At 38.5% G+C, this 117,513-nt stretch overlaps 1 protein-coding gene across 1 annotated transcript; it reads left to right on the forward strand.

The window, feature by feature from the left end:
• Positions 1-54,609: 54,609 nt before the first annotated feature.
• Positions 54,610-109,452, forward strand: CD44 (CD44 molecule (IN blood group); the record flags this gene model as incomplete). The annotated part of the gene is made up of 9 exons (XM_079536880.1): positions 54,610-54,676; positions 76,457-76,622; positions 78,881-79,017; positions 79,456-79,527; positions 80,198-80,437; positions 82,059-82,148; positions 105,954-106,076; positions 107,294-107,372; positions 109,239-109,452. The coding sequence occupies 9 exons, from the start codon at positions 54,610-54,612 to the stop codon at positions 109,450-109,452; spliced, it is 1,188 nt and encodes a 395-aa protein (XP_079393006.1).
• Between the last annotated feature and the right edge of the window lie 8,061 nt (positions 109,453-117,513).

Genomic DNA, 117,513 nt, shown 5'->3' on the forward strand with positions numbered 1-117,513 from the left:
CAGCTGCTCCCTGAATCATTCTGCACAAACAGGCACCACAGTACTAACGTACTCCTCACAGGTGTGCTTGGTGTAATTCAGGAGTGTTACAGTTTTCTGTCACTTAAGTCAAGGAACAACTTGTTTTGGAGGCAGAACTGAAATACAGAAAAGCCAGCAGAGGGCAGACACAGCAGTATGTTTTTCTGACCGTCTCTCTTAAGGTCTCTGTGAATATAATCACTGAACTATTTTAGTATGTAGGCATTATGCTTGAATTTAAGCAATGGCTTGATGGCTCAGTGTTTGGTTTTGAAGTATTTTGAAAAGCACCTGACATGAATAAAGAGGGAATAGTAAATAGTATCTTGTCTTGGTCTGATGGAAATAAGATCAGACAGAATCCGTGCCCACTGTATGGTGTTATCTCCAGAACTGATGGTAAGCATAAGTTTATAACTTCCAGGCTCTTTGATTTTTTTTGTTTTGTAATCCTGCTGAAGTAAATCAGGAGGATGATAACAGTCGCCTGCTGGTGATTCGTAGAAATGTGCTAACTGTTCTGGGTAAATGTTCTGGGAAGCACAAACTTCAGAGAAGGCCTGTGTGTTGGTTAAGCTGTGATACAAAACATTTACTGGAGGTTTGAATGGCAGCTTCAGGTGATTACTTTACAGAATCTGCTTAAGTCCTATCATGAAGTTCAAACAAACAGTGATGGCTTTCCAGTTTACGCTCTTTCTGTTTTTACGTCAGATTTGCTTTGACTTGAAAGTATAATGGGGGATGATTATTCAAATACAATAACTATATTGTTCTTCACTCTCTCCATAATAATTGTCCTGGCAAGCTAACCATTTATGTCACTGTTAGAAATTATTAGCTGGAAAATGACAAACTTTTCTGTTTGTTCATTACCGGTACTAAAGGAAGATGATTCATGCTATGTCAATAAGTACTGTTGTTCATCTCCTTAATGATTAGAGATCAAGATTCTCTTACATACTTTAAAAAGTTCCTCCCCTGTGGCCTCGAGGTAGGTAGGAAGAAAGGGAGCTATGATCATTTTTACTTTAACTATTGTGTGAAAAGTATACTGAATTGTTAATGCAGCACATATGGCCTATAGTTTCATGATTTTTGCATTGTCTGTGTAACATTTATTACAAGTGTGCTTTTCACTTCACTTTGGAGAGGTACAATTGAACCTCTCAGCCTAGTTCTAAACCAATTCCCATTTCAACTGCTTATCTTAAGAAAATGTTCTGCTTCATTCTGCAGCTTTGGTACACTTAGACTTTCTTCCTTGCCCAATAAATTATAAGCTTAAATACCTGTGAAGACTGTGTGGATACTCACTGGATACTAGTTGCTGTGTCACGTCCCAGCAGCCATTGGCAGCATACTTTGAAATTCTCTGTGTCAACACACAGTATCACTGTTTCCTGTTCTTTATGGAAAATATATAGCCAGGATCTCCTGGCTAATCAAGAAACTTGCATCCTCTGCTGAAACTCTTTTTAGTCTTCTGAAATATAATGCCTATTGCTCAAATTCTAAATTTCAGCCACATGATGATTGTAGTGCTTTGCCAATTTTGGAGGCAGTTCACAAAATAATTGATCTCACAGGACTTTATTTGTTGTAACAAATTGCATTTTCCTGTTGATGAATACAGAAATTACAGCACAGCTTTTTCAGGCAGATTAGGAGTCCTTCCTCTGTCCATTCCTATTTTGAGACTTATCTTGTTTTCGTAGTCTTCAAAGCAGGTGATGTCTTACTTAAGCTTATGAGAAGTGCTAATGATTCTGAGGGACTCCCAACCTGGTGCAGAAGCCATGTTTTGGAATGTGCCAAATTATCCTAAGCAGTGCTCAAAGACACCTCCTTGGCTGCTTTCCCTGTGTATTTTTATGCTGATATGCTTCAACTGCTCTTACAGCTGCAGAGGAATCCATCAGAGGGCCTAGGTGCTCTTATTGAAATAAGCAGTACTCATAAAGGAAAAGAAATGTGATTATCTCCTTTTTGTAAGATTTTTGTTAATAGCCACAAGGGAGCTGATTTCACTGACTGTAAGCTAATGGACAGGCTTGTAGTGTTACCACCACTGAACTACTGCTATGTTAATAGTTCTCTTATAACAGGAGAGAGCTTTTCCCAACTGCCTGTTACTGTGACAGCTGCATTTATCAGTACCTGGTGACACACTTGGTTGTGTTTAAGGGAAGAATGATGCATTTAAAGGTCAATACTGTTTACCTGGAAGTCATTAATTTCAGTTTTAACAGACTCTGCTTTGATTTACAAAACTAGATCGAAACTCTCAGGAGTGTCTTAAGTTGTACTTACATGACTGAAATCTCAAGTGAGTTCTAGAGCCTAGAGAGAGAGAGAGGTGATTTTGCCAAAGAATGCTCTTTGGCCGTTGCAGGAAGACATTGGCAGATAATTGCTATTGCATAGGGTAGAACAGATGAATGAAGATCAGTCTTCTTTCTCAGTTGATTTTAGTCAGTTTTCTCTATGTAGCATAGTACCTCTATTTTGTTGATTATCAAGGAATACTTGGATTTTTTTTAAAGCTGTAAAGCATAAGCAGATGGTCTCTGCCCATGTAATTATCTTTAGTAAATTTTTAGGGAAATACTTCTTCAAAATTTTTATTTCATAACACATTTATGAATTTGACTTTTACTCTTGCTTCCTTTTAAAGCGTTTAAAGTGTGTATGCATTATGTGTACTGAGATGGATTAGCAGAGAGGACCAGCCACAATACTGTTTAGCAAGTGTTTGAAAAACTTTTGGACTCGGGCTGTGGGATGAACTTGGGGACAGGCTCATGAATTCTACTGCCAAGTCTTCAACATTTCTACTGTATACATTTTGAGATACTGCATGTATTACACTATAAGTGTGTGAATGTATGTGTATTGGTACATTGGGCAGGCCTATGGGAAACCTGCCCTGATTATGTTTAAGAAAATAATTGCAACGTTGCATACATTGCTCAAACAAAAATAATGAGCAAGTTGATAGTGAGAATCAGGTACTCTTGGTGGAGAGATAGCCTAAAGAATCTATGAAGCAATATGCATGGAAGAAGGTGACTTTCCTTTGTACGTATCTCCTCACAGTGTTTCGGGCTGATATAAACTTGGCAGGGAGGGAGCAGGAGAGCCTTTTATCTTTGTGTGAACTTAGTGTCTAGTGCTCTTGGAGGTGGATTAAATACTTGATTTTGTTAGAATTATATACCAAAAGACAACTAACTGAGCCGGAATTGTAACTGTTACAGAGGACTGTATTAAGTTTGTTGATAAGTCTATGAATCCAGAAAGGATAGGCTAGAGTTTTTAGGAGACTGGGACTGATTTGGGCATAGCTTTAGTTATTGTTTTCTCTGCGCTTTTCAAAACCTGCATCCTACTTAGTTTTTAGGCTGTTTAATACAGCGATTGTCTGCTTGTGGATGTATTCTATATATGATTATAAACTTACTTATAATTTCATAATTGAGTAGACAGATATTAGTACTTCATGTAATACCAACTTTAAAAAATTCCTGAATTGCTAGAATAATGGATAATACTTAATCTAGTGATGTAAATTTTGCCTGTCTAATGACAGAAAGGAAGAGTTATTAGGGCAGGAAAACTAACTTAACTTGGAACTTAGTATCTAGAGTTCTTGTGAAACTTGCATACCTAGACAATATATTTTTTAATTTGTTGTTGTTCATTTTTCAGGTTAACTAAACATGGGAAATTTTAACTCTTCCTTGTTAAGTGACAAGCAGAAAAAGTCTTAATGAGAGGAAATTACCCTACCAACCACAAGTTCTAATTATAAACTCTGGCATATGTTTTTCTGACTGGAGGTTCTTAAGGTTTTTTCTGAAGTTTTTGTGATACTGAAAGGAAATGTTTGCATGTGTTCAGCTGTTGTTCTTTTTGTTAGCTCAAATACCTGGCTGAGTTTTGTATGTGAACAGCAGATTAAGCAATTATAGATTGTAATTGTAAATAGTGTTTCTTTAAGGTATGCAACTGCTAGATGTTTTCTAGGGTAGATTCCCCATCTCTCCCACAATAAGAAATGTGAAGAAGACTTCTTTTCTAGGCTTTCAACAAGGTGAGAACATCTAATTTTCTGTAACCAAAGACATTTTTAAGTAGGTGAACATTTTCACAGATCTGTGGAGTTATATCTGTGGTTAAAAATGCATTTTCTAGAATTGCTATGGAGATTTTAAAGATGTTAATTTGCATTAAATTAAAATAGAACTTTATTTTTATTTACTTAAGGTTTCCAAATATTCTTTCTTCAAGAATTATTTTCCTGCTTATATATGAATGGAATCCAATGTCATAAAATGAAAATGCTGTTAGAACTGTCCACAGAAGTGCCACGAGACTGAAAAGATTAGGATAGTTGTTCCAATGTCATCTTTAAAAAAGCTGCAATCTGCTTCCAGTGATGCTGAAATGTTAATGAGGGAAGGACATGCTGCTTTGTGTTCATGTGTTTCTCTTCTCCTGGCATTGTCTCATCTTTTTCAAGCTGTAGTTCTATGAGAAGGCAAAAAAAAAAAACAACTCATACAACAGAAGTTGGAAGTACCTGGTTGAGCTACTGGGGGATATTATGAAGACTCCAGAGATTAGAGGTGAGAAATGTTACAAGAATGTTAGATTTCCATTTTCCTTGTGATTTCAACAGTTTAAGATCATTTGCCCCACTGACATAAATATGAAGCCAGGAACTTTTTCTGACTGCGGTAGGATCCCTTTGCTCTTGTTTGTTAGAGAGAAGTCTCAACATTTGAAACAGTTTGTGACTTATGCTTACACCAATATCAGCCAACCAATAAAACCCCATAAAACACCACAGCTCTATTGCCTCATTCTCATAAGCCTTGGTTGCCAGCCTTTCTCAGCTTTTAGCTCATCTTTCCTCTTTTCCATCTTCCCATTGGCTTTGAATTATCCCTGCTAGTGATGCTTCTTCATGACCTGTCTTCTGGGCCATTGTCAAGACAGGGTGATAGATTCACATTTATATTTGTGAATACTGCCTAACTCAGAACTAATTCCTTGAATGTATTATTTTGAGCTAACTAGTGTAAGTCTTTGAGGAAAGAGGAAATATTATAATTAAGATACACTTCTACATGCTCATTTGGAAGTTGCAACTACTCATTGTAATCCATCAGGATTTGCCACTCTTTCAAAGAATTCCTTTGTCCACCTATAAACTGTTCTTCATTTCTTCAACATTTGATGAGGCAGGCCCCATTAATTTAGGTCACACTCTATGTTTTAGAGTTCAGAGTAGGGTTCCCATTGCCACTTCACTGTTAGAAGCTGTTTATGGAGGGATATATAAAATACAGCATTGCTGAAGCTAGTGTTTTATAATTTGCTTTAAAGGTTTTACTTATTTTTCTCCCTCAAGTTACATGTTGTACTACAATGGCTTTTAAGAAGTGGTTAAAAAAAAAAATGAAGCAAGGGAAAACAATAGGGGACAATAGCTGCCCTTTTGGAGAAGAGGCTAGAGGGTAGGTGGGGTAGCCAAAGTGACTAAAATAACAGAGGCTTGCATGCAAATGACTGACTCTCATCAGTGAGTAAGCATGGAGAGAAACTGCTCTTCATTTTTGGCTTGCTGTTTCTTGTTTCCCTAGAGAAACAGCATGAATGATTACTTTTAATGAGTGTTTGTTTTTGTTTTTTGAAAGGACCTTTTGTGCTCTCACTGCAGTTTATGCTATAAAGAGAATCATTTTTTCCGTAAGCTTGGAGACTTGTCTCTAACAGCACCACCAGCTGTGCATGTCCCAGAGATAAAGGTACATATGGTATACACAGCCCTTAGAACTGCCACGTTCCTGGCACAGACTTGCTTCATGCACAGGTCAGGAGTCAGCTTGCAAAGCACTCTCTTGTAAAGAGAAGCAAAGGATATAGTTGCTTCTTCTGTGCATGTGTATTTCTATCTTTTAAATCAAAGAACCTTCAACCTAGACAAAAAAAAATTATTCTTCCCATTGTAAGGATATGAATTTACAGAGCATACGTGACTTTCCAAAGCAACCTAAGAATAATTTGGTAGGAATCTCCTAAATTGTTTGCATGTACAAAATGAAACAAGAATGTTCAGAAGAGGAACGTTTCCTTAATGGATAGTAGGCTAACACTAAAGCAGGAAAAATGTGGGGGAGAAAGTGAGATGTTGGTACATGTTGGTGCTGATTACAACACAATAGGTTTGTCATCTTAAAACAAGAGCATGACATCATCAAACCAATGCCTTTGATCTCAAACACTGAGGAGAATTAACTGCTATAAAAAGCTATATGGTAGATTTTTCCCAGCACTGTTCCAGCCGATTATTTGGAATAAGAATTAATAGTTAGTTAATATGATTGTAATTCATACAAGCAGTCAAGTAATTAAGTCTGTAATTAGGTGTGTCTTTGAGACCAGATGAGCATTTTCTAAGGAAGAAAGATTGGCTTGAGAGGGAATATATATTCCAGCAGGTGAGACCACAGTCCATGCTGAAGAGGGGCATGCTGTTTCCCAGCAGAGGAACGTATGCCAGAGATTAGAGATGCATATTGAAAATGGAGCTGCAGGCCAAGCAGGCAGCATGGTAGGAAACAGAGCAAGTCTGGTGAGTGGAGGGAGGAGGGATTTGTCTGGTGACTTGCAGACAGTGAGTTCTAGGACTGTCTGCCTGTGTCAGTAACTGTCCACTTATCTCCAGAACAGAGAGCTTACTTCCTGTGCCTCTTCTACATCCTGGCTTTTCATCCACATTAAGGTTATAATGTGTATGACCCCCTTCACTCCAACCTTTACAGGCATTTAGCACAATACATTTTTGAGATTTCTTATGTCAACTATAACAGTATCTGTGACCAGCAGGATAGAGAGGGGGTTGTTCAGTGGCTTGTCTCTCCTAATTCTAGTATCCAACGATGATCATTTGTGCCTGGGATGCCAGCGAGGTGCTGCTTCAGTTTGTTTTGATGGAAAACAATGACGCATTGGCTACAATTACTTAATAAAAAATAAAACCATTTACGTTCCAAAGGAAATAGCTCTGATTCTGCACCCCTTCTCTCTCCCATTAATTGGTATTACTGTGTGAGTGTTGTAGCCCTCTGTTGTCACATTAAAGATCATTATGGGAGGTTACTTTGTGGCTAAAGGAAAAGCAATTTATTAAGTACATATGCCCAATCTAGACTGAATTTTGCAGCTTTTTGCTTTTTTTTTTCTTCTTTTTTTTGGAGGCTGATATGCGTCAGCTCTTTTGGTGCCTTGTGTATAATGCATTAGGCATAAGTGTTGTACTAGAGAATAGGTAACCTCCTCCAGGAATCAGTGGATGATTTTGTGAGATGCTTTGTCTTCTGAACACTGCTGTGAACATGTGGTATTCATTGCAGGCATTGTGGGACTGCTTCTGCAGGGAAATGAATAGGAAAATGTTTCCGAGGCATTTTAATTAAAGTCCCAGAAGGAACAAGTCACAGCTTTATGCCTCAGAGATATTCAAGAGCCACAAACAGTTACCTTTGCCTGTATCTTTTGGGTGAAAGGCTTTAGAAATGTGTGAACAATAGAGGCCTATGAAATCTTTGTACATGTGTGACATGGTGAAGGATAAAGATGCTTCTTTAGTTTTATGTGTTTTAAAGGAGTTCATCTTTTTCCCTCTGCTCCCCTCTGAGCAGTCAGCAGTGTTGGACATCAGCCCACTGCAAGTGAAGGGCAAATCTGCAAAGGCAGATGTAATTATTTCTGATATACTCTGATATATATATATATATATATTGTGCATGGACTAAAGAGCAAGCCTTTTCCCAAGTGAGCATTTCCTACACTCCTTTTAACAATTTGTAATTAACAAAGTCATGGGTTAGCTTTGTAGATCCCTTGCCGTTTCAACAGCAACTGAACTTTGATGAGTTTCTGCTTACATGATCACATGTTGATGCCCATTTTATCAGCCCATCTAACCTTTAACAGAAGAGCAGAAAGGATACCTACCCGGTGGTCTTGATCAAAAGTTGCTTAATACTGTGCAGCTTGCTGTGCACTTAGGCACTGTTTCAAGATGAATACACTTCAGCAAATCAGTGCTTTTGCATTCTCCGGTGACTTTATTCAGTTCTGATGTTTCAGAGTAAAATCTGTTATTCAGATGTCAATCCTCTCTATGGCAGATTGTTTTATAAAGTTTGTCTTTTTGATTAGAGAAAAAAATCTGGATCTTAAATAGAAGACAATCTTCCAGGATTATTATTAGCAGGGTGGGTACTTGAGGAAAAAAAGATCTTACCCGTAATAGCTAAGTGCATGATATTGTACGTCATCCCTAAAGTAATATGATTAAACTCCAGTGAGGTATCAGTTGTTCTTTTTGGAGTTTGGAAACAGTTGTAACTTTCCAGGCAACATTTCCACTGTGTATTGTTTAGCATGAATCTGCCAGAATTTTAAGCAGGCTTACCCTCACATTCTAATATTAAAATATTCTGTAGCACCTACTTCACCAAGAAATGCACTAAGGGTGTGGAAATGTTTCAGCTTGTCTGCTCTAGGGACAGAAGGCCAAATGATGTAGGAGGAAGAGAATTGCTGATACCAAAGACTAACGAAAAAAATATATATATCCAGATATCAACTTACTGTGTGACTTTGTAACAGCCATAGTGATGCAGAAAATGATGGTTGAAAAATAATAACTATTTGCTGCTAAGTCAGATGCATCCATTGCTCATATGTGCTGAAGTACCGGTACTGGAAGAAGGCAACAAGGATCAAAGCTTGGAGTAAAACTGTCCTTGAATTTGGAAGAAACTTACTTCTTATTTTGATCTGACTTTTCAACAAGCTTTTTTTTTTCTTTTTTCTTCCCTTTCCACTACTTATGAGGATAAATTATTCACCATTCTCAAACTTTAAGATTGGGTGGATTTCCATCATTGACATTTAGATCCACCACCCAATCACAACAGTAAATATTATCCTCAAAGCAGCACTGTCATTACTATGGCAATAAATAACCTAAAGGAAAGGCAGCGAAGTATTAGACAGAGTTAGCATACTCTTTATTCTTGAGGAAAAAATCAAGTGGATTTAACAAGTAACAGCCTTATCTCTGGTTATAGTGTTACTGTACCTCACTGAATCATTAATTGCATGGATTATTATTGTGTTGTGTGCTGTTGTTTTTTAAGGAAAGTGTATACCTTATCTCTGCAGTGTGGCATCTCTGTGATATGCCAGCATATTTGGCAACATGCAAGCAGTTTCTGACTCCTGAGAGCATGAGTCCAATGCAAATTGTAAACACCAGTCCCATCTCTATAATTCTCATAGACTACAGATAAAACAGAAGTGCAGTTTGCTGTGCCTGCTGGGTAAATGCAGGGCAGTGAACCACAGCATGTTTGCTGTCTGCTCCAACTGGGAAGAGGTAAGAATGACAAATTATGTGCTTTGTATCCTGATCCTGCTATCCAATCTCTTACTCAGTCTCTAAACAAGCAGTAAATGTGATTTCTCAACAAATTAACAACTGTTTGATCTAATGAAAAAGATCTTAAATGAAAGCATTCATTGTAAAGGTTAAAATTATGCTTGATGTAGGTTAGTGACTTCAGAAAATTCAGTTAACTCTCTTTCACAAAATATCTTGCAACTGAATTTCCAAGACTGTATTCTTCTTGAATCCCTTGACATTTGGAATGGCATGCTTTGACTGTCCAGTTCCTGATTTTCCTGTGGAACACAAATGATACAGCAGTCTGTCTGAAATCACTTGAAGTCATTCTTGAAGAAAAAACCTGGTGTTGTAATCAGATCTTTTTTTTTCTAACCAGAAGAAAAGGAAGTACCCAGAATGAAATTACTACCAACATAGGCTTTAGAGTCTCAGATTCTGAGTGTTCTAGAAGTCATAAAGGAACAGAAAAAAATTTAAAGTGAATCAGAAATCATAATGTTATATGTATTTTAAAGGTTATACAAATCAGATTTAAGCTGCCTCAAATGTTAGTGTTAACTTAGCTGGAAAGGCATATGTGGTTAATGTCAATATAATACAGAAATTATAAATGAACACTTGGAAAATGCATTGTTTCAAAAAAAAAAAAAAGTATTGGATTTTTTCCAAACACTATTTAGTGCTAACTGAATCTCCAGTGTGTGCCTTCTCTATGTGCAGAGAATGATTTTAGCATCCTTGTTGTGAAACAGCCACAGGAATGTGCAATGTTCTCCCTCCTTCCTTTTGTCTTGTCTTAAGGTTCTGCAGCCATGTTGTGTGTCCCATGTTTATACCATCTTCCACAGCTATGAACATATTCAGCTTCTTGAACTTGACATCTCCCCACTATCAGTGCTGTGCACTGGGCTAATGTATGCATGCCATTCTGCATCACTGAAGACTGTATATGAATAAAGACTGAGCTGACATTGCTGGAGGAGATAATGAGCATCAGAGCTCTCTGAGGGTACTAATAGGCTTTCAGAGCCCCTAACCAGCCTCACTTGGGGTACATATACACAATATGTCCCTGCATATATCCCTGCCCATGGGCCTGGGTCTCACATAAATTCAGGGATGAGGAGGCTTCACTACTGACCTGGATTACAATGCCCCTGTTTCTAGCTTTGTCTCAGCTCCTGCTTCTTTTGTTTCGCGTGGAAAGTTAGTAGACCAGCAATTAGCTGGAAATCAGGACTTGATTACTTTGTCATGGTACAACTAGTGAAATGCTGAAGGGTAAAATTGTCCTAATAAATCAGGTTCTTATCACTGACTAATGGGATCTCAACGCCTAAAAATGTATCCTGCAAGAGCTTAAGTATTATTGTGTCAGTAGAATATAAATTCCTAAGTACCTAAGTCACTGCAAGAGAACCCACTTGTACTCCTCCTCATTTGGGTAGTAGTGATTTTTTTTCATGTGAATTCATATGGAGCACCAGCACTAAGGAATGATCTAGAAGCTTTAGTTCCTATGTTTCTCTTGCCTGATGGTCTGTACCAAAGTGATTAAATTTGCCTGGCATGGTTTGCCCTTGAATGAACCAAGCTTTGTATAGGAAATAGGTAGATTTTTTTGAAAGCTCTCTCTGCTTTCTTCCTTTTAAAGTCCAGTTTTGGAGTATTTAAAGACATTAAAATAAACACAACTGGATCTGCTTACCCACTTTTTCACATAACAAATGAGTTTTTATTTTAACCTTAATTGAATGCTGTATATTTTTATATGAGAACCAGTTATATTGTACCTCAGCATTATAGCTCTGCTATAAAACCCACAGGCTAGTAAAATCAGATGCTGTTACTTTCTGTCTTGCAAATTTTTTATCAGGTTCAACAACCTCATTGGATGAATATTAACCACAGGAATGGCCTAAGCAAGAAACATGTTGAATTGCCAAGTGTATTATGTCTAGTTTAAAAAAAAAAAAAAAAAAAAAAAAAAAAAAAAAAAAAAAAAAACAAGCACCATCAAAATCTGTTGTAAGGGGTCACAGTAGATCATTTTTTTTCCTTGGACAGCTATTCCTTCTTCAAGAACAATCATAGTCAGATGTTTGACTTGGAGGAGATTTAAAATTAGTGTTTGGGTACAAAAGACACAAGCATGAGATGTGTATGATGCAACAGGATCTTCCTCAAGTTGTACTGCTAACAGCTGAGTATCAGGTTTTAATGTCACACTTGCAAGCTGTTTTAGAGATTTAGTAATGAATACAGCAGTGTGCAATCAGTAACTCTCACTCTCGGTAGCCTACTGGATGATGAATAGCCTAGAAATCTTTAGTGATTAAGGAAAAAGAACCCCTTCAGTGTAAAATGAAAATATATGTTTTGACATTATTAGGGCAGCCTCTGGAAACCTAACTTTGCAAAGACCCGTGGCCTTGTCTTAGTCTTCTGATCTCTCTTTTTTTTAATTTCCTCTTTGTCTTAGTGTAACTCATTTCTCTCTTTCCTCCAGCTTTATCCTTGGCACTCACACTCCCAACTAGTTTTCACATAATTCTGTTTTGCTTGCCACTCAATTTTTTTTTTTTTTTTTTTTCTGTTCTCATTTCTAAGTCTCTATTTCCACTCTTATTTTAGGTCTCAGCTATATTATTAGCCCAGTGCTGCCTATTCAGATTTGTATGAAAGACAAAAGGATTTGAATGGAAGTGAGTGGTCTTTCACTCATGGCAACAGTAAGTATAGTTACTTGGCACTTAGGCCATTTTAATAATGGTACTTTTTTCCATGGAGTATTAGGGCTTTCATTCTGGAGTGCTAATTCTAAATCTTCTCTAAGTCAAACATCGGGCCAAGATTGCAACTACTCTGTCCTGCCTGGGAAGAGAGGCAAAGTTCCCTCCCTCTGCACAATGCAATCACTAGCATGAGTAGCTTAAGGCTGTGTGATATACTACAGTGGCTGGCTTTTAAGACTGCTCTGGAAAGTTGGCCAAGATTGTCACACTGGAGCAGTAGAATAAGCAGTGAATTGGGAAGGGGCTGTGCAGTGACCTGTGCTCTGGGAAGTGCTCTAGGCAGATTGTCTCCCACCTCTCCAGAAAGGACTATAGAATCTATAGAATCATAGAATGGCTTGAGTTAGAAGGGACCTTCAAAGGCCACCTGGTCCAACTCCCCTGCACTGAACAGGGACACCTACATTAGATCAGGTGCTCACGTGCTGCCTAATGTTGAATTTAAATTTTTGTTCTTATGCATTCAATAATATGAAGTAAAATATCCAAAAAACAATCTCTGTCATCACCGGTCTTACTAGCTAGCAAGGTCAGAGGAGTTTTGCTAAAACAGTGCTTTCTAGAATGTTCTACGTAGAAAGTGTGTAAGGACTTCTGTCTTATATGGCATACAAAAGCAGTCTTACAAAAAGAAGGGAAGTCTTTTCAACTATTTTGCTTTTTTTTTTTTTTTTTTTTTTTTTTTTAAGCAGCAGCTGATCCATCACAAGTCTGGCTCGTTTGTCACCCCTAGATACAGTTTCTAGCTACATTATTTCTTTTAATAATGCTGTCTGGGCTTTGTGGTTAACTTTTAAAAGGAAGCAGTCTGTTATCTACGTGGTCACTGAATCACTGATGTTCAAGACATTGGGAAGTAGATTCTATCTCATCACTTGTGCTTGATGACTCAGTGGCAGCTGCCAATAGAAAAAGTACTGTTTCCCCATCAGGACATCCCCTTAGTGGAATGCTTGAAAGTGTGAGATGCTTCACAAGGAACCATCAGAGTCTGAACTGACCTTCCTGCAGATCATTTAGTCTGTTCATCCTGGGGACTATGTTGCTTGAGTGGAGAGGCATAAAGAATGTTATTTACTGCAATATATAAGTAATTATAATGTAGAGCTTATCCAAAATTTAGCATAATATTGATTTAAATAATAGAAACAAGGCCATTGTGTCTAGGATGCTTACTTCTGCCATGAGAATTTTCTTGGGAAGAAAGTGAAATATCATTGACTGAACTATCAAACTGCTCAGTTTCTATCATGGTGTTCATCATTTTCTCAGTTTTAAGAAAATCACTTTTGCAAAGTTATTAATGCTGAGAGAAGATTTATTTATTTATTTAGCTATATCCTGGCTAAAGAACAGATGAAAGTTGCTCACATCATTCTTGTCTTCCTTTCTAAGGATACTTTTTTTTCCCCAGAAATGTGTTAGTAGTGATTTAATATTTAGTACTGTGAAAAAATATTAGAAAAAATATTTTTAGTAGTATAAGCACTGTACAGTTCTTACTGTTTTTATAGCCAGGTTCAATTGTCAGATGGATATTTTCTCGATAAGTATGTCTGAGTTTTTATTTTTATTTTTATTTCTTCAACCTTGATGTTAGACACAGTTATCCTACATCATTTTCAGGTCCTTTCCTATCTGGTTAAACATGATGTGGGTCTGTTGTTATTACTATAAATTCTATCCAGTATCTTCTTTTATGACGCTTATTGGTTCTGTTTCCAGAACTGCAAAGCTGTTGCTCCTTTCAGGTTCAAAGAGCTCTGTTCCTAATTCTGGTCCACAAGAAAAAGTTGGCAGCCTTACGTAGTGGTGTACAGCTCATTCACGGTCTAAGGAAAAGCCTGATGCAAAGTCTGCCTCTGTTCTGTGATGTCTCTGCAGGCTGATCAGAAACTGTGGATGGTCCTCATCTGCATGGGGCTAAACCAATATGTTGTCCGGGTTCTCCCGTGGCTCTCAGTCTTTGAGCATAAAACTAATTTATGTAATCTTTGCAGTGTTTTCAGAATGCAAAAGTGTTCAGGCACAGAGAATTTAAGTTCAGTGGGGCAGGAGCTCTTGTCTCTTATTTACAGTCAAACAGTTTAACCTGGAAGATAACGATTCACCTCTACATCCTGTTTTCAGTAGTGTTGTATGATTGATGAGTTTACAGTAAAACAGGAATAAGACACATGAGAAATATATTCAAAGTCATACACAGAGGTGGGGAGAGGGTGGGAATTTTCCAGTGATTACACCCTGGCCCATGAGACTTAATTATCCAAAACAGTCTGATAAGTAATGTAATTTGTTTGCATAGCTAACTCCCCTGATTAGTTCTGGGGAGGTACGTGGCTTTCTTTCCACTTTAGGGAGTTTCTCTAATAATTTTCTTCCAAAGGTGAATAACGTCATATTTCCCTAAATGCAGCTGGTCTGAGAATCAAATTCTGTATTCAAGAAGTGAACTTTCAATCTCAAATGGCTTGATAGATGCTTCTGCCACAGGAGTTTCTTTCTCCTTTCCAGTGCATGTCTTCTGTGTGTTGCTTAGCTTGCTCTTCAGCTTAGGTCATAGTGTCCTTAAAGTACAGCTTTTTCAAAGTAAACCCATTCAGACGTAACTCATTCCATACTTTATCTGGGTAAATCTCTAGTTTGTAGGAGAGGACAGAAATATCACAACCCTTAATTTAAAGCAAGCAAACTAATTTCAGCATTGTGTCCATTTTGTCTGGAAATTATTTGGATTGCAATTTAATTTTTTCATTGTTCTTTTTTATCGTTCCATCAAACTGTAGTGTTCATGGATAGTGGTGTAGGCTGTCAGCTGTTCTGTATACAAGACTTTATCACCAATTGACAACTGCCAAGTCTATGTGTTGCTTAATGTGATCTCTCTTTGGAAAGACAATTTTAAGGACTTTCTTGTTTTGTTCTCCCAGACATATGTTTCGAAGATCTTAATGGAAGAATTCTGTTTTTGAAAGTAAATGATTCAGTCTTGAATGACAGGAAACTTGGGTAGGAGGGGAAACTGAGTGATAGCATTTTGTTTTGCCAAAATCAAAGAATGAACATGAGTGGTTCCTCCTTATGTATGTATCACATCTCCTTGCAGAAAGTGACTACTTTGAAATGCTGACTATTGCAACAACACCCTATTTTAAAGATTTTGAGAGTCTGATTTCTAACAAGACAATCCCATTCACTTTTCTTTCAGAAGGAAGAAACGGAGAGACTTTGGTGCATGCTTTTGATGGACCATCTCCCATATATCTGGTACCAGTACCAGTATTTATGCTTATAATTAATTCCCTGGATTTCTGAGTCATTTAGACTGTCAGTTACTAAAAATCCTGAATGTTAATGATGGAATTCTCCAATGAAAAAGGGAACCTGTGGATAGTAAGCATCTTGCAGTGCATGGAGAGTTGGACTAGAAGCCAAACTGGTCATTCAAGGCAGACTGATGGAGGCCAGTAGAACAGCAATTCTGAAATCTGACCTTTATCTTTGCGTTAGAATTCTACTTTAGTCATGACTTGAGGGATAATAAAACTGGAGGGTTTTTTTTCTTTTTTTGTATTCTTATCTGTGGTGGAGTATTTACCATGCATTTTTATGAAAGGAAGTCTTAAGCCTAGTCTTGCTTAAGAAGTAGAAGATGTAAGTTCACTAAAGTTCTGTATTCTGCCTTGGATTCACATGTCTGTGAAAACAACAACAACAACAACGACAACACACAGGTAACCCAGAGGGTAAAAATCACCTAATTATCTTTACCTATACTTATAGAAGTGAGCCACAATGAAGCAGGCATTACAACATTCAAAGTCAAATACAGCCCACCAGGAGGTTGGTTGTCCTGCAGGAGTAGTTCTCAAGAGCATGTCTACACTTAATCAATTATTACTTGCCAAAAACAAAGTTCTATTTACTGTTATTGTTAGGTAAACAGTAATCAATATTTCCCATCAATGATGAGAAATCTGACCATACTTTTTAGCTCTTCTGATCTCAGTGAATTTTGCATTTGGACTTTCTGTGTATGTCCAGGAGCAGAAATCAAAGTCATTTTAATGCCAAAACCACTACTACACAGGGCATCAAAATATTGAGATAAGATTGTTGAAGATCACTGCTTTGGGCTGGAACCCCTGGAATCCTCTCTGGTTTGCACTTGAGGTATGTCTGAATCTCTTTCTGAATCTAATTCATTGTATGTATCCATTTGTTGTTTTTGTTGCTTCATAGGATATCAGTAAACTGTCTGAGACTTGAAGAAAAGAAGGACCAACTGTTTGTTAGTGGAAGTGATATGCCCTGCAAATAAAAGGTAATAGATATCTCTTCCTTTCAGGCATAGTGCCTGGTGGGAGGTGAAAGTGCTGCCTTCTGGATGATTAATGCCACTCTATGAAGGCATTCCCTTTTTCAGTGTGGCATTAGATAAATGATACTGTGGCTCTTCTGTCTGTTATCTGTGTGAAATAGTCGTGGCCTGAGATATGATATGTGCTAGCAAAGGAATTTATCATATGCTGTGTGATGGTTCACAACAGGTGAATCCAAAGGAAGTCTTGAATTGCATAGAGCTGGGCTGAGACAGTAACAGCTTGTATGTGTGAGTTACTAGAGTGTGATTTATTCCCTGGTCACAGTTTTCCATGATTATACCTCAAAGCCACAATACGTGGAAACGTTGTCCTGCTATAGCAACATGACTCATTTGTTCTTTTAAAGACATCTCAATTACATCAGAGGGATCATTTTTGGAAATCTGATCATTTTCACTGAGTCAGTTAACTGCCTTTTGCACATGTGCCTGATAATTTTCTGAGTAAGCTTAAAGAATGCGAGGCTGATGACTGTTGGTGGGGTCTGCCTGTCAAGAGGTGGAGAATACCCCCAGATGAATACGTGGCCTGTGTGTCATACAGTATTATTCATATGCATGCTATCTGAGCAGGGCTGCAATATGGCATACTAGTAATTAATTTTTTTTCTCACAGTATGGTAAGTTGAAGAATGTGCTCTAAGGAAAAGATAATTCCTCTTTCTCAGAGTGCTTTCCCAGTTGCTTAGTTTGCAATAACAACCATGGAATCAATACAGATAACTTCATAAAGTCTAAACAATTATCTGGGGATATATAGACTGTATGAAAAAGCAACCAATTTTTTTTTAATTACAAACAGTAAATCATAGGCTGTAAGATTTTAGAGGAATTTAAATGTAGAAGTAAAAATTGTCTTTCAAAAAATGACATGATATCATGTTGTCTATTTCAAAAGTATTTTTGTTTAGTCTTAAATGGTCCAAGATATTTTCAGTGAATTTCTGAATGCTTAAAGAGAGTATTTGTTTTTTTGTTTTTTTTTTGTGACCAGAAGAGATCAGGAGCACCTCTTTGTTCTATTTATGTATAGTTTTATTGGAAACATTTAAAATAGAAAAATATTTTTGTGTTAGAGAGTGTATTCATGTGTGCTACTGAAGAGAAGACTTTGGATTTCTTCTCTATGAAATGTTGGGTCTGAGGAGGTCACTTGATACAAACTGGAAGGAAAAAAAAAGCCCTCAGAGTAAGTTGAACAAAGTCCTGCCCACATGCTGTCCTGTGATTTGACTGTCAATGAATGATATATCCCCTGTCACTTGAAAACATGAAAAACAGGACCAAACAGAAGTAGGTTTGCCAAAATTAAAGCTCTTAGTAAAGCATCTGTTCACTGTTTCACAGTGTTTCACAGAATGTTTAGAACATTCTGTTTTACTTTTTATTTATTATATATATACAAAATACATTTTATCTGTTTTGCCAAAAAAACAAACAACAAAAAAAGCCCTCCATTTACTATAGTCACTGTGTGCTTTAGGGGAACTTGTAAGAGTCTCTTGGTGTGTTCAAGAGACAGTTCTTGTTCTAGCTGTCTGCTTTTGGTAAATCTCAGACTAAGGAATTGTGAAATGGCTCTTGAAATTGAAGCTAGTGAGAGTTACTGATAGGGAACTAACAGGAAGGATTTCCCAGATTTCTCAGGCTTGGGGCTTTCTGATTTAGAAACACTGAATTATTTCACTTAAGTTGCCAAAAGTATCTCCACTGTTTCTGGAATACCAAGTTACACAATATCAGTGCTGTTACTGCGTGCAGCCTGCTCTGCTGCAGCCTGGCTAACATTCTTGGGGCATGAGTGGATGGCTACCAAGCAGAAGGCATGCTCAGCATCACAGCGGGCAGAGGCAGCTGATTTAACAGCATCTCAGTTATTAAATCTACTCTTACAGGGTCACCAAAACCAACCTGTAGGAAATAACAAGTCTCAGCTCGCTACGTGCAAAGGCAGCTCTTGCCTACTGCACCCAACAGGAACATTTGGGGCTTTGGATTAATTATAAAGCACTGTTATTAAACTTCTAATGAAATGATTCAGGAGAGATTGACATAGGAACTGTTGGGTTTAAAAGCTCTTATTCTATTTCAGAACACAGTCAACATCTTTATTAACACAGTCCTGTGTTTGCTCTCAGGCAAAATGAGATGAACTGAGCACCTGTGCAAACCAGAGCAGTGATTGCAACAGCGCGCAGTTATACGATGTGTACCTGGCACTGTACTGCATGGATGTCAGGCTTAAAATACCAACACCAAGGTCCTAATTAAAACATGCATGTTGTTTGGCAACCAGTAGCTTTCGAAATCAAGGATTCACAGGATCAGGCTTTTTTTCTCAGATCTCGTCTCCTCTGCATTCCAGGTGTACGTCCAAGGCATGTGTGCTATTTGATTTCTGAATGTATTCACTTTTTTTAAAGTACGTATTATGCCTAGTATCTCCAGAGGAGTTCATATTCAAATCATGATCAGAAATTCTGTTTTTCTAGGAACTGATTGATTCCTTTTGGATGAGATTTGGACATTGATTGAAAGTGCAGAAGAAGAGTAACATCACTTTGGGTTTACTTCTGAGGAATGCACTAAATAGATACTCCACGCTTTAACCCCAATGACTCCAACCAAAAGTTGATGTACAGATCTACGAAGAACTGTCTGGAAAAGAATAGCACAGGGGAACACAGGTACCAAAACATCTGTGCATGTATCTGTTTGAGGCTGGTTGTGTATTTCCATAAAGCAAAACTTACTTTAAAATATTCTGCAGCAGGAAGAAACCATTGAGGATCTTTATCACTTAAGGACATCATCACTTCTTTTTCCTATATCCTTTCTCTGTTTTTACCCTCAATATTTGTTTTGCAATCATTTTTTTCTTCTCTTCCTCTTCTCTTGGAAAATTATTACAGAAATAACCAGAAACAAGCAATAATTGTATTAACACATTACAAAATAAGGCACTCTTAAAACCAGAAATACAACAAAGAACCTGTTCATGGCTAATTTCCTGGGTAGGAGAGAGAGCTCAGGGTGTGACTGGAAAGGGAGATTTATGCCATAGAAACATACTCATCCCCACCCACAAATAAGGGTCCGTTACCTAATGAGCAGAGAGGTTCTGCAGGGACCTCATGTCATTCTCTGCACTCGGTTCTTAGAGAATTCGTCTTGGTCTTTTTGGCCCTCCTGGCCAGGCAGCTGGCTTTAGTTAGGATGAAACCAACTGCATGAGAGAGCTGATGACTACCTTGCTGTAACTATGCTTATGAATGTTCCTTTGCATCTAAGAGCATAACCCACAGGTCTGGTCAGATTCCAAGTAACAGCGTTCTTCTACCTTACATTCTCACATGTATTCATCTGGAATAAACAATTGTCAAAACAATATGCTTTCAATTGGTTGCTGTATTGCAGTGACAGACATTAATCCTTAAATGTAGTCTGTACTTAGTCAATTGATGGTGATGGACTGCTAAATAAATAGCAATCTTTGTCCCTTGCAAATAGTTTTTAGATATTGCCATGATGGACAAAAAACAAAACAAAACAAACAAACAAAAAAAAACTGCTGGACAGAGGAATTGGTCTATTTTGCATTTTGCCTGGGAGGTTTAAAGTTGAGATGGGAACTTCAGTAGATCTGATATGAAAGCCAAACATCATAAGGTAATGTTTCATGCCAGTCAAAAGGAAACAGCAAAATCATGAGAAATATTATCAGATGTTTTATAACAAAATTAAACTTTCTGTTCCTTAAGAAGCAAAATTTATGGTGCTTGGAACACAGTGATCAGAAAATGAAAAATAAAATATAGCTACAGTGGAAACTGAATAGTAACTTATTCAATTGATATTCACTTTTCTATGCTAATTAAGTTTCATGTGAACAATGCTAGATTGGCAGCTTGAAATATGAAGGCCTTTAATTAAGAAAAATAAAATCGCACTCACTTGGAGAGTATGTTAGAAATGGCTTTAGATGAACTTCCTTGGGTTGTTTGAGCAGGATAGATAAATGGTTTGTTTCCTGGTATTTGGGAGACCTTTGATGGCCAGGTTTTCCTTTATCCTCTCTTAGTGTATCACATTTTGCTAACTCAAGATATTACACAGGATGGTTCTCTACTCCACTATTATAGCTCCTTGATTATTTGAAAACTTCTTTATATGCCCTTCATGATTTTACTTGAATGCATGTATATGTCTGAATCATGTCATGTCTGAATTAACTTCATTAGTGTAACTATTTTGTGGGGGTTATTAGCAGCATGTCACGTGACTGCTTTGCCTTCATATGTAGCGGCTGTCAGCCAAGGGGCAAAACATGTAAAACACCTACAGAAGCTAAGATATTCACATCTCGGTGTAATTTCCCATTCTCAGTTCAAGAGATGCTGGCTGCAATCAAATGTGCATTGCAGTGACTAATGGCTGAATCTGCACTCAGATGCAGTTGTGTTATTATCTGCAGAGCCTGCCCTAGCTCATCTCTCTCTCTTAGCTCATGTGATCTGCTGTTTCAGTCTCCTTGTCATTCCCTGAGATTAAGCTTCCCATTAATTGTATCAAGGCATTCCCCATTTGAGATGAGAAACTGGAACTGAAAAATGTCCTTAGAGGGACAGTAGTGGGAATTTTCTGAGTGATTTCCAGGGATTTCAGAAAACCATTTAAAGGATTTCCTGATAAGAATGTCATTGCAGTAATACAGGAGGAATGTTTTTACTGAGTTTACATTTTAAAAAGCCCAGAAATTGTCTAAAGAAAAAAAAAAGTTGTTGCTAAGATATTAAAGTTGCATTTTCATGTCAATGTTATCTTCTACTGCATCCAAAAGTAGTGCCCCAGAGTGAACTTAGTCTTTAGAGGCGAAAATCACAGCAGAATTTGTTCTGCTTCCTTGGAGACAGCTGGGCACAGGCAGAACTTGTTGGTGTCTACTCTTTGAGAGGAGGCTGTACTATACGTGAGAGAGGGACAACAAAAGGTTTGTTGCTGATGAAACACTAAAATGCTCCAAAGAATGAAAGTGTCCATTCACTGTGAGGTTGCCAGCACTGGGACTGTGGAAAATGCAGCCAGTATCGCTGCTATAGGTTGTTCTGCTCAAATGTGAACTTAGTAAATAACCTGGAAGCTGTAAGGGAGAATGATTTTTGTTTTCTCACCTTAGGTCATCTGTGAGTATTCCCAACTCTTAACCCACAGTGCTCTCTTCCTCTACCTGTTCCTAATTTGTTGGCTTCCTCCCAAAGCTGTTTTTTTAAGCTTAGCAATAGATATTCCTGAACATCTCAGTAAGTATAATAAGAAATAATTAGATCAAGCCATTTAAAATTAATTGGGAAAGAAAATATAATTATATAGGCGTGCAGTTTGATTACAGTGGTCACAGTGCTTTCTTCACACTTTCTTCACGATCACATGCTCCTTCTTTTCTTCATCTTCCCAAAACCCCAGACTCACGCAGTGCTTGACATTGACAGTGCTCACTTAATGAGAGTCTTTTGGTATTTTGTTTATGCCACGTTAGTCTACGTGTGGCACTCAGGGTCTCTCTCTGATGAGCAGAAATCCCTCATGCTTCTCTGTGATTTGTGCCAGAATGTTTCAAAAGTGATAATTTGTCTTTACAATGCTCCCCAAGATGAGCCACAGTACCTCCAGGAGAGATAGGTAGGGCTTATGAGGAAAAGAAACAACTTTGTGAGCTTGAGACAGTACAGTTCTATTCATTAACATCATGTGCAGTTCTGACAAAAATGGGACATGCAGGAAATCATGTTGTAGAATATGTAGGAGTAAAGAGAACTTCATGCACTCAAAGAGCAGCTCTCTCTGCAGTTGCAGCTGTGAACCAATGAGATTTTTGTAACTGGAGCTGAAGGTTCGGTTTAGAAATCCAGAAGCTAACGTACAGCCTTTAATTACTATTATTCTTTTAATTGCTTTAAGTTCTCCAGATCCAGATAGAAAATATGCGGCAGAGACAGGATTCATTTTCACTTAGCCCATGGGTGTCCAACCTTTTGTCTTGCCTGGGCCACACTGAGAGAGGAGAAATAGTTTTGGACTGCATGTATATAGATCACTCTGAAAGTAATGCTTCCTATTTATTTCCATGGAAATTACAGATACAGTAAGCACTGTAACACTGCTTAATAGAGCAAATTCTCAGCTGCATAACACTTATTTTTCAACATAGTCACCATTACATCTGCATTTTTATCAGTGATGCACGAGAGCCTCCATGCCATGCTTGTGACAACCTGCACCAGTGGAGGTGACCCACTGCACCATCCACCACCCGCTGTGTCAGTGGGTACATTTTTTTCTGCGTGGAGGAACTCAATAGCACACTTTTGCTTCTTATGCACTTCCATGTCAGATGGCTTTCTGTCAGGCTGCCCCCCCTGCTGCCATTGGTCGTACAGCAACAGAATGACACAGAACATTGGCAGGAAGGTTCAACGTCTACCACCATACCAGCACTATCCACCTCTGGCATTGTGGGCAATATCATAAGATAGGAAATGTTACTTTTGGAGCTGCCCTCATAACATATGTAATATAGTTAATGTATATAAGCAACAAAAAAATAATTTTAAAATATTTTTTATTAAAACACTGAAAAGGAGAGCAATAAAACTAATGTGATATGTGACCTTGTTTTTGTGAAACTAATTCATCAATCCGTGGTTTGATGCTGAATAATGCATGGTGAAGGAGGAAATTATACGGCTGTGAAATTGTGAGGGCGGCTCCTTATGCATACAACAGAACAGAGTTATGATTATACATCTGTGCATCCTGATATTTCCTAATTTTGGAACCTGCAACCTGAAAAACAAGAGGTGTTCTATGCAACCCTGCTGGGTTTTCAAAACCAAAATTAAAGCCTCCAAAAATGCTGCCTCTTAGAAAAATATCTTTGTTATTGTCACAGTTTTTGTCTCAGTTAGCAATGAAAGTTATCTGTGGTGCACTGATGCTGATGTCCAGACCATCACTAAGGGAAAAGGGAAAGAAAGACAGATGATTGAGGTTTTAGCACCGTGCAGCCACATTTACAGAATGCATTTACTGTGTGTTCAGTGTGGAAGTCCTCCTGGCAGGAGGAAAAATATGTCTTGAAAAGAGTTGTGTGAGTGTAGACATGGCTGCCGTTTATATTTCTTACAACACAAAGCCGAACCTTTCTATTGCTTCTGTTACACACAGTTTTTTCCCTTTTGCTTTCTGGGCTGTTCCCATACTGAATCAACCTAGGTGGTCTTCTCTTCCAGCCAGGTCTTTTCATAGGATCCTTTTTGCAGTCCACTGATATATGGATCAGCTCTTCTCCTTTCCTCGACTCTGATAGTTTCTTTATTTCTCTGAGTTAGTGTGGCTACATCATATTTGGCAGTTTGAAGGAAAGTTGTGCTTATCTCCATGTTTGGGCATGCCCTGTGGAGGTGGAATATTTGATAATAGCTGCAAAGAGCCACTGGGTGTAGGTGAGACACAGTTATTACCCTTACAGTTTAAGGGGTGGAATATGGCATGGTCCTGATGCAGCAACCACTCCCATGTAGAAATGTAAAAACATATGTGGGTGTAAGGAGAGCTGAAAGAAAAGTGTCAGAAATATGGAGTTTTGAGTAAAACAAATCCTATTTTTGTGTTTTGAAGCGATCATACTATTCTGATTGAATTTTCCCACAAACTGTATTTACATTAAAAAATACCCAGAAAAAAATAAGTTCAAAATCTAGCAGACCTTTAAAATAAGTGTTGTTACATGGCTTTAATAGGTGGAACAATGATAGAGGCTACCAAATCACCAATAAATAGAAATATAAAGAAATAGCTGTACAAGACTAACATGGAATCCAAGCAGCTATCTAGATATAGACCTATGTGCTGGATTTGTTCATTCTCTTTCCAGTCTCAGAGCTTTTAAACTTATTTATTTCAGGATTTTCTTTCCTCTGGAGAAGGGATTTCCTACACAACCAGTGTCTCCTTCCTTTCTTCCCCTCTCCCTGCATATAATAAAATATTTTTCTTAATCTACAGTACTGACACATAATTAAGCCGTCTGGCATTCTTTCAAGATAGAGATACAGGGAGGATATTTGAGCTATTAGCTAAGCCTCGTATATAATTTTTTCTTTTTTAATTATGGTTTGGCACTTTCAGTGCTTTTTATTCTTTTATTCTTCTTAAAATACAACCTAAAAAATTCTTCATGAAAAAATGAGTTAGATTGAATGGAGGAAGAAAAATGAAATATTATTATAGAGCTCTGGAACACTCAGGCAGAGGAACTAAGCCAGATTTCACTCCGGTAGGTTTGGTTTCAAAATGGCTGGCAAAGGCAAAAAAAAAAAAAAAAATTTGGAACTTCTCCATATTGCTCAGGATTTCTATGATCATCCCAAACCTCCTCTGAATTGCCTGAAGTAATTTCAAGGGGGAGCTGTACGCTCTCAAAGAGGAGTTGAATAGAGAGTAGTACTGTTGCTCTGGTACCTATTGTTCAGTTATTTGTACGTACACGTACTTCCCAAAGGGAAATCACTGCGTAGTTTTTATTTTACCTTTTCTTCCCTTTCATTTCTCTCCTCCTCTTCTCATACATTCCTCAAAATATTCCTTTAAAATTTTATTTCTCTCTCTTCCACAACTGTTCCTCTCTACAACTCATTTTTATTACTCACATTGAACCATAAGCTAGGATGATAAGTTTCTATGCCATTTATTATTTGCTAGTGAGAAGACTATCTCTTTGTTTAAAAGAAAAAAAATAAAGAAAAAAAGGCACAACAAGTCTCTACCCTGTGAAGTTCCCATGGAGAGCTCTTGAAGGGTTTAAATTCTCTTCCATCACATTCACAGGAGGCACATTCCAAATCCGCTTTCATGTTCATGAGGGAGAAATTGGACTTACGTATAGGAAAAGAATTAAGAATGCTACGTTTATATTTACACAGCTGATGACTACCTGCTTCATGGTAATTGTTAGGATCTACCTTTCCAGGTCTGGGTGTACAGTAATAAAACTGTAATAAAAGGAAATTCATTACATCAAAGGCTATGTGAGAAAAGGACAAAGACCCTTTCTAAAATTCTCCTTTCTCCAACATCCTTGCAAAGAAAAATTAATTGCAAGGAAACTTAGAATGTTTCCTCTGTAAATCGACACTGCCAATGGAGTTTAATGCAGCCTCACAGACCCTCTTTTCCTAATCCCAATGGCCTTTGTCAAGTGCTGCTGAAGTCAGTTTTCTTGCAGTGTTGGTGATATGCTTTTCATTAAGCTACTTAGCATTTGAACCTTCATGAAAATAATTATTAGACTTTCATTTAAGACTCTTAGGGCCCAAATTTATTTCTTCTACATGCATGTCTTTGCAATCATATTACATCTGAGTTTTGAAGGGCAAATTTAGAACCCTTGGATAGTTACACAGTAACAAGCTGTTCAAGATTCACTATACTTTCACAGTTCCTGCTGATACCAGATTTCTTCTGCTACATTTTTCCAGCCATGTAGAAGTGTTGGGGACAAAAAAAAAAATACGAAAAACTGTACAAAACTATAATAATATTAGATGTTCTTTTCATTCAAACAAAATATTGTATTGTTTTCACAGCATTCTTTTGTGGTTAACAATGTTTGTGTTCCTGCTTATGGTAATGCAAGTTTGTGATGTGCTGCACAGAGACTTCAGGAAAAGATGTTTCCTTATCCCAGAAATCTGTACCAGGCATGTATGAGGCATGATAAGTGGGCAGAAACAATCAAGTAGTGGTGGTTCAGTTAGCTGTCAGCATGAAGAGTTGTATGGTTCTATAACTTCATTCAGTAATCATTATGTAAATCAGCTATGGCAGCATAAAGGACTCTCTTTGGTATAGTTGTTTGATAAGGAAAGATTATTATTCTACATGAGTCACATAAAGAGCTATTGATCAATTGCAAAACTTCTAGAGCGAGGCATGGCATAAAATTGATTGCTGTATTGAAAATTTGACTTAGGAGGAAATTGTAAAAATGGTAACTCAGAGAGTCGTGTTAATAATCTACAAATGCTGAAGTGAATGCCAAAGGGGGAGAGGAGTTTAATGTGGTGCAAAGGAGGTGCAACAACCACAAGAGAGATGAAAAAAATGGGGGAAGTACATCCATGATACTACAAAATGTTTTAAAGTAGGCGTAAAAAATGAGAACAGGCAAATGTCTGAAAATATATAGTATGTGAATGAGACCAAGAATTGAAACTGAATAATCTACATCCTGAGCTATGTAGCCTTTCCTCTTCCCTATTAGTTTATTTCCCATTTAGAAACCTCACTATTTGTGAAGCAGTTGTCTCACATTTCTGACTGTTATATTACCGACTGTGTAAAAAGGTAAAGGCTAATGGGTGACCTACTTTAAGCATATTCTATCTAATCAACTGGAGAAATCTCTGCAATCATAATGAGACAGAAGAATTTTAAAATAAGGAGCAAGGGAAGAAGGAGGCGAAAGACCTGTATGTTTTCCAGGCATAGTTTTTTGCTCACCAAAAGGATGAAAAGTAAGATAAGTAAGAATACAAGAAAACCACAAAGTAGTCTCATCACTGTATAGCAGGATGGCAAGAAGAGTCATGAATGTGGATTAGAATAAGGAACAGTATAGGTACAGAAGGAACTGTACCTCATCTGAGAGACTGGGTGCGGTCAGTGAGAAATCAAATATTTATATGGTAATACTGCAGCCTGGCAACGCAACGGAGGAACTTGTGATGGTAGAGGAAATGAAACTAGACGGCATGGGAACAACAGAAACATGATGAATTAACACTCAGGACTGGATTGGAAGTACTGAGAGAGGTATGCTGTATGCAAAAAATGTTATTTATGCCCTTACCTGGTGGTGTTAAAGCAGATGAATAGTACAACGTGGTAAGGCTATGATGAGACATAAACAAAACAGTGGAAAAGAGGATGCATGGCAAAGGAGAAAAGGAAATCTAGTTAAGAACAGTCAAATTATAGTAGGACAATACTGAGCCATATTGGTGTTTTCAGACTTCCAGCCTTTCTAATATTTTGGGGAAGTGTATGACTTTTAGATTTTTGCTTTCTTGATAAATGTTATGTCACTTGCAATGATGAGTCTTAGACATTCTGAGAGTTTATAGTTAACACTGTATTTCATGGATTGTTCCCCAAATGAGGAAGTGATTACGTTGTTTATTTTCATTTGTGTAATTAAACTTTCTACAAAGATGATACAGGAGAGCTGGCCACAGAAAACAATCACACGTTGACTGATGGGGGCTTGATAAAGAAAAGCATATCTCTAAGTCCTTCAGTTTCAACACGGGGAAAAAAAACCCCACAGCTTTCTTGTATAAAGTAAAATTACTTGAGCAAGAAAGCTGAGAAGCTCGAGTGTAGGCAAGTCCCAAAGTTTAATTAGAATGTTGTGAAACTATAAAGAATTCCTGTTTCATGCAAGGCGATACTTATTCCAGGGCTTTTATACCTAAATGGGTAATACTGCCTCCAGAATTATATTACAGTAGTGTAGTGGGAATGGCCTGCTTACCAGGGGGAAAAAATTTTCAGACTTACCTAGGTCCTTCAGCCATATAAACTGGAAAGGAACAAGGAAAGATGTCCAGTGCAGTGAGAACATACATGATCTAGAGTGAGTTTGTTTGTTATAATTCAAAATTTAAACCAGTATAAGTCTCTTTCCCATGTTTTTAAGACTTTCGTTATTTGAGTTTAAATGCATCACATACAATGCTACATTAGAAATAGTGAATTAAGAAGGAAATGAGTGCAATTATAAAATAAAAATAGAATTGGTCAAAGAGAGAGGTAAAGCAGCAGCTTGGCAATGATGGGTTGGACTGACCATGGCAAGGTGATGTTACATTGTGATCACATAATAGAACTAGATCATAGAACAATAAAATATCCTGAATTGGAAAAGATCCACGAGGGTCATTGAGACCAACTTCTGGCTTCAGTTCTCTTAATCTACAGTGCAGGAAAAAATGTGAAGTTACTGAGCTAAATTACAAGAAAAATATGCCTGTCACTAAAGCTGTACTTAATTTTATAGTACTCTAATATTAAAGTGCTTCCTGCAGCTGTAGATGTTGTTTTCCTCCTATAGGAAGTCACCATGCAATACCTAAGGCTAATTGCACAGATGGCCAACTTTTTAATGCCAAAATAGATGCTCTGATTGCCTGGAGTCTGCAGAAACTGTACACTAAACACGTCCCTCCACAGACTGTACTATCTATCACCTCTTTGATGTCCTTATCTTGCTTAGTGTAGGCATGTGCATTATCATTTGGAAATGGTTCCACAGTCTTACAGTCTGAGCTAGTGGCCTATCTGGGCTGGCTAAGTCTGCCTGGAATTTTGATGTGCCAATCGTGTATAGTAAGATGTATTGTTTTTTAAAAAATTACAATATTTACTCTGTTGCTCTGAGAAAGTATCTTCCCTTCATTACCATCTTCCAGTCCACTCAGGAAAAGCTTTCAGAAGATTCCAGATTACAAGTTATATCATCAGAGAGGGGACATGCATTATCAGCCATGGTTGAGTTTTGCAGCGGATGATGCTGAATATGAGACAGTATGTGAGTGACATAAAAGATGAAAGTGGTAGAATGGCATTTCACTATCTAATCCCTTCAGTGCAGGAAAATATGCCCAATGTATGCAAAAGGAGATCATCTAAGATTTTTGTGAGGAGGTTTGAAAAAAGCAGGAGAGATAGCTAGAAAGGAATATAGAACACTGTACTCAGAGTCATCTGCTCTGATACTTTGCTGAAAGTACGCTGGTACAGAGTAAGATTGTTTCAAATCAGTGCTGATGTCTTCAATTCGATGTTTAAACTACATGTTAGCAAGAAAAGAGAGGAAGCAGCTCCACTGCCACAAGGCCTTGTACTTCTGCAAAACTGACAACAGAACACATTTTGCAAAGCATTTTGCAGTTTTTCTTTATGGTCATTAATTAAAGCTTACCACTTGAGACATGCACAGAAAAAGAAAAAAAAAGCTTGCCACAAAACTTTTTTCTCAGTGAAAATGAGAAATCTGAGATTCCTTAGTTTTCCATGTAATGAATTTCATATAGAAGGAATGGGGTTACATTTACCTGAATGAAAAGAGAAAAGCTGTGTTGAAGATTCTGTCTTCTTTTCATGTAGCTAATGAACATTTTCTGGAAAGTGCTGAAGAGTGTTCAGAAAACACAAATATTTTAGAGGTCTTGTATGATAAATCTCAGGTATCACATTTCTTCATGTGGGAAACATTCTTATAGGAAGTATGCACATAATCTTGAACACTGTAGTTCTTGTCTGGAAGGAACATTTCCATGTCCACATGAAAGTCTACTAAGTACTTTTTTGCATGATGCTTTCCTTTGATAGATATAAATACGCCTGTGAAGGTATTTCTGGGGGACCAGTGATATACACTTGAAAGGAACAAGTAACAGTTCAGACAGTGACAAAAGTTAGTGTTTCCGTGTTTTGGCTCCTTGGCCATCCTAGTTAGTTAGTAACCTAGCAGTAAGTCAGGCTGGTGATTCCACAGAGGTGTGGCAGCAGCAAGGAATGGAAAATGAAATACTTGCAGATGTGTGCATCTGACCCTCTCAGACCTTTCTAGTTGAACATTTGAAGCAGTTAAGAATTTTTTTCTATCAGTTAATTTTATATTACTCTTCAGTAAAAAATTTCTGTTCCTCTTCTGGGGAAACCCTGCTCAATTCAGTTGCTTTTATTAGTTAAACAAGTTAGTTTCATTGAGAGCAGGCAGTTGAACCATACTGAGTGAAAGGAGAACAAAAATATAAATCAAGCGTTCTTGTGAACATGAGTTGCTACAATGGGAATTTCAATGGTTTTATATTTATAAATAGTGCATAAATTCTTTTCATGAATCTGCATAGCAGGAGGATTTGATCATACTTACAGCTGCTGCAGTCAGACAAGACAATGTTTGTTGGTTTTGTTTTAAAAGTGTTTGGTTTAGTTCTCTGTAGTCTGAGTAAAAGTTTTAAAAAGTGACCCTTAGTCACTTTCTTAGGCCTACAAGAAGATTTGATGGAACTTTTTATTAGACTTATTGATAGAATTTACATTTATTTCCGTTCTGGCATATTTACATCACACAAACCTGTTCCAAAATCCGGGTTTAAACTTGTTTTGGTTAAATGCTGTTTATCACTGATTGTCTGTAAACATTTGGACTGCTCCATGCACAGAGCCTGTTATTCTAATGATTTGACTAGAACAACCTAGCACAACCCACTCTTGGGCTCATCTCTGAGTTGATATCCTACAAGCCTTTGCACATTCAGTCCTTTATAGAAAGTTGTACATTCCGTGCTTACCCCATGCTTACCATGTTACAGAATTAGTTATCACAATTTAGTCCTTAAAGTAGTCCTAAACTCCAGTTTGGGATTGAGATGCAATACAAAGTTCTGTGCTCTGTCAGTGTAAGCAGCCAGAGAGACTGTAAAGTCCATCTTACGCTAACGCAATGCCTTGAGAGCCCAGTTCACAGAACTTTTGAGGCTGGAATGGACCTCTTAATGTCATCCAGTCTAGTTCTTCTGCTCAATTATGGTAACCCAGAATGGTGTGCAGCAGGATTTTGAAGATCTTTGGATCTTTCTGGCCTACTTTTGATTCTGAGACATTTTAACATTTGTAAAGGTTCCTCAAGTAACCATTCGTATTTCTTCACAAAAAAAAAAAAAAAAAAAAAAAAAAAAAAAAAAAAAAAAAAAAAAAGGTCAATTTTCTACCCACTTATCTGTACTTTCTTAATGGAATGGTGTGTGTTTCTGCATGGATAGATATAGCAAAAAGGGATAATCACAGGATGTGATGTCTTAATAGTTGGGAATGGAACTGGTGAGGTATAGCAAGGCATATCATCACTCCTACTGCCTACTGAATAGAATTCTTTATTGCCATAAACATATTTGTCCTACTTTGAAGGGCATCCCAGAAGTGAGGGAACAAACACGTGCAATGTGAAAGGTAAAGACAAGAATCTGTGGAAGAAACTGACAGTGTAGACGTGCCCAGTGTGCAGTAGAAGAGACAATAAAACCTGTAAGTTAGTGCTAGCTTCCACTAGTAGCCAGGCCAAGATCAGCCTGGAATATCTCAAGATTCAGCAATAAATTAGGGCCAGAAGTGAATGTTTTTCAGTTTCCAGACTTCATAGTTGCTAAATGGAAGCTTTAAGACAACTTCAAGTCTTAATATATAGCTAGTTTACACTACTGTTAATTTTAAAGTGTTTTGTATGGAGACTTTGTATATTGGCATGCCTAGGCTGTTGCTTTTTGGTAGCTCTAGTAGTTTTTATAGAATCTTCTTGGAATACTGTTAGATACTACTGAATAATATTTTGAATATTATTAACTGGATTGTAAAGCATATCCGAATTTTGTACATTTTCTCACTAGTCATACAGACTCAGTAAACGCTGATTACACGTTAACAGTTCTCAACTTGGCTCAGTGGTTTCTGTGTAGAGTTTTGTAAAAAATGTAATAATTGTGGAATTTTTTTTAATATGACTGGAGCAAAGAAGTTCTGATCTATTGTCCAAAATTTACAGCGTGTTCCTCTCCGGGACGATAATTCTTCACGTTCTATAGCTCAGTATATTTTTAGACAAGCAGTTCATAGTTGAGAAAGTGCAAAAAACAATAGAATCTGGCTAATATTGGGCAATTTAAACATAAAGACAAAGCAAATTGTGGTTACAGGAGGTAGCATACATTGTACCACAGAAATGAAAGTTCAGCAAAAAGTTTATTTTTCCTTTGTCAGCTCCTTAGTCATCTAATCCCATTTAGTCAGACCTGACAGAGTCAGTGACACTTTTCACTGGTTATTTCTATCTAGGAATCACTTCAGCAGTAGTTTTCTGTTGAAGAAATATAACATGTTTTCCCCGAACAAACAGTAAAATATGATTAGAAGATACAGTGCTTTCAAGGTAGCATGTGGGAGGAAGGAGGTATAGTGAAAGGCAGGTGTAGTACAAGTAGTATGGTCCCAGACCACTGAAGGTCAAAAACTTGTGCTGCTTTCTTCTTTTGCACCTAATATAACAAACAGCTCTCTCATACATAAATACAATAAAATAAGAAAAATTTCTGAGTTTTAGATCTTCCTTTGATAGGACTAGAGGGAACAGCCTCAAGCTTCACCAGGGGAGGTTCAGGTTGGATTTTAGGAAATGTTTCTTCTCTGAAAGAGCGATCAGGCACTGGAATGCGTTGCATAGGGAGGTGGTTGGGCCACCATCCCTGGAGTGCTAAAGAAATGTTTAGGTGTGGTACTAAGGGGCATGATTTAGTGTGGGAAATATTGGTGGTAGGTGGACAGTTGGACAGGATGATCTTGGAGGTCTTTTCCAACCTTGGTGGCTCTATGATTCTTTAGATTATTGTCTGCCGTTATTTAATACTTTGCTCTTTCCCCTCCCTCTGCTCCCCCCATCCCACCCCCTCCAATGGGAAGGGACTTGTTTGTTCTCAGATTGGAAAGATTGCAGTTATATATTTCTGACCACTACATATCTCCTGCATCTCTACACGGAAATCACAGAGAAAGTCATTGCCTCTCGGGTGTGTCAATATTGTTCTGTCTGTTGTAAATATTTATAAGCTTCTGTTAAGCATTTGAATCAAACAAAAGTGTAAGTTCTAGGTGTGGTGGCAAAAGAGGGTTGACTGGAACTAAGTGCCAGATTTTCAAGATTATTGATCTTTTCATCTGTGAGATCTAAAATGCCTTTGGTCACTGCAGCAAGGCAGACTCTTCACAGGAAACCTCATGGATTTTTCTTTGTAGCTTTGGATTCCTATACAGTGGAAGCAAACTTTTCTTGCATAATTTAACTTACTTCTGCTTGGTTGTTTCCGTCCAGCTTTTCAAACCACAGAAATCTTCAGTTGAACAAATGGGAAGTCCAAAATCTGAGAGCTCTTTGTACAAGATAAGAGAGTTCTTTGTGAGGTCATATTAAACATGACCACACAGTGCAAAACGAACCATCTGAATTATGTCCTCAAATGCATAACATATTAAGTTTGACATTTCTTGCAAGAAATTTTCAGTGAATGAAACAATTAGAGAACAAATAAGAAAAGAGGAAGGAAAGGGAGGGGATCTGAAACATAAAAGTCACTCAGAGAGGAAAAGTTTTAGTTAAATAATCTCTTGCAGTTGAATAGATGAATTATATGAACTAGGTAGTCTTGCTCGAATAGCTGGAAGGAAGAAATTGATCCATATTACTTTCCCACAGACATTAGATAAAGGCAATTTAATTGAGAACTTGCTGAAGGCCTGGAAGTGTAAAAGAGCCAAAAAGTGTTTTGAAATTGTTTTCAGTCTATTTCTATCTATTGTGATATTTCAGTAAGATGCCAGTGTTGATTTCCCTATTCCTTTGCCACCCATTGGCTTTTAGAGTGAAGAATCTGCCACATCTTCCATAGATATGTGCTGGGTTTGCTGAGGGAGATCACAGTCTGACCACCTGATCTCATATTAGAAGCTGGTTATAACTTTTGGCAATAGCAGGAACAGAATAAAAACATACGAAGTTGAGAACCTGTGGGAATCACTTCAGCAAATATTAGGAGCATGAAGAGAATGTGAAGAGATTGCACTCTTAAATGCAACATGTGCATGTTACTTGTATATTATGGGTATTCCAAATGAAATTGTACATGCTCTGTCCGTTTTGCACTGGGAAATTAAACAAAATTTGACTAATAGAGAGATAGGGAAAACTAACAGGAAAGTAGGAAGAATTAGCTAATGGAAATGTTTCTAGAGGAGTCTCTGTTTTCTTGCTCTACTTACTTTTAAATGTCTTCATTTACTCACAATAAGAAAGTAAAAAAATGTTTATGTAAAACATGGTGCAGTGATTAAAACGACCAGACAGTTCAGTTATACACAGCAGTCTAGTGCACATCATTGGTCTGTGCCTTGTGTTTTAGTACAGCTGCATGTAATATTTTACAACTGTAAGCAAAGAACAGTCTTCTAGGCAGGAAACTGAATCCCACAAAGGACAAACGGCAATGTGCATTTCTTTTTTTATCATTGGTAACTAATTGGCAGGAAGATTCTGGTATGCATGTAGCTATATCTGTGCCTTAGATCAAACCTTTGTCTAAATTGTTTTCTCTGATTTTCTTTTTTTTTTTAGGGTTTGGAATTTTTTTTTTTTTCCATAGGAATTGCTAAACCAAAAATTTACACAGTAACATTTATGTTCTGTTTCTTCTTTCCAAACGTAGTATTTTTTTCCTGTTTCGACCATTATATTTCAAGTCCATTCAGTTATTTCATTTTACTCAATGTCTTGTTCAGTTAAGCATTATCTTTGCTTCCAAGGCAAAATGAGTACTTTGTCAGGTGTGAGGCTAACTTCTCCTTAGTAGGAATGAGTTTTTAATATTGTTTGCATGGGTGATTTGTTTATTTTGCTTTCTCCTGGTGGCTTTCATAGAAGCAGTGCTAAAATCTTGGTTGATCTTTATAAACTGTCTACTAACAATTATTGCAGATACTTGATGTGCTATTTCACAGTCTAGAAGGAATTAAATCTACCTTTTTACCATGTACTATTTTTTCTTGTAATTACAAAAGAAAAGGCAAACTGACTCGGACTGTCGGGAGGGGGGAGCGTTTATCTGAACTACAAAATAGGAAAAATGCTGTTATTTTCCAAGACATACACAAGCCTAAATTCAAGAGTCCTGGCAAACTGCTTGGATTCCCCATTTGAACGTCATTTTGTCTGCTAGAAGGCATTGCCAAGTTTACGCTCACCAGCTGCTCTATAGCTGCAGTAGTGAAATACAATCTTGATGAGTACATCAGACAATGAATTGGACTTTCTGAACCTCCTTGCAAAGAATCTACATCTCTTCATTTTTGCAAAATCCAGGTGTTTTATTCCAGGTGCTTGCGCAATAAATATACAGCATGACAGAAAAGACCAAGATGTTACTGTTACATGAAGAATAGTAAAAAAAAAAAAAAGCATAGGTATTACTAAGTCAGGTGTACAAGATGTGGTTTGGGAACTGATGGGAGTACAGCCAGGACAGTGCAGATTGAAGCAAGTGACTAAAATCTTACCTGAGCTTCCCCACAGCTTCAGATCTGCTGAGCACTGCTGATGTGGCCAAAGGACTGTTGTACCCTAGGGCTTGTGCATGTGCATCCTAGCAAGGATGTGTTTGCAGTTTGAGGGCTCATACAGATGGACCTCTCAGAGAGAATTGGTTTGTTCTTATTTTCTCCTTCTCTGTGCTCTTCTTTAGGTCAAATGGTATTCAATAAACTTTGCTCTTCACTGCCTCTGACTTTTCTCTTTAGTCTCTCAAGCTGATTAAACACCAGTCTTGACATGACTTTTGTTTCTTCATGTAACCTGCTCAGAGTAACTAATAATGTTGATTTCTGCTTATTTTTCATCCTGTGGCCCTGGAAGCAAGGCAGTGATGCTGGGTTCATTAATTAAACTGCTTTTGCAGAAAGGCTCTGCAATATACAATAATCTCTTCTAACTGCTTATTTTCAAAGGCTTTTCTTCCTCAGGCCCATCCTGAAGGCTGTAATGCCTGGCTTTTTCCATCCTTGCTGATAATATGGTGATACCATCAGTGTGAATTTTAGGTAAGTACATACTGAGTATCACATATTTATGCATTTCATACATGAAACATATTATCACATAATTAATGGTGCATACTTAATGGTGCCTGTGACTAAAAATACAGGATTGCTGTCCACTTTGTATGTATTTTGTATTTATGTGAGTTTCATGGACAATTTTGTTGGTAGTGGATGGTTGGACTAGATTGTCTTAGATACCTTAATGGTTCTGTGATTCAGTGGCTCTATAAAACTGAAGAGTCTGCAACTATACAGTAGATACCAATTTTTAAGTACTGGGTATCAGAAGGTATACTGGGAGGAAGAACATTCTTGCCTTTTTGCAGTTGCCTCTGCTTATTTGCTTTTGCATTTTGCTTAGCACAATGAAAATAGCCCAGATTCATTTTGTATTTACTGAATTTTAGCCAATTTAATTCTCAGCCAGCTCTACAATGTTTGATTTGTAAACATCAGGGGAGATTTAATTGCTTTTGCAAAGAAATTTTCTTCTTGTTATGTAGAAAGACAATTAGAGTAACTGCTGTTAGTAGTATTGGATTTATGAAAAATGATTGCTTTAACATTTAATTCAGTGGCAATTAAAGCTGAACAAATTTTGTGAGATAACATAATATTTTTTTCCCAGATCAGCAGATATAATTAATGATGGACTGAAAATCAGCATCTACATATCAAGACCCAGGAGCAATACATTATGCATCCAGTTTGCACCAAGCAATGTTGAAATAATGCCTAAGGTACTATAAAGTAGTCTGAAGGAGAAATACAAAGCCTTGAAATGAAGCACATAGAGATTATTGTCATTGATACTGTTTGATAAGTTCAAATTAATACAGCCTAACACTCCTTAGAGTTCTACTGCCAAAATTACTGAAGAAAGTGTTATGCATTAGCTCTTGTTTTATTGCTGTTAATACGTTCTTATAACCACTTCGATTCACTTTATTGAAAGCGAGGAGAATGTAATAGCTGCTATGACTAAACTTGTAACTTTAATACTTTTCTGGGAAATGAACATGTAAACATCATTGACAGGGATTATTTAGTCAAATACAGCAATGCTAAATGTACATAATAGAAAAGCAGAAATATGGCTGTGTAGGCTGTGAAAGCTACTTTGAAGCAGTAGCTTTGCTGCTTTCGCTCTTCTGGGTAACTTCAGTGTTTAACGATTAAAACCACATGAAGCTTTGGCTCTGGAATTCAAGAAATAGGATGATTTTATATATTAAAAAGGAGTTGTTCTGTATGGTAACCACTTTATTTCTGAGATCACCAAAGCATGACAGAACTGAAGCACGCATTGGATTTACCTGTGAAACTTGATTAAATTGGGTTTAAGCTTAAATTTTTCTCAACCTATTTGCTATTCTTGAAGTGAACATTTGAAAGGCCATCAGGGGCATCAGTAGGCAAATACTGAAGTTTTGAATCATTACTGACTCTGTTGTTTTTTAGAAAAAATAGTAGCAAACTCCAAAGATTTCTTACGGTGAAAGTACCAGCTTAACACCTCAGGTATTTATTTTTTAAAAACAGTGGTTGTGATATTGGTCATCGAAATAATTCAGGTCTTTACTGAATGTAGACAGGACAGAATGTACAGTAAATGTGCATGGAGATTGTCGAAGTAGTCCTTCATTAGTGCTTATTTATATAACGTTGTTTATAAACTCCTGATCTTTGCAGACCTGTACAAATAATACCATACCATAATTACCATGGAGTTAATCATGCAAAAGCCATGCAAAATTCCTATGGACACTACAGTGCATCCTCAAATCCTCTTAGTAATGTAGTGTATGTTTTTTGGCTCAGTTTTGAAGTGTACACATCTGCATATGTCCAAAACAATGTGTATCATAAACGTACTAAATAATCTATTGGTGTTGGAAAAGAAGAATATTTCAATATTCTGTATATCCACCGCTGTATTGATTCTCCTCTTTTTAAAAGTGCCGTCACAATGAGAACTGTAAAAGAGTTTTGTGACACTGACCAATTTATTTCTAATTGTAGCAAGATATCGGTGACTTCCTAAGGCCAAAGTAATAAGAATGAATTGCTGGCTAAATATTTTAATTCCATCTCTTCCAATGACTAAGCCTGTTTCAGTGGGATTACTTGGTTTGTGTTTGGTTTGTATTCAGGCTGACTCTCTGAAGGAGAAACCATTAGGCTCAACACAAACATCAGCACTGGTTAAAACTGCTTCACTTTATGCTTAATCTAATAATTTCTTCCATTAAGATCTGAATATGCATAAATGAGAATGTAGATGTGAGTGCATTTCCTTATAAACGCACAGTCAGTACAATTTCTAGGTCAGAATTGCAAAGCTATCTAAAATAGAGCGTTCTGACTTGTAAGTTGGGAGGGATAATGAACACTTTGCTTAAAGTGCTGTGAAAAGTAGATAATTTATGCTTAGTTTTTGTGTCCTAAGCCTAGAGAATTGAGAAAGAGATCAAATAATATTAAAGAATGTTATAGGCAGTGGAAGAAGAATTTCTATAGTTCTAGTTATGATCTCATTGGTGGTGGAAAATCTGACAGTAACTGTTTCTTTGGGAGCACACATCTTACAATCTGCTAAGTATGTAGAAAAAATATGTCATTGGCAGATGTAAATCCTCACTATGGTTGTATTCTACACAAGGGCTAGAAAATTGTTTGCTGTGAATTGCAGTGCAGTAAGGAAAAGACTGTCATTCTAAAAATTGATGTTGGACGTGGTTCCTACTTCATTAGTGGGAGTCCAATTTTATTTCCTCCTATGCAATCATGTATACAGAGGCCAGGAAGAAATTTATTTAAAAAAAAAAAAAAAAGAAAAGAGTGCATGAAAAAACTTATTTATTATGGCTTTTTTTTAAATCAATGAGATAAAAGGACAATAGACTGGATAGAATATTTCTCTGAAAAGCAAGTTAATTCAACTTCTCTTTTTGTTCTCTTGATGTAATTATTACTAGTCCATTATGTACAGCAGAATAACAATGAATTATCCCTTTGCCAAATGAGTGGAAGTACAGGCAAACATTTCTTGTACTAGGCGGTATGAAAGACAGTAAGAGTTGTGTTTCTGAGAGTCTTTAACAGAGAAATAGTTTTCTTTATTTGGGAATTTCTTGTTGTCCTAAGCACTTCTGTCTGAACAAAATGCCCAGTCATCAATAGTTTCTAAGCAGCAGTTAGAAATAATGGAAGCTGCCTGGATTATGAAATAGATGGTTGATGAGCCAGTATCATGAGCCAATAACTGTACAATGACACAGAAACCTTCATTCAAGAGAGAATGTGACAGAACATATCTCTGTATTCAACACCTTCAACTCTGTGCTTTCAGTCTTTAGAGAGACCCTGACAATTACCACACGGCAAAGCGAGGCTACTTACTGCATAAGAAGATGAGAAAATATCCTAGCTCACTTTCAAGCACCATTTCAATTTAAAATTCTAAATGATCGTTTAAAGAAAATTTGTGTGGACTGAATTTTTGACCTAGCATCCTGCTAGAGAAAAATTGGTTTAACAAGAATTTTATAAAACCTAATTATGGACTGAAAAAATGCGAGACACCTACTTGTTAAAACCAGTGAAGAATATGGGGTACTTTTTTATGATGGAAGAGGTGAGATTACTGGTAATGCATGGGAAATGGCTTTTGTGGCACTGTAGAAAGGGGAAGTAGAAAAGGTAAAATAATGTGATGTCAGTTTCCTCAGTGGGTTCTGTAGAGGAGGCGCTGCACAAAGATGCAAGTTTTAGGTCTTAGACATACACACACACACACACACACACACACACACACACACACACACACAAAACAAAACAAAACAAAACAACATCAATAATCATGTTTCTGTTACAGTTAGAATCATTATTCTGGTTGTATAGATTCCAGTGTGACAGAGACCTTGAGAGAACTGAATGTCTTTCATAAATTCAACTCACTTCCACTTCTTTGTAGGCTGGCCAGTAAAAACGCCTTTTGAAACGTTCACCCGGAATTGCATTTTAAGTTGGCTTTCCTTAATTACAATTGCTTTTCCTGCTTCATTTAATTGCCAGTTTATTTCAATCCTTTCTTGCTCAGCTCCCCACCTCTGCATTGCTCCTTTCTATCTGATAATTCCTAGGCAAAACAGGGTGTTTTCCGTGCCTCCCACAGCTCTAAACACTGTTTCTGACTGCAAGAAAATGCAGCAATGCAGTGTTGTAGAGGAAATACTTATTTTTCTGTATTTTGAGTCACTGGCAGAAGTAAAGAGGCTTCATTTCTTCAGTGCACTTCTCATCTATACAGATCTGAAAAGAGCTCAAAGCGTGAACTTTTCATTCCATTTTCAAGATACCAAGAATCAAAGAATAATTTAATAATCTGGTAAAATAACACTGTTTCAAAATGGTCTCCTAATTGAGGTTTGTAAGAAACAAATGTAATGCATATTAAATGTGATAAAGATTTTCATTTTTCATGCCCTGGACATGTAGGATTGATTTTCCTTGCTTGCTTCTGCCTGTGAAAAAACATTCATGTCTTTCCTACATTTGTTTGGGAAAGAACAAGGAAAGTGATCCAGCAAAACGTCAACAAATTCTTGTTTAAATTCATATTTTCCTAACTTATCAGTCTTTCATATCTTGTGAAAACTTTCTTGGGGGGCAGAGTTTAGATTACAGAGCTATGAAAAAGGCACAGAAAACTTGTTCTGCCATTGCCTCAAATCCTCAGTGGCCAGTTTGGGAGGATTGAAAAGGAGTTTATCATGATGTGCAAATAACATGGCAGCAGTCTCCATTTGCTTAGTTATAAATAGTAGATGTGTAGAAAGACAACAGTGTGTATTAATGTCTCTGTGGCAATCGGTGATCATTTAGCAACATGAAATCTCTCATTCAGAGATTTAAATATTTTGAATTCAAAATACCTAATCTTATTCACAAATTTGAGTCCAAGAATAGTCCCGCTGAGACCTTTCAATCACTGACATAGTTTTTGAGGAATTTACTTTTCAGACTAGACCTTGTAAAGCACTTGAATGCTTAATAATTAGGTGTGTCAGCCTTCTGGCTGCCCGAGCAGAAGCCAAAACCTCACCCAGATTTCCCTAAAGAGTGGACAAAGAGAGTCAAGCATCTCCAAATGAGATTTATAAAAGACATTTACTACAGCTGTTTCTGGAAATGTTGAGAGGAGTAGGGCCACTTCTGAAAGCTCACATTCCTTCCAAATTTAGATTTATTTCTCAGCTGTGTAAGAGAATTTTTCCATTCACACAACATCACATCCCTGAACAGTCACTTGAAAAGAGGTGCCTATTTTTATCATCAGTAGGTACCTACCTGTGTAAAGCAGAATCTGTAAGGATAAATACGTAAATACCTACTCCCTCACACCAGAGAGAAAGCAAACTTCGACGTTCTTTTCTAAAGCGTACTCAGTAGCAGCAGTAGTGATTTTGTTGATGTCTGGAATTCCCTTTGTCTTCAAAGTGCTGATCAGTTTTATCCCCTTTTTTAGATAAACCCCGTCAGGTTGAAGATCTTCAAGGAAGCTGTGTTCTTCAACTATGCGATGGGTGATCCATAAAGTTGCTGACTTTACATGCAGTATGTAGAGAAATACATAACAAAGAAATCTATATTTCAAATCATAAAAATCTCAATAAAAATACTCAATACAAGCTTCTTTGTATTGCAATATGCTGGAGTGTAGGCTTCAGCCTTCATTTGCATTTCAGAATGAAAACAGACACAAAGAAACCTGATATCATAACTCTCTCGTTTGCTTGCTGTTTTGTTGTTTTTTTTTCTTTAGTTCTTTTTCTACCTCCCAGTCTTTCTTTGTTTTTAAAAGCAAGCATTTATATTTATAGACCTGCCACAGGTTTTCTCCTTTAAAAAAAATGCCTCCACTAAAGCTAACACCAATAATAGTCTCAAGGGAGTCCAAACAGTAGAGTAACTGTGCAGAAATACAGGGGGATATTTAAACCAAGCAATCCTTGAATGCCATTTTGGTACTTTCTATAATCTGTTTGCATTTCTGAGATCTTTATTTCCTTTAAGAGGATGTTGAGGATTTCTGCAAGTTTAAAATAAATTATAACTTAAGAAGAAAGTAACAAACTGTAACTGTGTTTCCTTTTAATTAAGCTCTGCAGCTTCTCATCTGATGTGCAATTTCTTGACAATAATAGAGAGAGTTCGTTGCCAAGCACTTGGAATGATTGTTTATTCTTTTCCTTCACTCATCATGTAGGCACATGCAGAGGAAAGATATGATTGGACCAAGGTGGATACTGTGAAAAACGTGTTTGTTCACTTGGAAATTGGAATTTATTTATAACCCCACAGATGGATCCTGATTCAATTTCAAAAGCTTTTGTGAATAATTAAACAAATGTGTTTGATGGTAAATTAAAGAATAAATTTCAGAAGTGAATTTCTGTTTATCTGGAACGTGTAAGTAGGTGGTGATTACGTGCAAATCATTACTGATTGAGACAACAGAGCCTTAACTGCTGGGTAGAAATGTGTTCTCTGTATCACAGCTCACGTTGTTTCTCTGACTTGTTTCTAACTTGAGAATATGTCTTAAAGCAGTGTTCTGAATTCTCCCTAGGTTCATATTTTCTCTGCTTTTTGCACTTCTTTCTGCCTCATTACAATTGCCAGAGATGCAAATTCTAGTGTCTTTTTTAACAGAGAAAGCAAGCTGAGGTTTATGAAAATTCTTGAGACTTTGGAGTTTCCTCACCCTCCCACTAGAATGCGTTGGATTTGGGGATATAAGCAGGGAGAAAAGGTAACATAGTTTTGTGAGGCATATTGGTTTAATGGAGATATTCCTACCTTTATAAGTGTCCTGGATAGCTTGTGGGTCCTGAAGAAAGCTAAACTTTATAATCAAAAGGAGGAAATAGAACTTGATTTTAAATTTCGAAGCATGGAACAGACCACATTTTTAAAACTTTACTTTGTATCCTGCTCTCCTTTTATTTTAAAGTTAAGTTTGAAGTCTTTGACAGATACAGCTGAATGCCATTTGGTTTATGTTGTTAGTCACTGCTGCTCTCTTCACAAAATCTCAGACTGGTTGATAGGTAGCATTCAGATCCTCAAAATAGTGGGAGGGTTCAAGCTGCCAAGAATTAATGCTTCTCTTTTGTTTGTGTTTGTCATTTTCAGTGGTTTCTCTAGTTGGTTGTTTGTGCTGCTTCCTGCACAAATTCCTGCACAGATTTTGTCTTGGGAAAAGGTATTTTTTTTCCACCAATATTGAAAAATCGAGAACTAACTTTTCCTCCTCTAGGAGTATAACTCCACTTTTTACATTCAGGAACTGGGGACAATACGGAAAGATACACAGGATCATACTGTAGCTCATGACCCTTATATAGTTTCATTCTGGGACTTCTTAGCAGTGGGGAATATGAAAGCCTTAATTGGTACTAAAGCTTCTGGTGAATTTGAGTCTCTGCTTGTACAAAAGAATGCCTAAGGCCAGTGCTGTGATTTGTCTATGTGTCCAGACTAGCTCAGCTTTGTCCCCCAAAAATCAGGAGGAATCATCACCATGTGAGCCTTTTGTGGAACTGTCCTCTGTTTTCCTAGCTTCCTATAGTTTGTCTTGTGGCTCTCAAATTCATGAGGGTATTCTATGTGTTATTTGTATGGTCACTGTTGCATGACTAAACCTGCACACGTGAGCAAACTTAGCAGTCATCTGAAGGACTACAAGTATGTTTTGCTTGAGATTTTTTTTTTCTCTTTAGAATTGATATTTCAATGACCAAAGATATATCAGAAGTTATATTCTATACCTCTGTACTCTATTACCACACTTGAAAGAAGATGGCATTATGTATTTCATGGTTCTGAGCAGGTGCAAAATGATTAATTAATGATGTTAAAATAATCTCAACGAAAAAAAAAAGCTTGTGTTTAGACCAGCCCTCGTACTCATGTTTCAAATGTTGTAACCCTTTTTTTAATGACTTCTGTCCTGCAGTACCACTCTGGTCATAAGAATTTACAACAAAATTATAGCTACATAGTTGTTGTTTCCAATATTCTGTAGCACTGCATGCCATGCAAAAGTGACCATGATTTGCAAAGTAGTAGTTCTGTGTAGAATGCGTTGAAGAATTTGTAATAGCAAGCAGTATACAAGGCAGAAATTATCTTAAGGTGTTGATCTTGCTATATTCTAATTGAATTACACAGCCCAGAACATGGTAATGTCTGCCATGACAAAGGCACCAAGTGAAGTATAAGTAAATCAGTTCTTCTTTTGGAGTACACTGTAAGAAACCATTGAGGACCAGTCTCATAAGTTGAAATTCAGAGTATTCCTTATTTTCCACCCAGTAATTGGCCATCTGCTGGGAATCTCTATTTCTTCAGGGATGATGAAATGGATTCTTGGGGTGTGTAAAATCCACTGTGTCTGTGAGATGATCAATAACACGAGTACAATATGGGTTAAATGATATACGTCCTTTCACACCAAGTAATGAAGTGTACTTGCATTCCAAGAGAGGAAGTTTCTAGCTGGGTTTTATCCTGACAGCTGTGTGACTGAAAGCATTCTTTGTCTCCAGCAAAGCCTCTGAGGAGTGGCATATCCCACCACAGCGTGATTAACTCCTATGACTGGTTTCAGAGTCTGTTCAGGTGTTAGAAGTTTCAGTTGTGTGGCAGAGGAGATATGGGATGCTCTTCAGTGAATCATAGGTTCATAGTTACAAAGGAATAGTCATCTCATTCATCGTTCAGCAGGGGTGAGCATGTTCTCATAATTTTCAGATTAATTTTTTCTCTCTGAATTTTATCTTTCACACCAATTGGATCTCAAGTTTCCTCTTGCTGAATGATGGATGCAAGACTTGTTTCTGTGGCCAATAATTTCTTATATGACAAGGCCAAAATCTGTTAATAAAATTAGTTTCTTGCTAAATAATTGCCTAAATCCATGCCAGCAAAATAGAAAATCTTGCAGAACCTTGCAAAAGAAAAGAGAAAAAAAAAAAAAAAAAAAAAAGAGAATGTGGGAGAGGGACGTACTTCCCCAGACTTCAATGGGTGATACAATCTTTCCTACTTGAAAAATCACAAGCAGCATTACTAGTAACAGAGGATTAAATCTTGCAATATGCTGTGTTCTTCAGGTTAGTTTATCTCTGGGGACCCAGCAGAAAAGAGCAAAGAGATGTATCCAGCTTGTATATCCAGAGCTATGTAGAATCATGAGTTCCTGAAAGCCATAGATCATCATGAGAATGAATTGGGCCCTAGCTAGTTAGCTCTATCTGCAAGTCTAATTATCTTGTATGCAATACTCTATACTACGACTCCAACATTTTCACCTCCGAAGCAGGCTCAGCTGACAGCTGGCTAGGGCTTTCTTTGCTATGCGGGCACGCATACGCATGCTCACTACCTTCCCATGGGAGAAGGAAGAGGACCAAGGCTCTCCCAGAAGAGCCTCCCACAGGCTTGATTTCTTTCTCTGGTTCAATATTCTACTAGAATGGAGTAACTTCAGTGTGAATGCTTGAGAGAGTCCTGGCTCAAGGGGACCAAGCAGTCCAATGCCTGGTGCGCACTTTCAGGACAGCACAAAAGAGTGCAATCAAGTACTTTGGTCTTACCTGCTCATAGATGTGTATGCAATTCTATAGTATTGGCGGCATTCTAACTCAGAAAATCACTGTATGAATAACTAAGACTATATTTGCTGATAGAGATAACACTTATTTCTGTTCTCTGGAATTCTCATCCTTAAAAATGTTGTGCAAAGGAGCTGCTGTGTTCTTTACATGATGCACCCATATTTTGGAGGAAGTGATTAATTTCTGGAGAGGCACAGTCTGGGTCTCCTCAGACATTCAGTGAGAGTTTCTGGATGCTTGTGACTAGCAGTGTATAGTCTATCTTTATCTTTTATTTTTCAGTTTTCTATGAGTGCTTCAATTAATTCTCAGATGGGCTTCGCTTGGTATAGAGCAACATATTCTTTAGTAGCTTAGTTCAGTAAGGACTGGGCCATGCGAACTGAGTTTCAAATATCTGTCTGTAGAGAAAAGAATTAAGAAGAGAGGAAAAACTAGCTAGACTGGGGTTGGAGAACTGGATTTGAATATGGGAGGGAGAAGTTAAAAAGGAATCCTTAAATAGTTGAGATAAGCTCTAGTATCCTTATATCTTTATTTGAACCAGACTGTTGAACATTCATAGCCTGTCTATCTCACATCTATGCCCCTTGAGATATGCCTTGTATAATTCATCACTTAGAGAGTAATACATTTGTAAGAGTTGATGTTGATGTAGATCTATCCCTCCTAGGCTAGCTAATACCAAACAGCGATTTCTTCCTGTATAAGGGAAAGAAGCTTTACAGGAGTTCCCTTGATGCATTCCATTTTGTCCCAAGATTTTCAGAAACCTGTTTAATACAATATTCTTTATGGTACTGTCTGGCATTTCTTGCTTCCTAAATAGTGCCATGCAGATGTTGTGCTCGTACCGGATTTGTCTGGCTTTTTCTCCCTTCTGTCCTCCCTACCCATTCCTTTAGAAAAACGTTTCTCTAAACTCCTTGTAACAATTAAAGAAGAGTTCGCAACATCATTGTAGAAAGCAAACTTGGTGGAGTGTGAATTCTAGATAAATTTTTATGTATGTAAACATCTTCATCTTAATGTATCTTTCAAAACGTAGGAAGAGGGGCTTTTTGCAGATAGGACTTCCACGTGCAGTGGACAACAGGTAAACTGTAATCTCCCTTGCTAGTTCTCATATCCATTTGTATGTCACCAAATTTGCTCTCATATTGTATCTCTAAAATCTCAGATGACTCAGACATGCATCATTTCTTGTAAACTTAATGTAAATTGGCTGAAACTTTAACATCTCAAGGAGCCTTAATAGTTTTCCAGATCTAACTTGTTCAACATGCTGTTCAGACATGACCTGCTTAATCTTTCCAACACTTCAATAAAATATTTAGCATACATAAATAGTGTTTTAGAGTTGAACAAATAGCTCATAATACTTTATTTATTACCAATTGTACATTTCTACAAATTAAGAAGTTGTGAACATAGTGCAAATATTTTAGATGTACATTATTCAGAAGAATTTGGTATATTTTTGAAACGTGTTTTCTTTACCAATGAATCACAAATGACTGAAAAGCAGTATCCAGGAACCAAAGATAAAATGGGGTTGGTTAATAATGGTAATCATGTGATGCTCTGCTATTTGATGATTAGTCTATTTATAAAAGTCACCAACATGGTGCCAATTTTGTAATTTACAATTGCATTAAACAATAAATTTAATTTTTTTATGTATAGAATTTCTGTCCAGCAAATTTCTGCTTCTGGAAGACCCTGTCAGGTCTTATGTCTTTCAAAAACCAACTTGAACTGACTGCAACTGAATGCAAGCACATTTCAAAATCATATTCAAGTTAATATTTTTCCTCTCTTTTCTCTGTCTTTTGTAGACTGTTGGAGAGAATGGGCGCAGTATTGTGTGACTGTCTCAAGTCTGTAGAATTAACCCCTACTCAGACTGGAGAAGGAATACATTTCCTGGATTCTTGATCTCTCTTTAAGCCTCTGTGCCAGGGTGCCTTGCTATTATGCTTTTAAAGGACAGAGATATCGAGGTCCAAAACAAACACTATTGTTGTTCAATATCCTTAAAGAAAAGACAAAGAAAATCAGCACTTCAGAAATATCAGCTTTTGGTCAACAGGAAACATGCACTCAGATTAAGTTGTATTATGCCAGGTATGTTATGAGGAAAAAAAACCCCACCAAACTTCATTATATAATTGAACTCTTACCAGCTGTGTCATAATATTTCACATGAGAGACTTTTTTAATTTGATTCTTTTCGTTTCTGTAAGACTAGCTTTCATTGTTACTTAAGCCAAGTGATGATGTAGGCAATGGATGTGTGGTCTAGTGTGACAATTCTCAGTTCTGTGATTAATTCATTCTGTTGTAATAGCATTCAGCTCTTCTCTTACATATTTATTTAACAGAAATTCAGGAACATGGAGAAGTGAAGTTCATTAGCGGGGGGCCCTGAGTGCTGCTAGTTGTCAGGCTCCTTGTTTACCAGCTGGGCCATGGAGACAGCTGTCTAGGCTTGGGCTGTTTTGCCCAAGTGTAAAGGATCAAGTCTAAGTAAACAAGCCACTGCTATTGCACAAGGAAGGGACAAAGTCCTTTACTGCTGGCTATGTTTAATCTGCAGAACTAACAGAGTTTACTATATTTTATTTTGGAAGGGAGGTAACCTGATAGTTGCAGGTCCAATGAGGCAAGAGAAATGCTTTGTGGGGAATAAGATGCTCTAGCGATGCACTAACTGAGGCTTTGAGAAAGGTCAGACTGCTTGATGCATGTTTTACCCAGGAAGTTGAGTAGTGAAATGCTCCCACTGCTGCGCCTGCTGGCCTCCTCATCCTGCTCATCGCATGACGTGCACACACCTGCACCTTTCCTCTGAGAGCCAGACTGGAACCAGCTATTATCTTAGTCTCTGAAAACAAACATGCCTATTATGGTCTAAAATTAGGATTCTTTTCCTTCCCTTCCACCTTTCACAGCGGTCATAAACTGACCAACAGGGAGACTGCTGAAATTCAGTAAGTTTCTGTTTACGTTCAGGCCAGGTCTGGTTTTAGTGTTCTTTTTAACTGGAAAAGAGAGGTTTAACTACCCATTCCCATGCTGCTAAGTTTAGGGCACAGCCTAAATGTGGCTGTGTTATATGTGGCTGTGGCAAGATGGGCACAAACACACACTGTTTGAATAGGAATTGTTCCATGAATGAATCAGCTAGGACTCAGTTTCTACTTTCTTTAGATAGGAAAATATTTGACTGTAAGTCTGATGGAACCCCTCTATCTTCTCAGATTATATACATACATGAAAAAAATGTTATCATAATACAGATACTGAGACTAAACCAAACATTGTTCACAGCTGGCTTGAGTGGTGGAAATTCCTCAAAATCAGCTCAGAGCTTGTCTTGACTTTGAAGGGCTCTGACCAGGTCCATATTAGGCGTAGCAGGCCTCTCAGATTTATCTGTTGGTGCAGTTAGCAGTTTGTTTATGCAAATCCTAAGTGTTTCCTGAGTAATACGAATCTTTGCATTTTGTACAGCTCACCTGCTCTTCTGGAGCATTAAGTCTTCAACTTTGTTATTCCAACACATGGCATAGAAGAGAGAGCAGATGAGAAAGGATGAGAGGTGAAACAAGTGCAGACAAGAGAGAAGTGGAGGTAGAAGTCAAAACCAGGAGGAGAATGGGGAAGACAAGAAACCTCACATCCTGGAGATGACCTGGTATAAGCATGGTTTACGTATTGTTAAAGGGCAAAAGCAAGAAACGAAAGCAGGAAGACAAAAATGAGTGCCAAGATGGCAGCTCATGCCCTAGTGTGCAAATTTCTGTGTTCGTATTGTGCAGTGGGTGCTGGAAGGGCCAAGCAGGAAGCAGGAGGAAAAGAGGAAAACCAAAACCACCTGCAGAGAATCTGTCCCCCCCATCTCTCAGTTCCCCCTGTGCTCCCCCAGCTCTCGCACAGCTGCTACTGGCTCTGAGTCACCAGTACAAGCAGTACATCTTTTCTGTGCGCTGACTTTTTGGTGGCAGCTGATGTGCTCTGTGCAGGATCCTACCCCATCTCCAGCTCTGACCTAGTAACTAATGGGGTATAATGGTGTGAAAGATGTGGATGGGTACTTGTGCCAGGATGTCCTGCTGGTGCCCCGCTGTGCGCCAGGGGGTTCAGCCAGGGGCTGATCTGTTTGAGACAGGAGAAGCGAGGAAGCTGACAGGACCACATGGTCTGCTGAAGAGGAAACCTTGCTGCAAAGCATTTCTTGCAGCGTACTTGAACAATTCTGACTTAGAGATTTTTGACTGCATTGGATTAGCAAATTGTTTAGGGATCTGGGGCAAACCAGTAAAACAGGATGATGAATCTGTGCGGTAGGTGCCAATCTGGGTTGCTGCCTTTTTCAGAAGTAAACAACTAGCAACCATTGTTCATCTTCCTGACTCTCTGCAGGACACAAGCTGTAAATTACATCTGGGAACAAAAGGCTGATGGGAGTAGAACCGGGTGCCCAACTTCCCAAGGGAGTGCTTTGCCCTCCAGCCAAAAGAGTAGCTTTTCTGGCTCAGGCTAGCACAGCCTCCTCTTCTGCCTTCCCAACAGCACTCAGAGCCCAGGAAGTGTGCGGTACAGGATTTACTACACTGAAGCATTTACAACCATTTCCATTACAAAACCTGGTTTCAGGGTTGATCGTGAAAATTTAATCCAGTCTGAAATGCGGCAAACAAGATTGCAGTCTGGGGACACAGGAGGAAATCTTATTAAAAATGCCATGTCTTATTGAGATCCTAGTTACATGGGTATAAAATCCTCCTTCCACTCCCAAACTGTCTTACAGCCAGACCAACTGTAGTCTATGCTGAATGGTTGCTGCCATGAACAGAATTATCAAATGAGATTTTTTGTACTTTTTATTCTTATCAAGATTATATTATTCAGGTCCCTACAATAATTGAATTTTCCCCATGATTTGAAATTTTCATAAAAATAGATTCAAAAAAGAATTCTTTATTAAAATATTCCTTCAGCTGAAAATAGAAAAAAAAAAGTTTTCAAATTAAGAACATTCTTTTTTCACGTTTTTGGAAAAAAGAAAAAAAAAAAAAAGGCAAGTGATTTTGACAGAAATAAAATTTTTCTTCCCCCTGTTTCAGTTGTTCCAATTTAGTAAAGAAACTGTTCTCCACTGATCTCATTTACTACATAAGTTCAGGTATTTTCATTTGATAATCTGTATATATGATAAAATCCAAATAAATATACAGGGAAATGCTGCCCTACTGAATTCAGTGGAATTTTGATGTTTGACTTCAGCTGGACCAGAATTTCATCCTCTAAGGGAATTCCAGCAAAAAACGTATCTTTATATTGCTGTGAGCCACACGTTCCTTTTCAGGGGCTCCAAACCATGCACTCCCTAATAGGATTTTTATCAAAATTAATTGGTACTGGCTGCAGTTCACATGTGTGATAAAATCATGAATTGGTGCTCCTGTACTTGATAGTGCCATTGTGGACACAGTATCTGCTGTGTCAAAGGCTTCTGAACAAGGCAATTTTTTTAAAGTTGTGGTTTTGTAATTTTAGTTGTTGGATTTGTTGATTGATTCTCCTTTGAAAATCCACCAAGCTCATTTGGTGCCACTTAATATTTTATAATTTTTTGGTGTCGATAATTTAAGTCATTGCGGCCAAAGCTAAGGGCGTTGTTAACAATACTGTCAGGGGAACAGATTCTCAATTGAAATGAACTGATGGCCTCAACTTGAAGCAATGCTCTGCTACATTTCCTCAGCTGAAGAGCTGCTTCAAGATTTTCATGCTTCCTAGGATTATCTCAAGCTAAACCAGAACTTATTTATTTCTCTATGAAAAATCGTATGTCCTATACATTTTCCAGAGATGAACATTGCCTTTGACTTAATTTTCTGGGTAGCATCAGGCCCTGCACCCAGGCCAAATATGGATTACTGCCTACCTCAGGCCAACATATTTTAAGGAAGAAATTCCATGTTTGGGTGGGAACTAAGGAAATATTTTCATGTCAGGCTTTTTATTTATTTGTTAGTGGCAGCACTTTGAAGTGCTCAGGGATCTGGAATGCAGGTCTGTGTCCTAGACTGGTGTGTATGCAAGCAGATGGCATGTGAAATGGCCGGACTGACTTGGGATGTACTCATTATTCTTTCTGTGGTTTATCACATGAAATGATGTACTGTGATGAATTATTCTTGTATACATCTGTCTTTTCCACTTGTGTTAGGCACTAGAACATCTATGCACCTGATCTAAACATGCCTAATCTTAGCCCAATTGCAGCAAAAAAAAAGAGACAGATATTTTGAAGTGGAATACCACTACCCCCAGCAAACACATGCAGGAGTATTGAGATATCTAAAATAAGTACTAAATAATTGAGAAAAAGACCTGGTAATAATCTGATGTCAGAAGAGACGGAATGAGAAACTTCAGTCCATGGAGTGAGTAGGAATTTCCACTGCTGGTAAAATAAGAGTGTTGTTTCTGTAACACCAATATCCCTGAAGTGAACATTATTCTCCACTTACCCATGGTAAAGAAAACATGTTTTGTTTTGCTGTTATTGTTCCATTTAAATTGGAATACAGGACATTAACAGAGTGGTATTTTATGTTTATCCAAAAAGAAACCAAAACAAACAAACAGCAGTCAAAAATATCCAAATTTTATTTAAATATTCAATTCCTTTGTCTCATGCATGGCGTGAATTTCAAAAGAAGTTTATCAGTTGAAGAAATTTCCTTTGTAGATACTCAGTAAATTATAACAGGCCTTAACTGTGTACCAGCATTTTAAATCCCACTAAGCTTCATTCATTCATTCATAAAGTTAGATGTCTGCACATATGTATAAATATACAGGGATTCACAGAACTATTTTCACTCCTACAAACAGTAAGTTACATAGGAGGCAATTTTTGCTCTGCTCTTAAAAACATTTGTTTCAAAAGAAAAAGCAACATATTCACAAAACAATATGTTTAATCTGTAACTTCAAAGTTGCTAGTTTCTTAATAAAAAGATCCTCTGGGTTTAAGGAAAAATTTTCACTTTAACCTTGTCCCATCAGATATCCTAGACCTGTAGGAAAGCCTGTTGGAACCTGTTGCTCAGGAGCCAGCTGACGGAGGAAGGGATGCCAGCCATCTTTAAGTCAAAAGTCAAAGGAAAGGCAAAGTATGAAGTTCTTGTGCCCCTGCCTGGAAAGACCTGTCTGTATTTTTCCACTGTTTGGTGTTAGCTGAGATTAAAAACTAACGAGAAAATTATTTACAGCAGGAACATCAACACCATGGTAATCTGATACAGAACTTTTCACTTTGAATTTGCTGAGTGAAACTGAAACTAGGAAAGTACCATCTGCCTGCCCTGTCGGCTTCTATAGGTGGGATGTGCCAGGCTGGGTGAGCCCTCGCAGCCCCAAGTGCCACCCCACAAAGCACCTCATGACTGCTGAGGAGAGGCACTGTGAGATCACCAGGGTGTGCAATAGACATGTCTCTCTCTTATCTGCAGGAGCTTTGAGGTTTTCACCAAGGATTTCATGTGGTGTCTTTTGCTAACTGTGGAGTCCCAAAGAGCCCCACACACTCTGTGTCTCCCTTGGGAAGCATGACTTCCACTGCATGCCAAAGACTGCTACGTGCTCTCGTCCTGTTCCTCTGCTTTGTGAATTGGAAATAGGAGGAACGACTCCTTCCCTATGTTGTACCATCAATACAATAAAGCATTGACCTTGGTCCTCGGTCCTGGCACTGAGTAGTTACCTACCTGCTGTTGGAGCACAGGGTGGAACGGGCTGCAGGCGACGGAGCCGCCTCGACTTACTTGCTGTGTGGGGATATCCTCCGGCTGTGAGCAGGAGCATCTCAGGAGAGCCCGTGGCAGAGCAGGTATTTTTGCTTGCCCTAAATTTTACTGCAGAGTGAGAGTATGATGAGATGGGACAAAATTAGCGAAAATATTTTGGAGAAACATCCAGGCAGTTGTAGGTGTTTAGCTGGGTTCTCAAAGCTGTATTGCTTTAAGTTTGCTTAGTTTACATTAATAAGATTGTAAAAGGCAGGAGGGGGAGCTTACAACAGTGCCTTCCTGAGCTACCTCATGAGAAATTACACACATTTTTCTGCAAGCACAACAGCTACAACTTTTGCCTGTACTTGTGTAAGAAAAGGCTTAGCGCCTCTTTAAAACTCGTGTGTCTGCTTAGTCAGAACTCACGGCCCCCCCGCGGCCCCCCCTGCCCTGCTCCGTAACTTTTGTTGCAATATGGGGTGTGACTTTTGATGGAGCTCCCCCTCCCAGTTATGTCATTACTTCAGTTCCTTTGAATCAGAATAAAAAGTGCAGCAAACTTCAGACTCATTGACTGCAGGCTTAACAGGCGCTGGGGCTTTTCTTCCTTCTGCAGCTTGCGAGGATCTCTGTTTTTTTGCAAAGCGGTTCTGAGGAAACAATGGCCAACTTCTACTTATGGGCAACTTTTGGATTATGCTTGCTGAAGCTTTGTCTAACAGAGACACGTAAGTTTTTTTATGAATGAAGCTTCTTATGATTGCTGATAAGTTCGTGCTTCAGACAGCAACAGTTCTGCTGCTGTATAGCTAACAGCTTTCTTGCATTTGTCTTTGTATAAACTGTTACTTGCAGGACTTACTGGAGATGCTTTTGAATTGTAACCTGGGCTGTGCTGTTCTGTGCAACCAGGGAAAGCTGGTGTACTGCTTGTAAATGACAATTCCAGATCCATAAAAAGGGAGTCGTAGAGCATTAAAGTTTAAATTAAGAGCAGAAGTATGCTTGGGAATCTGGAATAGTTCTGGTAAATCTGCGTTCAACAACATTACACCCTTGGTTTGCTCTCCCAGCACTCTTGGAGGCTGGGGTGAGGGAACCCCCCTCTGCATACAGAAACTGTATTCCTGAGCTGAAGGGATTGAACTAACAGCTAATGCAGTCTGAGTTTGGACACAGCCTGGAAAACAGAAACACAACTGCAGTGATCGGTGTGATTGAAATTTACAGAGCTTTTCTGCCGAGCATGCCTGTTTCTGACTTCTTAAGTTTTCTCTGGGGCTGACTGATGAGAGTTTGAAACAAAGGGCGTCAGGAGTGCCCACAAAATTGATTGTGTGTCAGTCAGATTTCTGTGGCTTGGTTGTCTGCTTCTCATATTTGTATTTATAAATGTTCATATGGAGAAAGAAATAATAGCTGTGGTCCAAAACAGCAAAATGCTCTAGAAATTTGATGTGGTGCAGGCTCAGCAGTGTCCAAGGAAAATAGCCATGCTTTTAACAGACTCTCACTGTGACAGAAACTGCCTTGAGGCACTCTGTGGTCAGGGCAACAATTATCCTTCTACATTATTTTTTCCACTCATCAGTTCCAGAAATCTAACAAAGTACATTTTTCATTGCCATTGTCACCCAAGGGCTGTGTTTGTGCGTATGGTACATATATATATCATTTGTTTGAGCAGCAGTGAATACTTCTGTAATGGTGGCAGTGCTGCCGGGCTGTGAATGGGTGTGTCGGAGTGAACAGTTCCCGGCACATCTGGGATAGCTGGAGAACCTTCCCTGCTCTCCCCTGCCTATGAATTGTCTGCCCATTGTTCCAAAGTGTGCTTGTTACAATCAGGTATAGAGATGCAGTCTATAGAAAAAGGGCAGGAATACTGCGTGAGAGGAATATCCAAGACAAGACTTTGGCTTACTCCGAGTCTGTTTGCTGTATGAGAATTACAGTGTTTTGGTTACCCACCTGCTCAACTGATTTCTCCTTTTATGAGCTGCCAGGAGCGTCCTAAAAAAGTGGGGTCTGTACTGGTTCGGGGAGTCATGCAATTTTGCGGTGAGGCATGGAAGAAAAGCTCACCATCTACTCTTCAGCGTAGTTGCAAAAAGTATGTCAGACTGCATGTATGCCCCACGGGGAAGTTTCTTTAATGGCTTAGAAAGGTATTAGATTATAGCTACAGTATATTTTAGTTGGTATGCAGTGCATTCCAGCATGACTTTGTAGTCAGTAATGACTTCAAAACGGCAGTTAATGGTAGTTTTATTTTCTTTTTTTAGACCAATGACTTCGCTGTGCATCACAGGATACTGGTCATAGCTGTTGATTACACTGTTAGTACTGAATGTGGCAAAAATGGAAACAGCCTGAGCTTACTGTTAATGTGACTGCTAAAGGAAAGATGAGATATAGAAAATCTGATTCATCCTGAGTTCAGTGCTGTTGTGACCATTCTGTCACTGTTATGTGAGAGAGGGGTACTTGTGGTATTGAGATGATTTCTGTTGTCCGATGAGTTTGAGCCACATTTCATAGGCCAGGAGAGTTTAGCTGCAGACAGATTGGTTAATGACAGCTCTGAGGGGAGATTTTCCCCTGTGGACATGATGTATTCATAAAAGCATTTCTCTCATGGTTTTCCTTGATTAACAAGAAGTGAATTGTAGAATTTTGACCCCTAAACTGGAAGAAGCTGAAACAAAAGTAGGAGCAAAGATGAAGTGCAAAGGGAGAGAATGAGTCTACCAGTGGAGGGAGGGATTCTCTGTTGGCACCCAAGATGTGCCAGAGTTGCAGGATAGGGCTCTGAGAAAGGGCTCCTCAAGTTATCAGTCAATCACAGAGGAAGCCTTTTAGCTTACATGTGTCATGGTAATCTGCAAATGAAGTAGATTAAATAAGCTATTTGCACTTCTTTGTGCTTTTTATTCACTTGTGTGTGTGTTGGCTATTCTCCCAAAGTTGCCAAGAAACTTGAATGAAGTTCGCTTTGACTTCCATCATTGTTTTTGTTAATGGAAAAGTTATATGTCTGCCCTTGAACTGCTCTCACACAAAGAGCCAACAATACATGGCAGAAGATTGTCTTGCTATCTTTGGAGAAATATTTGTTGCTTCTTTAGTTCTCGGTGTTCACCACAACGCAGAGCCATTACCTTTAAAACAGGAAGAGAAAGGCTTAATGAGAGAAGATAGCATCGTACAAGTGAGGAGAACTTCTTTAACTAAATGCTTTTAAAACCACTGGTAGCTCAAGCCACAATGAAATGAACCGTTCTCCCATACCTGGCGTGTCTTTCTTTCCAGAACTGTTCCCATGCCTTTCATAGGCCAAGGAAGGCCTGTACTTGAAGGCTGTACAAATACTGTGGTAATTTATCTAGTACCTAAACATGCAGGAGGTTCGACTGCAGCAAGAATGTGCTAGCATCTTGAGATGTCCTCAGCTGCTGATAGACAAGTATAAACAGTAGAGTAAAGCATGAGCTCATTGCTGCTAAAATACTTGATATTGTAGAAAAGAAGTAAAAAAAAGGAGTAAAAAAATTGTTTTTATTAATGGACAGCAGCAAAAGCATTTCAAATGAAAGACCGTGGAAAAAAGCAGAAAAAAATACAGTGAGGAAAAATGATGAGGATCTCAAAGTGATATTTGGTTGCATGGTCAGGAGCACAATGGATTTGTGAATAAACTAAAATTGGTTATATAGATATCATAAGCCTTGAAGAATTTTAACTTAGAGAAGAAATCTGAAAAGTATCTAGGCAGGAAACTAGTGTAAACCTCTGCAAAGATTTCCACTAATTTAGAAACCAACTGTAAGCTGTGGGGAAAAATAAGAAATTAGTAATAAATCAAGACTGCAATAGCCATCAAGTTAACCTATAATAGGAATGGAGTATATAGATGTGTGAAAAGTTAGAATAAGTAAAATCAGAACTTTTCATATGGCAGAGGAAAATATAGAGGTGAAATCTGTGAGATATGTGTTAATTAAAAAGTAAAGGACAATCAATAAAATATGGCAACGCTCTTGCCAAAGCAAAGGTGGTATTCAGAGGGAACAGCTAAAAAGCAATGATAATTAGGTTTGAAAATAGGTTGCTAAGAGATATTTTTTCTAAGAAGTGATTACATAAAGAGATTGGATAAATGCCTTAAAAGGACAGTTTGGATGTTGGTGATCGTGCTCCTGGGTAAGAAGATGGAGTAGAAGTCCTGTGGTAACTGTGTTTTTGCTTTGAGAAAAGGGTAATTTTAGTTCTGAGTGCAGTTGACTCGTAGCGAAATATGTCATAGAGAAAGCAGGGGAAAAAATGATAAAGAGAGGAAAACTGTGCCCAAGAACTTTGGGGAAATTCCAGAGACGATGTAACAAAGCTTCCACACTGGCTTTCTCATCTTCTTGCTCTGTATTTCTGTTCTGACACTAACGAGCATGTGCTAGTATAGACTAAGGCAATTTTCAATCCCATATAACATATATTACATTATTTTCAAAAACATTGATGTTTCTTTGAAAGAGAATCCCATGCAAAAGAACTGTTCTCTGAAATTGTTTTCCCAGGACTAAATCTGAATGTATATGGCTAGCTCACAGAGAGGATAATGGTGAAATGGCCAGGACCAACTTGCCTTCTCTGAAAAGAATACAATAGTGTACCAGAGTAAGTGATGCTGTTCAAAATATGATATATAAGCATCAAATGATAACCAAGAGCACTTATTAATCAAATTTGGGGTTTTGGCTCTGAATTGAATTTTTAGACTACAGAATTTCAGACTTCAAGTGGAAAGTGAACAAAGTGAGAGAAGCAAGACTAAGGTTGGGATTGTCACCTGTACCTCTCTGTTAAACATGTTGTGGTTGGTACTGAGTAAAACCCACTCCTACAGCCTACTTTTAGTGGTGTATCTGGTGGCTTGGACCATTCTCTGTGGTCTATCGGCAGCTGGAAGGGAGAGACACTTTGGAGCAGCCTCTGCCTTTTTCCAGATGGTGCCAGAAATTCAGGAGCACTGTTGTCTGTCACTCCAAGAGAGGTAATAGTCATTTCAAAGCCAGGCTTACAGCCATCAGACACTGTAATTGTCAGTGACCATTGTGGCTGCTGTTAATAGGGGTGGCAGAGAAAATTGTTTCAGCCCTGCATGTTTATCAGCTTCCTTCCCGTGAAATCACAGGGCTCTACACGGCGGCATTAGCAGCAGTATCAGCAGCAGCTGGTGGTGATTTTCATCCCTCGCTGGGGCCCACCCCACCCAAGGCACAGTGCAGAAGCCCGGTGATGCATGAATGAATCTGCAGGCAGCGATGTGCAACAGCAGCCAGCAGAGGAAAGAGGGGTTTTCCTCGGAGAATCCTCTCAGTCAGACGGAAAGTTCAGCTAATTGCAACTTAAAGTTCAAGCCTCTGCAACTGTTTGCTGCCTAAAGAAACCTGCTGTCATTTTTGGAGTCTGTGCATACAATTAAACATGTAATTGAATTCCCTTTTGTATGCACTGGATTTGGGACTTTCCAGTTCCTGTATAAGACAACACTGGCTGTGTTTTATAGTGCAGCAATCTTACTTCAGAACTATAACCTTCAATTCTCATTGGGGAAAAAAAAAGGAAGAAAAAGAAAGAAAACAGAAATAAATTGAATAATCAAACTTTAGTAATTACCAGCAGGTAGACTCCAGAAACAGCACCAATTCAAAGTAAAAATCAGAGACCCGCATTTACAGTTTGAAAAATACATTGCTTTGCTTTTTTTTTTTTTCTAGTAGTGACTGGACACGATTCAGTGGCTGGAAGCTCTAACAGACTGTGCTATGTGTTGACACAAAAGGAAAAAAAAAAAAATGAAGCAACCTCAGACATGCTGCAGCTGTGGTAAAACTTCCGTTGCTGTCTTTGCTAATGATCCTGTCCCAACAGCAACGTGAGATGGCTGCAAAAGAGTGCCAGGCACAGGCGGGCAGCTGGTAAGGGAGAGGGTTTGAACCAGTGATCATCAGCTAGGCAGATAATGTCTATTTTAGTAGATACCTGCTTTTGTAAGTAAGAAGGCTGTCCTTGACATAAGATATAACACCGAAAAATCTGTTGTTCTGTAGCTTTGCTTGATTATAGTTGTCTCACAGGGACAGTGAGTTAGCAAGGCTCATGGTGAAACGGGTTCTCAGAAGTATATTTCCCTAGGGGGCTTTTTTATTGTTATTTTTGTTAATGGATAGGTGTCTGTAAAGCAGCAGGGTGTGGTATGTGTGGGCAGAGGTGATGAGCAGCTCCCTGCAGCATTCCCATGCAGAAGCGAGAGGTGAACTGGCACAGAGCGCGTGGTCGGTGCACAGCCAGCACCCCTGGGCAGAGCAAGCGAGCCGGGTCAGGCAGCACACAGGCCTCCGGCCAGCTCGGGGGCTGCCCCGCCAGCAAACTGGCAGCTGCTCTGAGAGAATGTGTCTTGCTGCTGGGCGAGTGCAGCAGCCTGGGACTGTATCACACCTACCTCTGCCATGCAACTTGAGCCTTTTCAAAGAGCAGGCAGAGCACATGTGCCCGCTCAAGGCAGGCCAAGGAAGCCAGGCAGCTGCTCCTCTGTGCTGTGGAGGAACGTGGAGGTGAAGGCGGTGGTGTGGTTTGGCTGTGCAGAGGCAGCCAGGCTCCTGCCTCCATCCAAGAGTACCAGTGGAGCTCCTATGCAGGGACTGTGGAGTGGTTAACTGCAGAGCTTCAAGGGAAAGTAGTTTTGCCCATTATAAAGAAACATGATTCATTAGTAATGAAGAAACCGAGGGTGAAGCCTGAGCTCATTTCATGGTTTGCTTTCACTGGCTTCCCTGTTCTTCCTTCTCCTTCCTGATTAGGTGTCCTCCATTCACACCTTTTCCCTTTTCCATTGTTTTCAGCCATGTAAGTGTAGAGAAAATGCCTCTTTTGTTAGTGAACCTCCAGATTTATAAATGTACTCTTTTGTTCTCTGTTCCTTATTGCTTACGCGTAAGTTTGGCATGTAGGAACATTTAAAACATAGAAATTAAATAATATTTATTCGGTGTTCAAACCAATTTCTCCAGAAGCAGTCTTATTAAAATCAGATAAAATTTCTCCATCACTCTGATGGTTCTGTCCTATTTCCTCGTGTGTATGTTATCCATACACACACTGGAGACTGGCAGTTATTTTCACTGCAATAACATTTGCTTCCTGTTAGAACACAGCCTACACAATATTTCATTTTCTTTAAAAGTTTCTTTTCAGGACTGATACTTCCCTGATAAGGGATGTTTGAAGCCGTTTGGCAAATGAGAACTTATCTAAATCTTTTGTCCTGCTGTCAAACTGAACACTTATTTAGCTTCAAGAACTTTAAAATTGATTTAATAATTAACAGAAGGATGATGTATTAAATCTATTAATGTTTCTTTCCTGTTTGAGGCAGAAACTTTGTAATGATAACTACCATTTCTTTTCTTGATATCATAGGACTGTTTTGCACAAAGGCTTGATACTCTGGGAAAGCTGAGTGTCAAGAGTCACAAAATGACTCAGCAAGACAGGGGAAGACCCAGGAGCAGACCTAGTGCCCTTGACCACCTTGTAGGTGGGTCATTTGGTTGCCATGCCAGAATATCACATAACCAAAAGGCTATGGATTTGGAGAATTTGAGTGTCCCTATGCAGCAACTGTGTGTATCCAGTTGGTAGCCAAGTGTATCTTTTAGATTCACACACTGTCTGTTGAAGAACAGCTTCTACCTATTTCCCATCTTCCCCATTAATCCATCTCTCTGTGGCATTTGGCTGAAGCAGTCCAATAAACTTGGACTCTTATCAGCCTTTGTCTGTGATAAAGGAATAAATCTATTTAATACAGTAAAAAAACTGCTGCTCAGCAGCAAAGTCATTCTCAGACAAAAGGGAATGTGGAGACCAAGCTCTTTCATGAGGCAGGCCTCAGTGAAGGCTCAAGGAATATGAAAATTCTCTTCTTCACCCTTTTTTTATTTCATTTCAGCCTTCTATGCTGGCAAGTCTGACTTGCTATCCTTGGGATTAATGAGAGGCTAACAAGGCAGAGAATCCACTGACTTCCAAAGAATGATGTTAATGAAATGTCACTCTTATTTTGGAGTGGCAAAAATCACTGCCTTCTTGGGAGGAGAAAAAGCACAGAACTCTTCTAGCACAGAAAATAAAAATGCTTCGCTAGAAGTGTCGCATTGAGCACTACTAAAACTCCACTTTCCCAGAATATAACAAATTCTTTTTATAGCTACAGAGAATTGGTACTTGGTTTCCATTGATATCTGAATGGACGTGGCTAAAGTTATAGACAGGCAGCTGTCAAATTCCCAGTCCTTGTATGTATAGCTGCAACAGGCAGGCACTGTGAGTACGTGAGGCAACTTCCCACGGTGACTAACTAGAGAGAAGTTTCTTTCCTGCTTTTGTGGCTTGCCTCAGAAAAGCCTGAATCCATTTGCTCACTGCTCTGGTGTAAAAGGTTGCAGAGCTTTTCTCAGGATGCATATGACTTTTGTATCTCCTGATATTTCCATTAGATCAGTCCCATTCATTCTTTTTCTTACGGCTGTATTTCCTGGCTGCTTGTTGGATGGCAAGTGGTCTGGGTAGTTCAGCTTTATGTTCTCCACCTCTCCTTGGCCTGCCAAGTCTCACACATTAGCTAGTAATGATGCAGCTGGTGTTCATCCTGAACATAGTGCAGCATTAACTGGCTTTTAACACAGAGAAGCAGAGCAAAGTAGAAGGCTAAGGCCAGCACTGTTATGTTTAGGCATGAGAATTAGATAGCATTTTCTGTCTGTATGGGTTTCTGAGAATTGGAGAAAAGCATGATCATCCAGTTCTCCATGAGAAGGCACGTCCTGTGATTTAGATACTATTGAGATCAATGACTGCATCTGAATGTATTTTCTATTAACTCTTTGCTGAGAGGATATTTTTGTCTAAGCAGTTCATAGGACAAGTAGTTCATGATTCTGGAGTTGGAGGTGTTTTTTTTCTTAAGTTGTTTCATATTTCCTAAGAAAACCTGTTACATGTATATGTGCCAGTGCAGTCCAGTAATGATAAATTAGACAAGAGTAAAAAATATATTGTCTGCAAAGCAATGCAAAACTGGTACAACGATGCCTTTAAGGATCAGTGGCATTTTTATCTGAAATTTCACATTTGCAAATGAATGAATTTCTTAGTGACCTTCCTTTGCTGAGCAAAAGAGGAAAAGTTCAAAAAACTTTCTACTTGACTTGGTTACCCTTCAAAACAAAATACGGACAAGCTTACTTTTGTTGCTTTTGTGTTGTCACAAGAGGTAAAAAATAGCCACAGCATTGAAAGTCTTGAGCTCAACAGGGGCTATATATATTAACAACCTATAAAAGCGCTGATAAAATCTATTGTTACAGAACTGCATCGTCAAAATGCAGTGCTCTCTTCTGAACGCATGCTATATTACTTTAAACATTTGAATTGGACATGAACACGTGTCTGAAATGTTCTCTTTCATTTGTCGCTTGCTGGATTCTCTCTGATACTGCAAAAGAAGAACTTGGGTTTTTCTTAAAGAGAACTCGAATGTTTACTCTTTCTCAATATATTACTTCAGAAATAGGAGATGTCTCTGATGAAATTTAGTTCTGTAGTCATTCTCTTTCCTGTATAACATGGAGTTCGTGTAAATGTTACAACATTTGGTCTGGAGAGATCAGCTGTCTCATCTGATGCATTTTGTCAACATAAATAGCACAGTTGGAATCAGGCGTGAATGTGTTTAAGTCACCATAGAAACTGATATCTGAGTATATTGTCATTTAATGAATAAAAGACCTTAGGTAGTGAGTGCCAAGTGAATTGACAGATACGCTCATTGTAGACAAGAAAAACTAACCTTTTTTGTAGTACTTTGGAAGTTAGTGATGTTGCCCCCACCTTATATGTGGGGAAATGGAGAGAAAGCAAAATAACTTATCCAGCAATGTAGCTGGAAACAGAAAATTTTCTCCTAAGCCTCAGCATGGTGCTCCATTCACAAGATAAGTGTTTTTTTTGTTTGTTTTTTTTTTTTTTTTTTAGTGTGGATTTGAGAAAGCAGCTGTGATTTTGTATACAAGATTATTTCAGCTGAAATAAGCATTTTTTTAATATTCAGAAGAGAAAAGTCCTCGAGTAAAATTCTTCCACTTGCAGAAATTTACAAGCGTAGAGAGAACTGGAGCATTTCTAGAAAGCTGGCATCTTAAAATAGGAAACTTCTTAGTTACTGGCTGCTTGGTAGTCTGCACCTGGCTACGCAGCCCTTACCACATTTGGACAATACATGTGAGAAAATATTCCTGTGTGTGTTTCATTATGAGCAAGAGATAAGCATTTTCCTAATTTGTGCAGCGCTTTATAAGCCATTGTTTGCAGACCTGCACTGAGATTACTGACCCTATCAGACACTTTACTGACTTTGTTGCTCATACTCGGTGCTCTGGCCATATCACTTTATCAGTACAAGTTACAATCTTATTGCTGTTGACTCAGGAAATTCAGAATGCAGCAATTGCAAGATAATTATACTAACACCTTTTATTAACACCTAACTCACCCTGATTTCATACGAATGTATCCACAATCATAGCTATAGCAACATGTTCATGTCCCGTGTAAGTCTATCTTTTGCCTTTTTATTTACTGGATCGATATCTCAAGTGGATTGCTAAGCACCCAGTATCTCCCATTCTTTCAGAATAAATAGTGTTAAGAGTCAGATGAATTAGCAGAATTTCAGAAGTTGGTTGTATGATGTGCCTAAGACACTTTCAGATTGCTCAGGACTCTTAGAGACTCTATATACAATGGCTGATAGTAGATCATCCTAAAAAGTGTTCCCACCCTGCATCAGCTACTTCTGCTGTTTCTAAGAGCTACCTCTACTTTGTGTAAAGAACTTCTTACTTCTCGTTTTTCTTAGTATGCAATGACATCTTCACACTTCTGTTCTCAGTGTCCTTTACTGGTTTCCTTTCTTTTTCATGTCTGCTGTAAACTTTTTGGTCTCAATTCAACTTGTACTTTTGTACCTACTCATCATGAAGGGGAATCACACAAGATCTGTTATTTACTTTGTCTAATGTATTTGACTTTTTTTTCTTCTAGAATGTAATCATTTTTCTTCCAAAAATACCTATTTAAGCTTTTCTACTTATGATGAAGACATATGTCTGATTTGCTATTTGAATTGACTTTTGCTCAAAGTGAATCTGACTTCTTAATACTTTCCAGTCTCGGGAAAATTACAGCACATGAACTGAGTTCTGTCACTTCATCATTTGCTATTGAAATGTTGACATAATTTTGAATCTTTTCATAAAATCCACATATATTTCATTAAAATAAAAGATTATAAGGATCTGTGAGCACCACAGCAAAATCACTGGATTCACTTCAGGAAGACATTGAATCCACTTCTTGAGGATTATTGTCTTCAAACAGAAGTGTTCATACCTAAACTCATGTAGGATTTAATGTAGTACTGGAATTCACAAAATACCGAGTTCACACTGCTAGTACTTCTTTCCCATTCTTCCCTCATGCACGTGAATCTTTACTCCCAAATATCTGGGGACAGCAATAAAGTAGGACAGATATATGAGGCATTTTGCAATTTTCCCTATATTTGCAATAACAACAAATTTATACGCGTCCTAATGATAATTGCAAACAATAGGAATAGCATTTTCCTAAAACGTTTCTTAAAAGATTCAAGACTAGAACTGTAAGGATTATTTAAGAAATTGAGCTGAACATCTAACTTGATACACAAACAACCTGTATGTATCTTATGAAAATTTCTTGCTAGTTGATATTTTTGGTAGAAATCTCAAGATTTTTGAAACTTCTGTACAGATGGGTAGAGATGCGTGGCATCCAGCAAATGGAAATATTGTGCCACCAAAAGTTCCAGAAGAAGCTGCCTGCTGGCCTAGGCATTTTTGTTACAGGGTTTGTGATCCCAGCCCCTGAGGTATTGGAAAAATAGAAGGAAGAGTGGGTGTGACACTGTTCTCTTCCATTGCAAGGAGATTGTACTGATTTAAGTGCCTTTAACTTTTCCGTTGACTTGCATGGACTCCAGATGGGATTTGATTAAGACGATTGTGTTAATCATTGCACGTACTTATAGAAAGTGATCATTTTCAAAACTGACTTTTTGTTTGAATATATACTGCAGATCACAAACCAAATCTTTCTGCCGATGAAAATCTTGGGCTTTTTCACTGTCTGTCCTAATTCTTCTGGAGTTAAATTTCACCATTTTCAGGAAATGCATATGAAATAATCATTTCATGAGTCTGATTTTTTTTCAGTACTTTGTAGTATACTTTGCAGTGATCCTAAAAGTGCCCTGGTTGCCATCGCTCTGTTGAAGTTGTACTCGTGGCTTGGTGCTTCTTGTGTTTTTACAGTGAGACTCACACTGGGATCAACGTACTCATAAAGTTAGAAGTTTTTGCCAAACGTTGTTTCAAATAAGTAGCTTTCTTCAAGTTTTGTTCGTGATTTAATTATCATTCAGCATCTAATTGGGTTGTGTAAGTGGCTGGTCATAGATTCATCCAATTGTTTGTTAGGGCAGTGATTGTTCAAAGAAACACGAGTATCAGTGCTTTTAACTCCTGCATATTCTGCAGGCCTTGGGGATGCAGATGATACCATATGTCATTGGCCTTTTCTCTTTTTTTTTTTTTTTTTTTTTTTTTTTTTGTGAAAATCACAAGCATTCAGTAGTAGTGTTTTATGCATGTTTCTAACTTCAAAGCTGTGTACAAAAGTTGCATCTATATTTTTAATCTGAGAAAGCTGAATCTACTATGAGTCATTAAAATATCTGTTACACTGGAGATTTCAGTGCTCCGCTTTGAGTCACCAGTGAGGTCTTGGTCAGGTTGAATGAATTACTGGACAATATTTCAATCGATATGCAGTTAAGAATTAGGCACCCTCATTAATTGTTTAAAATTGTGCTATTATTTTGCAAGGTACTTCCTTGCGAATTCATACAAGAAACTTCTTTTAAAAAAAAAAATTGTTCTTTTTCTAGCTTTTTCCAGATGTTTTGGGTGGGGATGTGAAAGAAACTGTGTATGAGTTTGTCTACATTGTGAGGAAGCTGAATGCTGAATAAGGACTGACAAGGACTCCTGTTTGTCCTTTGACATCTTAGTATGTAAGGCATATTCTAAGAAGCCTTGTTCCTTTCTTGTTCCTTTTGTGTCTACCAGGCTAATATTCTCTTTACATTAGCTGTCTAGCCTTCAGAGCTTTTAAAAAGATTTTTGAGGTTCCTATAGCTCTTTTTTTTTTACAGGGGCCTTGTTCAAGGCAGTGATAATCTTTTTTTATTCAATGTCTTTTTTTCTTCTTTTCAGTTTTGATCATTGATTGCTTTTCTGTAATGAACTTGTAAAAATTCTGTGAACGTTTACTAGAGGTTTTCATGGGGGATTTTTTTCTTTAAGTCCAGAAAATATTTACCAAGAAATCAGAGTTTTAAATGTTAGGTGAAAAACAGCCTCAACTCTCACCTGCTATTTTTATTCGCTAGCATGCTGCAAGTTGGTGGAATTTAAAATCTATCACTTAATTGGAGTTGTTGATCTTATATCTGATTTTGTATGAATCTTTTATCTAAGTAACCACAAAACTTTAATCAGGCTTCCCATGACTTCTCAAAGCTTAGATGGAGGCTGACTGCAAAACTTGTAAGAACACAATAAAATAACAGGGTAATAGTTTGCTCTTACAGTGTTCTTTATCAGTCAATCTCAGATTGCTTTGTTAGGGAGGTTAGTTGCAAACTGAGGCAAAGAGAGATGAATTGGTGTATCTGCATTATACCAGCAGGTAAATGACAGAGCAGGGAATAGACATAAGGTGCTTTGAGCTCCAGGCTTGGGATCTGTCTGCTGAGAATCTATGACCAGCCACTTACACAACAGCTTTTCCCCTGCTTTTGTCCCAAATGACATAACAGTTTGCTTTCAGTCAAAAAAATGAAGATCAGACTCCAACTATTAATCACCAGCTTTCGTTTCCTGCACATTTCTTCACCTGGATTGCGTGGAACCAGTCCCAACTGATTCACTATGCAGTCCTTGTTATTCAGTCTTTGGGGTTAGACTGCTTATTGTACAGCCTGGAGCACTGCTGGTATGACAACGATGATCATGTTTTCATCATGTGCAGGGGGGCATATCTGATAACTGTCTAATTCCAAGACTATGATTTCACTGCCTGCAATTTTTCCGAAGAGGTGCTGCACAGCTGTACCATGTTCTAGTGGAGTCTGAAGGCTTTCAACCCACTGCTGGGTAAAGCTATTGCAAAGAAAGTAATATTAATGTCAGCAGCAAGGAAGTTTATCGTAAGTGATGACACTGTATAGGCTCACTCAGGATGTTTATTAGAACAACTGTTGCCAAGGAGATGAAGAAAGTTTGGAAGATGCATTAGCAAACTTTTTCTCTGCAGCAAATGCTGAGGAACTAAGCATATTTCTTGTACTTACTTGCATTCTGAATGCTTTATTTGATAAGTGCCACTCCTCCTCCTGCCATCCCCCCGTTTTTATGAAGGTAAATTGGTAGTCAGGGAAACTATCATACTAAGATTCTGATGATCTCTAAGTATCAGCAATCAAATAGATAATGATTTTGGTGGCCTGTAAGTATATATAGGGGGAAGAACAACTTAGAGGGAAGCCAAGAACTTGAGCTCTGTTTTACATGCTTTTTTGAATGGGCGCTGACTGAAGTAGCACAGAGACCTGAGGGATACTTATTAATATCTGGTAGGGAAAGCAGATCATCCTACTGCAGGTCACCCTTTTCATACTGTTGTCCATATCCCTGCCACATCTCTCCTTAGTACTTTCTTTTCATTTCAGAGGGTAACCTGAGTCCACTTGGCTCATAGGGTAATCATGGCTAAGTCATGGCTTTTTACATAGTTAACAATTAACAGAGACGTAAGGAAGCTACAATCTTATTTGCCTTTTCAGCCAAAATTACTACGTTCTCAAATATAACTGCATAGCAGGAACAGCTTTGGCATAACTTCAAAGAAAGGTCTGATTTTATAGCTCTGAATCTATGGAGACATCTTCACTTTCTTGTCACCACACCCAGCTATTAAGAAAATGCTGTTTCTATTTACAGCAGACAGCCCTCACTGCATGCAGGTAATTCCTTTTCAAGTGTGTTCCTGGACTTTGCTGCCTTTAAAAAGCCAGCTGTGCAGAGATTTTCTTTCTGAATATTAGCAATCTGTTAGAGATGCAGCTGTGATCTTTTTCTCTCATGAAAATTTTCAAGATTCAGAAAAGTCTGTTAGATTGCCCTGATTGAAGTCTGAATGAGTTATGGAATGCAAAGGAGAGCTATGAAGATGAGGAATGGTCTGGAGTGCAAAGTGTATGAGGAGCAGCTGAGACAGGAGGTGGACTTGATGATCCTTATGGGTCCCTTCCAACTGGGGATATTCTATGAATTTCCTATGCCAAACTGAAATAAAAATAAGAAATTAAAATTAATTCTACAAGGAAATGTTGGACTGGTTTCCTTAAACTGTCAACTTATATTGAAACCCAGTAAGTAATTTTTTTTAAAATTAATTTAATTTAAAATTAAAATTAATTACTTTAAAAAATAATTATTTTTTGAAAATGTTTTTCTTTCCTCTTAGTTTATGCGAACTAATTGTTTCAAAATGAGAGAGTTTTAAACTGAAGAACAAAACTTTTCACAGATTCACAGAATATCTCAAGTTGGAAGGGACCCACAAGGATCACTGAGCTTGAAGTATCCACAAGGAATACTTAGAAAACAGAAGATATGGTTTATAACCACTGTATCTGGAAATATATTTCTTATAAATTACTTTAAATTTCGCAACTTGGCAGGATACCAAGGAAAGTGTTTCATCTGCCAACTCCCAGGAATCTGTAAATTACTTTTACCTTGTGCCAGCCATTATTTGGAGAGGCCTTGCATATGATGTAGGTGGCTTATTTCCAGTTTTTTTCCTCTGTTTTCTATAGAGAATGGGGACTAGAAGAACAAGAATCACAACTGGGAGAAAATAAAAACATCACCCATCCACGCTACATGACAAACAAGTTGCTTGATCCCTGGCACTTTTTTGTTGTGATGGTAAAGCTCTACAACCTCACACAAACACGCTTGCTTAACTCACGTGGATTCTGCAGAATTTGACTTCTAAATTTTCATCAGTGTGTAGTCATGCCAGTTTAGAGTCAGATTTTCCCGGTACAGCTTTCCTTTCCCCATCATGCCCTGAGGGATTCAGGTGTAGGTGTGTTTTAACGATGTCGACACGTGTCTATTAGTGAATGGGGCTGGGACTAATGAATCATTTTACATAACCAAATGAACAGCTATCCAGTGGTTTCCAGCAGTACTGACCTGGGCTTTAGTCCAACTTCTGACATCAAGGTGAAAGCTTCTGCATGCCCTCACAGTTGCCTGGACTGTGAATTGGTGTAGGGAATGGATTTACTAATAGACTCTAAAGAAATGGTGGAATAATCAGCAAATAATCAAGTCATTTGGGCCAGCATGTATCTTTTAGGTGATCACTGAACAATATTTTTGTTTATTCAAGTTCTCACAGATGTCACAATTACAGTAGTTGTGCTTTCTTAGTATTTCTGCAGACAGAATGTCTTGGCTTCTGAAGTCTTTCATGAACTCATCCCACGTGTGTTTTGTATTCAGCATTATGATTTAGCCATAAAGCAGTTTTCCCAGTAAGCATTTAAAAAGCAAACACTAACTGTAGATAGATCTGAACCGAAAACCAAGCTCTGACTCATATACAGATCTTACAGTCCTATCATCCATTTTCTAGATTTGCTTAGAGAGGAAAATTAATTACCAGGAGCTCTTTTTAAAAGGATTTTGATGTTTATAAAATGCCACTTTTCTCTTATTCTTTATCAGCACTAAAACAGGCACTAACATTAATAGTGTTGATAACAGTAGTAAGCAAGTTGATCCTTTTCCAAAGTGTCAGTACAAGATTAAATAATCTATACAATTAAATAATCTATGATTCTAAGGAAACATTTGCCCATTTATATCTGCCTGAAGCCTGAAATCTGCTTAAGAAACTTAGAACAAATCTCTTATTAGCTAAGAGTAGAAGCCACATAAGCAAATAGAGAATGAAACTGTCTGCAACTTTAGTTCTGTCCCTGTTTTCAGACCCAGTTAATCACACTGTGGTCACCAGTCAATCATCCTGAACCACAAGCCAAAGAGGAAAATCCCCCTGAGAACAGCATACTAATGTTTCCTTTTTGTTGCCATGCAGTGATAAACACAGTGGTTTTACCAAGAAGATGATTAACAAGCTGATGTTCTTCTACAGGTTTTCTGTAAAGTGAAACAAGGTTTTCACAGGTCTTCCACTTCGTTTGCTTTGATGAATCTATGCAGTGATTAAAAAACCTTCATATATATATATATACCTTTATATACCTTTAAGTACATATATACGTATATATATATATACGTATATATATCATATGATATGTATGTATGTATGATATATATGATATGTATCATATGATATATATACGTATATATATATATACGTATATATACTCTCATATATATATGAGAGTCATTATCCACCTTGAGAATGAAACCACTAGGTTATCTCCTGAAAGCAATGAAGAGAAGAAAGAAGTGCATGAACCATCCACACAGTACATAAAACATCTTTCTGCAGAAGTTACTAGAGTGGGAAAAATTTACATGTGTCAGCACTACTCACTGTGAGTAAGGGTTGCAGAACCAGGATGGAAATGGAATTGCACCTGGCTTCTTATGGTGACAGCTTCTAACAAGTCTCTGGTATTAACAAATGGGGTGTAACTCACAATTTCATGAAGGGACAAGAAGGCTTTTTAGTCTATCTCATCTAGTTATATCACAACAGTGGGGTCTAGCTGGCAAATTCTCAGGAGAACAAGGATAGTAATCTGGGCTGAAAATCAGTAATCAAGTTTGGTTTAGATACAGGATTGGTAATAGCTTTAAAGGGTTTACTGAAGAAGAACTCGCAGCTGTTTTCTGAGTGTCTGTTCATGACCAAAAAAAAAATATTAACAAAAAGGAAGAGCTGGAGAGAGAGGCAGAGCACCAGAAGTCATAGGAAAGGAAGGGAGAAATGACTTGTGTTAATGTTTTCCGTGCTTTATAAAATTCAGTGCAAGCTTAAGGGCATTCCATGGCTTTGAGTTGAGTCAGCCAAGTCTCATGGTCTGGATGAGATTAATGATCATGACAATTCAGGCATGTTTAGTCCTTTTTCCTTTTTTAAGAGCTGTTATTAAACAGTGTTGTCTTTCAGCAGCAGCAAATCATGTGGGTGTCATGGACAAATCATGGCCTGTCAGCCCTCAAAGGCTGCCAACCTATAGGAGGGGGCAGTAGGGAAGGTTTGGGTGCCTGTTATGATTCTGCTCTGAGTCCACTCTGAATCAGCTCCTTTGAAACTTCATATGCAGAGAGGGGATCAGTAATAGTCTGGCACACGATGTGGAGCCATAATGTAAGAACTCTGGAGTTTGATTTCCAGGTTCCCTGACTGACTGCATAGTTCTGGTCAGTGTCCTCTGCATCTGTAGTTTGCCATATTTAAAATGTGGAAAATACTGCCTTCACAGAGGAGATGCTGGATTTATACAATGTGTTGAGACTATAAAACATTGTGAGTTGTAGGCATCACTGTTATCCTTTTTTCACACTCACCACTTCAAAAACATGTCTGCGCTGCAATAGTGTTGCAGACACTTTTAATAGCAGGTTTAGAAGATATAGTCAAAATAAGAACAAAGCTCTTCATCTCAACATTATTTTAGGGCAAAGTGCCAGCTAAGAGAATGGCCTCAAAACCAGTTTTGCAAATGAGATTGCCACATGTGTCCCTGGTGTTTCCTGGCCTGCCATATGATCTCACGCATTGCATGGATACGGCTTCCTGGGAGCCTCAGTCCTTCTGCAGTGCAGATGTTCAGAACACGTGCACTGCGCCTGGTGCTTACCAGAAGCGTCCTGGTGTGCAGGATGTACAGTGTTGGGCCAAGCTCAGCATTTCCATGGAAAACATGCGTGTGCAGAGTTGTACCCTACAAGTAGTTCTATTAAGGTTATTTGTGTAAATAAGCCTATTTATCCTCAGCAGTTGGAGGTTAGGGAACTGACTGCCTTAAAAATTGATTCCAATAGTGACTGGATCTCTGGGTGTTAACAGCACCTATGTTATAATGTTTAAAAGCCATGAGTAGACTGAAGTTTGGTTACAACTGAATCAAATTCCCTTTAAACAGAAGTGAACTTCACTTAATGTTTCAGCGAATCTATTATAAGCTGCAGGATTCAAATGTGATCCAAAACAAGGGGATGTGGAAATCTGCCTTCATAGCAGAAGTTCTTCAGATATGAAACTGAAGTTGTTGGAAGAAATGCTGATGTTCCAAAAAAACCTAGTTCCAAAATCACTGAATTTGTTACTTCTAACTAATACATCTTTGTGATATGACCTTAAAATATAATATAATCTAGAGCTTCACAGAGTATGCTTATTTATTAGGAAACATCGACCTGTCTTTTTCTACAGGGGAGAGAGAAATAAAAAGGGAAAAGTAAAGAGAAGACCCATCTGAGTTATTTACGCTTAATATAGCTGCTCATTAGACAACTTCCCGTATAATGTCAGGTTTCAGATCAGGAATATTTGGAGTAAAAGTCACTCAGGTGGCAGCAATGAGAGCGGCTCCATCTCATAGTTGAAGCCATGGGCCACAACCATCTGCACGGAGTAGCTCTTAGTTGTGCTGTCATGAGAAAATATCTGTTGGGATCTACAACACAAATGCCTGTTGAGTACATTTGTTGTGACTTACAGGCACGTTGTGTTGATGGCTTTTGAGCATGTTGTGCTGAGGCTTCTGTTGCTGAGGCTGTCATTTTATGTTAATCTACTTGCTTCTCCTTAGACTGGGAAACACAGACTTGTTGCGAAATATTGTCTTCCAGAGAAAAAAAGTACATTTGTTCGTGTTCTCTTCCTTCCGTACCAGCTCTTCATTCTTGCCTTAAAAACCTCTTGTGACATGGCTGTCATCAGAGAAAGTTTAATAAAACTATTTTTCTCTGGAAGAAAACATGTGCCAAAAAAGACGTTTTGAGAAAACATGTTAGACTTGCAGAAATTTTGCAAAACTAAAATTTGTGCTGCCTTAGTATTTTTGGATTACAAGTCATTAGAACTATTAATAAATGTTATCAATAAGATGTTATGTAACCTGTATCAATTATGTACACATGAAGTGCTTTTCTCAATGTATATAATTCTGTGGTAATGGAGTGGGAGAGAGATTTCTGACATCCTTTTTGTGGAAATGCAGTCCAAGTAATGATAAGGATTAATTCTATTACCTACAGTAAAAACGTTTAAGATTGGATGCACAGATATTGTGCTCCTTTGGATGAGTTGCCACCAATACTACTGGATGCTACTTATCTTGTGCATGGTCGTTGTCTTCCGATAAGCTGCACAGTCTGGATTTAATCTGCTGTTTTATCTCCTTGATTGTTTCCTGTAATTGTTTCCCGTTACCTGTGGACAGGAGCATTCCTTGCAGTGAATATGCAGGAGCAGTGAGTAGATACACTGTAGATACAATAACCTCAGTTTGCCAGTGAACAAAAGTAAGGGGAGAATGTGTACATCTTGATTAGTATCATTAGCTTTCACATCTTAGCTTTAGACAAAGGTAGACCATCAAGCAAAAATGGTGTTAGGAAGGTTGCTGGCTATTCACATAGAATTTGTCAATGAAAAAGAGCATGAAGTGCATTTGAGATATTTTGGGAAAGCAGCTGTTGTATGGCATCTTCTATTTCAAATAGATGGGGCGGACACCCCCATTTTTCCTTTTCTTGCACGTGGAATTCCCATTGAGATTATAAGTGATTCATGCTCCTCTCTTTGCTAGGAATATCAGGCCACTCCTATTAAGCATGCTCTGCAGTTGTCATTCTAGTCTGGAGTTGCTACCACACTTTTCTCTTGAGGGAAAGGTGGGGCAGGAACAAAGTTATTTCACGTTGCTTTGAAGCATCCTGATCTTTCCATGTTTTCTATATTGAAGTTATTATTTTTAACTCTTTCTTTACAGTTTTTGCTAAAATAAAAAAAAAAAAAGGACAACGAACAGATGTTCATATTTCCTCTCATTTTACTCAGGCACAGACTTAGCTTTGATTATACAGTCTTTTCACTCTTCAGCTGTTGAACTGTGTAGGCAGCATCTTTCCAACAGAGAGGAGCGGATGGTAATCTCCTCAGAGCCTCCAACCCTTTTGCCTTTCATTCAGTGTCTGTAGTGACTTGAATGAGACATTCCCCTCCCGTAGGCTTTGCATGTACTGCTTATTCAGGGTGAAGGCCGGGAAACGAATTGCACAATAGAGCTATGGCACCCATGATATTATTTTAAACTTATTCATTACTTTATTCTCATACTGCTTCTCTTCTAAAGATAATTCCATGTGCAAACATACACAGTATTATTTGAAACCCACCTAATACACTTTTTACTACTAAAAAAACTTACTGCAGTATATATTGAAATTCTAACGTGGGTTGACAATAGCATGTTTGTATTCAAGAGTGAGTTCAGAGTGCAGCAAGCAGAAGTCTTTCAAAATGAAGGGAAATGCTGTCAAAACTGAGGAACAAGGAGCGAGAGGTTGGTTCATGTGTCCTCACACATTATGTATGGCCAAGGTTTCACTTATTTGCTGGTAGAATAAGAAGAGCCTAAAGCTTGCCTTTCTGGGAGTATTTAACAGTGTTATGTTGTTCTAGTTCAGAATGTCTGTGCAGTTCTCTTCGGTTTCATATCAGGTAGATTCCCAGTGCAGTCTCCTGGCTTTAATAGGGTCACAATGAGATAAAGAAGAAACCTTATGATCATAAAGGTTTTGATTATACTATAATTTCATCTTTAAACGATTCTGCTTTGAATAAATGTTTTCAAATGCATTAGAATATTAGTTGGTTTTTTTTTGTTTTTGTTTTTTTTTTTTTTGCAGTAAAGTGGTCTCAAAGATTTTCACAACGTATTTGTATCTTCTGCATTGTTATTGTTGATGATAAAGCATGCTGTACTGGTGGACTTGCACTTTTGCATTTTTTGAAAGGTTGCCATGTGTCTGAGCCCAAGGAAGAAAAATATGGAGAAAGTGATCTAATTTAAAGTGCCAAATCTCTTTCTAAATGAATTAATATCTGCTGTTTGCTGCTGGCTTGCATTGAAAGAGTTATACTTGAAAATAAATCAATTTCAGGTCCTCAGTGAAGCATCAAGTCCAGTAATTTGTAATTTTCTTTTCTTTCAATCACAGAATTCAATGTAAGTTGCAGATATGGAGGAGTGTTTCATGTGGAGAAAAATGGTCGCTACAGTCTCACGCGAACTGAAGCAATTGAGCTCTGTAGAGCTCTCAATAGTACCTTGGCAACACTGGAGCAATTTGAAAGAGCTCATGAACTTGGATTTGAAACGTGCAGGTAAAGAATTTGAGGGGAAAAATTATATATTGTGACAAGGCCATCCATACTGTAATAATTACTGTTGTTGCTAATTGGATGGCCGTGTCATTCCTGAAGTAAGTTATATTATGTGATGAGAAAACCATCTTTCGGCACATGTACATTTGCACTGGGTTCTACAATAAGTCTTTGACTGCATATTCTTCTTACCAACTATCTTGAAGAAATCATGAACTCCTCCAGATAAAATGTAAAGATAGTAGAAGATTGAGAGCATAACAAACCATTAAGGGTGATGTTCGCTGTGTCACTGGCTAATTGGTAAAGCAATTACATACAAAATATTTGTGATATTTAATGAACCTGATGTAGAGTCAATGGTACGCATAATGTGAGGAACTCTTTTTCCTGTCAGTCAACACAAAGAGCATCAAATAGCATTGTTGGGGAAAAATTACTGACTTCCAGTGAAGAACTGGTGACATTGTTGGTACATTCTTAAATGATATGGATAGAGAAGTTTCAGGAAAAAAAAAAAAAAAGGAAGAAAGAGAAAAAGATAGAAATACATTGTTAAGTAACTCAATTACCCCTTATAATTAATGTTTTATGGGGAAACAAATGTGAATAATAGGAATTCCTTAGCTTAGCAAAATATACACAGATGTTGAAAGTTGATGATAATTTTGGCTTAAAAGACAAGTGTTGGAACAGATTCTTTGTCTCACCTAAGCTTCATCAAGACTGAATATTTGCCCCAAAGATGACATCTAGCTCAGGGTAGTCCAGAGGTCTGTAAATAGGTCAGACTAGAAAATCATGTGGCATTTTTTTACAAAAGACCTAGTACATTATTACACAAGTCAACCTAAACATTCAAATTCAAAAGAGACTGACCTGGGGAGTTGTAAATTTTTGTGTTTTTTTTTCCCCTGATCACATAACAGATTCATGTTGAGTAGCTTTTAACTGTATAAAAAATTAAAATAAACAGTAAATATTGAAGAATTGAATTCATTACTCACTGGCATAGAAAAGTTCAGTGTACATTTCCTCACAATTTTAGTTTGCATTCTTGAATTTATCATTGAACTTGTTCATATCTTAGCAAAGGACAAATTTGGATATGTAAGGCATGTAGATAGGGTTCTTCCCTCCCTCCCTGCCTGCCAGCCCTCCGACCCTCTTATTTGCTGATGCTGTGTCAGAAGTCCTTGTCAGTAGAGCTAGGCTCTTATCAAGCTTGAGTAGGAGAGAAAAAATAATAGTATGAAATAGCTAAAATATGTGTGGAATGGTGAGTAAGCTGAATCAACAGATCATAAGAAAAGAAGGTGATTAACAGATTAAACATTGTCAACATCATAGGATCAGTTGGAAGTGGAGGTGAAGTAGTTTATAATTCTACCTACAACAGAATTTTAGAATTGCAATTAACTCTGTACATTATACATGCAACTGGAATAGAGCTCACAGATTAAAAAACTGCTAAGCTATGAAATGTATTCCTCCTGATGACTGTACATATTAAGAAGTAAAGCAAAAACCAGAATAAAGCCACAGTTTCATTACCATTCTTTCATCCCTTCAAGCTAAATACGTTGGAATTCATCAGGTATTACAGGATTGCAAAATAGTACCAACGCGTTGTGCATTCTGGAACTCTGTTAACCACAGTCTTCACTGAAATGTGCAAGCTCTGTACACAATTGCCATATTTTTCCTCTGTAAGAAACAGTAGGAACGTGTGGATGAATGACTGGTGTATCTGAATATTTTACTAAGGTATCTGCATAGTAGAAACTTGTGTGTGTCTTGCAGTCGCTCTCTAAATTTGATAGAGTACTGTAACACTGAGACCCAAACATTTTTTTATGAAATGGCACTGGGTAGAATGTTATGCTTAATGTAAAAAGTAGGGGAAAAGAAGCCAGACTGTGGTGTCAGGTACATCCTCTCACTGAATAAAAAGCACATTTAGCTTTCTAGCCCCTCATTTTCACTGCTTTGCTGTGGATCCAAGCATCTCAGCTAATGAAATCCTCAATTAAAATAGATTTAGCTGTAGACATTACATTACATGGGCTGGAGACTGATATACCTACATGTGAGAGAAACATTCCCTGCATACAAAAATTATGCATAAATGCATGCACTGGTTTTTTTTTTAGGATGAAAATAATGGCTTATTTGTATCTTCTTCACGTTTGAGATATCTTGAGTGTTTGTTATCTGCTGTTGCACATATATGATGTGCTTTCCTCTGTACTTCACAGGTATGGTTTTATAGTGGGGCATATTGTTATCCCACGAATCAATCCATATCATCTTTGTGCAGCGAATCATACAGGCATTTACAAACTTTCAGCAAATACAACTGGCCGGTATGATGCATATTGTTACAATGCAACAGGTATGTATGTATGTTTATGATGTTTTGTATACAAATTAAATAACCATGACACGTAATTCTTATTTAAGGTGCTAGGATGAGGTATTCTACATTAAATAGAATCTATTTCTCAACTGAGAAATACATTTTGTCAGCCTCTGGAAGCGCATCTATAGTATCAGCACACTTAATGATCTATCTCTGTGATTACGTACAATTTTAGAAATTTTCTGGGAAGTTTTCTGGATTGTCAGGTGAGGGACGAAATCAAACATCGCCATCTTCAACTCTATCTAAAAGCACAACAATTAGAAGAGGATCAAGTGATTTTTAGGAGTATAAAGCAAGCTTTCCAATAGGTTATTTTTAATAAGTCTTTCAGTCTAACTAATAGTGGTATATACAAGACTTTCTCGCATTTTCCTTAAATTAATATTTTCTATTTTCCTTCTTTTTCAGAATCAAGGAGCAAAGCATGCGAGCCAGTTGAAAGAATAGATACTTCTTTCCTCAGCAATCAGAGTGAAATAGGTATTGTACTTACCAGAAAGCCTTCCCATTTTTATTTTTTTCATTTTTTAGGATTTGGTTATCTTTTTTCCACATAAACAATTGTTTCTAAAGATCAAGCCAACCAAGAAAAAGATGTATAGATATACTGTAGGTAGTTAAAATGATTAATCACTCATCTTCCTATAAATCATATGGGGCTTAGTTTGTCTCAAGGTGTTAGGAGGCATGTTTTATTTGACATTTTTGAACAACAGAGCTGCTAATGTTTATTTAACCTCTAGGTCTTTGTTTAAGACAGCAACCCTTCAATATCTCATTTAAATTTCTGGTTAGAAGAGCAGCCAGAAGTGGGGGAAAATATTCATTCATAATAGATTACATTCTAATATTCCTGTTGACTTCACAGAAGCCAAGATCTTATGTTCAAACACAAACTGATCTGATTAAAATTTCAAAATATTTGAATCAGAGTAGCCACCATATGTTTGACAGTTATGTATATTAAAACAGTAAGACGTTGCACATCCTTAAGCGATGATCTAGGTAGGTTGGATGAGATGAATAAAAAACAGATGAACTGTTTATTTTTACTTCTTTGTTGTTCTAAGACATAGCTGTCTATCATAATTGTAATGTAGCTGTGTACCTCCTGGTTATCAACGGCTGCTCTATTTACTCTTTCCAACAGTTATTGACAATGAGGATGGCTCACGTTATAATGCAGATGGCACACGTCATAGTGGAGACTCCTCAACCTCAGGTGTGGATGATGAAAATTTAGGTAGTGGATCAATGCATGACACAACTCCAGGGGATACTTCTGTCAGGAGGTCAACTCCTTCATATTATGGAAGTGTTACTCCTATCTCACATTTGCCAGATCATTCTTCTGGAGGAGGTGAAAAAGACCTGCATGTGAAAGAATATGGTAAGGACAATAGCATGGAACTATATCTCTTTTATAAAAACTGTGTGAAGAACTGCATTGCGAGGTAAATGATATCATGAGTGAAAGGGAAGCACTGTCTCTAATTTATATCACTGGGAAGTAAAAAGAAAAGTGTGTTTCTGGCTAAAAAAAAAAAAAAGCAAACAAAAAAGCAAAAAAAAGCCCACACAGAAAATTATTGAATTTCTAATTTTTTTCTTTTTTTTTTTTTTTTTTGTTTTGTTTTGTTTTGTTTGCATGGGTGTACAAAGCAGCTATACATATGCATAGTTTGGAAACATCAACATCTTCCCAGGATGTTGAGAATAGATGTCCTAGGAATTTGCTTATGTCCTTGATAAAATATTGATTTCAGTTGAAGAATCAAAAACATGTTTAGCAGTGAAAGCAGATAGGTTAGTGAGCCAATGCTTATGAATATCTAGAGATAGGATGACATATATTTATCTGTTCTCTAATAGAGTGGATTGATACTAAGTAATAAAAGGAATGGTATACAGTTCAAGTGACTTCCCTTTGCACAAATACAGGGATTTTTTAGAATGTCTTTTTACTACAGCATATTCACAACACATAAAGTGATAGAAGTTCAAATTAAAATGTAATACCTTCTTCCTTTAGGTGGTAGAACCATATTCTAATTTTCTAAAGTGTTACCAAATACAAATACTATACTCATTTCTAGGGCATTCAGCAGGGTGGAAAATCAGTGAATTAAGGTATCTTGCCTGCATTTTGCTTTCTTGTGAAGGTGCTGTATACTTAGTTTTGTTTTTTATGTTGCTTGTGTACTGGAAATGATCAGAGGTCTAAAATACCAGCTCCCATTGAACCTAAGGGAAACAAATATACCTTAAGTACAGTGATGTTTACTATGTGACCTCTGGCCACAGGCTTTCTATCAAATTGCCAGCAACTTACCAGTGAAGGATGCCAGTAGTCTACATAATCATCCTCCATTAATCCTGACATTTAAAAAAAATATAAACTAAAACATGGACATTATAAATTATATATATTAGAATTATTAAATAGCTTTTCATTGTATATTTCACAGTATATTAATGGAATCTTCTACTTGTTTTTCTATGTGATTCACATCATAAATGGTAAATCCTAACATTTTCTACCTGAGAAATTAAGACCAGAGCCCTTCTTCCGGGTGTATGCCATGTAGTTCAATTGCTAGCCATGACAATTCCTATTAGCTCTGCTTGCTTACAGTTTAGTTCTTTAGGCTAAAGCTCAGAATATTTCTCAATAAAGAGGGGAGTACAAATAACATCACTTGCTGCTCTAGATTTCCTGTGCAGATGCCACACATGTACAGTCAGGGCTTTAATCACACAAGAAAATCACTGATAGATAGTTCATTATCACTGTAATACATATACCTTTTGAAATTATTTATTTTGGTATTATCTTTGCTACGTTACTAAAATAAGAATATTTAAGTTTGAATTGTGTGAAAAACCTATTCTGTATCTTCTCTTCAGTAAATGAAGGAACAAAGCTTTTAATATAGAATAATTGAAGTAGTTGTGAGTAATGAGTTACACCTCAGCTAATGAAATAGTAATGATTCATCCATTTCATGCAGGTTATGAAAGTTCCCCTACATCAACTGTTATCTTGGCAACAGCTGCTGATTTCCCCATAGAAGATGATGTGCAGCATCCTGCCAGTACTAGTAAGATTTGTGCATTATAATAACTATATCAATTAATTGTTGCATTAAAACTGCTTTCTTTTTTCCAGCAATGCATTCTGGTAAGTGGTGTAATACACATTTTGTCCAACTTCAGAAATACCCCAAAAGACACTACTTTCTTGACTAATTACATCAGAAATAGACAGTGAAATGATTTTTTTACTTATTTAAAGAAATAAGGAGGAGAACCAAAACACTTACTTTTTCTTTCCTTCTGAGAGAAAAAAAAAAAAAAAAAAAAAAAGGAAAAGAAAAAGAAAGAGGAAAAAAAGAAGAAAAAAAAGGTCTACTTCCCTAACTTACCAGAACTATTTACTCAAACAATAACTGTGACTGATTTTTTTCATCCATTTCTATTAGACACTCTTGTGCTCTGATGAATTTTTCCTTATGTTTCATGTGGAGCATACTCTGGAAAATCTCATTCCTTACAAAAGGCTTTTGTCCATTCTTTGGCTGATTGGATAGGAAAGCATCTACATTGATATTTTATATATGGAAGGAAGCTGTAAATCCATATTTGTCACTCAAGTAAATATGTTCCTAACACTTGCTGCGGAGAGAAGGTAGGAGTGACCTACAGCAAGTCAGATGACCATTCAAGGAGAAGTTGAATAAATGTGGGCATCAATAGTAGTTATGCTTCTACTGAATGTTTGCTACAAAATGCGCTGTACTTTAGTTTACCCATGGAAATTTGTGAAGTCAAGAACCAAAAATGATTCCATCATGCTGGAACAAGAACCATGACAAAAACAAAATAAACAACTAGCCCCTCTAGTTCAAGAAAGTAAAGTCAGATATTTCCAGAAACACTGACACTTAGGTAGGAATCAGATGATGGCTAATCAATGTATTAGTTGTTTTACATCTCTCATCTCCCATGACACAAACTCTACTAGCAGAATTCCTTTCTTAAATAACATACAGGGGACTCATCTCTTGAGGGATGCTATAGACAGAAGCTTAATCTATCTTGTTCAACAGTAAGCAATGTAAGTGATCTTAAAGGATGGTGTCAGAAAAATCTTTCCTCCATTAAATCATGTGTTAATTCCTCAGTATAATTTGAAGCTTGATTTGTAAAAGCTCTGCAGCTCTATACTTCAATTATTTTCTTGTTGATAATTTTTATAATTTTGATCGTAGTTCCATCCAAGCCCCAGATAACTAATTTTTTGTTACTCAATTGCTCAGAGACCAGATTTTATAATGTTCAGATTTTCTGATCTTAAAAAAGGCAAGCCATCCTCTCCTCTTGCCCTGAAATGCCTGGAACTGAATTTGCACCTATTTTTAGTTTACTGAGTTTGAATTTTGTATCTAAAAAATTGCCTTTTAATTCTATGGGAATCTTTCTTATTAAATGAGTTTTTATGGCTTGGAGAAGAAGAGAAATCTTAAGTTTTTAAATTAACAGAATACAACATGATCATGCTAGTTAAGTATTTTCATTTCAGATGGATGTATCTTCAGACCTCTTGGTTTACATAAAAGTCATCCAGGCACTCTGCCTGCACCACTTCTTCCACTTCTTCATTCAAAGTTGTTTTCACAATAGTCTTTTTAAAATCTTTTTAAATAGAAAACCTCACTTATCTGTAGATGGGTCCAGATGCAGCCCACAGAGTCAAATGAGAGAGACAGATTTCCATCGAACGTGTCTGGTAGTGCAGGAATTCCATATCTTCTTGTAAATGCTCACTGAGCATTTTATGTGGGGAAACTAAAGTTGTAATGACTGAATTTTAGCAGGACTGGCATTTCCAGAAGCCAGTGTTAATTTTTTCTTCACTAATATTGCATTCAGATTTATCTTACACTCTTCCGTGTTCAAGCTACTTCTGTCAAACTATGAATTTGTGGCAAGGAACAGGTATGGAAAACAAAAAAATAGATACATAGCATTTACACTGCTATGAGCATATCATCGTTTGTGAATTTTTGTGTAGTATTTCTTAATTCTTCATGGATTAAGAGAAGCTTTTTCCTGAATGCATTTACATGCTTTTAAAGCATTTTTGCTCAACATCACAATAAAATTCTACCACACTACAGTGATCTGTTTCTGCACTTAGAGAGTGATGGTATCAGGTAAGCTCAATACTAATACTCCAGAAAATCCATCAGATTTGACTTCAGTGTTCATTATGTCTTAATCTAGTCTTCTTCACGACAGCTATACAGAAAACAACATGAAGGGAGTTATTCAACTTCAGACTGTTGGAAACGCTGTGAGCTTGTAGACCATTTGTAATCTGTTTCTGTGTATGTATGTATGTGCATACAACAATAAACCTTCTCATTAATTAAATTCTAGGGCATTTGTGATAACTTTGCATAGGTTTCTTACTGAGAAGTTATATCTTGCTTGAAGCATTTGTGGAATTTTCCATGTAATCATGTGTAATTCTGTATACATAAAATTGAAACATGACTACAGATGACATTAAAGAATGCATTAGCTCTCTTCTAACCAAAATATCCACACTGATTCAGAGTACATCTGTTGAAAATTGTTAACAATTGTAATTTTAAGTGCTGAGGATTTTTATGCATTACTGATCTACTTGTTCTTATTTTGGAGATTGAGCACTATGATCCTTTATTTCTGATATCAGAGTCAGAGTAGTATTAAATACAAGTCAAAAGTAAGCACAAAAAGAGAAAACAATTATTCAGTCAGGTGCAGCTTGCCAGAAAGGCACAATTTGTGTAGTTTTGGTGCCATAATTGCTACTCTTTGTAAAATTGCAGTTATAAGTCCTTATGCTTTGTAATTAACAGTTAAGAAAACATAAATAATGATAAGCTGGATTTCTTGAGGAATTTCTTTCTTGGTGTATGCATTTTTGTTAGCTTTGCATGCTTTTTGTCAAAAAGGAGTGTATTTCACACACAGTGCATATTTCAGAGCTGGTAATATAATCTTAAACTTCAGCAGAATGATTCAAACTTCACTTACACTAAAATGATTGGATATTTTTGCTACTGTAGGAATGTAATGATACCCCAGGTTCATACATTCCCTTTGTGCTCACATCCCTCTCAGTGGCATGAGCATGCTCAGGGTGCTGGTGCTGGTGGATTTGGCTTAGGCTGCAGAAAGTAAGCCTCTCAAGAAATAACAAGTTTTTGGTTCAATGAACCATGTCCTAACAGCTCCAGAGCCTCATCGTGACAACCTGGAGAAAACCACCACCCAGTCATGGTGGAATCCATTTTCAGACCAATGGTGGTGGTCATACCCCAGAGAGAAGACCCAAGAACCCACGCAGCCAACAAGGGGTAAAGAATGTCGTGCTAAGATGGTACTTTTTTAAAAAGACTAAATGTCCAGTGAGCCATGGCAGCAAGCTTCAGAAGCATTAATTGTAGGGTGTTTATAGTGGGCAGTATGTGTTGCTGCTTTTCTCTGTAATGTTTCTGAAGAGGAAAAATAAAACAATCATAGCATCATAAAGGCTGGAAATGATCCTCAAAGATCATCTAGTCCAGCCTTCAACCCATTATCACCATGCCCACTGAACCATGTCCCAAAGTGCAACATCTACATGTTTCTTGAACACCTCCAAGGAATGTGACTCCATCACTTCCCTAGACAGCCTGTTCCATTGCATTACTACTCTCTTGGAAGAGACTTTTTTCTTTATTCCTAACATCCGAACTGAATCTCCTCTCATTCAAATTGAGGCCATTACCTTTGTTCTATGAAAGTACAACGTTCTTCCTCTGTGGTAGTATGGTAACAAAAGAGCATTTGTCCATATTATTAGTGAACTACATATCTGAGAGGGTTGAATATTTGAGATATTCTGTAAAGGATGTATTAGGGTCTCTAATTTTCTATCTCAAAGTCACTTTAGAATGAGATTATTTTAATGAGAATTGTACAAGAAAGGAAGAGTGTGTTTTCATGGCAGTACACTACACTCACTCTGATGGAATAAGACAGGTGCCCTTTTGTGCTGTGACCTATAATTGGACACAGAAACGTAGCCAACAACAACATTGGGGTAGCTTCAGTAGGGCCATGGTAAGATAATGAATGTCTTGTGGGAGGAAGGGCCAGTGGGAGATACGGACCGAGGCAAGCGTGGTGCGGTTTGGGCTCCTCTGTGACTGTGGGGTGCATGCTGGGGAGACAGCAAAGATTAAGTCTGTCAGCAAGAGACCTTGTGGGCTCAGGCTTCATGGCACATTTAACATCACCACAGCAGATGTGACCTCGAGCGGCAATGGTTCAGATGACGAAGACTCTTCAGAGGAGATGATATACTCAACGGTGTTTCCAGGATGGGAAATAAGTGTAGCCAAGAATGAGTATGCTCCAAGTGCTAGTAAGGAACTTCCTCTCTCTTTGGGTACATTGCTGTTGTTGTGGTTTTAAGTTTGCTTGCTCATCATTCCATTTTCTGAGCAGTCTTCCCTTCCTTCACTATAGGAGCATTTGTTAAAGGAGTAGCTGCTGTTCTAGTCAGCTCTTGCTTCAGGTAACTCTCCCGTACCAAAGAAAAAGTTTATTTAGATCTTGTGAGGTCCTGATCCCGAGAAGGGCCTTCTTCCAGTGCTGCTAAAATTTATATCTCATTTCCATATGCACTGGATTTATAAGATTCTCCTGAGTGACACTGTGTCCTGCAGAACAGTTCTTCTCTGGAGGGAACTTCCAGCCTCTATATATGTAACTCCATTCATTATGTTTATATACATGCATATATTTGTCTTGTATGACACAGTGAAGGAAAAGGGGGTAAAGACCTGTAGTTTCTCTTAAGTGGAAATCTGTTTCCACACTCAAATGTCTGTCACAGTCAGTGGTTTAGTACCATTTGAAATGCCATATTCTGAGAAAATGCTGTGCGGTGGTAGTGTAATAGAGATGGAGTTGTGTTTCCCACATTTGTTGATGCCAAACTCAAAGGTGTTTCTGTTGTGGAGCTGGCTGTCAGCAGCTGACCAATGGGAGTGCATGCGTTTTTGTGCAGAATGGCTGTAGTTCTGAGCCCAGATCTTTGGCATTGCCGGCTTCAGAGGGCTATCAGTAGAAGAGAATGCAAAAATAATGGGTGTGCTTGTTTCTGGGTACTCTTTCCAGCTGTTGCAGATACCTTTTTCTCTCTGTGTCATTTTTCTTCCAATTCCTGGTGGATGTTCTCCATTCTGGAGGTTATCAGAGGCTATCTGCTTTTTCTCCTACTGGCACAGTCTGTAAGGAACTCTTTAACACGCTAAATGGCAAGGAAAGACTCAGAGGGCTTTGTGAAGCAACCATGTTCTTTCTTGGGATTGCCCACAGTCTGTCTTTCAGCTATCTATGAGTTTCAGGAATGTACTGATTCCCCAAGTTCATACATTCCCTTTGTGCTCACATCCCTCTCAGTGGCATGAGCATGCTCAGGGTGCTGGTGCTGGTGGACTTGGCTTAGGCTGGAGAAAGTAAGCCTCTCAAGAAATAACAATTTCTTGGTTCAATGAACCACATCCTAGCAGCTCCAGAGCCTCATCATGACAACCTGGAGAAAACCACCACCCAAGCTCAGTGGAATCCGTTTTTGTACCAGTGGTGGTTGTCGAATCCCAGAGAGAAGACCCAAGAACCCACACAGTCAACCAGGGGTAAAGAATGTCATACTAACATGGTGTTTTAAATCGTGAGACAGGGCAGCTAGCTTCAGAAGCATTATATGGAGGGTGTTTACAATGGGCAGGGTCTGTTCTTTCTTTTTTGTATTTAAAGAGGAAAGAAAAATGTATTTGGCTCTTTCTTGGAGGCTGTGTATTTGATAGTGACAGACCACATCATGTATCCTGTGGTTAACAAACATTCGGAATATGAAGTCTACCTATGAAAAGAAAGAACTGTTGAATTTCTAACATCAGTTAATTACATCCCGCCAGTGGCCCAGATAAAAAAAATATTCTCTGTGATATAGAAGTTAGATTATATTACTGTGATGACAACAAGTGGAAAATGAATGAATGATCATTCCAGAAACTCCTTATGGTATTATTTCCATAGGGCTTATAACATTGAGGAATATTTGAAAAAAGGAAGCAGTAAGTACACTAAGTCATAACTCTGTCTTTTACAGGCAGCGTAAAGTAGAAGAGTATACAGTTTTGCTTGTATGGACAACCAGTATTTCTGAAGGAATGAAAGCTGTGAGAGTAAAAAAGATCGAACATTATTTTGAAAATTCATTCATATAAAACCAGATCACTCTTGATTAAATTTTGCTGAAATTACACTGTTTGTCCTTAGCTCTGCAAAAATGAATCAGATATCAGTGTTATGACTCTGTGTATGGCACAGAAACATAGCTAACAATATTGGGGTAGCTTCAGTAGGGCCGTGGTAAGATAATGAATGTCTTGTGGGAGGAAGGGCCAGTGGGAGATACGGACCGAGGCAAGCGTGGTGCGGTTTGGGCTCCTCTGTGACTGTGGGGTGCATGCTGGGGAGACAGCAAAGATTAAGTCTGTCAGCAAGAGACCTTGTGGGCTCAGGCTTCATGGCACATTTAACATCACCACAGCAGATGTGACCTCGAGCGGCAATGGTTCAGATGACGAAGACTCTTCAGAGGAGATGATATACTCAACGGTGTTTCCAGGATGGGAAATAAGTGTAGCCAAGAATGAGTATGCTCCAAGTGCTAGTAAGGAACTTCCTCTCTCTTTGGGTACATTGCTGTTGTTGTGGTTTTAAGTTTGCTTGCTCATCATTCCATTTTCTGAGCAGTCTTCCCTTCCTTCACTATAGGAGCATTTGTTAAAGGAGTAGCTGCTGTTCTAGTCAGCTCTTGCTTCAGGTAACTCTCCCGTACCAAAGAAAAAGTTTATTTAGATCTTGTGAGGTCCTGATCCCGAGAAGGGCCTTCTTCCAGTGCTGCTAAAATTTATATCTCATTTCCATATGCACTGGCCCTGAGTCACACTGTGATATATTTGTCTTGTATGACACAGTGAAGGAAAAGGGGGTAAAGACCTGTAGTTTCTCTTAAGTGGAAATCTGTTTCCACACTCAAATGTCTGTCACAGTCAGTGGTTTAGTACCATTTGAAATGCCATATTCTGAGAAAATGCTGTGCGGTGGTAGTGTAATAGAGATGGAGTTGTGTTTCCCACATTTGTTGATGCCAAACTCAAAGGTGTTTCTGTTGTGGAGCTGGCTGTCAGCAGCTGACCAATGGGAGTGCATGCGTTTTTGTGCAGAATGGCTGTAGTTCTGAGCCCAGATCTTTGGCATTGCCGGCTTCAGAGGGCTATCAGTAGAAGAGAATGCAAAAATAATGGGTGTGCTTGTTTCTGGGTACTCTTTCCAGCTGTTGCAGATACCTTTTTCTCTCTGTGTCATTTTTCTTCCAATTCCTGGTGGATGTTCTCCATTCTGGAGGTTATCAGAGGCTATCTGCTTTTTCTCCTACTGGCACAGTCTGTAAGGAACTCTTTAACACGCTAAATGGCAAGGAAAGACTCAGAGGGCTTTGTGAAGCAACCATGTTCTTTCTTGGGATTGCCCACAGTCTGTCTTTCAGCTATCTATGAGTTTCAGGAATGTACTGATTCCCCAAGTTCATACATTCCCTTTGTGCTCACATCCCTCTCAGTGGCATGAGCATGCTCAGGGTGCTGGTGGACTTGGCTTAGGCTGGAGAAAGTAAGCCTCTCAAGAAATAACAATTTCTTGGTTCAATGAACCACATCCTAGCAGCTCCAGAGCCTCATCATGACAACCTGGAGAAAACCACCACCCAAGCTCAGTGGAATCCGTTTTTGTACCAGTGGTGGTTGTCGAATCCCAGAGAGAAGACCCAAGAACCCACACAGTCAACCAGGGGTAAAGAATGTCATACTAACATGGTGCTTTGCTTAAAGTACTAGTTAGGCATTTCCTTTCCCTTTGGATGTATTCGTTTTTCTTTTTTCCCTTTTTTATCATATATTTCTCACCTGTTGCTACATATATGTTTTGGGAAGAGTGTGCATTCTTCTTATCAATTCTTTCCAAAATTACATTCTTGTCACTGATAAAAGGATGTTAGAGAATTTATTGCTTCATTGCTTAATGTTGACATGTCACTTTCATCCCTGTTTTATCCCAGAAGTTCAACACCTGCACTTCCTGGAAGAAATGTTTGTAATTTTTTCCAAGTTTTTCTTTTTTTGGAGAAAAACGGTATTAAATTATTTCTATCTTGTGTTATTTATAACATTCACCATATCTTTGCTGAAATATAACCATGGCCTTCATCACTATTTGTTGATATATTTTCTTAGTAGATTTCTTGGCTCTGTTATACAGAGTCTACTTATTATATGGAAGACTAAAGCCAATCTCTGTTCCCATTTCATTAGAAATTGTCACTCTATCACTTTAACTTGCTCAAAGATATTAACATATCACTATTTTAAAATGTAATATAATTTAAGCACATCTTATTGTGTATTTTTCTTGTGCACTTGCGTGCTTTGTAGTGTCAATAAATCTGTAGTTTTAAGTATTTCACTATTTTTTCATCTGAATGTTGTCAAATTTTGCCTTTTTCTCAGCTGTAGTCTTTGTTTTTCAGAAAGATACAAAATTAATGACTCAACTTGTTTAGGGTTTCTTTTTCTTTTGTCTAACCTTTAGATGTTTCTGGTTTTTATTGATTTAGCTTTTGCTCTCTGCGTTTTACTCTCTGACTTATTTCATATGGCACATACTATGCCAGCTCTACGGGCTAGTGATGTTTGCATACTCTCTGGGTGAAAATGTATGCAGTTTCTGATCATAGCCTCTTGTGGCAGTTTTATTTTATCATTTCAACTGTACTATAACTTTATTGACTAATACTAGGTGGCTATTGTAGTGCTCTCATTCATAAATCTGAATACTTGTTGAATACTTAGCAAGAATGTTTCACATTTCCTCAGACACCTACAATCTTCTTTAGGCCCAGGATTATTCTTTAAACTCAAATTTAAATGTCTGTAACTGCTGTAACAGTTTTGCACTACTTCTGTTATACGTCATTCTTCTATCTCTTGTTTCCACCATTATTCCTGCAAGTCTTTGCATCTGTCTGATGCAAAGAAAAGAAATACTAGCTTGGTGTAAAGAAACTTGATAAGAAGAATAGTGTGACTATCATTTAGTTATGCATGCATATCCATTATCCCCTATCTTTATGGCACATACTAACAGTAGTGTAATGATGATAGAAGTAGAGCATGATCAGTATTGAATCCTCCATTGTCCTGACAGCTGTGGACTCACAACATGAAACGCTTCTGGATGTCTCCACACAAGATTATTGGAAACCCTCCTACACAGATGAAGAGGAGAGATATCCTAGCTCTGCTGGCAGGGGTAAAGCTATTAAACATTTCAGATAATATTCAGATTTGTGACATAATACAGTGAAGTCTAGCAATCTCACAGTGCTGCTAATTGTAATTCCCATATCATTAGCTTTGGTTATAACTTCATATTATTTGTGTTATAGACCTCAGAGGTGACATCTATGGCATTCATCTGTCACTCCAAATTTATCTTTAGCGCCTAATATTCATTACTTTCCCCTTCCCCACATGTCTCTGGGGTTTTAAAGCTTGCACTGCCAGTGGTGTAATAAAACTGAGCAGATTGCAACATGTAATTGTAGGCCCAGCTTGGTGAAGAAAAATCCCCCTTTTTCACTGTGAAATTTCTATTGTAAAATCTGAAGACAAAGACAGAAAATAGCACTGGTGATTCAAAAACATGAAAGTTAGATTAACTATAACTTCTCAGTTACATCAGGCCTCTTGAAAAACAAGTTTCTGGCAGTTACAAATGTGACAAAACTAAAGAGTAACCACCTACTCTTTCCATTGCTTAGTACACGTGAAAGCATGGGAATACTTACAGAAACATCCAGGGCAATATTTGAAAAATATGTGGGTGGAAAACCTACAGATATAAAGCTCAGATTGATTTAAGTAGATTCTTCAATGTGGGATAATAAGATAATAATAGGAGCATAAATTTGGCCATGTTAAGTTAAAAAATTATCCAGCCAGTACTACAATGTGGTCTTGAAGACAAAAGGCTCAGCCTAGGATCTGTTACTCCTGAGGGTCCGTTTTAAATAGAACAGTAAACACTGCATTCCCAACTGGGGTACAAAAGAAGATGCTATCTCCAGAGCAATGTGAACATTTTCCTTCTGGTGGTAGTGTCATTAGCCAACCGAGCTATTGAAAATTCTCAATTATCACTTTCTTCAAGTTCAAAAATCTCTGTAGGCTAAGGCTTACGGAGTGCATTCTCCAGCTGTTTTTGCTGTGTATGTAAATAGTTTCCAGTTTGTTGCTGTTTGTTTGTTTGTTTTTAAAGTATAGCTAAATATAAACTTTGGTTTTGGCAACAATGCCATTTTATCTTGTTAAAAAGAAGATCAAAACTGAATAGCTGAAGATGTACCTTTCTACAGCTGGACTTGTGGAAAGCTTTATTATCCCTCTGTAAAGGCAACCATTTTCTTCCTTCTGTGGTAGTTCTTTGGATCTGCCTTCATTAGCTACGGACATTTCTTTATGGTCCGGGGTTTTCTGGGAACAATTCAGTTGGCATTGGGCAGGAGCTTGAATCACCTGGAAAGAGTTTCTGTGAAAAGTTTATTTTAGTTCTGAAATGTTGTTAACTAATGTGTTCATACTTTTCTTAGTTTTAATCTCCTACTAGCTGCAAATTCAGGACCATATTTTACAGGATTATCTCTCAATATTTTTCTAATTATGAAAATAATGAATTACATTTGTTGGAATGCTCTCTTTATGAACATTTCATCATTTGAAGATGTATCTCTCTCCATTTCTGTTCTTTTTGGAAAATGCTTATTGTAGGTTTCTCTAGCTGGTGACTTACTGCATGTGCAACAGCTCCAGTTCATTCTCTGTATCCTCTAGTTGGGACCTTTATTTTTGATTTCATACATCATTTGTGGAAGTATTTGCTACCTAATGCTTTTTTCTATTATTTCTTTTTCTTTTTTTAAAATTTGGATTCTAATGCTCACCTTGGTGTTACAGGTATTCTTTTCTGATGTATGTTTTCTAAGCCTTTTAATGTTTATTACAAAATCTCTTGAGGTGGTGGTACTTCAAATTACTTCTGATTGCATCTTCTGCTATGTAAACAGTAAATCAAACATTGAGTATTTAATTTATTTTAGCTTTAATCATTACTCAGTTCAAGACTAGTATGCTTTTCAACCTCAAATATATGAACTTATTCATTTCATTCATCCAACTAAATATTCTTCCACTCCCAGAAGCAGTGGCAACTTCCTCAGAGCCTTCCTTGAAATTGTGTAGTTGATACATTTACTCAGAAGAGCAATTTCATCATCTCTTTCACTTTTATAAACCCCAAATCCACAGACTCAACTAATTAAGTTAGTGTTAATAAATACAAAGTAGAGATGCAAGCTGTTATTGCTGTGTCTTCTACTGCTTTTCCTATAGCTTTATTCTGCCACTGGTCATTGGGTACTCTGCAGCAAACTTAAATCTTCCACTGATCCTGGTGATGCTTTCCTGGGCAAAACAGACTTTGGTTTCCAAAGGAGCTTTATGTCTTTCCGTCTTTCATTTCACACCCATTGCAACAAATTAAAGAAAAAAGGAAAACACAAAATCCAACCTTACTGCAGATAAGGATACTGAAGATAAGGATAGTATGACTGCTGTCGGGTATTTTGATCATTATTGATTCAATCATCATCTTATCAGCACTTGTTACAAGTGAAACTGAAAAACGTCCAGGACCAACCCAACATCCACTATTACACAGTGTTCACAATGGATGGATCAGTCAAGGACAAAATCCTGCAAACACCACTGGGGCTACTGAACAACAAGAATTTACTCCTCCAGGTGAAAATGATACTGAAAAGGAAACTTCTTATACAGGTAACATTGCAACTTAAATTCTAGTATGTTATCCGAGTTTACTTAAGGTTTAGTTTTAGAAAGATTTTATGAACAATTTAGTACTCCGAGGTCATAACAAATGTTTTGTGGATAAACCCAAGCAATACAGATCTATTGATTACATTTAAATTTTTTTTTTTTTTAATCTATTCTTCAAACTTAGTCTTGGAACTTTGCTTTCTCTCTCATTTGCATCGTGTGTCAAGACCTATAGTGAATTAACACTGGAATTGTCTCTTACATTCAGCGTTCTATGTCATGCAGTCACAAAGCTTTACCAGATTATCTGCAAGGGTTACATCTGCAGGAAACAGTGAATGTTTAAAAAGAAAAACAGTGATATCTGTTGCATTTTTTCATTTGTGAATAATATTTGTGAATTGTGCTCATGCTCCTGTTGCAAGTCATTATTGGAGCTGATTTTTGCACTATTTTTTTTTTTATATGGCAATTTTAACTAACTAAATAGTATCCAAAGTATCTACTCATTTCACTTTTGAAATATGACAAGATGATATTGTAGTGAACGAAAAAAGCATAGTGTGGAAGAAAAGAGAGGTTTCTCAAAGAAATTGAAACGTAAATGATGAAATTCTACAGTAAAGCTAGTATCCGAAAATTGATAAATATTAGTTGTTGATGTCCCTGTGAGTGTACTGTTTGCTAGTTAATGACTGATGTGCTGTACTAAACAGTGCCATCTGTTCTTGATAATTATCAAACACTGAAGAGGAGATACACATTGTTGTTTGGGATGCTCTATCATGAAATTGAGGGGGAAAAAATTGAATATAGTCAATACATAAAATTCTGTGATTAAAATCTTACCAACAGGTCAGATTCTTCCAGATACTTTGCATTTCTTACTTACACATTAGTGGATATTAGTTTGATATTCAACCAATATGAAGTCATGAGGTTCATGAGTCAGGGAAATACTTTTGAAAGTCAAGGAGATACGCTGATTCTGAAAAGCATATGCTCAGTTTGAGGAAGGATTCAATCCTATTGGTGACAGTAGGCAGCCTTTCTAAACATAAACGATAATGAGAAGAAAATCTGCTTTACTTCTCTTTGCCATTAAATGTAGTAGACATGTGAGCAAGGCCTGTCATAGAGACAAGAACCGAAGAGGAGAATAATATGAGAAATGGATCTTTATGTACTGACTTCATAATTGCTTCACCATCATCATAACAGCTATGGTCTCCAATCATGGGGCCAAACAGAATGACTCAGCGCAAGACCCATTGGTGTATCCAGATTGGGGCAAGGAAGATTATTCCACACAATCCACTATAATGGATAGAGTTATTCCTTCCAGAGAGAGTAATCATGAAAAAGAGTCTTCTAATACAGGTACTAGTCATAACATCAATGATGCATATTTCATCACTTCTGTCTTTCAGATATCTTGTCTTGGAAAGCTATTGCATGACTTAGAAAGAAGGTAGCTTACTGATGTCCTTAAGTCTGTGACAAAGATTACAAAGCGACTCATTTTCTCTGTGATCTGCCTGGATGGTGTTGAGATATAGGATTTCAAATATGTCTTTCTATAAAACTTACAAGTAACAAGATAATTCTGTTAGGAAAACTACTCTTACTACTGCCATAAACAGATGTTCAAATAATAAATATATTCCATAATTTGTAACTATTCATATAATCTTGAGCAGCAAAGGAGCATGAGTGGTTGCAGAAAGGCTTCTTTACTGCCAAGAATGATAACTGCAAGGTAAAATGCTCTGTAGAATAATTTGGTAATGACACTAACATTGAGGATCTGTGATCAGAAAGAGAACTGGTCCAGAAATTCCCCTGATTGCTTCCTCCATGTCCTCTCCGTGTGCCCACTGTCTTGGGAATCTTTTGGATTAAGATATGAAGTGCACTGACATTAATATTTCAAAATGTAGCAATGAGGATGTAAAGGGGGACAAAACATTTTCTTCCTCTCTTTTGGTATGAAAAGAGTAGCCGTGTTTTAAAGGGAGGAGAAACTTGAATGTGATGGGGATGAGAGGGGCACGTATTGAATTCACAGCTGATTCAACCATCGTCATAACAGCTCTTGCCACACCTGATGATGGTGCTCCACATGAAGACCCAACTCAGCCAACTCTGCCTTCAGAAAACGAAGCAGCACGGAGCACTGAAGGCATCACACATTCCACTGATGCCCCTGGGGGTCCAGTTCTCCTTGGGCTGGATCCTGCCAGTACTGACGAAGCTGGTGAGGAATCTCTGCTCACAAGTACCAGTAAGAATAATGGATCAAACTCATTTCTCACACAGCGTGTGAAATGAGACGTTATTTCTTCTGAAATTGACGACTTCTACTCTCTTTCTCATCTTTGGGTCTACATTCTTCTTGTGCACTTGCAGTGCAAAATTTTGTGGCGGGATCTGATCTGCTGTTAGAGTGCCCTTCTGCACATGGCGTAAGGGTCTCCTTGCTGTTGCGTTTGGTGGTTTCCGTTCTTTGCTGAAGCATGTTTCTGCAGGGGCGGCCTCTTGTCTTTTCTGCCTGTCACAAATTTTGGTGACCCTGAATTTCCAGCCTCATCCTCCTCTCCTGCACATCAGTGAGATCAGGCTTGGTGTGCTCTGGTGACACGGTCGGTGTGGTGGAGGTGCTCTGTTGGGGTTAGCTGGGTGACTTGCTCTTGTGACTCAGCAGTGACACCGTCTCCAGGGAGTGTTGTCCTGGTGGTGAGGGCAGGGCAGTCACACAGGAACCGTGCCCTACACGTTCTGTCTTTAATTCCTTGCACCTCCTTGCCTGTGCAGAACCACTGCAAATCTGGCTGTGGTGTGGGCGCTCACTCCTGAGTTACAGGATCAGGTTTCCTGCTGTGGTCTCTTCTTCTGAAGGTCTTCCCTCTCCACCTGTCACTGGCATATATGGATACAGCCAACATCTTCCTACAATGTGGCAAGCACGTGCTACTTAAGGGGTCTCAAAAGCCACTGACAATGTGGAAGGAGAAGGGGAGGCCTTCATGCCTTCTCTCCTGCCATGCTTTCAGCCAGGCGGCAGGACATGCTTTCTGGTGTGCTGTGATATAGGTAGGAGGGAAGCAATGTGGGTGGAGGTTTGGTTGGCCTCTAAAGCTGATTGTGCCATCGTCCCGGCAGTCGCAGCATCCACAGATGTTTTCCACCCAGAAGAAGCCACCAGCAGGCCCCTGGCACCCAGCACTCAGCCTGGAAGTGAAAGTGGACAAGCAAATGCCACAGATGGCTCTCATGTCAGTTTGATACCTGGAGTTTTTCCAGACATTAATGATCATCTTAACCCATTACCGACTCATCTTTCCACTAGTAAGAATTGCTATTTAATTGAATTTTCTGTATGGCAGAAAAAATACAGATAGTCTTGAGTAGAAAATGAGTGTTACTGAGTTATAGAAATTTTTTTCTGCCAAGAATGATAACTGCAAGGTAAAATGCTCTGTAGAATAATTTGGTAATGACACTAACATTGAGGATCTGTGATCAGAAAGAGAACTGGTCCAGAAATTCCCCTGATTGCTTCCTCCATGTCCTCTCCGTGTGCCCACTGTCTTGGGAATCTTTTGGATTAAGATATGAAGTGCACTGACATTAATATTTCAAAATGTAGCAATGAGGATGTAAAGGGGGACAAAACATTTTCTTCCTCTCTTTTGGTATGAAAAGAGTAGCCGTGTTTTAAAGGGAGGAGAAACTTGAATGTGATGGGGATGAGAGGGGCACGTATTGAATTCACAGCTGATTCAACCATCGTCATAACAGCTCTTGCCACACCTGATGATGGTGCTCCACATGAAGACCCAACTCAGCCAACTCTGCCTTCAGAAAACGAAGCAGCACGGAGCACTGAAGGCATCACACATTCCACTGATGCCCCTGGGGGTCCAGTTCTCCTTGGGCTGGATCCTGCCAGTACTGACGAAGCTGGTGAGGAATCTCTGCTCACAAGTACCAGTAAGAATAATGGATCAAACTCATTTCTCACACAGCGTGTGAAATGAGACGTTATTTCTTCTGAAATTGACGACTTCTACTCTCTTTCTCATCTTTGGGTCTACATTCTTCTTGTGCACTTGCAGTGCAAAATTTTGTGGCGGGATCTGATCTGCTGTTAGAGTGCCCTTCTGCACATGGCGTAAGGGTCTCCTTGCTGTTGCGTTTGGTGGTTTCCGTTCTTTGCTGAAGCATGTTTCTGCAGGGGCGGCCTCTTGTCTTTTCTGCCTGTCACAAATTTTGGTGACCCTGAATTTCCAGCCTCATCCTCCTCTCCTGCACATCAGTGAGATCAGGCTTGGTGTGCTCTGGTGACACGGTCGGTGTGGTGGAGGTGCTCTGTTGGGGTTAGCTGGGTGACTTGCTCTTGTGACTCAGCAGTGACACCGTCTCCAGGGAGTGTTGTCCTGGTGGTGAGGGCAGGGCAGTCACACAGGAACCGTGCCCTACACGTTCTGTCTTTAATTCCTTGCACCTCCTTGCCTGTGCAGAACCACTGCAAATCTGGCTGTGGTGTGGGCGCTCACTCCTGAGTTACAGGATCAGGTTTCCTGCTGTGGTCTCTTCTTCTGAAGGTCTTCCCTCTCCACCTGTCACTGGCATATATGGATACAGCCAACATCTTCCTACAATGTGGCAAGCACGTGCTACTTAAGGGGTCTCAAAAGCCACTGACAATGTGGAAGGAGAAGGGGAGGCCTTCATGCCTTCTCTCCTGCCATGCTTTCAGCCAGGCGGCAGGACATGCTTTCTGGTGTGCTGTGATATAGGTAGGAGGGAAGCAATGTGGGTGGAGGTTTGGTTGGCCTCTAAAGCTGATTGTGCCATCGTCCCGGCAGTCGCAGCATCCACAGATGTTTTCCACCCAGAAGAAGCCACCAGCAGGCCCCTGGCACCCAGCACTCAGCCTGGAAGTGAAAGTGGACAAGCAAATGCCACAGATGGCTCTCATGTCAGTTTGATACCTGGAGTTTTTCCAGACATTAATGATCATCTTAACCCATTACCGACTCATCTTTCCACTAGTAAGAATTGCTATTTAATTGAATTTTCTGTATGGCAGAAAAAATACAGATAGTCTTGAGTAGAAAATGAGTGTTACTGAGTTATAGAAATTTTTTTCTGCCAAGAATGATAACTGCAAGGTAAAATGCTCTGTAGAATAATTTGGTAATGACACTAACATTGAGGATCTGTGATCAGAAAGAGAACTGGTCCAGAAATTCCCCTGATTGCTTCCTCCATGTCCTCTCCGTGTGCCCACTGTCTTGGGAATCTTTTGGATTAAGATATGAAGTGCACTGACATTAATATTTCAAAATGTAGCAATGAGGATGTAAAGGGGGACAAAACATTTTCTTCCTCTCTTTTGGTATGAAAAGAGTAGCCGTGTTTTAAAGGGAGGAGAAACTTGAATGTGATGGGGATGAGAGGGGCACGTATTGAATTCACAGCTGATTCAACCATCGTCATAACAGCTCTTGCCACACCTGATGATGGTGCTCCACATGAAGACCCAACTCAGCCAACTCTGCCTTCAGAAAACGAAGCAGCACGGAGCACTGAAGGCATCACACATTCCACTGATGCCCCTGGGGGTCCAGTTCTCCTTGGGCTGGATCCTGCCAGTACTGACGAAGCTGGTGAGGAATCTCTGCTCACAAGTACCAGTAAGAATAATGGATCAAGCTCATTTCTCACACAGCGTGTGAAATGAGACGTTATTTCTTCTGAAATTAATGACTTCTACTCTCTTTCTCATCTTTGGGTCTACATTCTTCTTGTGCACTTGCAGTATCATAAACTGTTTTATAATCCTGTTGCACGTTAACATCTAAATAAGAAATTCTATTCATCAAGAACGTTCTTCCCTGGGCATCCTTTTTCTTATGCCTTCCAGGTCTTCACATGTTGATTTTAGTGGGATTTCATTCTTAGAAAAGATTGGTTTTAGAGTAAATGAATCATATGCTTAATAGCAGGTATTTATACCCATTCACTCTTGCTCTTGCTATTGTCACAGATGACATTAGTACTGTAAATTTAAAAAAAAAACAACACAGTGTTGTTCATGAAGATCTATGAGTTTTTGCTCCTAAGTTTTGTAAGTTAACCTATTGAAAAGGCCTGAATATTATCCTATTGAATTATCCCCTATCACAACACTGGAGCTTTACTCTAAATTTTTGTTTGTTTAATGATGAAGTCTTGATATTGTAGTGCTTTGGAAATTTTTCATCCCTTGTATTTTCTTAAAAGAGTAACAAATCTGCAAATAACCTCTATGGGAAAAAGTAATATTTATGCTTTCCCTTTTCTTCTACACCTTCGGTTTTCTTCAGGATTACTTTAACTCTTGGGCTATAAAAAATGAAGTTTGCATTGGCAAAAGACAGCATGTTTCTCCACTTCCTCCTTTTGTTTGCTATGCATGGAAGGGATCACGTGAAGCTTTATCGTTTATTTTCATCAGCATGTTAAGCTTTATGTGGTCTGACAGATCAATTACAAATACAAAAACCCAAATAGGATTTGAAAATTTACTCAAATACTTTCAAACAGGTCATTGAAATTTTACTGTTATGTAATGATGGGAATCATAATATTCATTTTATTTTAAAAATAGCATGATTTATTTCCCTCTTAAATAGTGATTACTAGATATTTTCAAAGATAACACTGTAGGCTACAGTTTTTGGAAATTAATGTTTTGGTTTCTCATTTTACTTCATAATGTTGAATTTCAGTGGTAAATTTTTCATCACTATTGATGTTTATTACTGAGATTGTATTTTGTGGCATTTAGATATTCTTCAAGTGCATCCAATTAGGCTGTGCTGCTTCGTAGCATGCTTTTGTGACATCCTTATTCCTTTACATTGACAATAACCTCTTTAGAAAAAGAGCACTGTCTTAATGATGTAGGAAAGATATTCATTAAGTAGTTCAATTCCATAATCCTCCATGTGAATTCATTTTAAGTTTCCTAATGGGAAATGAGCACACATTTTTTTATGATTATCTCATGGAAAAGTAGAAATGGACAAATAAATGAAAAGAAAAAAAAAAAAAGGACTTTTTTTAACATGATGATATTATCAGTCTTAAATAGTTAGGTCTAAATAGCTGCTACTTAGATTTTGATAGATTTGCATGCTTGAAAAATCACTAAAATTTTGGAAACGAGTATGTAACTCTTAGAGTGTTTGATAGAACAATAGTAAAGGAACAAAAAAGTAAAAATAATGAACGATCCAGATCTTTTTCTTTGTCCTACTTTTTTTTTTTTTTTCCCCTAACTCTATTCTCTACAGAGACTAATGAAGGAAAAGGTAGAACTTGATAAATGAAATAAAGAGAAAAATTGATAAGGTAGGGATATGTAAAAACCTTTGAAGTTAACTTAGCCATCATCACATCACAACAGTCACAGACTCCAGTGATGTTCTGAAACCAGAAAATGTAACCCAAGAAGTGTGGACACCTCGAGTCATTGACACAGCACTTGCCACATCTGATGATGGTGCTTTTCACGAAGACCCAACTCAGCCAACTCTGCCTTCAGAAAACGAAGCAGCACGGAGCACTGAAGGCATCACACATTCCACTGATGCCCCTGGGGGTCCAGTTCTCCTTGGGCTGGATCCTGCCAGTACTGACGAAGCTGGTGAGGAATCTCTGCTCACAAGTACCAGTAAGAATAATGGATCAAGCTCATTTCTCACACAGCGTGTGAAATGAGACGTTATTTCTTCTGAAATTGACGACTGCTACTCTCTTTCTCATCTTTGGGTCTACATTCTTCTTGTGCACTTGCAGTGCAAAATTTGTGGCGGGATCTGATCTGCTGTTAGAGTGCCCTTCTGCACATGGCGTAAGGGTCTCCTTGCTGTTGCGTTTGGTGGTTTCCGTTCTTTGCTGAAGCATGTTTCTGCAGGGGCGGCCTCTTGTCTTTTCTGCCTGTCACAAATTTTGGTGACCCTGAATTTCCAGCCTCATCCTCCTCTCCTGCACATCAGTGAGATCAGGCTTGGTGTGCTCTGGTGACACGGTCGGTGTGGTGGAGGTGCTCTGTTGGGGTTAGCTGGGTGACTTGCTCTTGTGACTCAGCAGTGACACCGTCTCCAGGGAGTGTTGTCCTGGTGGTGAGGGCAGGGCAGTCACACAGGAACCGTGCCCTACACGTTCTGTCTTTAATTCCTTGCACCTCCTTGCCTGTGCAGAACCACTGCAAATCTGGCTGTGGTGTGGGCGCTCACTCCTGAGTTACAGGATCAGGTTTCCTGCTGTGGTCTCTTCTTCTGAAGGTCTTCCCTCTCCACCTGTCACTGGCATATATGGATACAGCCAACATCTTCCTACAATGTGGCAAGCACGTGCTACTTAGGGATCTCAAAAGCCACTGACAATGTGGAAGGAGAAGGGGAGGCCTTCATGCCTTCTCTCCTGCCATGCTTTCAGCCAGGTGGCAGGACATGCTTTCTGGTGTGCTGTGATATAGGAGGGAAGCTTCCCTTCACCAGGAGGGAAGCAATGTGGGTGGAGGTTTGGTTGGCCTCTAAAGCTGATTGTGCCATCGTCCCGGCAGTCGCAGCGTCCACAGATGTTTTCCACCCAGAAGAAGCCACCAGCAGGCCCCTGGCACCCAGCACTCAGCCTGGAAGTGAAAGTGGACAAGCAAATGCCACAGATGGCTCTCATGTCAGTTTGATACCTGGAGTTTTTCCAGACATTGATGATCGTCTATATCAATTACCGACCCCTCATTCTCCTAGTAAGAACTATACATTGCCAGTGTTCTCATTTATCCATCTGTCTGTTCTTGTTTTTTCAATGATGATTTTCTGAATTTGTTTGTAGTATCCCTTAATTTTCAGTTATACTTCTAGTGTATTTTGCTTGCATTTTTTTTTCCATTGTTATTTTTTATAGACATTTTTCAGTATGTTTTTAGTCCTCATTTAAGATGGAACTGAGGGGAATATTTTCCTCTCTGAAGCAGAATACTTGTCTCAAAAAGGTGATAGTAGTGTTTTGGAGATATTTTTCTCTTACAGTATGTATCTGTATTTTGTAACACTTCTCAAAAAATGAAGTATAAGCTTTCTCCTTATGCCCGTAAATACACGCTAGCATTTTGACTTCCTTTTAAATGGACAAATGGACAAATGACTGCTGTGTAACCCAACTATCTGTCACTTTTTCAGCCGTCCTCAATCCCTCTGCGTAGGTTAAACATATATCAGAAATTTCTTGTGCAAACTTTTTTTTTCCCCGATTATATATCTGCATATCTGCAGTTGGTATCATGGCAATGACTGAGTTGTAACCAACATTTTGTTTGTGAACAGTTTATTTAAAAGGTGTTATTCATCTGGTAATGTTAGTGTAATGTTAGTGTAGCTAATGCTTTACTTGTTACCCTACAGATACCTTTTTCTTTTTTGTCATTTGCTATTAGAGCAAGGAATGAAGGGACTTTTCCTTATTCCCAGATTTTCCATACAGATCATCATTCTAACAGCAATTTTTTTTTTTTTCCCAGAAGCTATTTCTTTCTCATACTGATCTAAATAGTGCTTTCATGCACTTTCCTGGAAGTTAGTGGAATTGTGCCAGGGTAGATTTTGGCCAATGCTATGTGGTTATTCTTTACAGTTAAGCACAATAATGTACATATATATATTTAACATTATAGAGCAGATAGTTTAAAGATAATTCTATTGTTCCTAATGACTGGGAGTTAGAATTTGTTTCCAGTGAATGCAGTCATTTTGAAAAATTTTAGCTAGAAATGGAATTTAGAATGTAGGCTAAACGTTCCTAAGTTTGCATAATTTCTCTTTCCACTTTTACCCTGGCATAGCTCCACTCAATTTTGTGGAGTCTACTTAAATTATCATTAATTAATGTTAATTCATACAAGTGGAATTTGTCCTTTTTCTTCTTCAGAATTTGATATTGAGTCAACAATATCACTCTTATCAAAGCTGCAAAAATTATAGTATTTAGACATAGATACAGCAATATAAATGCAAAATATGTATTTGCATTTTATTGGAAAGATAATCCTATTTTAATATCTGTTTTCTACTACAACAAATTAATTTCTTGGCACTCACTGCCCTATCACTTAATTAAGCCAAGCAGCCTCTATGTAGCGTGCAGACATTACAGTTTGAAAAAATGTTTGCTACTTTTCTGCTTTGAGCATAGAAAACCTGTATGGATTGCTCTGGAGGCCTTTTTCAAAGTGAATGCCCTTTTTTTCCCCTGCTTATCTACTCTTTGTGCTTTTTATAATTGCAGTCTAAAGGAATTACTAGTATTGCTGGGTTTTTTTAAGGCTCATTTTTTGAAGGACTGTTTCATTTGTATAGCTGTAATGGAATGAAAAAGTTTCATTAATATATTGGCTTGCTCTAGCTGTAGGCTTCTTCCAAACAAACGAATGGTGTCACGTACTGTACTGCTTTCTTTCAATTTCTCTTCCTCCACAGCAGTTTTAAAGCTGTGGTCTGACATCGCCCTAATGACTGATCTTTTGTCCAAATGTCACAGTGGAATAACAGAACAGTCCACTGAATGAATCAAAAAATAACTGTCAAAAAGAAGAAAACCCAGTATGTCATCAAAACAAAATGTCAGGGCAACTGAGAGCCCTCCCTGCCCACTGCAGGCACCTTCCTCAGAGACGAGACACCAGGGGACACGGCCAAACTCTGCTTCTCCTCAGCACTCAGGAGAGGGGAATGGTGAATGTAGCAGTTCTTTTAGCACAGGAGTCTTTAATGTTTTTATAAGGGGTTTTGTGGTGGAAAAGCTCTACCATTTCTCAAGGGTGACATAAAGCACTTTAAAAAGTATCCACTGAAGTGCCAGTTAGGCAAGTCAGTACAGTCCTCTTGGTCTGCTTTCTTGTCTTGTTAGATCAAGTCCTCTAGTTGCTGACTTAGTGCTCTGTCCGTTGGGATGAGCTATCGCAGAACAACTCATCAGTCAAAAAGTTACTTGTTAATAATAATGAAAACATCTGGAACTTCATGAACTACTTGTTGGCTACGCTCAACAGAGGGGAAAAATGTGCTTCTTAGTTTGTATTTGCCAGCTGCTGTTAGGAAATGAGATCAGAAAGGCTGGACAGAGGGGAATTGCAATACGTGCTAAAGAAAAAAACTTTGCAGCTGATGGTGTCTAATTTGCTTTATCAGGGTCTGAAAGAGTTCAGAGAAGTGTAGATCTGTAATGTTGTTTTCGTACTGATAACACAGTTGTAGTCCCACATGAAACACTGTATACAAATAATTTTAGACGTGGAATACCCCTATGCCAACAATATGGCCCAGAAATATTACTGTTATCATGTAAGATTTCAGGCCATGTAACTGTCACAGGAAATACATGAGACTAGCAGAACTCATTTGGATTTAATCACAGAATCACAGAATCACAGAATTGTAGGGGTTGGAAGGGACCTCCAGAGATCATCGAGTCCAACCCCCCTGCCAAAGCAGGTTCCCTACACCAGGTCGCACAGGTAGGCATCCAGGCAGGTCTTGAACATCTCCAGAGAAGGAGACTCCACCACCTCCCTGGGCAGCCTGTTCCAGTGCTCCGTCACCTCACTGTAAAGAAGTTCTTGCGCATGTTTGTGCGGAACTTCCTATGCTGCAGTTTCCAGTTTTTTGGTGTCATCTTTCTAGACATATGTATGTATTTTTTTTTTTATAATGAAAATCATAGCTTTTGTACCTCCCTGTGAAATACTCCATAAGGATATCTGGACTAACAGATGGTTTTGTTCTTTAGAGTCTACATCCAATATAGACAGTGATCAGGGACCATACAAGGGAGACAGTGAATCTACTCCTTTCCCTGGAGAGTCCACAACAACAACTGTAAGATCGCAACCAAGCTCAGGCCAGGTACCAGGTAGGTTTCCAAAGTCATATATTTTAATAATATGCGAACAGAATGATGTGAATATGAACTGAACAAAAATGTAGGTCAAGTATGGTTATTCTGGTTTTGTTCTGAATCAGGTAACGTTCAGCATTTTCACTAGTAGTCTGAGAAATGGAGCATGTTGTAACTCATAAAATACTCTAGCAGTATCTAGATGAGAGAAGTCGTGTTTTGGAGAACAGGATTTAGAGATAAATAATCTTGATACTTTGATATGCAATCAGACACAATTTGGTGAAGGTAGATGTAAAGTATCATATATGTGAAAATGTTCAGTGAAAAATATAGCTGAGACAAGCTTTGCAGAAAAAGGCTTGCAGATTAAAATGGAATAGAATAGAAAGAAGCCAACACAGTGATACAGTTGCAAAAGAATGCAAATATATTCTGTGACATATTAACAGTAAAGTGATTTTTAAGAGAGAGAAAGCAATTATCCCACTCAGTGTAGATCTGGCAAGTCCAGAGCTGAGGTACTGTATTCAGTTCAAGGCACTGAATCATACAGAAACAACAGGGAAGGGCAGAAAGATAAAGTCTGGTAAGGTAACCATAGCACGACCTGCATAAAGAACAGGGTACAGGGAAAGTTGCCATGAAATCTCCATTTTTAAAAAATCTAAGAGCAAATGAAACATTTGTCAGGAGTGTTTTTATTCACTCTGTTTCACTGGAAACAGCTTATGTGATCTCCCTTCCAGTTTTACCTCCTTATGATATTGCAGTTCCTTTTTATTTTTTAGAATTTGCCCTACAAATGCTCCTTAACTTAAGGTTTTAAATGACAAAATGAATGTAGGCATTCCACTCAAACCTTCAATTCATCCTACTTTTGCACCTAAGATTGCAGTTGTCTCAGCCTTTTCTCTTGCTCTTGAAATAAATCAGTGATACAACAGCTTTACATCTATGTCAGCCAAAGTGCAATTCTTATATATGATGACATTGGACAGGCATTTCATCACAGTAGGCCTGGGCATAGATGAGCACTTTTTTTGGCCACATAGGCAACATGACTGATGAAAATGTATTTCATTTGCAAAGAAGAAATTTGCAAAATGAGCAAATATCCACTTAAACTAGAAAAGAAAGTATTACAGTTTGAAGAATGCTTGAGTGTCCATGAAACTCTGAAATTGCATGGGATGGATTAACACATTCTTCTTCCCTCCATCAACCCCCAGAATGGCTGATCATCGTTGCTGCTCTCCTGGCACTGGCGTTGATCCTCGCAGTGTGCATCGCCGTTAACAGCCGGAGGAGGTAAGGTACCCTGTACTTCTTCAAACACACTGAAGTGTGATGGGGGGGATAGAAAGAAGCACTGACACAATATAGTTAGAGACCACGTGAAATAAGAAAGATATCGGGCACATGGCGAGACAGAAATATCTACAGCTTTCTTTAAAGTTAAGTGGCTCTGGAGTTGCACGCCCTGAACAGCACGGCTTATTGATTTATATCTCACTCTGCTATGCCTATAAAAGCAGAGGCTGCCTTTGTTTCCTTCCTCATACCCCAAGTCACCATAGAAACAGACAAACAGGGCCAGGATGACTAATTATAGATTGCAACTGACAAGAACTGAAACGGTCTCAACGCTAAAAATTATGTCCCAGATGCTGCGAGTGGAAAACATCTCTTATGTAGAGCTGCCATGCAGCTGGGAGTGAGACCTAAGGAGAGACTGTGAGCATGGGTGGGTGCGTGTGTGTGGATTCACAGATTAGACCTTAGCAGCGTGCACTAATCCCTGTGGGGAGCAATTTTTCAAGCAGGGGCGTCATCTAGTATGCTTGAAACAGGTGGAATGTTTTCTCTCACTTTAGCAGGATCGAAATAACAAGAGATTCGTTTATTCTGATAAGTGCTAACCTGCTGCAGGGTTAGCTGGGCAGTGAGGTGGGAATGTTCCAAGCATTCAGTTATTTAAAAATGAGAACTACGTATTTGTTACAATATGAGTAAGGCAGCAATCTCAAGTACCTACACAAAGCAATTGGTCCTTCTCAGTGGATTGCAAATTGCTTCATCATAGTGTTTTTGGTGTAGTGAGTTTTTTTATTTTTTTATTTTTTTAAATGTTTAATGGCTGTTGTCTTAATTAAAAACTGATGTTATCTTAAAACAAAGCAAAACCAAACAAATTGCCCAAGGTTCAGTGCAGGGCAGTTTACTTGTTTATTTATGTCTTTATTATTCCTCGTGTTGCAAAGAAGACTGCCTGTGTATGGTGTCTGTTGCCAAAAGAGTTAGAATCTCCACGCAGAGTCCCACATTTAGGCACTCACTGTCATTTCAGGAAAGAAAAAAAAACTTGCACTTTTAAAAGCCTGTGTTCCTTCTGCATTTCATGGTTGCAGAGCAGGAATGATTCCCAAATGTGTATCCAACATTTACACAGCAAATTGAACTGCTTTGAATAAAATAACCCTCAGCTATCAGTCAGTAAGCATGAATAACAGTGATACTTAACTGCCAGATTAGTCATTCAGACAAAACCTGCTTCACTGAAAAGAGAACACTTTTACAGTACAAATTTAAAACTTGGTGTCCGTCTTAAGAGAGCTGTGCTGTGTACATTCAGTGAACACTCAGCTGTTGAATCTTGATCCCGAGTCTGGATTTGGAACTATCCTGTCTGTATAGTGGGATATATAAATAGTACATAAATATGGATATACCCAAATCAGAAAACCATCTCCATCTTCCAGCAGTGCATCTTAGTCCCCTCTCTAGGAACAACAGATACTGGGTAGGCTGATGTAATGAGCTGCAATCCTACCCATGGCAGAGAGGTTGGAACTGGATGGTCTTTAAGGTCCCTTTCAATCCAACCATTTTGTGATTCTGTGATACTAAGTAGACCAGTGTGCTCCTGTAAAGTTTATGCACATAAATGCTGCATTTTTTCAAAAATAAAATATGCAACACGGAGAAACTGTGCGCTTTGCTTTGCATAGGTTTGCGCTAGCAGACACAAGTTTCATTTCCAGAAACATTTTCCTAAATATTTACTTGAATTTTTCGTATTACTTATATATATAGTATATATAAATATTTACTTGAGTTTTTGTATTTCCATTATTCTCCATTTATGGTACTTATATTCTTTTTATTTTGATCTAGATGTGGGCAGAAGAAAAAGCTAGTCATTAATAATGGCAAAGGTGCCGTGGAGGACAGGAAGACAAGAGAATTAAATGGAGACGCCAGCAAATCTCAAGAAATGGTGCACCTGGTTCACAAAGAACAGTCAAATGACCAGACGGGAGCATGTGACGAATTCCTTACCGTTGATGAAACACAAAATCATGAAGTTGACATGAAGAGCGGAGTGTAGCGGTACAAAGTCACCAAATAGATCAGTGCTGGGGAAAAGTCAAAATCACACGGACCTTGGGCAGGAATTCTCAGATGCACTGTGCTACTGATGTCTTTTGAACACAATTAAGCTTAAGTTTTTTCTTCATTTTTAATTATTTTAACATGATGTCTGAGTTACAAAATTGACATTTGCTTTCTGAAATGAGCCCCAGGTGTTGCAGTCAGTTCCCAATTCCTACACAGAGGGCACTTACTGTGTCCTGGGCATGTGGCATGTCATTGTTCCCCAGATGCAGTGCCTTCGCTGTGCGGAGTTACAGAAGCATCCAGTTGCTCCATCTTACAGGCATTTAAGGTACTAAACTTATCGTGGTACAACAGTAAGTGAGTAACAGATGTCAAGAGCCAAAATAAAAAGGGCTTAAAACAGAAGTGCCTCCTATGCAATGCCTAACCCAGCAGAATTCACCAGCAATGCCTTCCAGCCAGGAAGAGTGGTAGGTGCACTCAAAGTCTGCCAGTAAAAGCAAAAAGTGACATTTTGTAATGATTGATGACTTGGTCTGTAACAAGAGAAACCCAGAAGGACAAAGTTTATTTATCTCTATTTTAAAATGTCTGCGGACATACAGCAAGTTTTTTTGGGGAGGGGGAACAAAGGGAGGAAAACATGAGCTGATACATAATAAAATTCTTTGTTATCTTAACAATCTGTACATATATCCTTGATTTTCTGAGGTGTCCGTTGCTTTTCCCCCTCCCTCCTTCACGGATTACAGTTCATGTATGTTTTTTAAGGAGTCAGTTAGTAAAGCTAATAAAGCAGTATGACCCCAGCTCTATTGTGCAAGCACAAATCAAGCAATTGGAAGTCATCAGAAATGATGACAGCATTTTTGTTCCTGAAGAATAGGTCTTTCTCTCTCCCTGCTCCATTTTAATAGGAGATGCAGTTTCTCCCATAACTGTTGTATTGCACCAGTTTGCCAATATTTTGAAAAGTTACTTTTGTATGATCTTGCTCACTTCTGATTTGTTTCTTTTTCTTTTTCTAGTCAAAAATGCCAAAGGAAAAACTGTTTTTTTTATTGATAACAGAAGTTGAAATTTTACAGGAAAGATCAATGAAATTTTAAGGAAACCCTCCCAGTAATGTAATACAGTAAAATAGCTGCATCTGCATTGTCATAAACTTTTGTCTTGTCCTTCTATGTCTGTTATGTGAAGTATTTGTATTAAGCAATGATGCTGTGCATTATATTGATATGAACTGCCAGAAAGAAAATTATTTACTACCAGTGATCTGTGCTATTTTTAAGAAAGCATATTGGAGTGGAGAGTACCTTCTAATTGGGCTGCCTCAGAAAAATGCAAGTAAAAAGACCGGAGATCACTGCAAGCAGTGAGGTCTATGTTGGCTGGTATGGGGAATGTTTGGTAAGAGATGTTCAGAGGTATCTGCTTCCTGACCACAGCATCTGCACTGGAAAATGTTCTGCTAACACAGGTTACTTTATGTTCTCCATCTGATGCAGTGCAGAGGATGGGCTTTCAGCTCGCCACATACTAACATAGGCTAGCAGTGATCTTTACTGGGACACCAAGCACAACAAAAACTGTGATCATGGTTCTCAGTTTAGAGCCCTTCAGCAGCTTCCCAAGCATTCCACTGAGTTGCTCAGAGCCCTGGTATCTGCAGGCAGACCTCCTCAGGGAAAATGTGCACCTGGGCAAAAGGTCCCAAGATGAGGTGTGATTTCAGTGTGCGCATAGGATGCTTTCTGACTCTGTATGTCTCATCTATGAGCAGTCCAAGAGTGCTCAAACAAGGTGAAGTCAATAAGGACAAGGTGACATACGCTGTCAGTACATGGGGCCCGTTGTTAAACCTCTCAGCCAACCATAAGCACATATTTCAACACTGAGCTGTGCTGTGCAAAGTCTGTTGACAGTCTGCATTGGTTTTTGTTTAATTACGGCCAGATTTTCTATTTCTCATTATAAATCAGAACAATCTATTGAAGGCTGTGTTTAAACTGGTGTTACATATGTATTTCTCTAGGTGTGGAGATCCAGAATAACAATTTTGCCTCTTCTTAAACCTTAATTTATTATAAGCCTCAGTCAGAAGGAGATAAGTCTTGATGGGTGAATGTTCTTAAAAAATAAAAATAAAAAGGGCCAGGTCATGTTATTCATCTTCCTATGGAGATGTTGAGAAAATGGAGAAATCCACCAAATCTTTCTAATTTATCTAATGCTCAGTACCTATAGAAGTATGGACCGTACTTGTTGGCTTCTTGTTATATTTGTTATATGGAGATGCTCAATTTCTCTTTAAAAAGGCAGTGCCATTATTTTATATATGCTGATTCTTTTTAGGTTATGTTGTGCAATTAATGCATAATTAAGTTTCATTGTAGTTTCGAAACTAGATGGCCATTTCATACATGTAATATAGTGCATATTTTCATTAATCTTGGTTTTATTATTGCAGGGGTTGTTTGTTGCGTGTATGTATTTTTTTATATAGAGCACTAGATATATTTGCATATTTATTTAATAGATTAATCAATGTTAAAGAAAATATCATCTCTAAATTGTAATTTAAAAAGTATTGCCAAAAAATACCACATGGAACTGTAAAATAAGCTTCCAAAAATAAACTTGGTTCCATGTTGAGGGTAAGTGAGGTCAATGTTGCTAGTGGTAGAGGAGAAGCATTTGGCAGTGTGGTCATACAGAGCCACGGGCAGATCTCCTGCTTGCAGAACTGGCTGTAGGCTGTGGGACCTCTCGTGCTCCACCAGCTTCCAGTGGGCCCCCATCTCCATGGGGTTAGCGACAAGCTCAGTTCCCTTGGAGCACAAATCTTGGTCCAAGTTAAGGTCAACGCAGTAAGGCAGAAATAACATTTAAAGCAGGAAGTATATTTAAAAGAGAGGTGATTGATATTTTTACAAGAATGTAATATTTTCATTGAACAATCCTGGGTGATGGTTTCACCTGTATTTTCTTGAAGATTCTGAAAGGAATGTTTGATTAAAGCAGAGAAAGGATATACAGCCTTCGTCTCTATCTGTGTGCATGTTTTAAAGCCTTCTCAAAACATCAGTTCCCAAGTGATATTTCTGTACAGCATTCTTTCCTTCATGTGATGTCTCCTGCACGTCCTTAGCCAAAAAACACGACTGCCAACTACCAGTGCCCTGAGTGTATGTTGGATGGAATATTATCAGAGAAAATTTCCAGGTGTCTCATAGACTCTGACAAAGTCACACAGAGGCAGAGGTTTGTCCATCACCCTGGTTGGGGTTTCTCCTCGTTGTTCTTTCTATAGATGAAGGGGAGCAATAAAATCCTCTGAGAACACTGTTCTGCCTCTGCTTACACAACACCAGCCGTTTGTTTTAGGCTACATTAGGCTGTTAGCCAGCAATTACTTCGTGGCCTTATTAAACAGTTCAAGGCTCAGACATCTCTGGTTGCAAGAGATTTGATTTGTTAAAGAGCATATGGTTACCTTTGAGTAACCACATGTACTGATGTGTTTTCCTCTGCAGAGGTGAAAGAAACAGAGATGGGAGCAGAAATGCTGACGTGGGCAGATTCCTGGGTTGTAGCTCCAGATTTGTGGGTATAGGGGACAAAGCTCTCATCTCTTTTTCGGGGCAAGAAGCATGAAACAGTGGGAACTTTGGGGGTGGGAACGCCAGAGGTTTTGGTGAAGGAAGAGTACAGTCTCTGGAAGACGAAATGGAGACTGAGCAAAATTTCTTTGCCACCTACTGGGAAAGTCCCCCAGTATCCCCAGGACTTTGGCATTTGAATGATTTCATGTTTCAGATAAGGAAAAGAGTATCAGCCTGTTCCTGTGAACTCCCCCACCTCCAGGTCACCTTCTGCATTCACCACCTGATTTGCAAATGGCTTTTGACCAGTTTTCCCCTGGTAGATTACTTCTCACCATTACTCATCTGTGTCTGTGCGCGCTCACCAATGCCCTGCTGAGAGCACCCAACTCTGACTGTGGGAAACGAGAGGCAAAGCTCAGGCTACACGAAGGTGACTAACAGCACCTCGTCTTCTCTCTGCCCATCTCTCCCATCTGGAGCTGGGTGTGCTACAAGATTTCTAGTCAACTTCTGTCTTCACAGGTCAGTTGTGCTGCAGCATGGTTTTTTGAAAAGCTGAAGATGCCCTGACCTCAAGGGAGCTGTTGTTGTTCAGGTGCAGCGGAAGAAGAAAAAGCAGTGAAAGCTTTATACGTGCTTTAAACACAGCTTTCTCTGAGATTTGCCTGAATGGATCCAACAGAAAGTTTCTGTCTGAGCTACAGCTTCAAGGCTTTGCACAGTTCTTATTAAATCTTTATACTCTATAGGCAAAAGGGGTCGGGATGAACAAGTGGAGGGTTGAAACCCAAGGTCACACATTCTTTGCCGTGTATTGAACTTTTATGTCAATATCATTAGTTTTGTGTTTTCTTTCAGAAGAAAGACATGAAGATGATGATGCTATGGATCAAAACAGGTGCACAAAGGCTGTCAAATGAGCAATATTTTTTGTTTCAGAAATAGGCATAGTTTAGTTTTAATGTATCTGATTGAGTTTTAATATATCTGATTGATAGATTACATTTTTTTTGGGGGGGTGAAGGGGTGGAGAAGATGCCTAATATATAATACAACTATCTATTTGTACTGTGATATTATTAAAAGTAAATTATTTCCTGTTACAAAAAAAAACAAAAACAAAACAAAACAAAACAAAAGCCTGGAAATTTACAAAAAAATAGGACTTGTCAAGTCAAACAGGATCCAACACAACTTTAAGTGTATCCATCAGAAAACTAAAACATTTTTTTTACACTATGAGTAAAAAAAGTCTCCCTCTGTAGCACCACTGAACAGACTGCAGCTCAACAGCAGCTCCATTCCGGTGCTGGATTGAGGCAGGTGGCTGCATTGCAACGCCAAGGACACAGAAGAAGTTGGGGGCACGTAGGCAGCACTGGGAAGCCAGCATGTGGCTCAGAGACAGCGGTTGTTCTACTCACCAAAAGGATTTGGCTGCCAAGTTAATCCTGACATCCTTCAAACTCTGAGAAAGAAATAAGAGAGGAAGAAACAAGAAGGCACTTTCAACCAGAGACTGTAAGTTTGCACCTTGTGTCTGAAAGCCTTGGGCTACTGTGCTAGGATGGTGTTTAACCTAAATGTCCATCTTGCAGTGGTTTGGTTACAGCAGAGTTTTAGCCTGAACTCTGAATTTACTTTGCAGTCATGGGTCTATATCTGCGTTCTGGCACCACATTCTCAAAAGCCTATTCTTATCCTGGCTTAATCCAAAAAAAGCTTAGATAATTTTCATCAACCACATTTTCTTTGGGTGTATAAGACTCCATGCTTTCATTTTACGCGGAACAAGCTGGATATGTTTTGCCCAGAGATCAGATCTAAGTTCTGAGTTTATACTCACCATTTTTTATCAGCCTGTCCTCGTTAATAAGAAACATCTGTCTGGGGACTGCTGATTGCTATCAGCATGCTCTCTGGAGCCAGCACAGACACAGCTGCCAGCAGACTGCAGCTTGAGCCTATACGATGAGCTGAGCCCTCCAAAGCCATGCCCAGTGCCCACAGATCAGGATCTCAGCTGGCTGCCCCACAGCTCCTTCACTCCTGCAAAGTCAGCCTTGCAATTATCACCACCATTTGGCATATTTTGCTTTGCAGCAGTGGGCTGTCAGATTCACCAATGGGGACAGCTTTATGGTGGAACTTCCCTGCACTTCTTTTGTGGTTTGTTCTCTGGTTATTGTTTATTTCACTTTTCAAGAGAAAGTCTGAAATACGCTCTAGGTGAGGATGCTTTTTTGTTCAGGTAGTGACTCAAAACCAGTGTTCCTTTGTTCACAAAGGGTGAAGGTCCCCATGCAGAGGCAGGCACAGAGCCTACATGCTGGTTACATGCCCTTCACGTGGCAGAAGCAGAGCTCAGGCACAGCTCAGATGGTTGGCTTTGTGCTGCTTTTCTGCAAAGGTGAGGGCTTTGCTCACTGAGCCTTTTTGGAGCATTCTCCACGCACACATTCAAAAATTGTTTGTAATGGTAAGCTGAAAATTTGTTTAGTGCTGGTAATTCAGGTAATCCTGGCAATGTGTGTGAAACACACAGTGAATTTGTGGGTGAATTTCTTCAGCTCTCTCAGTTTGGAGCCAATCTTCCTCCTTCTGGGACACCTCCACAGCAGTACCTCTCACCTGCTGCCTGTGGGCTGTGGGAGCATGAGGCAGGAAGACCCCGGCACCATGTGGATCAGTCTCACAAATGAGAATGGAGGACGCACTCTGTTCAGTTTAGCCATGGATGAGCAGCTTTGCAGCTCTGTGAAGGGCAGGCCCTAGGATGCTTTCTTAGACACCTGAAGCTGGGGGTCTGGTTCCTCCACTGCCCCTCCCCGTGGGTTTCAGTTGCCAGCTTTGCTATCTGTCACTGCTGATGTGCTTTGCTTATCACTGCAGAAACTTTCTGCCATGCCAACATCTCTGTGGCTGCACAGCCCGATACCAAGTGCAATCTCACTTCCTTCCTGCTTCCCTTGTGGCTGCACACTGCTGTGCGGCGAGGCCCAGTGCCAGCAGGCCCCACACGGCCGCCCTCGCTTCCCCTCAGCACAGCAACCCCAAACCTGACTTGTCCTCTCCAGCCCTGTGCTTGGTGCAGGGGTGCCCAGCAGCCTGTCTAGAGGTTATTTTTAATGCTCTTCCCCTCCTTAGGCATGGCACGTTGGGGACACCTGTTTCTTTCACAACCTTGTCTTGTTTACAGGCACCAGTACAACAGAGGAGGCTGTTTAAGTTCTAGCAGCCCTCAAATCTCATCTCTTTTGCTCTCAAGTTGCAAGTAACGGGGAATAGCGAGTGCTAAAGAGACTGGAGTCATTATGGCAGCAGTATATGTGAACAGGGCCAGACCCGGATGTGGTAACATCCTTCCTCTGGCAGTGCGTGCCTCAGACACGCGGAGGTGTGAAGCAGGTTTTTAAAGCAACTGCAGCCAACTATCGCATCCTCCTACTCTCCTAACATTTCTTCTTCCTCCTCCATCCTTCATTGCCAAGGCTGTTCTAGACTTCACTGCAGTAAGCAGATGCTGGACTTCATGGCAAATCAGCTCAGCTGCAGCCGGTTCTCGGGGACATTTGGGGTATACAGCTCAGTGGGTGGATTCCTGGCACAATGGCAAACCCAAGTCCACCTTCTGCCCTGCCTGCATCTCTTAGCTTCTCTCACCCATCCATCTGCTTTATCTAAACTCCTACCCAAATCATGCGAGAATTCAGCCCCAGCTGAGAGCAAAACTCACAGATATAAGGCAGGAAAATTAGGAATCAACATTTATTGATGATATATACAGAAGAGGTACAACACTTAGTGAAATATTATATTCGCGACTATTTCCAGTATAGAAAGAATGTCCAGTTTGTTTTATACATGAAAGTTACAGAAATCAGTTCACACCGTAAGAAAGCATTAAAACCAAATGACTACAGATAACTGTAAAGGTCTGAACTACAAAAATAGAATTAGTCTACAAAGCATTCCAGCTACAATATACAAGAACAGAGCCCAGAGTTGGGAGAAATTTTATCATCTGCATTCATTAGTTAATAAAGTGTGCTATAGTTACTGTACAGTATGTTTCAAAATCTGGGGAACTTCTTGAGAGAAACAAAAAGAACCAATCCCATTCCTATTGCTTTTTATTCCTTTCAGGTGAAACATATGAAAATATTCCATCTCGCGACTCTCCTCCACTTTTAAGAGGAGGCAAAGGGTATCAGCAGCAGGAGCAGGCAGTGTGCCGTCCCGTACGTTGTGATTCACACTGAAACACCGTAGGAGGACTCACCAAGGATACTTCCTGTGCTTTGGGACTTGATTTTGATCACTTTCCACTTAATGGGGCAAGAACATATTTATGAGAACCAGACTCAGGTACCTTGGGCATGAACCAGCTTTTGTTTGCTTTCCCACCCAAACTCTTTCAGAACCACCTTCAGCTTCCGCCC

This window comes from Tetrao urogallus (assembly GCF_951394365.1).
Source record: "Tetrao urogallus genome assembly, chromosome: 6".
Classification (NCBI taxonomy): Eukaryota; Metazoa; Chordata; class Aves; order Galliformes; family Phasianidae; genus Tetrao; species Tetrao urogallus.